This window comes from Salvelinus namaycush, chromosome 39, assembly GCF_016432855.1.
Source record: "Salvelinus namaycush isolate Seneca chromosome 39, SaNama_1.0, whole genome shotgun sequence".
Taxonomy (NCBI): Eukaryota; Metazoa; Chordata; class Actinopteri; order Salmoniformes; family Salmonidae; genus Salvelinus; species Salvelinus namaycush.
In genome coordinates this window covers 6,528,522-6,658,145 of record NC_052345.1, presented here as the reverse complement: position 1 = coordinate 6,658,145, position 129,624 = coordinate 6,528,522, and the positions used below count along the sequence as shown (strand labels likewise).

Here is a 129,624-nt window from a genome sequence, read left to right as displayed (position 1 = left end):
GGGAAGTCCGGCATCCCTCTCCTTGTCCCATCGCCATTAATACACAACTGTCGGTCAATCTTAAGCTATCCCCTCAAGCTTTAAAGAGGGATGATAGGTAACGCTTCCATTACTCCGTTTCCGTCATTGCACTGCTCCCACCAATTTTGGTTTTAAATCAGATTCCCCTTTAGTTTCACCTTTAGTTAACCAGATGGTCCCATTGAGGTCAGAAGACCTCTTTGCCAAGGGAAACCTGGCCAAGTGAAGCAGTATCCCTGCCTGTTCAACTGGGGTTTCCTTGATAGGAAAGATGTGAAGAATATGTCCACTTTGGCCAACTCCAGAAAAGGTCCATCCATATACATTAAGCTTGACGGATATCTGTAACTCTCCAACCAAGTTGGTGAAATTACAAAAGCGGCATAAAACCGTCAATCGATTGTGTGCAGTCCTACGATGTCCCGTGATTTTCTTTTCACCCGGTGAATACACAATGATGTACCCAAAACATTAAAAAGTCTTTCTTTTGCTCCTCTGACATTTTGGGATGGGATGTGTTGAGGCTAAACAAGGAAGTTTGGTACTGTTAAAGGGATACTTCGGGATTTTGGCAATGAGGCCCTTTATCTACTTCCCCCGAGTTAGATGAACTTGTGGATACCATTTTTATGTCTCTCTGTCCAGTAAGAGTATGAAGGAAAATAGAGGTAGTTTCACAAGCCAATGCTATGTGCCAATACAATGACTGGACGTCTATGGGGATCTGCTAGCATGCTACAGGTTTGGTACTGAAAATGCCATATGAATCAAATTAAGATGAACACCAGAATAACCGCTAATGGAATAGCTAACTAAATATGGTTTACCAGTACTGTATTAAAATGTACCTTTCTGACTGTAAGCCTACTGTCCTCAAAATAACCTTTAAAATTAGTGTTATTGCACCGTGCCTTGAATGGCGGCTGATTATTCTAGACAAGACACTCATGCTAAACAATCCTCCATCTTCAGAGCAGGTGGGTCACCTTTGATAAAGTAAGTATTGCATCATCCCATGGGTGGTCCCTAGGCCTCTTGCTCTCTTTGTGGTTATTTCACCGTATCTTGTGGGTCGGTGCTTATATGTGTTCTATTTCACACATGTACAAGTGTGTGAATTGGAAAATGTGATTTCGCATATCCCACTTTCCCTGAGACACCCTCGGAGACTGGGGTCATGGCCAGAGTTGGCCATTACTAGCGACATTTCGCTCATACCGCTAGGCTACCTGCCTCCAGTGGTCGGCCTTAGGCATCCGACTCTCTAATCTCTCGGCCAGGTAGGGAATGGCTCAACGCAGGGCTGTTGACGCTGAGCGAGTGCGGGAAGAAGGAGGGTATGTGGGTTATGACATTCAGCAGCGGGCTGGCCAGAGGGCTCCCCTCGATGGGGGTCATGGGGATGATGACGTTGTCTGTGTCCCAGACGTGGAAGGCGTTGTGGTGGGAGTTGGTCATGATGGGGGGCATGTGGGAAGGACCGCAGGGCTTCAGGTCACCATCCTTCAGGGGGTCAGGCTCCACGGGACCCAGCAGGCAGTCTGTGTGGAGAGAGCGAGAGAAAAGGGGGTAAATGGTGTGATTAGTAGCATAGAAATGAATGGTGGTTAGAGATATGACTCCTTTCTCCTAGGTTTCCCCAGTTCATAAAACGTAGGCTATTATCACATCCAAATCTTTCAGAGGCCTGCTAAACAATAGAAACACAATGGGTACAACATGTCTTCAGCAGGCAGTCTGTGGATAGAGAGAGGTGGATGGTGTGATTTACGGCCTACTTTGTACCTACTTAGGCCGATCATGCCTCAAGGAGCATAGGCTATCCGCGGCTCTTCGGTGATTAGTAGGATAGAAACGAATGGGGGCCGGTATTACACAATCCCTTCTATACAGTAGATTCTCCCTCAAAAGCATTACATTTGCTTTAAGTCAAAATTGTTTTCCACAGAGACCTGCTAACATAAAGTCAATGGGTCCAAAGTATCTTCTCTAAGAAATTCTGCAATTGCAATGATCTACTAATACTCCACTCTAGCCTACAGTGCTGATGAAGTTATACATAATCATGTGTGCAGTCAACATGTTAGTCTGAATCTCATTCCTTATCCCCTAGGTAACCCCCCTCTAACCTTTCAACTGCTGTACAGTCTGAAACCTAATAGACTAAAACATATCTCAAATGTACAATTATCCATCAATAGATTGATACACTCCAGTGTACACTACATACAGTATGTTCTTTCTACTTAAAACTGTGATCAATATAGTACTGGAACTTTAAACTAGAACACTATTACAGTATGTGCAGGTTACCTATTAAGCTAATCACAATCTCGAGTAACATTCCATGTCCTTAAATTCCCTCCAAGAGATTAACTATCTGCTATATTTCCATATTTTTCTTTAAAACTCTGATCTATATAGTACTGAGTACTGAGCGCAGGTAACCCGTTAGGTTAATCCCAATCTCAAGTAACATCCCTTGTCCTTAAAGTCCCCCCCAACTACCTGCTATGTCCAGGGCCAGGTCCTTGATGAGGTGACCGACGATAGCGTAAGCCACAGCCACCACCACGACAGCTGCCATCAGCAGATATAGCATGGATTTAGGCAGCTGGATAATGTCCCTAGGAGGAGGCTTATATTCCTTATAGAGAATATCCTCATCATTAATAAAGATTTTTATCAAATGTCCTGCTTTGTCTGTTAAGTTGAAACTTTTCACGACGTCCATGTTGGCGGTGTTCCGCTGCTTTGTAATGCAGGATGTTTTCTGCGATGAGTTCCTTCACAACGTTCACAAAGTTACTCCACAATGTCCCGAGGTTGTAGGATTCTCTTATCCAAGCCTTTCAATGAGTCAATGCTGCATGCAGACTTAAATACACAGAATAAGAAGTACATTAACTGACTGTGTATTCATTTCAACAAATGGACACAAAAACAAATGTGTGGCATATTATTCACTCAATATCATGAAAAGAAAATGAGTCATTGTTAGAGACTGATTTCAAGTACCACCTCTTAACACAAATAGGCTGAGGGAAAAACATAAAACGCTCACCTTGGAATTTCAGTTACTCAATTGTAAAGTGAATGCTGTCCGCCAAAATCCTCAACTTTGATCATGTCTTCACAACCACCTGTTCTTTTATGTTTGATTATTTTGGGATATGTGATCACGCATAACCCTTTGAAAAAGTGTTCCAGTGTTGCCTAGGTGAGCAAGCAGGGGAGGTTCCTTAGCAGGAGAGCTTGATCTAGCGTAGGTCGGAGAGCACGTGCGGTGGCCACTGTCCAGGGTGCTGAAGGCGCTCTGGCAGTACCCTGTGGTAACAGCGATGAGAGAATAGCGCACCGAGGCAGAATTGGCAGATTACTGTGAGAGAACAAGAAACCTTGGGTAGTCCCGCCCCCTAATCCACTCCCCCATGATCAAACCAGAGGATCAGAACAGAAGTCAACGCAAAAGAAGGTAGTGTCGGTTGACAATCAGCTAATCTCTCGTGGACAGATGAAACGGCGAGAATCTGTCAAGGCTCACGTGGAATTGTGATTACGAGCAGCAGTAGTTCCTGGTTTTGGGTTTTGGGCATTTATTATTCACTGAAGGCGGTGCTTAAAATGGTGCAGTGATTTTAAAGCCTGTGTGCAGATGATAAAAGGTTTCCACTAGATTCAAAATTGGCTATATTTGCTTCCTTCCTTTGCACAAAGGTAATGACTGAATCCCAAATCACCCTCTTCCCCATGCCCCTCGGCCCTCCATTTGCATTCACACGCGCCTCCGCCATATGCACAAGTGTCCCTCGAAGCTGAGGGAGTGAAAATTATGTAGGGAGTACGGTAGGGACTAATTAGACTAGAGCTGGGACGATAAACTGAAAATGATTAACACCGACCATACCGATAACTTATCGCAGCTATTTTGCTGATAACGTTCATTATGATAAGTAGCATATACTAAAATATGAAGTTTGAAATTAAATATGTTTGCTAATATGTGTGATTGTTAATGGGACAATGGCTACAACCATCAAACTAGTAGTAGTAGTTTAAAGGATGATTAGAAAAACTGTGGTGCACATCGTTATAAACTTATTGTTCTATGTATCGTTATCGCATCAATTTAGGCAATTTTTTGCGATATGGATTTTTATCCATATTTCGCCCAGCTCTAAATTAGACCCTCCAATAACCACTTTGACCAGGCCAGCAACGCCGCTGGCCTCATAGCGAAGTGGAATCCCATAACAGGCTGACTACACCGCTCGCGTGTGCAAGCGTTGCAAAATATATTTAGAAATCTATGTTATTCAATTATTGCACCCACACTGCTCACTCGCGCCAACGAGGGTCTGCGTTGCCAAGGGCTAAAATAGAAGTCAGGTCTATTTCTGACGCAGATCGCGCTGCAAGTCCTGCCTCTCCTATCTCCTCATTGGTTTATAGAAGCAGGTACCCACGTGCCATCTCCTCATTTGTTATACCCACGTGGGTGACTGAAAGATGAACGAAGTCAGTGGCGGTAATGCACCTAATTTATGAAAGTTGCCAATCGCAATATAAAGTCAAGAGAAGAAAAAGCCTGGAAGAAGGAGAGATGACCAGAAACGATTCGGTTGACCGTTTTATGTGTGGATTAATTGGCAGAGTAGAGGACCTTGTGCATTTCAGGTAAAATAACAACTCAATGTTTATATCCCAGGACAAATTAGCTAGCAACAGCAAGCTAGCTAAAAAGGACAAATTAGCTAGCAAGTGCAAGCTAGCTAGCTAAACTGCCATAAATGTTTAATGCTTTTCGACCTGTCCCCAAATTAATATAATTGGTTCAGAGTTTGTTTTGATATTTTAACCTGCGTGTTGTGATCGCTTTTGGCGTGGGAGGACAAAATACAGTTATGCACGATGGCGCACGCGCACAACCGGTTTGGGTTCCGTGTTGGGCACCGCATTATTTTTGAGTTTGCGCAATTTCACACCAAAAAATTGAGAGGTGTGCCTAATTATATGCCTTGTGCATTTGACTGTCCGATTTCTATATTTTACACGTGTAAAAGATTAAATACCTCCCAAATTAAATGTTGAACTATTTCCAAGGGTTATATCTTGTAAAACGACAGGGGGGATTTGTTAATTTGAGTTTCATGCGCATTTTATTTTTTATAAGTGGAACATGAATTGCATCATTCAAGTCAAGAGTCTGTCTCGAAGTTGATGGGTTTATTCATCCCCTCGTCACTCTCTGGAAGTCATCCTCTGAGTTATAAGCAACACATGACAACGGATAGCGGACTAAACTCCACTCCATTGTGAAAGAAGTTTCTGATGACTCCACCAACGGAGTGGAGCAGAAACCAAGCTTTGTGGAATCTATCCCCGACTACATCGATTCGCCCAAGGTGAATACTTTAAAAATATATATAATATGAAATGACTACCTTGTACATATGTTTGTCCTCTGTAGTTGTGTGTATTTCTTTGTTTGCTGAAATCCATACCTTTTCAATAAATGTCAATCAAATACAACCACCGATTTCTTTCCTTGTTGAGATTCACTTGGCACATGTGCATTTTTGCTGAGTTGCCATCTTAGCAGCAATGAGCAAACAGTCAGTAGTTATTTGATTAACATTTATTGAAAAAATATGGATTTCACCAAACAAAGACAGGCATGCAACTACAGAGGACAAACATAAGTACCAGGTAGGTGATTCATATTATTATAATTTTTTTATATTGACCTTGGGCGTATCGATGTAGTCTGAGCTAGATTACACAAAGCCTGGTCTCTGCTCCACTCCGTTGGTGGAATCTACATAAACCTCCTTCACCATGGAGTGGAGTCCACTAGACCAGCGGTTCCCAAACTGTGGGGTACTCAGTCCAGCTTTCAACTTACTCTGGAAAGTTGTAATAGTAGTCACCTTGTCCTAAAGAGATTTACACGGTTATCAAAACATCATGCCAGGGTAAGCCCGAGTGGCGCAGAGGTTTAAGGCACTGCATCTCAGTGCAAGAGGTTTCACTACAATCCCTGGTTCGAATCCAGGCTGTATCCCATCCGGATGTAATTGGGAGTCATATAGGGTGGTGCACAATTGGCCCAGTGTTGTCCGGGGTAGGCTGTCATTGTAAATAAGAATTTGTTCTTAACTGACTTGCCTAATTAAATAGAGGTTCAATTTAAACAAATAACAAAAATATTTAAGCCTACACAAAACACAGCCCACATTTTAAGTGTTTCTAAAATCCCCTATGGAAAAAATGTATGGTGGAAAAACGATTGGAACCATTTCCGTGTTTGACTGTCAGGTTTTATGGGTATTAGGGCTCATACTATGGTACTCTATTCAGAAGTAAAACAGGAAATGTTTTACTTCATTCACTAGAGAATTGTACTTCTAAGTAACCTAGATTAACAATCAGCAGAATTTTTAATGTCCGACTGTGGTTGTGTTAACTCAAATCAAATGTTATTCCCTCAAAATAAATAGCTGACCATGAAAGGCTCTCAATATTGCCCCACTAGCGCTCGAGGCTAATGTTAGTTAGCTATTTTCCCGGGAAACTAACAGGCGCGCAATTTGACATTCCATCTCAAAATCAAAGGCTTATTTTTCTTACACGACGCTTGTAGTAAGTAGCTAGCTATTTTTGAAACATTATACTCAGATAATTGTTAAAAGGTCGTACCATTATTAACTAGCTTGCAAGCCAGGATATAGTACCAAAACTAGCTAGCTAATGTTAGCTTGTAAACAAGCCGCATCGTCGGTGTAAGCGAGCTATGGGTTTTAATTAATGTAACGGCAGTACTAGACAAAATGCAATAACGGCAGTACTAGACAAAATGCAATAACGTAAGCTAGCCAACTAGGTAATGTTACCTGTAGAAGCAGACTTTTCAAATAGCTGTCTTCTATAGGGTTCGTTGTTTTTCATTCCAGTGCAGTTAGTAAAATGTTTCCTGTCCAACCTACTGTCACAGCTGGCTAGTTCATTTCTTATCCACCCACTAACGTTACCTACCTAACAGTTAGTTAACGTTAGCTGAAACAGCGACCCCCACTGTTCTGTCACGCGAAGTGCATTGCCATTGTACCTCTAGATATAAGGCGAAAGTCTGAACATTCACATTTATTTCTCATATGTAATCTGAAGATCTGCAAATGGATGCCTTTTTCTTTGACAAGCTGCCTTCCACCTCACAATCAACTCCTAAACCCAGACATGAGACTTCCCAGGTACAGCTATTGATTGACCTTTTCTGACATTATATATCTAGTTACAGTAGATAGTTAAATCGGATTTACATCGTTGATTCTAATAGTTCCGCTGTATGTTCTTGTGATTGCAGATGGATGTCTCCTGCCCCCAGATGGACCCTGATGAAGGTCTTGGCACTGACCACGACTCAACCAGTGAGAGATCTTCATCCATGACCATGAGCACGGATGAGAGTCAGGAACACCAGATAAGGTATTGAAGTCCCTAGTCAAGACTCTTTATTTGTTCGTGAATAGTTCAAGTCCTACCCCGGTCTCCGTTTCAGCTCATTTATCGCGCGATTTGGGGACACATAGTAAAGGAAGAAACTCAAAGGAAAGTCACGTCATCTGTGGAAAGTCAACAAATGCGTTAATGTTGATTTAAGATTAATGAACTAAATGTACTTTCTTGCTTTAAGTTCCAGGATAGATGACATTGGCAAGAAGGTCCAGGACCTGGTTGGGAAGATAAACGACAGCCGCTCCATGGACCAGACGATTATGGACAACTTTCAGGACAAGCTAGTGGAAAAGGTATGTAGCTAACTACCAACATCACGGTTTATCAAACCACATTTTATTGGTCGTGTACACATATTTAGCAGGTGTTATTGCGGGTGTAGCAAAATGTTTATGTTACTAGCTCCAACAGTGCAGTAATACCTAACAATACACTCAAATCCCCAAAATAAAAAGGAATTAAGAAATATAAAAATATTAGAACGAGCAATGTCAGAGTCCAGAATATAAATATATATGTATATGATGGTGTGTAAAGGCATTATGGACAGTATATGAATAGAAAAGCTGTGTACAGCAGTAGTTATATAGGAAAAGCCTTTACTAGAATACAGTATATACATATGAAGTGGGTAAAACAGTATGTAAACATCATTAAAGTGACCAGTGTTCAATGACTATGTACATAGGGCATAGTTATCACACCAGTTGCTCAACAATTCAAAATGTACTTTCCCAATGTGTATTTACTTCAAGAAACCAAATGCACATATGAATAAATGGGTATGTTATATTTGTAGGCCGTTGTGTTGTACTACATTGTCATAGACTGTCCAACAGTTTCATTATAGCGTACTCTACATACTATTCCATGTCAATGCTCTCCATCAGGTGGGTGAGATCTGCGGGCAGATGAAGGAGCACATGTACACTGTCTATGAGGAAAACAGCCATGCCATGCAGGCCACGCTCCAGGAGCTGACTCTGGTGCTGGAGAGCTGCAGTAGGCTCAACACTGAGCTACACGCCGTCTCCCAGGCCCTGGCAGGACTCAACAGGGGCCTGACTCTGCACCGGAGTACTGAGTGACTACACTAAAGGGTTCCAAAGGGGTTCTTTGGCTGTCCCCATAGGAGAACCCTTCTTGGTTCCAGGTAGTATCCTTTTGGGTTCCATAAAGAACCCTTTACACAGAGGGTTCTACATGGAAACCAAAAAGGGTTCTCCTGTGGGGACAGCCAAAGAACCCTTTTGGAACCCTTTTTTCTAAGTGTAGTTTGACAGCCTTTGGACAGCCATTGATGACCCCACTGTACTGTGCCAGCCCCGTGCGGTGGTTGGTTATAGTATAACTGTGCTGGTTCAAGTGTTAACTAGCTGATTAAATATACCTGCTCTGCAGTTTTAAGTCTGGTGCTTTTGTAAGTGCTGTTTTGGTTAATAAACCTGAGTGTGTTGTTACAAAGCAATGGCTCGCTTCTTTGTCATTTCAGTTAGTGTGATTACGTGTCAATGGCTTTTTTGACCAGATAATGTGAAATAATGAGAGAAAAAAATCATTTGCAAATGAGTCCCTAATCCTATGACTATTTCGATACGGCAGATCATTGAATTGGGACATTCTCTGTCCTCAAAAAGGGCACTGATTTAGGTCAGCCGTCGGTATCACAATTACGAAATTATACAATTCATAATTTCAAAATATGCTTTATGTACAGTTCATTTCTTTCACCTAGAAATAAATCAAATAGACCAGTTGTGAACAAATCTCTAAAGATACACATACATACTGTACAACCTCTCACCCATTAAGTTAACTTATTCCATAACACATCTTTCTAATCTATACAGATCCCTTATCAACATGCTACATAGCATTGTGACATCCCTTCGTAGTAGGAGATTGAAGCTACTGTATCAACATTCAAGCTGACATTGTATTTCAATCGTCGATTGATTGAGTACAGGTACATAAGCAAAACAAAACCGTCTCATATTTGGACCCGGTGTTTCTTTCAGGTTGACTTTTACTTTAATATACTCTCACCAAACAGAGGCACTTGGGGATGGAAGTCCATCGGCAGTCAGGCACACACCCTCAGTGACTACTTCTCAGAAGACAGATAGATGGGTAGCTCAAGGCTTTCCCAGTCTACTTTAAGTCCGTTATTCAGTCCGTTGTAATAGGAGGACTAGGAGGAGCGTTTACTTCTCAACAGTGAATGACTGCAGTCCAGTGATGGCTCGGCCCAGGATCAAGGCATGGATGTCATGGGTACCTAGAAGAACAAGCAAACACAACGGCATTGTGGGTTGATTATTTGATAAGAGAAATGTGCAAGTGAGGCTAAACTTTTGATTTAAATTACATTAGATATTGTAGGGATATATAATACATACATACTGAGAGCACAGGAGGTTGGTGGCATCTTAATTGGGGAGGATGGGCTCGTGGTAATGGCTGGAGCTGAATAAGTGGAATGGTATCAAATACATCAAACACATGGTTTCCATGTGTTTGATGCCATTCCATTTGCTCCGTTCCAGACATTATTATGAACCGTCCTTCTCTCAGCAGCCTCCACTGACTGAGAATTATACCACAAAACCAACAAGTATCTGTAACACTTAATTTGTACACTACTGACCTCTGCTGGTCATCCAGTCTCATTGTCTCTCTCCAATCCAGACTACTTTCTGCTCATGTTCCAATCCCCTGTTCTTCTATCCAACCTTTCCATCCTTTAAATACCATATTCAATCAATCTTCTCCTCACCTTCGTATGTGTTGACGGCCTCCAGGTTCATGACGTGTCTGATAATGTGGTACTCGTCTGCGATGCCGTTGCCTCCCAACATGTCTCGGGCCTGCCTGGCGATGTCCAGGGACTTCCCACAGCTGTTCCTCTTCAGCATGGAGATCATCTCAGGGGCCGCTCTGAGGGAGGGAAGACAGACAGGATAGAGGTCCGTGTTTAATATAATGAAGAAAGATGGACACATACAGTACACACACAGAGATAGTCTCTCTTCACATATTCAAAATGAAACTAGTACACAGACCAATGCATAAACACACACTGCAGTCTCTCCTCACATCCAAAAGCAAACATTTCCCTCACTCAGTAGGGACTCCACTCACTTCTTGTCGTCGATGAGTCTGCCTAGGGCCAGACAGGCCTGCAGGCCGATGGTGATCTCTGTCAGCATGTCAGCCATCTTCTTCTGCATCAGCTGGTTCCTGGCCAGGGGCACGCCAAACTGGATCCTGAATAGACCAAAACAAAAGAGAACAAATCAGATGTCAGCAACATATAATAGGGTCTTAAAATGCTGAAAGAAGAGCCAGGATGGCAGCTTGACTCCCTTCAATACTCTTTACTACTGAGCTAACGTCTTCCTGAACAAGCTACTTCATCCGTTCATACCAAAAAGGGCTCTGAATTAATAGAGTTGATGACATAATGAGTAGGGAGGGAGATGTTTACCTGTCCAGTGTGTACTGGCGGGCAGCGTGGAAGCAGAACTCGGCAGCACCCAGAGCTCCCCAGGCGATACCGTAGCGGGCGTTATTCAGGCAGCCGAAGGGACCCTGACCAGAAATGAAACATATACAGTATGTTCAGTTCAATATATTATATTTTAACAGAACACCTTTTCTTCATCTTTAGAGAACTGACTTTGTTTTCTAGATCAAATCTCAAGAGTTCTCTAAACATACAGTATCTCGGTCAGCAACTTTGATTCAGTCAGAATTGTTCCTATAGTAAATCATTTTATTTACAGTATTTCTAAACAGCATTATGTGTTTGAGTCCAACAGTTAGGCTTACTCACAGCCAGTCCAGAGACGTTGGGCAACATATTCTCTTGGGGCACCTCCACCTCGTCCATCAGGATCATGCCCGTGGCCGACGCCCGCAGAGAGAACTTGCCCTCGATCTTAGGCGTTGCCAGGCCCTTCATGCCACGCTCCAGGATGAAACCTCTGATCCTGCCATCCTCACACTTGGCCCAGACCACCGCGATGTCCGCCACGGGTGAGTTGGTGATCCTGGGGGATAGGGGAGAGAATACGCTAAGTTAGTTACCCATAGTGAGAGTTAGGGTATTATAGGTTCAACTACATCATATGCGAGGGTAAGGGCATATAATATGGTGGGGGACACAGGCAGGGAAAAGCTAAAGGGCCAACTATAAGAGCTCATAATTATGGCCCTGAGTTTTAATACAAGGGCAATGGGGTTACTGCTTGCATTACGAAACACATATAGAGACGTAACAGTGCCAACAGTCTGGCGTGGGCTTTGCCAACAACTGGTGTAAGGTTACTGCATCTATATATGGATGGCTATGCATGAAGCTGTGCATGAGGTCCCTCTCATAATGTTCTTTCCAAAATGAGACAGTCACACGTACATCTAACCTTCATGTCATGCCACCTAAAGTTCCCACAGTGGAGACAACAAACATTGTGGAAGTACTGTTTGTTACACCTGCATTTTTCAGCAGCTGTATAACTGAAGGGATATGTCTCCTCATTGGGACATTTTATAGTTGACTCATAACTACTCTACCTACCTAGCCTGGTCTTTCAAAGAAGTGAACTAAAGCAGAAACGTATGGTAACCCAGACTAGAACCTACCCAGTCAGACATACATGCCGACTGGTCAGATAGATAGACTGGTACCCAGGTTAGAACCTTACCATGTCTTGGCTCCGCTGATGGTGAAGGTGCTACTGGAGGGGTTGTACTTGGCCTTGGTCTCCATGCCCGCGGGGTCACTGCCGTGGTTGGGCTCAGTCAGGCCGAAACAGCCCAAGATCTCCCCACGAGCTGCAGCATTACACAGAGAGAGATGGGATTATGAAGAGGCCTTATCTAACTGGACTATGAGCTCTGCTTCAGTCTGCATTAGTTTCATTCTCAATTTCACACCACATTTACTTTGTACAACAACTTAGACTTTTGTCTATGTGCCAATATTAACTATGTGTAAACACCTGTTGTTTGTTTATCTACGTTATTTTTTTTCATACTTATGAACTGAAACCCAACATAGTTTCTGAAGCTAAAATTGTTGATACTGACCGAACCAAGCATTTATTGAGGACATTGATATCGATGATAACGATAAGTAGCCTTTACTAGAGGAATGTGAAGTTTGAAATGAAGTAAGTCTGCTAATATGGGCTATTGTTAATGGGACAATTGATAGCTGAGTGAGTGTGGGTTGTTCCTTTCTTCAATCGATAGCTACAACATCTAAAGTAGTAGTTGTTTTAAGGGTAATATAAAAAAGTAACTGGCGCACATTAATGTTATGAATTTATCGTTCAATTTATCGTTATTGTGATACTTCAGTCAATTTATCAGGATATGGATTTTTTTCCATATCGCCCAGCTCTAGTTTCTATACTATGTGTAATTTTACTATGGAATATATAGTAGTTCTTGCTTACCTAGCCTGGGTAGCCACTTCTCCTTCTGTTCCTCTGTGCCGTAGGCGTTGATGGGGTGCATCACCAGCGAGGACTGGACACTCATGACTGATCGGTAGCCACTGTCCACCCTCTCCACCTCCCTGGCAATGAGCCCGTAGGCCACGTAGCTGGTGCCGGCACAACCATAACCTGGGTGAAGAAGAGACAATGTAACAGGAAGAAGAGGAAGAAGGACAATTAGTGGACTAATCGAGTTGAGCATGAAGATTGAATATGAACACATCAATAACAGGATGATGCATGTTTCATATGTTATTTACCTTGGATGGTTGGCCCCAAGACACCCAGCTCTCCCATCTCTGAGACAATCTCACGATGGAAATCTGTGGGGGGAAACAAACAAACAGAAAGTGAGCATGAATAAATAGTTTATAGAGAAGTTCATTGTGCAACATGAGAAGTCTTCTCTCCAGAAATAGCACCTCAGCCTTTGTTTACATTTGTGTCTGTTGGCCAAATGTCAGTGTTTACATGTCTCTCTGTTGGCCATGTGTCAGTGTTGACATTTATCTCCGTTGGCCATGTGTCAGTGCTGACGTTCGTGTCCGCTGGCCATTTGTCAGTGCCTCGGCTTGTCGCTATTGGCCATGACCATGCCTCAGCCTGTGTCTGTGCTTACACACTGTGCCAGTGCTTACGTTCGTGTCTGTTGGCCATGACCATGCCTCAGCCTGTGTCTGTGCTTACACACTGTGCCAGTGCTTACGTTCGTGTCTGTTGGCCATGATGATGCGTGGCATTAGTTTCTCCTGGCAGTAGGTCCTGAAAGAGTCTCTGATCATCACCTCCTCCTCTGTCAGCAGGCCGTCCAGCTCCAGGGCGTCACGCCAGTTAAACTGCACCTTGGCTGTAGAGGGCCATGGGAATTAGAACATGAGGTGACACAAACATGGTGATGTCATACTGTCCACCACCACGTTTCATTATATAATACATCATGTCTGTATGTGTAGCCAGTGGCATCTAGATGTAAAGTTTACATATGTAATACATTGGTAATGTACACATGATGCGGTTTGTCCAATACTGTAGCTTTACGAGTTTAACTTGAATAAATGACTTACGTGCTTTTACTGTCTTCTTGGCGACCACTTCGGCTTCTGAAAGAGTCAACGGCACAATAAGTCATCAACCGAGACCAACAAAAAAGCAGCAATACATTCTAGACACTTAAAAATGTAACTTTAATACAATCCCATTCTATGTTATTATATGCTCACATGTAAACTCACCGTTTTGGGCTGGTGAAGCTGCTGCTGTGCCCTGTGCCTGGGAGGATGAGACTGCAGCACATTTCTTAGCGTTGGAGAGCAAACGAGTCACAGCACCTCTGAGAGCCATGGTACACAGTCTGAAAGAAATTACAACACAGGACACATTTAATGGTACACTAAGGAGAGTAAAGATTATACATTTACAAAACATGATATTATCATATTATCAAGTGAATGATTTATTTTGAGAAAAATGTATGACATTTAAAACAATGTGATGGTCAAAAATCACATTTGAAGCATTTTAGTGACAATACTGTAACATACTGTACCAATAATGGCAGTTATAATCAAAAGGGAAAAAATCCTATGGTACAGATTCTTGTTTTAATATCATTTTCCTGGTGTTCCATAGCTCTATTTGAACGAATAAGGTAAGAAATGTCATGTTTTATGGTAGCTGTCCTTCATTACACAAGCCTGTTACAAAACATTGTATAACACATGTTGAACAGCAGGTTAAAAAAAAAACGTTCTAAACAGAGGCAGTAAAAACAAGTCTTCCTCCGCAACAATGTAACATTTCAGTGAGGAACTTCATGCACAACATAGTATCATTACTGTACCTGTTCTTGTCTGATAATTATTTCCGATGATCTGAAAACGTCGGATGATGATGGCCTTATCTCATGCAATGCTGGTTGTTTTGTAATCGCTGGGGTGTGACGTCAAATGGCTGCGTGGGGACAGTTTTCTCCATCATAAGCGAGTCAAGACAATAGAGACGACACTTGTGAAGTAGAAGATTAGTCAACAAAGTTCGTTATGAAACTTTGATTTTGTTAACCTTGAATTAAAGCATAAAAACAAATGCATATATATTTGCATTATAAAACTATTTAGAGTGTAATGATTCATAAAGTTATGTGTGGGTTAAATACTTTTTGTCATTGATTTTTCTTTTTGGACCTTTTTCCAAAAGTGAAGAATGCCACACTCAAAATGGCGCTAATGTATAGCCATCTGACCGAGGGCATGTCGTGGGCGTTGGCCCACTTCCTTCCCATCTCATTGGCTGTGAGTATATAAATGCTGCGTTCAAATGCTAGTCGGAACTAGGAACTCGGAATTTTTTTGATTTGCCAATTCGTTTAATATGTTCGTCATATGCCGCATTCAAAACAACTGGGAACTCGGAAATCTCCGACTTCAGTATGGTCAAGACAACTGGAAACTCGGAAAAAACGAGCTCCGACTGGGAAATATTATTTTGAACGGTCATCCAACTCGGAATACCAACTCGGGAACTCGGGTCTAGAGGGCCGACTTTCCGACTTGAAGATCACTGACGTCATAATTTGATCTCGTATATTTCCGAGTTCCCTGTTGTCTTGAATGCACCACTAGATTGTAAAAAATAGGTCCAGGTGGCAAATGGCCAAATGACCATGTGCTTCTGAAGACACAATTGTATAGGAGTGTAGTATTAAAAGTATTATGCAATTATAGTGTTTATTTACCATAACCATACACATATTTGTTAAAAAACAAAACAAAAAACATATTTGTTGAACGTTTTCAATTAAACATTGAGAAGTGAAATGTAGGCTTTATATTAGGTAGTGGTGGAAAAAGTACACAATTGTCATACTTGAGTAAAAGTAATGATATCTTTAATAGAAAATTACTCAAGTAAAAGTGAAAGTCACCCAGTAAAATACTACTTGAGTAAAGTCTAAAAGTATTTGGTTATAAATATACTTAAGTATCAAAAGTACATGTAATTGCAAAAATATACGTATCAAAAATAAAAGTAAAAGTATAAATCGTTTCAAATTCCCTACATTAAGCAAACCAGACAGCACGATGTTCTTGTTTTTTAAATGTATGGATAGCCAGGGGATCACTCGAACACTTAGGCAATAATTTACAAACAAAGCATTTGTGTTTAAAGAGTCCTCCAGATAATAGGCAGTAGGGATGACCTGGGATGTTCTCTTGATAAGTGTGTGAATTTAACAATTTTCCTGTCCTGCTAAGCATTCCAAATGTAATGAGTACTTTTGGGTGTCAGGGAAAATGTATGGAGTAAAAATTATATACTTTTCTTTAGGAATGTAGTGAAGTAAAAGTAAAAGTTGTCAAAAATATAAATAGTAAAGTACAGATACCCACAAAAACGATTTAAGTAGTACTTTAAAGTATTTTTACTTAAGTATTTTACGCCACTGATATTAGGCTATGTGGCATTAATCAGAATTGAATGAGATAAGCCTAAATTTGTTTGTTTGGTGAACAACATGTGTGGTTGGGATATTTTCATATAGAAAAAGTAAATAGCTCAACACGATACTTTGAATAGATCAGTTTGCTGAATGAAATGTGTGTATAATGATTACAGTTGTCAATGCAAATTAACAACAACATAAAATGCATTATGCAGAAATGATTAATTAGGCAAACATGATTACTTCCAAGCATTCAAAGGCCAGGAAACTAAATATAAGAAGCGTAACCTCATTCATTATTCATGTTATGTTAGACGAATCTTGGCATAGTTCATCCACATGACACCCCTGAAAGCAAGGATAGGGTATCAGGGCTGACCACAATAGCCTCTATTTGCTATGTCACCCGGCCTACACGGTTGCTGATGTAGGATCTCTCGCTATCTTAATTCAATTGAAAGGGGCTTTATTGGCATGGGAAACATGTGTTTACATTGCCAAAACAAGTGAAATAAACAATAAACAAAAGTGAGAAGATACAAAACAACATCAACAAAAATCGATTTGAATTTAACAGTAAATATTACACTGAAAAAGGTTTAAAAAAAGGTAAAGACATTTCAAGTGTTATATTATCAGCTATGTACAGTGTTTTAGCAATGTGCTAAATAATTGTAGTACGAATAGTAGGGGAAGATAAATATGAAATTGGTGGTATTTACAATGTTGTTTGTGGTTGCCCTTTTCTCAGGGCAACGGGCCACAAATCGTGCTGCTATGAATGCACACTGCGGTATTTCACCTATCAAATATGGGAGTTTATCAATGTTTGATTGTTTTCAAATTCTTTGTGGGTCTGTGTGATCTGTGTGATATGTATCTCTAATGTGGTCATTCATTTGGAAGGTTAGGAAGTGCAGCTTAGTTTCCACCTCATTTTGTGGGCAGTGGGCACATAGCCTGTCCTCTCTCTCTCTCTCTCTGACGTGGAGTACAGGGAGAACACTGTAAGAACGGCCCATGTTCTGAATTCTGTCACTGTACATTTCAAAAGTGCTTCAAAAATTGTTATATTGACTAGGTCCGTCCTAGCTCGCTCATTAATGTCTTAATCAAAATTACGGATTGCCTTTTATCCGCCTAGGAACAGTGTAGTTCTGCCTTCTTCAGGGGCAGAACTACAGATTTTTACCTTGTGAGCTCGGGGATTCGATCTGGCAAACTTTCGGTTACTGGCCCAACGCTCTAACCACTAGGCTACCTGCCGCCCCAAATTAATCCTGATTAATTCAATGGAGTGGGTTAAGTAAGATCTATACCAAATTAGCATACCCCCTGAGTCTCTTCCCCGTGTAACACCTAGAGGCCAACCAGTAGGTCCATCTCCTTTATACCATGTTTCTTGCAGGATGACAATGTCTAAATTTCTGATATCTTTGGTGAAGTCTGGGTTCCTGCTCTTTAGGCTAAAAGCCTCAGACCCCCTTATCTCTCTCTCTCTCTCTCTCTCTCTCTCTCTCTCTCTCTCTCTCTCTCTCTCTCTCTCTCTCCAACTCTGTTATTTTAACACAAGTGCTCTCTTTCTTCCTCTCTTCACTGCATGCACCTTTTTTACTGTTTGCATTCTTTTCGATTTTGTTGATCTCAAGTGAATTTTTCCACTCAAAGCTGTGAGAGATTTCCTTTAAGTTTAAACAACTTAGTCTCTACATTTTATTTGCATGTTGTAAAGAATAATTTTGCCTAATGATTTTTAAATTAAAATAGGCTATTCATAGTGTCTGGCAGCACAACCCCTCTTCACATTCCTTTGAAGTGGCAGCAAGAAATAAATAGTTTTGGTCCGGCCTTCAGGGTTATTTAATTGGCCGAGCAAGCTGTCAGTTGTTAGTTTTTATATCTGATTGGCCACTGTCTCTCTCTCTCTCTCTCTCGTGGTATGGAATGTATCATGATTTGGTATGGTCTTGCCACAGTATTTAGGTTTTGACGGCGAATAGGGAATCGCTCACTGTGTTATTGATGTTTTTTTTCTTCGACATTTCCATGGTAACTGTCCAAAATTTGATCAGCAGCTAGCAGCGAGAACACCCAAGTATTCAAGCATGGAGCCAAATGAGAAGAATCCGACTCCGGACTCGAAATATGGTAAGAAATGTTCCCTTTCTTCGCATTCTGTTCGCACCGTTATTTTTGAAAAAAGGGGTGTGGGTGGAAAAAAATTGAAACAATGACTCGTGAATGATGGGTGGGGACCGGCCGCGTGTGTCCCACTCCCAAACAGATTTACATCGCAACAACATCATCCTATTCAGCGTGTATAGTAATAGTTTACGTTTCCCATTAAAAATACACTTTACAAAGAATCAATCCTGCATTTATCAAAGGCTTGCAGCTGTGCTGCTCCAGCCTACATCTATCTAGCGATGCGCTGTTTATGTTCAATTTAAGGACTAAGTGATATTCATTGTTGCCCTATTATGTACACTGATCATATGGAAATGAATAAACCCCTATGGCCTAGGCCTATATGTTTCCCACATGGTCCATTGTTCCCACTAATTGGAATCAGAAGAATCAGATAGCAAAGTCGGATAGTCTATTCTACAGCCTTTGTCCACTTGACTTGAACAAGTATATTAGACAAAGCTATTAGTCAAATGTTGCCTTGTAGGCAATGTATAATTCATTACCAATTCATTTCTATAACAGAATAATCAGTACAATGAATGAGTGTTGACAACTTGGGCGGCCTAGTGGTTAGAGTGTTAGACCAGTAACTGAAAGGTTGCTAGATCAAATCCCCGAGCTCACAAGGTACACATCTGTTGTTCTGCCCCTAAACAAGCAGTTAACCCACTGTTCCCTGGTAGGCTGTCATTGTAAATAAGAATTTGTTCTTAACTGACTTGCCTAGTTAAATAAAGGTACAATTTAAAAATGCTCAGTCTGCTCTCTCACAGAAGTTGTTTGTGTGACAACACACATGTTGTGCTATCTAGAATGCCATATGGTTATTACTCACACACACACACACACACCACCGCAGCGGAAATAATTGGTCCTCAGCTATAGTGCATCATTAACACTGATTTATTTCAGTTTTGCCATAACGACTTTCTAAAACGTCACTCATTGCGTGGCATGTCACATGTCTCTCAAGAGGTAGACTGATAGTCAGCCTGTCCTTCGCTGCAGTTGCACTTCCAAATGGTGGTTGGACTTTGGGTTGAGTTGTTGTTCAGAAGATCTGTTGAGTCATCGAGGTCCTCCGTCCTGTTTATCCTTAATCCCTCCAGTCAATGTCATCACACGTTGGAATAGACCTGCACTTCAAACCTCAACTGATTACCAACATAGCAGGCTTACAATACGTTGTCGGTAATTTAGCATTTAGGCCCCACCCTAGTCATATTATGATGAAGATAGAGGCCTAGGTTTGTAATAATATATATAATATATATGCCATTTAACCGACAATTGTATCCAAAGCGACTTACAGTCATAAATTCCAATGTAATCTAAGTCATATTAAATTGGATTCACTGATATCCATTCAGTATGACTAGTTTGTAAGAAAGGGAGTGAGAGACGGACAATAGTTGACTTATAGGCACATTCTCTATGGCAGGGTTCCCCAACTGGCAGGTGATTTTATTTGGCCCCCCAAGTTATCTGAGCCAAACAAACATGTATTTGAATAATCATCATTTTTTGTTGGAATTTTCATTGGTGGACATAAGACTGTAAAAACACCAGAAAATCAGCTCCAAGTGATTTTAATTTTGGAAATCTGTCCCAAAGTATTCCCCGCATAATAGAGATACATGATCGTATACAAATGTAAGCAAGGTTTGAAATTATTATGTTATGATCTGTTTGGGCTTCTTGCAGTCAATTTGCAGTCTACAAATTATTTGTAACGATGTTCCGGCCCACCGACCATCCGCTCAAGAAAAAATTGTCCTCAATCTAGTTGATGATCCCTGCTCCATGGTTTATCTAAGGAGCCACTGATGTCAGTACAGTATCCTTGTGACTTTCCTGTTGCCATGTAAACAGGCCTAGTCCTCAGTCAGCTCCCTGCCCCCACATCACACATCAGCCAGAAAGGTCATAAACTGAACGGAAGGCCTTTAAACCAATGTTTCAGGTACCTATAGAGAGTAAAAGCCCGGATCCCAGCTTTCTGTTAGCCAGGGCCTCTATTCATAAAGTGTCTCAGAGTAGGAGTGCTGATCTAGGAGGTAGAAGTGCTGATCTAGGAGGAGGATGAGTGCTGATCTAGGAGGTAGGAGTGCTGATCTAGGAGGTAGGAGTGCTGATCTAGGAGGTAGGAGTGCTGATCTAGGAGGTAGGAGTGCTGATCTAGGAGGTAGGAGTGCTGATCTAGGAGGTAGGAGTGCTGATCTAGGAGGTAGGAGTGCTGATCTAGGAGGTAGGAGTGCTGATCTAGGAGGTAGGAGTGCTGATCTAGGAGGTAGGAGTGCTGATCTAGGAGAAGGAGTGCTGATCTAGGAGAAGGAGTGCTGATCTAGGAGGTAGGAGTGCTGATCTAGGAGAAGGAGTGCTGATCTAGGAGAAGGAGTGCTGATCTAGGAGGTAGGAGTGCTGATCTAGGAGGTAGGAGTGCTGATCTAGGAGGTAGGAGTGCTGATCTAGGAGGTAGGAGTGCTGATCTAGGAGGTAGGAGTGCTGATCTAGGAGGTAGGAGTGCTGATCTAGGAGGTAGGAGTGCTGATCTAGGAGGTAGGAGTGCTGATCGAGGAGGAGGAGTGCTGATCTAGGGGAAGGAGTGCTTATCTAGGAGGAGGAGTGTTTATCTTGGAGTAGGAGTATTGAAACTGATCCTAGATCAGCACTACTCTGAGACACATACAGGCCCTGGTATCATTGTGCTGTTTTGCCAACAACCTGGAGACAGCAAACAGCCCAGGGACCAGGCTAGTTTCCTGCCATGTTGTCTGTCTATATAAATATCCTCTGACTGTGTATGAGTGGGCTAGTGTGCCGGCTGGATGTCTTGTCTAGTCTAAAGCACCAGCCGGTAGCAGCATGCACAGGCCCACTGCTGAGTGTCTGATGTACCCACTCAACACACTGATTCTAGGGGCACTGAGTCAACTCATGAACTCAAGTGGCACACACACACACACACACACACACACACACACACACACACACACACACACACACACACACACACACACACACACACACACACACACACACACACACACACACACACACACACACACACACACACACACACAGCATATGAGTGAGTGTGTTGTTTCACAATGATACTTTGTCATGCTGTCTCTGGCTGTCAGGTCACAGCCAAACTGTTGAACAGAGTTGCTTAGTGTGATCGTAGTGAGCCATGTAGGGGAATGAGAGGGGAGCGGCAGGCAGGATTTGGGCTGGATTTATTTGGCAACCAGTGGCAAGTTTAGACACTTCAGAAAAGGGAATTGGACACGCCCCCCCCCCCCCCCCCCCCCCTTCAGTCTCAGGAATATCTGATGGCTTCTCTCAGGCTACTGCCAAAGAAGAGTTTACTCTGGAAGCAGTTGAGTTGTGCAGTATAAACTACACCATGACCTATTCCATATACACATCAATATGATGTACTGTTGTTGAATTGTCACCTACACCAGATAGGTGCAATGAAGTGGGTTGTTTTACAGGGTCAGCCATAGTAGTACAGCACCCCTGGAGCAAAGTAGGTGTAAGTGCATTGCTCAAGGGCACATCGACATATTTTTCACCTTGTCTGCTCAGGTATTAGAACCAGTGACCTTTTGATACTGGCCCAACAATTTAGCCACTAGGCTACCTGCCACTATAGTAGCCTGTGTTATTAGCGAAGTCCTTCCAACCTATTCCTGTACAGACACATGGAATTAGTAATAACTCATCAATATACAAGATTCATATCGACATTCAAATGCCATGTTTTTGAATAACATTGGAACGAGAGGCTTGTTTCTCCACCACCTATCTGCAGCTACTGTTATGATGACCATCCAGCCATGGCAGTAATGGCCTGTCTCTGTGTGCTAGACCACAACAGACCAGCAGACACTAAACCATTAGATCACTAGACCACAACCCCATTAAGAGTGTCTAGATAGTGGACATTCAATAGTCCCACTGGGTCTGGAAGTGGAACATGTCCGTCATGACAGCACTGTGTGGCTCAGCTGGTAAGGGCATTGCGACCAGCAACGTCAGGGTCGTGGGTTCGATTCCCGCTGGGGTCACATAGTGAAAGGACTCACTGAACTGGTTGTTTTGGATAAAAACTTCTGCTAGCCTGGCCCCAGATCTGTTTGAAATCTATTGCTTACGTCATTGTCTACTCCCACTCTAGGTCCCATTGTCAGACTGAAATCTGTCGATACACACTAGCCAGTATTGTCTATACCATGCTGTCTGTCTATCACATGGCCTTGGAGGTTGGAAGGCGGGAAGGTGTCATGGCCAGACCAGGGAGAATATGTAGGAGGGCGTATAATCCTTCCAGAACAGACACAGTCTGTCTCAGATATGTATGGTGGTCTATGCAGGCTGCATTTTCATTTTTGATTGAACCGTTATTTAGACTGGGAAGACATATTGAGAGCTCTCTTTTCCAAATGCGCCCTGTCTAATGCAATATAAAATACACATTAAAATACACATTAAAATACAATATAGTACAAAAGAAAATGCTGGGTAGACTACAAACATCGTCAGGGGTTTGTTGAAAACTCATTTATAGACTATATAGACTTATAGATCATATATTTGATAGTTAGTCAATTGTTTGTAAATCATATGTAGTCTAGTTATAGATACTTTCAGCACGGTTGTGAAGGCAATCAGGACTGAAAAGTTTAAAAATACGTCTTAACTTTGAAACAAGAAGTTAGAAAGTTCAGAGAAGTCCCATCAAGTCCCATCATCGCTGGCTAGCGAGAGAACTGCCGAATCATATGAAGGATCCTCTTCCTGTAGGCTTTTTACAGATATAAGGTTGTATATGTTATTTGAAGGAACATTTTGTATGAACCACTAGACCTAACTAAGTCATGCACAGTGCACCACATACTGTGTGTTTGCAGTCGACCCAGTTAGGTGCATAGCCTGTTGCTATCCCCTGAATAGGAAGGGAACTGCAGTTGAGTTTTACGAATTATCATATTATATCAGTGTCTACATACTTGACCTACATGAGAGTGATAGATGTTTAGCTTCGTTTCTAGTCACCCTGACTTTTGCATCCACACCCATCTATATTAGGATAGATGCAAGTCCTGTATAGCTTTTAAAATCCACTCTATTAGGGTGAACTCACCAAAGTCATTTTAGGAGTGATAAAGGTTAAGTAATGGCGTCGAGGGAAAAGAAAAACACTGTTACCTCTCTCTCTCCTCTCCAACCCTCCTGTGTGCCACCCATTCCCATGATAAGAGCCCAGTAAAAGAGGCAAAGAGAGGGAGAAATGAAGAGAGCGAGGGAAAGGAGGGAGCGTAACGTTAAAGGAAGGCAGAACTCAGCGAGATACAAGATTTGACTCGTTCTTTATGTTGCAATACACAGGAAGAAGGAAGTGAGGTCTAAGGTGGTGGTCTAGAGTCGAGACACACTTAACGCAGTAAAAGTGTACTGAAAGAAATATAGGCAACACAACACATGAATACAGGCAAACCTGTTGATGAAAAAGACAGAGAAGGAGTGACTGAGGAGTGAGAATGGCAAAGAATAAAGGTATTGTAAATATTCAGGACAGCAGTGTAACGGTTTTTGTTGTGTCTGTTGTTTCTTTCACTTCTCACTGAGGGCATGATGGGAGTAGCCTTTTCAGTTGTTGTCTGTGACGTTGTTTATGTTTTGAACTGAACATTATGGACTGTAATTAAAGACAGTAAATTAATGTGGTTGAGATTGAGGCAACTCACTTTGCTTTATAAACCAATATGGTTTATTCTATGGGACACTGGGTGTTCGATGGTTGCAACGTGCGTGATCTGATGACACAGTGAAATAGTGTACACTCTTAGAACCAAAAAGGGTTCTACCTGGAACCAAAAAGGGTTCTCCTATGGGGACAGCCGAAGAACCATTCTGGAACCCTTTTTTCTCGGAGTGTAGGCTACAGTGTGTCATCACATTGCAGCCGTTGTGTACAATGGGATTTCCAACACTCATACAATAATGTTCTTAAATACTGTACAGTCAAACTAATTGTTCTGCCATCCGAAGAAAAGGGGTGTTTCCTATTTTTTTGTTGAGCAGGATGGAAAGCCTGACTCACCGTTATATCTCACGTTGACAGAACAGTATATCATGTCCACAAGAAGCCGCAACAATGTTCTCAGTCACACTGTGCTCTATTTCCAGAAAATAATGTGACACGTTCATTAACAAGACACATGGCCATATGTCATAACAGGATAAGGGTCAAAATCTTAGATGCAAAACAGGAAATACAATGTTGCCCCACATCATTTGCGTATTGTGGAACTGTGTAGCTCAGTTAGTAGAGCATGGCGTTGGCAATGCCAGGGTTGTGGGTTTGATTCCCACGGGGGGGAAAGAACGACAATGTATGCACTCAGTACTGTAAGTCACTCTGGATAAGTCCCTCTGGAACTAAAAATGTTATTGGATGATTGGGCTTTTTATGTTGGTTTCTAGATGTAGATGTAGATACATTGTATCAGGACCATTCAGACTGTATACACAACATTATAATTGTCTTGCTCTGCTACCAGACTATGGTGAATTGAGTAGATGTGCTGTCTGATGTGGCGCCTGCCTAGTCTCTGAAGTGTTACCATAGCGTTACTATGGTGCCTAAGAATGTCCACCGGGAGCTCTGAGTCACCGGGGAGCCATTTTGTGGGTTGCTAGGCATGTCAGTCTTGCGGGAGAATCCTTTTGTTATGGAAAATACGTCTCAGCTTTGTTAATGTGTACACACACATACAGATATACTGATACACAGATATAAACACTCACACACACACACACACACATCTGTGTATAAATGTAAAGAAAAATATTAAACTCTTTGCTTTTTCACAGGTGAAGCACGGAAGTTTGACCCTACCTTCAAAGGACCCATCCACAACAGGTAATCATCTCATTATCAGCTTTGACAGCCAATCCTCACTCTACCAATTACTCACATAGCAAAGCTCTATAAAGCTCAACGTCAAAAAATAGCAGTCAAACCATCTCTCTCTCTCCCTCTCTGCTCCTGTGGTTGCCAGGGGCTGCACAGATGTGTTCTGCTGTATTCTCTTCATCTTGGCCATACTGGGATACTTTGCTGTGGGGATCCTGGGTCAGTGTCTCCACAACTACACTATTACTGGCCATTACATCAGTTCTAGGGCCCTGTGTTTTGGTTAATCATGTCACATGACCTGTATTTTAGCTTTTATTTTAAGCCTTTTCCAGAAATGGTAATTGGACCAAAAATGTAAGCAATTGTCTGAGGATGGTGCTGGGCCGACTGTCACGCCCTGACCGTAGAGGTCCTTTTTATGTCTCTATTTTGGTTGGTCAGGGCGTGAGTTTGGGTGGGCATTCTATGTCTGGTGTTCTATGTCATCCTTGTTTTGTATTTCTATGTGTTTGGCCTGGTATGGTTCTCAATCAGAGGCAGCTGTCTATCGTTGTTTCTGATTGAGAATCATACTTAGGTAGCCTGTTCCCACCTGTGTTTGTGGGTGGTTGTTTTCTGTTTTGTGTGTTCACCTTACAGGACTGGTCGTTTGTCGTTTTTGTTGTTTTGTTCAGTGTTCAGTTGTTTAATTCAAATAATGAACACTTACCACGCTGCACCTTGGTCCTCCTCTCCTTCTCCCGACGTTGTTCGTGACACCGACGGACATAAAAAGAAAAGGGGACAATTTGATGAAAAGGCTTTAAATAAAGTTTAAAATCCAGGTCATGTGACATGATTAACCAAAACACAAGGCCCTAACAAGACACAGTAAAGTGATATTCTATTCTATTTGAAGTGATTCTATTCCATTGTGTGTCGTTATGACAACTGGACAGTATCTGAACTACAGTGTTGTTGTACTTCCTCCTACTCCAGCCTGGTCCCAGGGGGACCCCAGGAAGGTTATCTACCCGACTGACAGCAGAGGACAGTTCTGTGGCCAGGCCGGGACCCCCCTGGAGTAAGCCCCTTCCATTACCCCCCTATTTATTCTGCCTTTGAACATCTCTCTTCAATACTGATCCTTCAGAATTCCTCTTGTCCATTCACATGTCAAGATATTATCTGTCTCTTTCTGTTAATGTCTTTTGTGGTATCAGCCAAGACCTCAGAAAAAAAATTGTAGACCTTCACAAGTCTGGTTCATCCTTAGGAGCAATTTCCTAACGCCTGAATGTACCACATTCATCTGTACAAACAATAGTATGCAAGTATAAACACCATGGGGCCACGCAGCCGCCATACCGCTCAGGAAGGAGACGCGTTCTGTCTCCTAGAGATGAACATACTTTGGTGCGAAAAGTGCAAATCAATCCCAGAACAACAGCAAAGGCCCTTGTGAAGATGCTGGAGGAAACAGGTACAAAAGTATCTATATCCACAGTAAAACGAGTCCTATGTCGACATAACCTGAAAGGCCGCTCAGCAAGGAAGAAGCCACTGCTCCAAAAGCGCCATAAAAAAGCCAGACTACGGTTTGCAACTGCACATGGGGACAAATATCATACCTTTTGGAGAAATATCCTCTGGTCTGATGAAACAAAAATGGAACTGTTTGGCCATAATGACCATCGTTATGTTTGGAGAACAAAGGGGGACGCTTGCAAGCCGAAGAACACCATCCCAACCGTGAAGCACGGGGGTGGCAGAATCATGTGGTGTGGGTGCTTTGCTGCAGGAGGGACTGGTGCACTTAACAAAATAGATGGCATCATGAGGGAGAAAAATGATGTGGATATATTGACGCAACATCTCAAGACATCAGTCAGGAAGTTCAAGCTTGGTCGCAAATGGGTCTTCCAAATGGACAATGACCCCAAGCATTCTTCCAAAGTTGTGGCAAAATGGCATAAGGACAACAAAGTCAAGGTATTGGAGTGGCCATCACAAAGCCCTGACCTCAATCCCATAGAAAAGTTGTGGGCAGAACTGAAAAATCGTGTGCGAGCAAGGAAGCCTACAAACCTGACTCAGTTACACCAGCTCTGTCTGGAGGAATGGGCCAAAATACACCCAAGTTATTGTGGGAAGCTTGTGGAAGGCTACCTGAAATGTTTGACCCAAGTTAAACTCAATTAGCATTTGGTTTTAAATTGTTTATGTAAAGTTCTGACCCATTGGGAATGTGATGAAAGAAATAAAAGCTGAAATAAATCATTCTCTCTACTACTATTCTGACATTTCATATTCTTAAAATAAAGTGGTGATCCTAACTGACCTAAGACAGGGAATTGTTACTGGGATTAAATGTTAGGAATTGTGAAAAACGGATTTTAAATGTATTTGGCTAAGGTGTATGTAAACTTCCGACTTCAACTGTAACTGTCTCTAACAGGAAGAAACCTCTCCTGTTCTACTTCAACATCCTGAAGTGTGCCAGTCCCCTGACCCTGCTGGAGTTCCAGTGCCCCACCACTCAGTTATGTGTGGAAAGCTGTCCTACCAAACACATGACGTTGCTGAAAGCCTACCTGAACAAAGGAGAGCAGGAGTATTACAAGCAGTTCTGCAAGGAAGGAGTGGACTTCTCCAAAATGGTGGGTGACAGAGGAGATACATTTGCAGCGGCAAAGTAGGTAGTTAGGGAAATAATGTGTAACTAAGGGTGATTTTGTTGTGTTTCGCAGAGTGCTCCCGAGATCCTGAGGGATGGCCTGTGTCCTTCCATGCTCATGTCCAGCAAACCATGTAAGTCTTCTCACGAGCCATAGCATGCACTGTGTGTGTGTGTGTGTGTGTTTTTATAAAGACTTAGTAAATGTATAGTGACCACACAGCTAGTGATTCTTGATCTCCACTCTCTCTCCTCTCCCTCCAGTCACTCGTCGGTGCCTTCCAGCTCTCAGTACCATGAAAGGTGGTGTGGTTGTTGTTGGCAACGAGACTATTTTTGACAACGGGGAGGGAGAGAAGGTGAACGCCACGGATTTTCTGGACGCTTCAAAGTGAGTCCTCATGCCTCAACCTGAAACACCGTCAATATACAGTACCAGTCAAAAGTTTGGACACACCTACTCATTCAAGGGTTTTTCTTTATTTTTACTATTTTCTACATTGTAGAGTAATAGTGAAGACATCAAAACTATGAAATAACACATAAGGAATCATGTAGTAAACAAAAAAGTGTTAAACAAATTAGATTCTTCAAAGTAGCCACCCTTTGCCTTGAGGACATCTTTGCGCACTCTTGGCATTCTCTTAACCAGGTTCACCTGCAATGCTTTTCCAACAGTCTTGAAGGAGTTCCCACATATGCTGAGCATTTGTTGGCTGCTTTTACTTCACTCTGCGGTCCTACTCATCCCAAACCATCTCAATTGGGTTTAGATCTGGTGATTGTGGAGGCCAGGTCATCTAATGCAGCACTCCATCACTCTCCTCGATCAAATAGCCCTTACGCAGCCTAGAGGTGTATTGGGTCATTGTCCTGTTGAAAAACAAACGATAGTCCCACTAAGTGCAAATCAGATGGGATGGTGAATCGCTGCAGAATGCTATGGTAGCCATGCTGGATAAGTGTGCCTTGAATTCTAAATAAATCACTGATAGTGACACCAGCAAAGCACCCCCACAACATCACACCTCCTCCTCCATGCTTCACAGTGGGAACCACACATGCGGAAATCATTCGTTCACCTACTCTGCGTCTCACAAAGACACAGAGGTTGGAACCAAAAACCTCAAAATTGGACTCATCAGACCAAAGGAGAGATTTCCACTGGTCTAATGTCCATTGCTTGTGTTTCTCTGCCCAAGCAAGTCTTTTCTTATTATTGGTGTCTTTTAGTAGTGGTTTCTTTGCAGCAATTTGACCATGAAGACCTAATTCACACAGTCTCCTCTGAACAGTTGATGTTAAGATGTATCTGTTACTTGAACTCTGTGAAGCATTTATTTGGGCTGCAATCTGAGGTGCAGTTAACTCTAATGAACTTATCCTCTGCAGCAGAGGTAACTGAGTCTTCCTTTCTTGTGGCGGTCCTCATGAGAGCCAGTTTCATCATAGCGCTTGATGATTTTTTACACTTGAAGAAATGTTCAAAGTTCTTGAAATGTTCCTGATTGACTGACCTTCATGTCTTAAAGTAATGATGGACTGTCGTTTCACTTTGCTTATTTACTGCTGTTCTTGCCATAATATGGATTTGGTCTTCTGTATACCACCCCTATCTTGTCACAACACAACTGATTGGTTCAAATGCATAAAGAAGGAAAGAAATTCCACAAATTAACTTTTAACTTGGCACATCTGTTCATTGAAATACATTCCAGGTGACTACCTCATGAAGCTGGTTGAGAGAATGCCAAGAGTGTGCAAAGCTGTCATCAAGGCAAAGTGTAGCTACTTTGAAAACACTTTTTTGGTTACTACATGATTCCATATGTGTTATTTCATAGTTTTGATGTCTTCACTATTATTCTGCAATGTAGAAAATAGTCAAAACAAAGAAAAACCCTTGAATGAGTAGGTGTGTCCAAACTTTTGACTGGTACTGTATGAATTAATCAATCAATCAACCTACCTATCAATCTGTCTGTCTGTCCGCCCGCCTGTCTGTCTGTCAATTGTTAGCAAAGTGTTAAGTGGACTTGTTGTTCTTACAGGAAGTCCAATGTGGTTGTTGAGGCTCGCCAGGTAGCCATGAGGATCTTTGAGGACTACACTGTGTCCTGGTACTGGATACTGATGTGAGTGTCTCTCTGTGGTAAACACACTCATGACACAAGACAATAAAGAAAGTTGCACACTATAGGCCAGTTACCCGTATTATCCCAATAATGTATTGCTGAGCCAACATTTCCCCATAGAGATAAATGTTCCCTCACAGGAACAACAAAGTTCTGTGAATTTGAATGTTATTATCAGTATTCCTCCAGTGGTCTGGTGATAGTGGTGGTGGGGGGGGGGGGGGGATAGTCTCATCTTAACATTCACATAACTTTATTAAGATGAGACTGACCCCCCCCCCCCCCCCCCCCACACCACTATCACCAGACCACTGGAGGAATACTGATAATAACATTCAAATTCACAGAACTTTGTTGTTCCTGTCTCTCCTCCAGTGGTCTGGTGATAGTGGGGGGGTCAGTCTCATCTTAATAAAGTTATGTGAATGTTATTTCCTGTCTCTCCTCCAGTGGTCTGGTGATAGTGGGGGGGTCAGTCTCATCTTAATAAAGTTATGTGAATGTTATTTCCTGTCTCTCCTCCAGTGGTCTGGTGATAGTGGGGGGGTCAGTCTCATCTTAATAAAGTTATGTGAATGTTATTTCCTGTCTCTCCTCCAGTGGTCTGGTGATAGTGGGGGGGTCAGTCTCATCTTAATAAAGTTATGTGAATGTTATTTCCTGTCTCTCCTCCAGTGGTCTGGTGATAGTGGGGGGGTCAGTCTCATCTTAATAAAGTTATGTGAATGTTATTTCCTGTCTCTCCTCCAGTGGTCTGGTGATAGTGGGGGGGTCAGTCTCATCTTAATAAAGTTATGTGAATGTTATTTCCTGTCTCTCCTCCAGTGGTCTGGTGATAGTGGGGGGGTCAGTCTCATCTTAATAAAGTTATGTGAATGTTATTTCCTGTCTCTCCTCCAGTGGTCTGGTGATAGTGGGGGGGTCAGTCTCATCTTAATAAAGTTATGTGAATGTTATTTCCTGTCTCTCCTCCAGTGGTCTGGTGATAGTGGGGGGGTCAGTCTCATCTTAATAAAGTTATGTGAATGTTATTTCCTGTCTCTCCTCCAGTGGTCTGGTGATAGTGGGGGGGGGGGGTCAGTCTCATCTTAATAAAGTTCTGTGAATGTGAATGTTATTTCCTGTCTCTCCTCCAGTGGTCTGGTGATAGCCATGGTGGTCAGTCTCATCTTAATAAAGTTCTGTGAATGTGAATGTTATTTCCTGTCTCTCCTCCAGTGGTCTGGTGATAGCCATGGTGGTCAGTCTCATCTTCATCGTCCTCCTGCGCTACCTGGCCGGGATCATGATCTGGGTCATGATCGTCATGGTGATACTGGTCATCGGTTATGGTATTATATTCCCCTTTCCTGAAACCTATCTAACTGAAAACATACTGTTGTTTTACCTATTTAAAGTACCATTAAAAATTGTAAAATCAACATTGTGCATTATTAAGTTAGCCATTAAGAAATGTTAGAGGTAGGCTCAGTGATATGACATAAGTGCACTAAGTAAACTGCATAGTCGGTCAATTTCCGTTGAAGTGCAAGGCTAAACTTCTCAGCTGATTTGGTCCCATGGCTACAAGGCTGTAACGGAGTGAAGAAAACCCTGTACACGTGTACAGATACTGTGTGTCACTGTGTGAGAGCGAAGTATTTCATCTTGCTCATCGCAATATCTGCAGTGCTGCTCGTGCAACGTCATTTCGCTGACTCTTACCTTTAAAATGTTTAGGGATCTTCCATTGTGCCATGGAGTACCGCAACCTGAGGGGAGAGCCGGGTTCTGACGTCACTATCCGTGATCTGGGACTGCAAACAGACTTCTCTGTTTACCTGCAGATCAGACAGACCTGGCTGGCTTTCAGTGAGTACATGCACTCATTCTCCCTCTTTCTCTCTCTCTCTTTCTCTCTCTCTTTCTCTCTCTCACATCCTGCTCTCCCTCTCTATTTATTTTTTTCCCTCTTCTGCTCTCTCACTTTCTCTTTCTCTCTCAATTCATTTGAATTTGCTTTATTGGCATGATGTGACAATGCACATATTGCCAAAGCTCACTTTGGAGATTTACAATGTTAACATAATTAAAATAATAATAATAAATATAGTCAACAGGACAACAGTAACAACAATAATCAAGGGTCAAAATAACCATACATTGAACAAAAACAATAAGCATAGAGGACATGTGCAGGTTGGTTGGTCTGTCAGACACTGTCCCTCATGTTATGGCAGGTAGCAATGTAGTGCGCTGCCAATCCACAGCTCTCTGCGTCCTCCCCCAACAGGACGGGCAGCCTATTCTCATCAGAGAGGTCTTTGAAACCTTGAATAAGGATTTCAAATTTGGGGAAATGACACTCGCTCTCTCTACCTATCTCTCCCTCTCTATACTCTTTCTCCCACTCTCTCTCTCTCCCTCGCTCTCTCACATCAATTCATTCAACTCAAGTTGAGACACACACACACACACAAACACTCTAACTGCGCTCCGCTCCTCCGTCAGTGATCATCCTGTCCATCGTGGAGGTGGTTGTCATCCTGCTGCTCATCTTCCTCAGGAAGAGAGTCCTCATCGCCATCGCCCTCATCAAGGAGGCCAGCAGGGCTGTTGGCCATGTGATGTCATCACTGTTCTACCCTCTGTTGACATTTGCCCTGCTGGCCCTGGTCATAGCCTACTGGGCCATCACCGCTGTGTATCCTTCAGCTGTCAATCATGTTATTCATGTTTACATGTCTGTCAAGGGAAAGAAGTGTTCCTGTAACGGTCCCTGTAATTGTGTGAAATGTACTAGATGACTTTTAGTTAAAGGTTTTGTTGTAGCGCTAGCCTAGATAGCTGTAGATGGTGAAGGGAACCGTGCAGATTGAAATGTGGACAGAGTGAGACCGTCAAGGAAAATAACTGGGACGACTCCTCCACAAGTCATCGCTGCAGAAACTAAATGTATCAAGAAAGTTTCCATGCAAATGGTCACGTCTGTATGACATGTCTCAGTATCTACTTCCTTAGTGATGGAACCTCCTTGACTGCCTTTCCCAGCTTCCTGTCCACCTCCAATGAGCAGGTGTACAAAGTGTTCAACACCACTGAGTGTGAGTACTCCAGAGACACCTGCAATCCCGAGGTGAGCCACAAGATGTCTCTGTTCTTCCATATCTGCCTGTTTACATATCAGGCTTATTTTTTGTAAACTTTTATATGTTCCTTCTATTCTATCTGTATATAGTGTTCAAAAAGGGCTTTTTTTTCTCATTTATTGAATATAAGTGGGCTACTCCTTTAATACCAGCAGAAGTGCTAATATCACAGAGATTTCCCTTCTCTTTCCTCAGACGTTCAACACCACCAACATCACAGCCCGGTGCCCGGACGCCGAGTGCCTGTTTGCCTTCTACGGAGGCGAGAGCTACTACCATAAATACCTCATCATGTTCCAGTTCTACAATGTGTTCCTCTTCTTCTGGTGTGCTAACTTTGTGACGGCGCTGGGTCAGGTGACCCTGGCTGGGGCCTTCGCATCCTACTACTGGGCCTTCAAGAAGCCTGACGACATCCCAGCCAACCCCATCTGCTCCTCACTTGGTCGAGCCCTCAGGTAGGAGGGGTAGTGTGTGGGATGGGGGGTTTGGATGCATGTGTGTGTGGTGTGTGTGTGTGTAAGCAGTGCACGTGGGTGGGGGGGGGGGTGACTGAGTTAGTGTGTGAGTGATAGGGTGAAAGAAAGAAAGAAAGAAAGAAAGAAAGAAAGAAAGAAAGAAAGAAAGAAAGAAAGAAAGAAAGAAAGAGGGTTGCATGGAGAGTTAGTGAGAGACCAATAATTTGGACACAATCTTTTACCTTCTTCCCCCTGTCTAGATACCATACAGGCTCCCTTGCCTTCGGTTCCCTCATCCTGTCTCTGGTTCAGGTCATCAGGGTTCTGCTGGAGTACCTGGACCAGAAGCTGAAAGGTGAGGTGGTGTTCTCACATGTCCTGTTCCATTCTCAGACGTGAATAACTGGGATACTTCCTCATTGACATCATACAGTGGGAAATGGACAAAAAAATGTCACTACTAATTATTGCATTTTAATAGATGGTTGTTATCTAAATGAACAGGAACAGATGTCTTTATCTCCTGTTTGTTGTTATGTACCCCACTAGCTGCCCAGAATCGCTTTGCCAAGTTCCTGCTCAGCTGCCTGAAGTGCTGCTTCTGGTGCCTGGAGAAATTCATCAAGTTCCTCAACAGAAACGCCTACATCATGGTGAGTTCATCAACCTAACTGTGCGAATGTAAGTTCTCTGTGTATTAAAGACTGTGTGAACTGTGTGAATTAAAGGCAGTGTGAACTGTGTGAATTGAAGACACTGTGAACTGTGTGTATTGAAGACTGTGTGAACTGTGTGTATTGAAGACTGTGTGAACTGTGTGTATTGAAGACTGTGTGAACTGTGTGTATTAAAGACTGTGTGAACTGTGTGTATTAAAGGCAGTGTGAACTGTGTGTATTAAAGGCAGTGTGAACTGTGTGTATTAAAGGCAGTGTGAACTGTGTGTATTAAAGGCAGTGTGAACTGTGTGTATTAAAGGCAGTGTGAACTGTGTGTATTAAAGGCAGTGTGAACTGTGTGTATTAAAGGCAGTGTGAACTGTGTGTATTAAAGGCAGTGTGAACTGTGTGTATTAAAGACTGTGTGAACTGTGTGTATTAAAGGCAGTGTGAATTGAAGACAGTGTGAACCGTGTGAATTGACACTGTATGTAACACCACATGTTTCCCCTAGGTGGCAATATATGGCAAAAGCTTCTGTACCTCAGCCAGAGATGCCTTCTTCCTCCTCATGAGAAATATAATCAGGTGAGTGTTGTTGACTACTGAGACGCCCTTCATAAACCCTCCATAAACCCTTCACAACTCCTTCTCAAACCCCAGTCTCTGGGACCTTTTCTGAAGAGCAATAGCATCTTTAACAACTCCTCTTCTCCATTCATATAGACAGTATTTATGTATCTCTTTGGTTTTCTGTCTCTTTTGATTCATTTCTCTGTTGGCTTCTCAGGGTGGCTGTCTTGGACAAGGTGACTGACTTCCTATTGTTTTTGGGGAAGCTCCTCATCGTTGGAATTGTGGGTAAGTGATCCTCAGAAACACAAGCAGAGAGACTTGATTTACACCTTGTACAGTTTCCCACCATCTGTGATACTTTTCAGTGAGCCCTCATATCCTAATAATATGCATCTCTTCTTCTCTTGCTAGGAATCTGTTCTTTCTTCTTCTTCTCTGGGAGGATTAAGGCTGTGGAGCAGACTGCCCCCTCTCTCAACTACTACTGGGTTCCCATTCTGGTGAGAGACAGGCCTGAATGAACTCTTATACTGTTATTTCAATCCATGTCTCTCAATGTTTTTTGTGCTAGGGATTGGTAAGCTAAGGGTCATACTTATCTATAGGACCCTTACATTAAAACTGGTCAACATTATCCCAGGGCCGGTCTACTGACTCAAGGCTGAGAAATACTGCCTTAGAGAGTCTGTGTTGTTTGTATTGATTCCAACACTGTGTGTGTGCCTGTTTCTCTCTTCCTAGACGGTGGTGGTGGGATCCTACCTGATTGCCCATGGATTCTTCAGTGTGTACGCTATGTGTGTGGACACACTTTTCCTCTGCTTCTGTGAGTAATATTTTATTGGTATACTCTTTAGTCACTCACACAACTTTCCAAATCTGAAATGCTCTTTTTACCTGAGATTCCTCTTTTGCCTGCCATGTTTCTGACTTTTCCTTCTCTTTGTCTCTTCCCTCCTTCTTCCACACTTCACTATTTCTTATTCCACACTTTTTGCTTCTGTTCTTTTTTCCCACTAACCCGAACAAACATAACCCCATAATACACATCAAACACACACACAACGAAGGCGAAGACCTGGAGAGAAACGACGGCTCTCCAGAAAGGCCGTACTTCATGTCTCCGGAGCTTCACGAGATTCTCTCCAAAACCAAAATGGCGGATGAAGAGGACAACAAAGATGGTACGGAACAGCCAGACGCTGACCCAAGTGAACCTACACTGATGGACGAAGTTCGCCTGGAGGAGGAAGTACCGCTGAAAGAACAAGATGGAGAGATACAACTGAAACGCCAAGATGTGTTCATGCAGGCCAACGAAGAGGAGCAACCTCTGAAGGAGAAGACCAAAGAGGAGGAAGTGGAAGAACCACAAGAGGAGAAATCTGAAGTGAAGGAGGAGAAGGAAGAGAAGGGACCAGAAAAGAAGGGACCAGAAGAGGAGGCAGGAGTGGAAGAAAAGGGATCAAAGGAGGACAAGCCTGAAGAGAAGGATCACCAACCGACAGAACCTAAAAAGGAAGAGACGGAGGAAAAGAAACCTCAAGAGGCGGAGACTAAAGACCCTCCTTCTACACCCCAGGAGTAGTAGTTTACGTTGTCATGGAGACGTGGAGCTTGGTAAACCTCATAACTAGGTCAGGAAATGCCCCTGGCCCTACTCATATAACGTGTGCCGTATGGAGCCAGTATACAGTACCTGTTACTAACGACGTAATATGTAATTCTATGCTAATATGTAATTCTATGCTAACGACTGTGTGATTTGAACCAGTTAAATGTATGACCAGCTTTTAAATGCAAGACTTTTCACAGTGCTAATGTATTGTATTCACACATAGGGTTGTTTTAACGTAAAGGTAGATGGTTTTAACAAGGTCCTGTGGTTGTAAAAGGCTGGTCAAAAACTCAGTGCATCTCTGTAGCTTGAAAATATTATGTTTATTTATTGACTATTAATTTATTGTGTTGGTTTGGTTTTAGACAGTGATGTTTTTTTACCGTGAGGATCTGTAGATTTGTGAGTGCTGAACCTGTGCCTGACTACTACAATTGTTATTATGAATGTTTAATTGTCTTAATATCATGAAGTAATGACTAATGAATGCACTATGAATTCACTATTACAATGTTTACAGTCAATCAAAACAAAACTTCAACTAACAGTGAAAATGAACAATGTTTACATTGATACCAGCTGACACCAAATGGTAAATCCTTTGATATCCTTTGATATGAAAATGTGATTTCCAATGGAATCAATGTGTATGTACAGTATGTATTTATTAATTAGTATGCTTATTATGTCTGTGTGTAATTATTTATTTTGCTTATTAAGTTCTGTATCAATTATATAGATGATCCCTCCAGCCAGGAACACGTTTTTGGACTCAATGTATTGTATTGAAATTCCACAAACTACTTGCCTTGGAATTTCGGACTGGCTTAACTGCTGTGATTGTGTTGCTGTGATGCAATCGTTTTAACCTCTCAGATCAGGGTCGTATTAACCACAGGAGGTTGGTGGCCCCTTAATTGGGGAGGACAGGCTCTTGGTAATAGCTGGAGCAGAATCAGTGGAATGGTATCAAAAACATCGAAAACATGGTTTCCATGTGTCTGATGCCATTCTATTTACTCCATTCCGGCCTTATTATGAGGCGTACCTGAACTTGTTTTTGTTTTCCGTTGCAAAATGTTTTTAAACGTTTTCCGCTGCATGGCCTAATGAATACGACCCTGCAAGCCCTGTTCAATGTTTACTGACCCTATTTGCCTTTGTTTTCTTCTTTCTCTCGATCTGTCTCGCTCTTTATCTGTCTCTCTTTCTGTCTGTCTCTCTTTCTCTCTCCTCCTATCTCTGTGCTGCATGGTGTTTCAGTAACATTGCCTATTGAGTGCTTTATCAAAACTAACCTTGCAACCTTCTGCCAATGTTTTCTATCTGTTTCTGTCAGTGTGTGTCACATTGTAAACATGTTAGCTGATGTAGTATTTCACTTATATATGATACATTCCACTCAGTTTGCTTTTGTTGGATGCAGCTGTTGATTAAAGTTTGTTGTATTGATCAATACATAGTTTTTTTTGCATGTAAATGACAAATGTAATCATATTGAATGACGATAGGACAGTGGGAGAATGACACAATGGTGAGTTTCTATTCACTTTGGGACAGTTTCCCAGATACAGACTTAATAAGTTTAGTCCTGGACTATACAAGCACTTTCATCAACGCATGCTTTTCAGTACAGGATTAAGCTTAGACGGTGTCTGGGACACCGGCCCTTTTATGTTGTTAGGAATAGGATACTGTTTTACATGAAGAGATGTTGACAATGGTTGGTTCTCTTATTGTTGTCTCATCAATTCATTGATTTTCCAGTGGAAGACCTGGAACGCAATGACGGAACTGCAGAGAGACCCTACTTCATGTCTCAGAACCTTCTCGCCATTCTGAAGAAGTCCAACGAGGATCAGGCCAAGACTGTAGACTAGCTGTGCGTGCGTGTATGTGTGAGGAGAACAGAGAAAGATGAGGTCAAGCCGCCTTGCCTGCGCAGTGTGCTGTGTGTATCGAATGTGCCTTAAGATCATGATACTGTATGGCTACAGAAGGATGCCATCGTCACAAACAGAGAGGTCTGAATGAGTAGCCAACATATTCCGTTGTGTTTCCCACAGAAGGTGTCTATGACAGAGCTTATAATATTTAGTTTTTTTAGAGATGTAAATCTGTTCTTGTTTTATTATCATTTTTGTTGTTGCTTTTTGTTGTGCCTTTTGTTTGGCTAGGCTGTTTTACTTTGGCTAGGCAGTTTTACTTTTACTTTTTGCAGTCCTCTTGAAACTCTGAACATACAAAACTTTGATACCTTTTTTTTTGTGGCTGACTAATGTGTTCAATTTGAACACATGTTTTACATGAGAATTCTCCAAGTTTTTGTCAGTTTTCTCAAATGTATAATGAATTACATAGATTTTCTCACAATTAATTTACAAAAATGTTTTGCTTAAATGCTAAATAATTTTTGCATCAGGTTTGTTAATAGTATTATTTTTCACTATTGCTGCTGTTGATCTTTGTATAATGGCTGCATATTGCAGTGTACATTTACTGTAACTTACCAAAGTAAAGAAAACATGTTCTAATGCAGTATTAGTTTTGGGACTGAAGGTTTGTTAAGTAGTCCATGGGCCAGTGAAAAACATAGTCCACTTTGGGGTGGTAAAGGTTTAATAGTCTCATCTTATTCCCCCCATTCCTATGAACAAATATATATGATACCCACTCCAAAAGAGGAGCTTTCTATGCTTTTCACACCTTTATATGTCTTGTTGTATGGGAGTCTATGCAATAGAATGTTTGCAGGCTGATAATTACATTTTAAAGCAAGTTTGAATGTTCACATGCTCATTGAAAATGACTGTATCAAACAACAATGGAACATTCTATTGGGTGGATCTCATCGTAAAAACATGGTATTTGGTACATTTTTGCCATCTCTTCGAAATGATTTACCTAGACTGACTCATCGTTGAAACAACACTGTTACAAATAGCGGAACTAGATATTTCTATACTTCCCATTCTGTCTTGATATACCCCAAAATGCATACATTTATGACCTTTGACCCCCGAAAGATGGGACCAGATGGGACCATAGAGACGTCATTACCATTCCAGTTGTTTCATACCTTAATATGTTGTATTATGAAGTTAATAACATATAAAATTCCCTTCGTTTGGAAAGATTGTTCCCAGATAATACAACATTATTTCATACCATCAATCCTGTGGGCTCAATTAACCACATAGGGGTCAAAACACAAAATGCACACATTTATCTACCGCAGCATCATGGGTATCATACCAACATGTAACCCACTGACATGGACCTAAATGAAAATCATGATTAGACTTTGCCACCCCAAAGTAGACAAATATGTGAAATTTGGCCTGCTGGCCCATGGACTATTTACTTAACCTCAAATGCAAGCTTTTGTATATTTCATTTTCAAGAGAAGGATTGTGTAAACGTGTGTTTTTGGAGCAGGATGTGTTGTAAATAACCCCACTTTTTTTTTTACTACTACATACTAAATTTGTATTTAAAGTTATTGTATCTAGAAAAATACATAATTAAAGTGAGCTGAAGTCAAGTCGGTGCTGCTTTGTTGCTCGGTTTGCTCTAGGTTTGTGTTCGGTCTCGAGCCTCGACCTGATAGGAAAGTCAGTGTACATGTTGCTAGGCAACGAGAAGCTATCTGAACGACGGTGTTTTCACGCGAATTCCGCTCATACAAGGACAAAACTACCTAAAAGTGCGTCAGTTTGTATCTAATGCTAGCTAGCTACTTCTAAAGTCAACTATTAGTTTGTGATTGGTGCACACTGAAAATGCCGTTCAGCGCCGAGGCCATTAAGCCGCCCCTTCATGACCAAATAACAGAACTGCAGAGGAAAATTCAACTTCTTGGTAGGTTAAGACTTACAGCAGGCTAGCTAGGACTGGTAACTTATGCTAGTTAACTAGCTAGGCCTAGTTGTGTGTGTAAACGCCATGTTGAATAGCAAATTCAGACTTTGCATTAGCGCTATCTTGCTAACATTATACTAACGATTCTTAGCTAACTTTACCTCCATCTGTGAGGTTACTTACAGGTTAATTTACTCTCGCTGGGAAATGTATGGCCACATGAAGCTGTGATGAAAGTTAGAACGTTAACTACTAGCTACTTTGTTGCAATCATTTTGCAAGGTCAGGTGATGTGTAGGCTATGTTGCCAGCAAAATGGGCTTAGCTAGAAATAGTAAAATGCTTGTTGAGATATTTAGCCTACCTTCCTAGCCATTAACATTCCCTGAGTAATGGGGAACAGTTTGGGACACAAAAATATAAATGGCATTCAACTTTTTATGTAATTGCTAGTTCCCTGTTTCTTTGAATAAGACTGAGAAGGCCAAAAGTCAGTCAAAGGATGCTGAAATAACGAAATTGTGAATTCGCCCAACAGAGGGCGACAGAAGTGCATACTATGAAATGTCTCAGTCAAGCATCAAGAAAAACAGGAATTCTATCCTTCAGCTGAGGCAGGAGAACAAGAGACTACACAAGAAGTTGGCAAACGCTCTTGCTGTAAGTAAAACTGGTTATTATATCACAAATGTTTTGGTTTCAATGCTCAGCTTGTACTTCCCAGGTTGTTTTTCCCTGTTAGAACTTTGGAGTGCAGGGTCATATTCATTAGTGCACATCGTAAGTCGTAACAAAACATTTTGGAACTGAAAATGAAAAGGAGCATTTATTATTGGAAAAGTTGAGGTAGTCCTTCCCTGTTACAGACTGTTTTCTTTCTCTCTTCCAGGGGGACGAGCAGGTGATAAAGGAGGCCTTCCAAAGCCGAGGCATGGAGAAAGCTGCCTTCAGAAACATGTCAGGGAAGGTGGGGACATCGCAAACACATAGCTATGTTTGTTTGATGTATGTGTATTTTTCTGTATTATTGACTATCATCTGTAATGCAAATTGCCCATTGGGGATAATCAAGATGATCTACTTTGCATCCTGGTGAGCAGGCTGCTCTCAAGGTGCTGGACCAGAAGGTGTGTGACAAGATGAAGAAGCTGAACGCTCTAAAGCACACCACCCAGACGTACCGTCGTCGCCTGGAGGACCTAAAGACACTGTACCAGAGTATGAAGCTAGAGAACAGGGGACCAGAGAGAGACACGGAGAGACTCAACGAGGAGGCCAAGGTACTATATAGAGACAAACAGTGCAGCAGAGGGTGCGACTGGAATGGAACTCTATTCTCTATGTAGTGCAGGACCGACTGACTGACTGATTGATTAACTGACAGACAGACTGACTGACAGACACACACACACACACACACACACACACACACACAAAATAGTGAATATAGTGGTGTGAATATAGTGGAGGTGACTGATGTGTTGCCCTTGGTCCACAGAGTGAAGGAGAGGCGGCTGAGGAGCATCCCCAAAAGGTTACGCTCTTTCCTTCCACGCTGCCTCACCCCTCTGATTCTAGCCAATCTTATCCACAATAAGAAACTTTTCAAAAACTTAGCATGCCCAGCTCAGGATCAATCAACCGTCTATAAGTGTGTGTGTGTGTCTGTGTGTGGGTGTGTCGTCTTCCAGAACTTGCGGGTGCTGGAGAATCGTCTGGAGAAAGCCCAGCTGAAGTGCCAGGAGGCTGAACACATCATGAGGGGCTATCTGAAACTAAAGGCACACCTACAGGTTAGTCCTAGCCTGGTCCCAGATCTCTTTGTGCTGTTTCGCCAACTCGCCCCACATTTAACTTTATGCAACCAAGCCATGCCTCCTCTCCAATGTGCTCTTTGGGTAGTTGAATCCTTTTCCATGACCTACTCTAATTTCCTAACAGATGATAAAGTACCCTACCTCGCTCTTTGTCCTGTGTGGCTCAGTGGCTAAGTCGTGGGTTCAATTCCCGCTGGGGCAACCCATACGGAAACGTATGCACTCACTGACGTAAGTAGCTTTGGAGAAAGGGGTGTGCTAATTGGCATATATTATAATTAGGAGGAGAGCCTGACCTTCCAGTCCCAGCTGGATAAACTAGAGGCTGAGATCCTGAGACAGAGACAGGAGCTGAAGGACCTGCAGGTCATGAACAGTGACGCACTCCTCTCCAAAGACACTGCCAAGGTGACCAGCACACATACATACACACTCCTCTCCAAAGACACTGCCAAGGTGACCAGCACACACACATACACACTCCTCTCCAAAGACACTGCCAAGGTGACCAGCACACACACACACTCCTCTCCAAAGACACTGCCAAGGTGACCAGCACACACTCCTCTCCAAAGACACTGCCAAGGTGACCAGCACACATACATACACACGCCTCTCCAAAGACACTGCCAAGGTGACCAGCACACATACACACTCCTCTCCAAAGACACTGCCAAGGTGACCAGCACACATACACACTCCTCTCCAAAGATACTGCCAAGGTGACCAGCACACATACATACACACTCCTCTCCAAAGACACTGCCAAGGTGACCAGCACACATACATACACACGCCTCTCCAAAGACACTGCCAAGGTGACCAGCACACATACACACTCCTCTCCAAAGACACTGCCAAGGTGACCAGCACACACACACACACTCCTCTCCAAAGACACTGCCAAGGTGACCAGCACACATACACACTCCTCTCCAAAGACACTGCCATGGTGACCAGCACACATACACACTCCTCTCCAAAGACACTGCCATGGTGACCAGCACACATACACACTCCTCTCCAAAGACACTGCCATGGTGACCAGCACACATACACACTCCTCTCCAAAGACACTGCCAAGGTGACCAGCACACATACACACTCCTCTCCAAAGACACTGCCAAGGTGACCAGCACACATACACACTCCTCTCCAAAGACACTGCCAAGGTGACCAGCACACACACACACACTCCTCTCCAAAGACACTGCCAAGGTGACCAGCACACATACACACTCCTCTCCAAAGACACTGCCATGGTGACCAGCACACATACACACTCCTCTCCAAAGACACTGCCATGGTGACCAGCACACATACACACTCCTCTCCAAAGACACTGCCATGGTGACCAGCACACATACACACTCCTCTCCAAAGACACTGCCAAGGTGACCAGCACACATACACACTCCTCTCCAAAGACACTGCCAAGGTGACCAGCACACATACACTCCTCTCCAAAGACACTGCCATGGTGACCAGCACACATACACACGCCTCTCCAAAGACACTGCCAAGGTGACCAGCACACATACACACTCCTCTCCAAAGACACTGCCAAGGTGACCAGCACACATACACACACACTCCTCTCCAAAGACACTGCCAAGGTGACCAGCACACATACACACTCCTCTCCAAAGACACTGCCATGGTGACCAGCACACATACACACTCCTCTCCAAAGACACTGCCATGGTGACCAGCACACATACACACTCCTCTCCAAAGACACTGCCATGGTGACCAGCACACATACACACACACTCCTCTCCAAAGACACTGCCAAGGTGACCAGCACACATACACACTCCTCTCCAAAGACACTGCCAAGGTGACCAGCACACATACACACTCCTCTCCAAAGACACTGCCAAGGTGACCAGCACACATACACACTCCTCTCCAAAGACACTGCCAAGGTGACCAGCACACATACACACTCCTCTCCAAAGACACTGCCAAGGTGACCAGCACACATACACACTCCTCTCCAAAGACACTGCCAAGGTGACCAGCACACATACACTCCTCTCCAAAGACACTGCCATGGTGACCAGCACACATACACACGCCTCTCCAAAGACACTGCCAAGGTGACCCGCAAACATACACACTCCTCTCCAAAGACACTGCCAAGGTGACCAGCACACATACACACTCCTCTCCAAAGACACTGCCAAGGTGACCAGCACACATACACACTCCTCTCCAAAGACACTGCCAAGGTGACCCGCAAACACACACACACACTCCTCTCCAAAGACACTGCCAAGGTGACCCGCAAACACACACACACACACACTCCTCTCCAAAGACACTGCCAAGGTGACCAGCACACACACACACTCCTCTCCAAAGACACTGCCAAGGTGACCAGCACACACACACACACTCTCCTCCCCAAAGACACTGCCAAGGTGACCAGCACACACACACACACTCTCCTCTCCAAAGACACTGCCAAGGTGACCAGCACACACACACACTCCTCTCCAAAGACACTGCCAAAGTGACCAGCATGGGTATTATTATTGTAACTGAGGACTGTCCCGTACCTCTCCCCTTCATGCATCACCTTACAGTCATTGATGTGTCCATCATGTAAAGTCCAGCTGTCTGCGTTTACAGCTATTTGTTGTGAGTTGAATGCTTTTCTTTGCTGTTTTTCGATAAACAGTAGTTAATTGACTCTCGGTCTCTCTCTCTCGGTCTCTCTCTCTCTCTCTCTCTCTCTCTCTCTCTCTTTCTCTCTCTCTCTCTCAGGCAGAGCTGCAGCGTCAAGAAGAACAGATGTACAGGGAGAGGAAGGACAGAGAGTGTATCCTCACCCGTTACAAGAAAGAGGCAGAGGACCGTAAGGCCCAGGCTGAGAGAGTGGAGAGAAGGGTTGGTCCCCACCACTTTACACTTACATCCATAGAATAACAATGACAAGAAGGGATATTCCTATTCAAGTCAACGTTCCATAATGGCTGGACCAGCTGCCATATTGGGTGTACCCAGGGCCATTTCTAGCATTTTGGGGGCCCTATGCAAGATTTGGTTGGGGGCTTCCCCCACCTAGCGGGCAAAACATTTCAGTGGCCACCCTCTTGGTAAATTGTCAAGTTAATGACCTACAATTCTACATGTTTTTCCATGGGGCAGAGAGAACATTTAGCAGTTTTAAAACATATGTGATTCTGTTAATTTTGGCCCCTGGGCAGGTGCCTTGCGTGCTCGGTCAGTAATTCGGCCAGGAATTCTACAAGGTTTAGATAGCAACTTACCGAGCAATCTTAAACATGTTAGCTGACATGGCTAATTGAGTGACTGTCAGTGACTGACATAACAAGAGAAAAACTGCTGATGCACAACCACATTTAAAAATTGCACCTTGTGTGTTCTACTATTGTAACTAACAGTAAGTTAAGATCCTGACTGACTTCCTAAAACAAATCTAAGTAAATGTTGTTTTCATGGTGGGGGGGGGGGGGGGTGTTCGCAGGGCCCTAAGAGTCCGCTTATATCGCTTATGCCTAGACACGGCACTGGGTATACCCATATCAAGGGATATAACATGAGGTGCTGTGTCCATTCTATTTAGCTATATATCTACACTTCTTAAATATCACTTAGTCTACAGAGTAAATGTCCTGATGTCTGCCCCCTTCCCTCCAGGCCCAGCGGGCAGCCTTGCAGCCTGACGAGCTGAGTAGCGACGCCCAGCGCAGTGCCACCGGGCTGGGGGAGGAGGAGAGGGCCATCTCTACCTTCGAAGAGGCCTTCAGACGCATCAAGGAGGCCACGGGGGTCACTGACACACGGGTACGGAGAGGAGGTCATTTTATATGATTATTTCGTTTTGTGTGCGGTTTGTGTGTCTTTGTATGCAAGTGTGTGTGTGGTACATGTCTGTTAGTTTGTTTATGCACCTACTGTATCCATGTGTGTGTATGCAAGTGTCGTGTGTTTTTCAGCTATTTATACGTGTGTGTGTATTAATCTGTGTGTGTGTGTGTATTAATCTGTGTGTGTGTGTGTGTGTGTGTGTGTGTGTGTGTGTGTGTGTGTGTGTGTGTGTTCATCCATCTCCATGTCCCTATGCAGGAGGTGGTGGAGAGGTTCATCTCCCAGGGAGACACCCAGCAGCACCTGGAGGATCTGAAGAAGGAGAACCAGAGAACCCTGCTACAGCTGAAGGAGGACAGGGACCGTCTGCAGCAACACTTCCAGGACATCAAGTACTCCGGGGAGACCAAGCTCTCTAGGTCAGTGGGCAGGGGTTAGAGGTCAAGGGTTAGGGATTACACAGCAACGTAGCAGACCAGAGAAGTTGTAAGCGGATGCTGACACCTTCAATGGAAGGTATTATTTATTAAAACAGTGACCCTCAGAACAGATCCTTGAGGATTGTAAATTGTGGGAGAACTTGTGGGAGAAGACCAATCAAGCAACTTGTTGTGGTACAGAAGTTGGTCTGAAAGGTTCCTCTCCTAGTGTTGAGTTGAGTGTGTCTGTAAAGTCATTTTGATGGATATTTCTTACTGTCTTCTACAGTGGTCAGCAGATGCTGGAGGACTGTAAGCGCCACCTGCAGGCGGAGCAGGGGAGGCGCGACGCCGCCAAGGAGCGTCTGGACTGGCTGACCCGTACCCTGAACACGGTCCGGGCCGGGGTGGAACACCTATCTGACAAACTGCAGCACATCAAGCTGGTACAGAGAAGACCCCATTAACAATATAATGAACACTGACCTGAGACCTGTCAGATTCTTTAGATCAAGTTGCATTGGGAAACCTTGTAAAAAAAAATGTGAAGGTGCTCAGAAACATTATGTCAGTTGTGTCCTCAAACACCTCCCCTCCTCCAGGGTGAGGGCCTGGAGCCCCAGCTGCCCCCCGGCTCAGAGGAGTACGTGGTGGAGCTGCTGTCCCAGTCAGAGCAGAAGCTGCTGTTACTGCAGGAGGAGCTCCAGGGGAAGGACCTGGCCGCCGCCATGAAGGAGATGGAGGAAGAGGAGGTGAGGAGGGGGAGGAGGTGGGGGTAAGGGGAGGGAGAGGGGAAGGACATGGCTGCCATCATGAAGGAGATGGAGGAAGAGGAGGTGAGGAGGAGAGGTGGGGGTAAGGGGAGGGAGAGGGGAAGGACCTGGCCGCCGCCATGAAGGAGATGGAGGAGGCGAGGAGGAGGAGGAGAAGAGGAGGAGAGGTGGGGGGAGGGAGAGGGGAAGGACATGGCTGCCATCATGAAGGAGATGGAGGAGACGATCAGAGATAGGACTCTTCCTTATTCGTTAAACATTGACTGTTGTTGCATAGAAATTGAATGAATGGAAAAGCCCCTTAGACCAGGGCAATTTGACAGTACACGTGTACACTCATTATTTTTCGGTGGTTGCTGCTCCCAACAGTGAATTGGGTATTGTAGAGACAGACAGGTGTTTCAGACAGTACATGGAGCATCTACTCAAATAGGTCCTGCCAGGGTAAAGCTTTATGACCTGAAACCATCTGCTTATTTTCCATCCATTTGCTACTGTACTCCCAAGGTTTTCTCCAGCCACGCCAGCCAGACTAGATGCTACATACAGACCATGTTCTTTAATCTGTGCACTGGTGCTTGAATAGCTTATCTGTTCCTGGATGGAAATAGGGCCATTAGGTGTTTGATCTTGATTATTAACGAGTCACAGCCAGCCAGCCACCTTGAAGTCACCCCCTGGTGTGTGTTTGAGAACAGTGTGTTCAGGAGTCGGAGGGTACGGGTTGTTCAGGAGTCAGAGGGTACGGGTAGTGGTACACCGTTAGCGCTTATGATGTAGCATTGTCTGTCTGGGATTCTCTAATGACGTTGGCTTTGACTGGTCTCAAGTTGTATGCCTTTACATTTTGAAGGCATAAGCCCTGGTCCCAGATCTTTGTGCTTTATAGCCAACTCCTATGGTTGAATAAACAGATCTCCTTGACTAACATGTTCCCTTTGACATCTTATTATGATGAGAACAACTGTCTCTCTGTGGTTTTGTGTCTGTGTCAGTTCCATGCCAGCATCGAGGGGAAACTGCCCCATTGCAACACCCGCATCAAGCTGCCTGAGGCTCAGAGACAGGACCCATATGATGGTGAGATGGGATCAGACGCATAATTGCATGCACACACACATACACACAGACCCACTCTATCTCGCAATCCCTCTCTCTTTTCCCTCTCTTTCAGAAGAGGAGGAGAGCGGGGACGATGAGGGTGACATTATCACCAGGGCGATACTGAAGCACCAGTCTCAGCTCATCATCGACTCCAAGACTAAGAGGAAGACCAGGACCAAGAAGAAAAAGGGCAAGCTCTGATCCTAGATGAGTTAGGCTGGCTAGATGTCACAAGAGCCATAGAAATATAATTGCTAGAATGGGCATGTCAGCTTTGGTAATTATATTTCTATGACGAGAGCAGCCATGAGTTTGTGTTTAGTGTGAGGTCATAGGTCATATTTGTGCCCTGAATTAAGTGAAAATACCTTTGCTTAGATGGCATAGGGGACTTGAGTGAAATCTTACTCCTCACATATAATTATTCAGTTAGCTAAATAATTATTTCCTTATTAACTAATGGAATGCACAGTAAATGTATATTTGGGATGATACTGTAGCTAGGGGAACGTGGTGGTGGCAGATCATACCTTGCAGTCATCACATTAGCTACTTTATGGATGCAAGACTTGATTTTATCACAAAGCAGTTCAACACAAAATAATTGATTTCTCACTATCACCACTGATTTGTATATTATAAAATTGTAATCAAAATAGGAATGAAAATCAATAAAAAGCTTGATTTGAAGAATTACTCAATCTTTTGATAGGTAAGATCGCTCTAATGCAGGGGTGTCAAACACACAGCCCGTGGGACATTTTCTTTTGTATAATATATTTTTTTTTTAATCTGCATTGAAATGACTTAAATATTGAAACTGTGTAGAAATCAGGGCTTGACATGAACCTTTTTAGCCTTTGGACAAGTAGGACAGATGTTTTACTTGTTTACTGAAGTCACTTGTCCCCCCCAAAAAAGGTATGTAACACAGGCCAAAAGGGTGACTGAAAATGAGTGAAGTACACATATCCATGGGAATTAGGGGTGCTGAGGGTGCAGCAGCACCCCCTAATAAATCACAATTAGTGATTAAATTAGTGCACTAGGCCTTTATTACTCCTGTATGATTACTCCTGTATGATTACTGCTGTATGATTACTCCTGTATGATTACGGCTGCATGATTACGGCTGTATGATTACGGCTGTATGATTACTGCTGTATGATTACTGCTGTATGATTACTGCTGTATGATTACTCCTGTATGATTACTCCTGTATGATTACTCCTGTATGATTACTGCTGTATGACCCTGTGTGTGCGGAAGTGTGCAGATGGAGCAGTGACACAGTCAAGGATCGCTGGCTGTGGGTCTTGTGATGGGTTGTCAATCATCATGGACTGCAGAGCAACTCTGCTCTCCTCACAACTGGATAACTACACACTGATTCACATCTAGGCTACTTACTATATGCCAGTATGTGTTGTAGGTAGGTTTCACATTGCTAGAATAACATGGAAATAGGTCTAGGCCAGCTACGCATCATTTCTTTCACAAGCTTTCCTCAGCTGAAGCCTAAGTTTTCTTTTGACTCCTCATTATATTTGTCCATCTTTGTATTGCTCAATTTGAGTTCTTGTGGCCTAAAATATATGTAATTCAAAATAAATCTAAGAATGAGAATAGCATAGACTCCGACTTTCATAATTATTCCCATTTGAAAGCTGCAACTTTAGGACATTAAACACTTCATTAGAATCGTTTGGAAAATACTCTTCATAACTTTAATTTGTCAATGTTTTTATGATATTTCAGTTAGTAGGATTAGGCTTTTGGTCGTTCGGTGCATGCATCATTTCTGTCTTATAATGCGTTGGTCAACTGTCAAGGTTTGTTCAAAATTCTCATGAGATTTTTATATCTTTCTATTGTATCTTATATCTCTCTCATTATTACCTTAGGCCTCCCACATGTTTGGGTTATTCAAAAACAACTTAAAACTTTCTGAGATAGCCTAGAACTCCGTTAGATTAATTCAATGTTTGATCATGAAATTGCACGGCAGGAGAAACCTAGCATGCATTTGGCTGAAAGAATGGTGTACTAGGCCAAGTCATATTCATATAAAATGGAGAAGAAATAGAACATTTGGGATTCTATAACAATAAGACACCGGAGTGTCTTCTATAAAAATAGACTTTGACTATTGGCCCAGATCATCCGATATTCAAGAAAGAGAAAATAAATTAAGATTCTGACCGGATATTTTGCGCTGCTTTGGTGAGACTCTTAGCTCTGTCTACATTGTCCTCTTGCTTTTTGTAAATATAACATTTATTGAAATAGGCTATAGCAAATAGGAATATAGGCAATTTACTACCCTGCTGTCTGATCCAATTCTGATCGGAGTAATTGTTTGATATTGTGATTTTTTTACTGAAATCTATATATTCTGGTTGTCCAATTTTTTTTAACTTGTCCCAGGCAAGTGGACAAACCTTAAGGTCGAGCCTTGGAAATGGTAATGGCTCTACATCTACAGTTTCTTCACTCTGCCCAGATTCATAACCGTAGAGATTTTTGCTAATTTTGACAGCGAGGAAACATAATCAATTTAACTTCTACTTCCTCCCAATCCCGGGTCCGGGAGCACCCCCACCAGTAAAAAAGCTGACTAGCATAGCCTAGCATAGCGTCACAAGTAAATAGTAGCATCTAAATATCATTAAATCACAAGTCCAAGACACCAAATGAAAGATACACATCTTGTGAATCCAGCCATCATTTCTGATTTTTAAAATGTTTTACAGGGAAGACACAATATGTAAATCTATTAGCTAACCACGATAGCAAAAGACACAACTTTTTTTGTCCACCATTTTTTTCCTGCATAGGTAGCTATCACAATTTCGACCAAATAAAGATATAAATAGCCACTAACCAAGAAACAACTTCCTCAGATGACAGTCTGATAACATATTTATTGTATAGCATATGTTTTGTTAGAAAAATGTGCATATTTCAGGTATAAATCATAGTTTACCATTGCGGCCACCATCACAACTCTCACCAAAGCAACTAGAATAACTACAGAGACCATCGTGTATTACCTAATTACTCATCATAAAACATTTCTTAAAAATACACAGCGTACAGCAAATGAAAGACACAGATCTTGTGAATCCAGCCAATATTTCAGATTTTCTAAGTGTTTTACAGCGAAAACACAATATAGCGTTATATTAGCTTACCACAATAGCAAACATCACAACAGCATTGATTCAAGCCAAAAATAGCGATAACGTATAAACCACCAAAATATATTAATTTTTTCACTAACCTTCTCAGAATTCTTCAGATGACTCCTATAACATCATATTACACAATGCATATAGAGTTTGTTCGAAAATGTGCATATTTAGTGGCACAAATCGTGGTTATACAATGAGAAAAGTTGCCAAGCTGCCCAGAAAATGTCGGGAGAAATCTTTGGAGAGGCACCTATTCTAATCAGTAACTAATCCAAAACTTGACTAAAAAATACAGGTTGGACAGCAAATGAAAGACAAATTAGTTCTTAATGCAATCGCTGTGTTACATTTTTAAAATTAACGTTACTTCAGCATACAGCGTGCGCTAAAGCGAGACCGCACCGAAATTCATGGCGGAATTATTATTTGACATTTGTCAACATAAATACGAATTAACAACATAAAGATTGCTTACTATTTGCTGAGCTTCCATCAGAATCTTGGGCAAGGTGTCCTTTCTCCAGAACAATCGTCTTTTGGTTGAAAGATGTCCTCTTCTCCTGTAGAAATAGCAGCTAACGATAGCCACCCACTGGAGAGGTGTCCAACTCGTGAAAGCGCGTGACAAAGAAATCCCAGAAAATCGCAATAAACTGATATAAACTGCTATAAGTCGGTTTAAATTAACTACCTTATGATGTCTTTAACACCTATAACGAATAAAAACATGACCGGAGATATAGAACTGCTAAAACGAAAGCTTTTGCAGGACGCCATTGTGATGTCCCTCTTGCGCCAGATGCCCCGTTGAAAAGAACGGTACTTCCGTTCCATGAGCCTTTATAGTGGCCCAGATGGTGCAATCCACTCCATTCAAATTCTCACCGCTTACTGACATCTAGAGGAAGGCGTATGCAGTGCATGTAGCCCCATAGCTTACATGGGGACTTATAAACTGACCTTAGAACAGGGACCTCGATTTCAGAAATCTCACTTCCTGACAGGAAATGTGCTGCAGAATGAGTTCTGTTTCACTCAGAGAAATAATTCAAACGGTTTTAGAAACTAGAGAGTGTTTTCTATCCAATAGTAATAATAATATGCATATTGTACGAGCAAGAATTGAGTACGAGGCAGTTTAATTTGGGAACGGAATTATTACGAAGTCCCAACAGCACCCCCTATTGAGAAAAGGTTTTAAAGTGAGTCCCTCTTGACCTCGGGGTAGACTGAATGCGGCACTCCTGCGCTAATGATTTTGTACAGGGTTTCCCAACTGCCGGCCCACGGGTCCTCAATTTATTTGTAATTATATTCCGATCCCCTGACCATCCACTCAAGAAAAAATCGTCCTGCGGCTGATTCTAGTTGATGATCCCTGATTTAGTAGAATATACAATAGAAAAAACTGTTGAATTAGTCATGCTATGCTTCCTTTCCATATTTCTCCGTAAAGCTGATAAAAGAAACTCCATTTATAACAGGCCATGTTGTTACAACAGAAATGTTATACGGCACCTTCTTGTTGGCACAACAGATATTCTCTCTCTTTTGTACTGCTTGTATTTACTTCCTCTGTTTTAGCAAGAAAAGCGGGGCTGTTCTCAGATCTGTTTGTACTGTCTTGCCAAATCATATGGTCATTGTCATGCCAAACATGGTAGCCTACCCACGAAAACATTTCCTTCACTATTACTCACACTTGGGTCTCTGGAGTGGCGCAGCGGTCTAAGGCACTGCATCTCAGTGCAAGAGGCATCACTGCAGTCCCTGGTTCAAATCCAGGCTGCGTCACATCTGGCTGTGATAGGGAGTCCCATGGGGTGGGGCACAATTGGCCCAGCGTTTGGGCGGGGTAGGCCGTCATTGTAAATAATAATTTGTTCTTAACTGACTTGCCTGGTTAAATATATAAATAGTATTCTGGCTTCATTAGAATTTTGGACCCACTGTCTTTACACATCAATCACGCCATTCTGTACTGTATGTCTTTACAATATGAAACCAAACACATTCTGAAACTGAAAATAATTGAATAAGTGTTTACCCTGACAATATAGTGTATTTGAATGAAACTACCGGTATTAAGTATATTGACACATCCACTATATACCTAAAGTATTGTGAATAGTATGAGCAGGTCACCTGTTTCTGTTCTTTACTTTTTCTCTCTTTATGGTCTAAACCCATCTATTGTGAATAAAGGGGTCACCTTACGATCCAATGCACTACACTACTTAACAAACGAGTGCCATTGTCCATGTTTGACATGAGGTCCTGTGTAACATCAGTGGGCTTACGGGAAAGACACACACCTCACCTCTGAGGAACTACAGGGAACCTCACGCTACTGATCTAAAGTGGGTCGTTCCACCAATCCGTTGCCTTTTGAGAAGTGTAACTTGGTCACCTAATTTGTACATTCTGTCATAAAGTTGAACATTTTCAACTTCATAAAAACACATTTTCACATCTGAAGAGGTTAAATATATAAGAATACTATACTAAATGCCTATTAATTAACAGGGTCGACCGTGACAGGGTTGACAATTTCAATTCCATACATTCCCTTGTGACAGGGGGAATGGAAGCTTGTTGTGAATCACAGGGAGGTGCAATTGAATGCAAGTTGGGTAACAGGGTTGACGTGTTATTGCTTGAGCCACTCAGTTTTCCACCACAAAACACCCAAAAATTGGCCAAAAAGAGTATAACAGTATCTTAAAATGCTTCTTAGATTGATGACACCGGACACATAAGTTTGTTTTAGTATTTCATTGTAACTTAGAATAACATTCCCTAATGCACCTGGCGTAAGCTATCTGAGACTTTCTAAAGAACGGTTATACATGGCAGACAGAAAACAGCTACGGATGCGGAAAGCAAACCACCTTCTTGAGTCAATACTGCCATCTTTTGGTAAACATAAATAAACCAGGTTACTACATTCCCCCATTTAAAGCTAATAACCCAACTTAAACATTTTATGATTTTCTCATAATCACATGCTATTTTTATATCACGTTTTTTTCCGAACATGATCTCCCTTATGATCTAAAATAGTCTGGCGGACGTATCTCTAATAGAGCGTCTCAGAGGTGGTGTAGCTGGTGCCACCAGCACTTCACCCCCTGATGGTGAAACAAAGTCCTTTTGTGGAGACTTCACAGGAGGAGGTCGTCCCGGAATGGTCTCAGGAAGTTGAGACTTGTTGGTCTCAGGTTGTTTGTCCAACTGCAACTCTGGGGAACGTTCCAATGTCCTGTCCTGCTTGTGTAAGCATTGATCCATGTCCACGGATGAAACTGGAATTTGAGCTCGGATCTGATCCACGTCTCCTTAGTCTTTGTCCACTTCTGATGATCACAGTATAGGATACTTGTCCTGAGCAATCCTCAATTGTAGCTGGAATCCATTTAGGACCAAACCCATAGTTTCTTGTGTAGACATCTCCAGGTGAGAAACTTCTGAGTGTGGCTCTGTTGTCGTGATTCCGTTTTTGATTCCATTGCTTTTGTTGTATTTTCACTTTCAGGTCTGGCCTGATGAGATCCAAGGTTGACCTTAACCTCCTTGACGTCAGCATTTCTGCAGGTGACAACCCAGTTGTAGCTTGAGGAGTGATCCTGTAGCTAAACAATAATCTGGACACCTTTGTTTCAATGCTGTCCCCTTGCATCTTCCTCATCCCCTCCTTCAAGGTCGGAACTGCACGTTCTGCTAATCTGTTTGAAGATGGGTGAAAAGGGGCCAAAATTATATGCTGAATTCCATTTTGTTTCATGAAACTTGTGAATTCAGTGCTTGTAAAACAAGTAGCATTGTCGCTAACCAACATCTGAGGCAATCTCATGACACTGAACATCTCAATCGTAATGTGCGATGTTGACGTGTTCATGGGGTAAAAATCCAGCCACTTTGAATGAGAATCAATCAGCACAAGGAACATTTTCCCTAGGAATGTTCCAGCGTAGTCCACATGTAGTCGTGTCCATGGTTGTTCCGGCCATTCCCATGGATGTATTGGCGTGGTGGGAGGTGACTTCCTGTTACTCTGACAATCTGTACACAGGGTAACCTCATTTTCCACATCCTGGTCCATCTTTGGCCACCAGACGTATGACCTTGCTAGGTCTTTCATTCCCGACATACCTGGATGTGATTGGTGCAACAACTTCAGTAGCATACCCCGCCCTTGTGATGGGATTACTACTCTTGAACCCCACAGAACACACCCATCTCCAACACTCAAGGCCAAGCGACGAGCGTAGTAAGGCATGATCTGAGGCTCTGTCACAGTAGGCCACCCTTTCAGGATAAATTCATGCACTTGTGATAACGTCACATCCTTTGAAGTCCATTGCCTGATTTGTGCTGTGTTCACCGGTGTGTCATCCAACACATTGATCATCAAGACTTGGTCATTTTCTCCTTCCTGAGCGATGATTTGTGGAACAGGCAACCTACTCAGAGCATCAGCATTCCCATGGTATCTACCTGGTTTGTAAATGATTCTGTACACGTAGGCCCTGAGCCACACAGCCCAACGTTGAACTCTTGAAGAGACCATTTGTGATACTGGCTTTTGTTCATGGAACAGAGAGATCAGAGGCTTATGGTCCATTATTTCACAGTACACCTTCCATTCCTGATTTTTAGGATCAAATGGTGGTAGCGAGCCCATTGTTGCCAAAGCCATCTTTTCCGATTCTCTCTCCCCTCACACAGTCAATAATTTGTCCTATCCGTATCCAGGGAATCAATCCTTCCAAATCTTCCACCGCTCACCTGAGTCTCACATCCAGCGTCGCACGCCAAACACTCCGTTGAATTCGTGGCAAACAAGTTCATAGCAGTCCTCCATAGTCATCCTCGTCGCCAAATATGTAGTATCTTAAAATGCTTCTTAGATTCATGACACCGGACACATAAGTACATTTTAGTATTTAATTGTAACTTCGAATAACATTCCCTAATGCAGCTGGCGTAAGCTACCTGAGGCTTTCTCAAGCATGGTTATATATGGCAGACAGAAAACGGCTACTGATGCGGAAAGAAAACCCGTCTATTGCCATCTATTGGTAAACATAAATATACCAGGTTACTACAAAGCTCATCTACTTTTTAATTTTTTTAATATACACTGCTCCAAAAAATAAAGGGAACACTTAAACAACACAATGTAACTCCAAGTCAATCACACTTCTGTGAAATCAAACTGTCCACTTAGGAAGCAACACTGATTGACAATAAATTTCACATGCTGTTGTGCAAATGGAATTGACAAAAGGTGGAAATTATAGGCAATTAGCAAGACACCCCCAAAAAAGGAGTGATTCTGCAGGTGGTGACCACAGACCACTTCTCAGTTCCTATGCTTCCTGGCTGATGTTTTGGTCACTTTTGAATGCTGGCGGTGCTCTCACTCTAGTGGTAGCATGAGACGGAGTCTACAACCCACACAAGTGGCTCAGGTAGTGCAGTTCATCCAGGATGGCACATCAATGCGAGCTGTGGCAAAAAGGTTTGCTGTGTCTGTCAGCGTAGTGTCCAGAGCATGGAGGCGCTACCAGGAGACAGGCCAGTACATCAGGAGACGTGGAGGAGGCCGTAGGAGGGCAACAACCCAGCAGCAGGACCGCTACCTCCGCCTTTGTGCAAGGAGGTGCACTGCCAGAGCCCTGCAAAATGACCTCCAGCAGGCCACAAATGTGCATGTGTCAGCATATGGTCTCACAAGGGGTCTGAGGATCTCATCTCGGTACCTATTGGCAGTCAGGCTACCTCTGGCGAGCACATGGAGGGCTGTGCGGCCCCACAAAGAAATGCCACCCCACACCATGACTGACCCATCGCCAAACCGGTCATGCTGGAGGATGTTGCAGGCAGCAGAACGTTCTCCACGGCGTCTCCAGACTCTGTCACGTCTGTCACATGTGCTCATGTGCTCAGTGTGAACCTGCTTTCATCTGTGAAGAGCACAGGGCGCCAGTGGCGAATTTGCCAATCTTGGTGTTCTCTGGCAAATGCCAAACGTCCTGCACGGTGTTGGGCTGTAAGCACAACCCCCACCTGTGGACGTCGGGCCCTCATACCACCCTCATGGAGTCTGTTTCTGACCGTTTGAGCAGACACATGCACATTTGTGGCCTGCTGGAGGTCATTTTGCAGGGCGCTGGCAGTGCACCTCCTTGCACAAAGGCGGAGGTAGCGGTCCTGCTGCTGGGTTGTTGCCCTCCTACGGCCTCCTCCACGTCTCCTGATGTACTGGCCTGTCTCCTGGTAGCGCCTCCATGCTCTGGACACTACGCTGACAGACACAGCAAACCTTTTTGCCACAGCTCGCATTGATGTGCCATCCTGGATGAGCTGCACTACCTGAGCCACTTGTGTGGGTTGTAGACTCCGTCTCATGCTACCACTAGAGTGAGAGCACCGCCAGCATTCAAAAGTGACCAAAACATCAGCCAGGAAGCATAGGAACTGAGAAGTGGTCTGTGGTCACCACCTGCAGAATCACTCCTTTTTGGGGGGTGTCTTGCTAATTGCCTATAATTTCCACCTTTTGTCTATTCCATTTGCACAACAGCATGTGAAATTTATTGTCAATCAGTGTTGCTTCCTAAGTGGACAGTTTGATTTCACAGAAGTGTGATTGACTTGGAGTTACATTGTGTTGTTTAAGTGTTCCCTTTATTTTTTTGAGCAGTGTATATTTTTTTGCCCTTTTTCGTGGTATCCAATTGGTAGTTACAGTCTCGTCCCATCGCTGCAACTCCCATACGGACTCGGGAGAGGCGAAGGTCGAGAGCCGTGTGTCCTCAGAAACACAACCCAGCCAAGCCACATTGCTTCTTGACACAATACCCGCTTAATCCGGAAACCAGCCGCACCAATGTGTCAGAGGAAACACTGTACACCTGGCAACCATGTCAGCATGCATTGCACCCAGCCCGCCACAGGAGTCACTAGTGCACAATGGGACAAGAGCATCCCTGCAGGACAGACCATCCCCTAACCCAGATGACGCTGGGCCAATTGTGCACCGCCCATGGGACTCCCGGTCGCGGTTGGCTGTGACAGAGCCTGGACTCGAACCAGGATCTCTAGTGGCACTGCGCCACTCGGGAGGCCTCTACTTTTACACTATGATTTGACTATTAGATGTTAAATGTTTCTTTTGAGAATTTTATTTATATATTTTTATTTAAAGTTTCACCATATTAAAACAAGAGAAACTTGGAGAAATGTTGGGGTTAAGTGAGTTAAAATCTTCCTAGAAGTCACAGAGGATGCACGGAGAGACATTTTGGCACTAGTTAGTCAGATTTATTGAATTCTCCATGTGGTCTATACTAAAGGGCACTTAATTTAATATAACAGGCTTTTAAAATTCAATATTGATGCACAATTTCTACTTAAAATATCAAAGGGATGCAAAAGGCACTCATTTGGTGTAACAACCCAGTTGTTAGTGCTTGAGTTGAACTATGACTAATGACACTGTCATCTCCTCCCAACACTTTGTTGATGGGACAACCTTTCCTCATATCGTAGAATCAGAGATGCAAGTCCAAGAACTCTCACTCTCTCTCCCCTCCCTCCCTCTTTCTCTGTCTCACTCTTTCCCCCCCCCCTCTCTTTCTGTCTCTCTCTTCCCCTCCTTCTCGCTCTTGCTCTTCCCCTCCTTTCCCCTCTCTGTCTCTCTCTCTCCCCTCCATCTCGCTCCCCTCCCTACATCTCTCTGTCTCTATCTCTCTTCCCGTCCTTCCCTATCTCTTCCCCTCCTTCCCTCTCTCTCTTCCTCTCCGTCCCTCTCTCTTCCTTCTTCTCTCCATGCTCGCTCACATGATGTTGGCTGTGTGACTTATGTAACGAGACAGACAGACAGACAGCTGGGGGTGAGGGACAAAAGCTTTTTCAAACCAGCACAATGAGTCACTGGGATTAAACGTTCTTTGTTGTGTGAGTTTGACAGTATGAGTGCCTGGCATGCATGGTGCACAACATGTTTCAGACAGTGTACTATAAGAGTACTGAGAAGAAACATACTTGGAAATCGCTTTAGTCCTGCTTGGTTATTGAGAACAGGTTTCAATTAGTATTTTTTGTAGTTTTGCAGCACCTGCAATTCTATCAGATATTTCATTATTGATACTCAAAGGGCTGTAACAGGCCTTAGCGACCAATGTTTAAGCAGTAATTTTTTTTCCACAGACGCAACAAGAAAGAAGGATGTGCTTGCTTTAGATTGGGCGTTTGACGTTTCTGAAGTTATGATGCAGTGTGTCTAAATGCAGTTACAGAGGGTAAGAGGTGAATGTCAAGCAGAGAGACAGAACAAAGGCCAGGGCATAATGGGTGTGTATTTTTGTTATTCTTGTTGTTTTTTCTCCTAACAGGAAACAATATTGACTTCATTTCAAAGGGCCTAATACAGAGCTCGGGCTAGGTTTCCATTGGTTACTCTCACACCATACACACATACACACCCATTAGCCTACACATGAAATGAATAGATCGAAAGTGAAATACATTTTTGAAGTTTTATTGAATTCTCCATGTGGTCTATATTAAAGGGCACTTCATCTAATACAACAGGCTTTCATTCTTAAAAGTGTAACTGTATTACAAAAACAAATGTAATATTGAATTTGGCCTTTACTGCTATAGCCAATATAAACTCATTGAATAACATTCATAAATGTCAAAAAATACCTGTAAACAAATTCATCATAAGGAATAAGGTTTGGAAGCATTTTCACTTTTCATGTATAGGCCTATACCGTTAATATTCCTGATTTGCGTGCTTTCAATCTTAGTTTTGGATATAAAACTCATAGGTTTACACAGGCAGCCTAATTCAGATCTTTTGTGAGTTAGGCTGCCTGTGTGAACATAGCCAATGAGACACATCTCCCAAATTACATTTTTCATTCTCTTGAAGAGAATGTTCTAACAACCTGTCTGAACATCATTCAAGGCACGCTACCTTATGCCCTTATTCAACCTGATGACTTGAGAGAGAGCGAGAGGGAGACCAACAGGTACCCTCCCTCTTTAAGATAATTAGCTAGGCAATCAATTAGTCATTGTACACCTGTGTTTTTCTAAAGTGATCTACCCTTCCACTCCACACACTCTGTCAATGAGGCCAGTGTGTATGGATGGACTTCTAATCAAACCAATGTTTATGAAATGACCATCATGTGAAATGATAATGAAACATGCGATCAGCCCTGGTTAAAAATCAATGCAAACATGTAATGTCCGGGGATATTCGCAGGTAAGAAACAAACTATTGTCTATATAGTTGATGGTCAAAAACGGTTTAATCTTAATAGTTGTAGGCCTTAGGCCTAGTATTTCCTTATATATTAATTGTCAGAAATACAGGCACGATGCACACAGAGAGCCAGTAGCATGGCTCATCTCTCCAGTGTTGATGGTTTGCCAACAAGAAAACAAAAGAGAGTTGGGGCTCGCTCACTTTTAATGAAGAGATAAGTTAAGCGGAAAGCTATTGGATCTGACAGATCTGTAATCAACAGATTACTTATACAGGACCGTATTACACAATGGAGAAGAGGGGAGCAGGGAAAGAGAAAAAAGGGGACCACCCGCCCTTCTTCCTCTCTTTCCCTTTCTCTCCATAGTTCAGCTGTTAAAGCGCCAACCAGTACAATCAACATTCACTGAGTGACCATTCATTGCCACTCTCTCCAGCTCCAAGCTCCCCATCAACACAGTTTCCCTGTATGGAATGCTCTTGTCATCACTCAGAGAGAAACTGTACAACCATCATGGCTCCAGAGATGAATCTGGGCTGATCTGTCAAACTGCGGTTTAGGAGACGCTCACCAATCGAACGCAGTAAGTTACTGTACTTTCTATTTGTGTTTCCTAGCCTGGGAATCGAGTCTGTTTTTGCTTTAGCCAACTCCTCTCTGTGTTCATTCATTGCCATGAAGAGTTGGCTAAGGAACTCTTAAAGTCTAGGTCCAGGCAATGTGTTGTCTAGACCTTTTGGGGGAAGGGACGGGTTGAGATACATGTGAAATATTATAGTCAATCAGATTGGTATGACCAGTAATGTCATTCATGTTCATACATTATTGTGGAGCATTATTTAATTCAACCCAAATGGCAACCAAAATGTAACCATAAGTTGTTCAAGCACCAATCAGTACAATCAACAATCACTGAGTGACCATTCCATTTTGACTTCTAAATATTTGATTGTGTTTATTTTTGGCACCACTTATGTTAATGACTCAAAGATGGAGGCGTGGAGTCAAAGGATTATATGGGTAAAAATAGCTGTGTTATTATTATTATTATAGGTAGCCTAAGTCATGCTATGCCTCCTTTCCCTATTTCTCCGTAAAGCTGGTAAAAGAAGCCCCATTTATAAAAGGGCATGTTGTGACAACACATGTTGTCTGGCATCTTCTTGTTGGCACAACAGATATCTTCTGTACTGTTTGTATTTACTTCATCTGTCTTAGCAAGAAAAGGCTGGGTGGTTCTCAGATCTGTTTGTAGTCTTGCCAAATCATATGGCATCTCAACACAGTTTCCCTGTATGGAATGTTATTTTCATGACTCAGAGAGAAACTGTACAGCCATCATGGCTCCAAAGATGAATCTGGGCTGATCTGTTAAACTGTGGTTAAGGAAAAGCTCACCAATCAAATGCATTAAGTTACTGTACTTTATATTTGTGTTTACTAGCCTGGTAATATAGTCTGTTTGTTCTTCAGTCAACTCCTCTGTGTGTTCATTGCCATGAAGTTGGCTACAGAAGCACCAGGCTATGTGTTGTCTCCACGTTTGGGTGAAGGGACGGGTTGAAATGCATGTAAAAGACTATAGTGAATCAGATTGGTGTGTATGACCAGCCTCACTCATGTTCACACGGTACACTATTGTGGACCATTATTTAGATCAACTTAAGTGACGACAAAACTGTAACCATAATATTTTGTCACTTATGTTAATGCCTCAAAGGTGTGGAGTCAACAAAGGATTATATGGGTTTAGAGTGAACAAAGCCTGTCGGTCCTGGAAAGAGCAGCGATTACGTAGACAGACGGGGACTTCTTGATTGACTTGGTCATGGTTTCATAGATTGACTGGAGGAGTTTTCTAAACTTATTTTTGGTATTTTTCTTGTTCCTAAAGGTAGAAAGCATTCCCTTTGCATAGATTTGGGTCAGAAAATGGACGTCATTGTGCTTCCATGAACCAATGAATATGTTACGGTAATGTACAGGAAGTCAATGTTCCAAAATATTTGCTATCCAGCCCTCTAAATGCCACTAAGAAATCCCCATAAAGTACTGTACTGTTGAATGACTCTTTTGTCTTCTTTATTGAACCTCTTCCTTGCAACATAAGATTACTGAATTTCCTAGACAATTGGCAATAAAGTATTGGAATGTAACATAACAAAGCATGACTTTCATTCTGTCCTGTAGACCTATCATTCATTCATTGTCACTTGTCCTACATAGTTGTACTATAGTGTGGTGGTTAAGGGCTCTCTCTACTCTCCCCTTGTCAGGTGAGAACCTTGATGACTCTACTACCTGTGGATGAGGATGCGGTCTACACTATCTCTCTGTGGAGGAGAAGGGGAGGGCAGGGGCCTGAGAGCCCGGGTAGGCAGGATGAAGAGACTGCTGTGCCTTCGACACACCCACCGTGTGGACGTCCTGACGGACATGGAGCCGGGGCTCTGGCTGAGGCGCTTCCAGCTGCTGGACACAGAGGTCACTGAGGTGAGTTGGTGGAAAGGTGATGTTTGCCCTTTCGTTATAGCTAAGGGCCAAAGAGAGTGGAGTGGGTTGCATTGAGTGTCAATGCGTAGAGGATTAAAGGTCTGTCTGACTCAGTATTGTGTAAAGTACCTATCAAATGGTAATGTGTTAATTTAGGAGGTTAGATTTGGTGGCATGGTGTTTCCCCCTTCCAGTTAGGTAAAGAGTTGCTTGAGTCTCTGTGTAGAGGCTGAAGGGTTTTGTCTGACTGATACCCTATATAGTTATTGTGCATACACATTTGAGCAGTCAGTTAGCTTGGTAGCTCCATTAAAACCATATAAATATTAGACCTACAGGGACTTGGCAAGTGAAACCAGTGAGTGGGAGCCTCCTGAATATGACATAAACACTTTTCTTGTGTCAGAATATCCAGTTGCCTTACTTTTGGAAGCTTCCTCTTACCAGGATTGATTTATAAGAGCCTGACATCTCCAGTGACAGAGCTAGGGTTGAGATTTATAGGGGCCAGCTTTACTGTCTAGGTTAGGTTACTGCGTAAATGGTAAGAGGGAGGGGTCATCACTGTGCTGTATAACAACTGTCATGTACCTCAGTGTGAGGTGGTTTTACGTCAGAGCAGATGTTGTTCTCATGTAGGCTGCTGCTTTTGTTTCCTTTTTCTTCAGTAGTTTGTGTTGTTGAACACAGTAGCTATTTTGACACTGAGGAGGAAGGAAGTCCACCAGGAAGTGTCTGTCACTTCTGAAGCATGCTGGTTTTAACATGCCTCTTCTGATAAGGGCTATCATTTGGACATGTCCCACAGTTGTAAACCGTATTTCATACCAACAAAAATATTGTTCCAAAAAGACAGTTTACTCATGTCATCGATTATACAAAATCGAGATGAATTTGTTATGAAGTCATCTAATCGGACAATTGTTGTGCGTTGTTGTGAATTCACTGTGTCTCATTAACGTTAATTATTCACCCTGCCCCCTCGGCTACCTCTCTCATTCTCTTTGTGCCTCTGGACTGGCAGAGTGTGGCATTGGATGGCCATGGTTCAGATATTCAGAGGAGAGAGGGGGGGGGGGAACTCATTAAGCAACAGTTACCCATTCTCCCCTTTTGAAACCCAATGTTTGCTAATGAGGGGGGTTTATAATAGAAACCGCCATTGATCAAACGCCATCTGCTGAGCTAGAGATGGTTGACACTTTATCATTGGGCGGTCAAGGCGCTTTCTCATTGGGACAATTTAGGGATAAAAGTAGATTAGACTACAGTGAACATTTTATATTCAGATATGAGTACACTTGTCCGCCCTGAGACTGAAAGGTTGGGAGGTCGATCTCTGGCCGAGTCATACCAAAGACTGTAAAAACGGGACCCGATGCGTCTCGAGTGGTAATCAGAATTAAGGAGATATGTTGGGGGTAAGGCCCTGCGATAGACTCGTGTCCTGTCCAGGGGGGGTACTTGTACATTAAGCTGCCTCACACTACAGAAACAGGAGATAGGATCCTGCTATATGAGCTGTTCGTTCTGGCTCGCACAAGTCAAGGCTATAAGAACATTGGGACTATTGAGCTACTGTTCAGCTCAACAGAAACCCTACATGTTTCTCTTCACCAAATTATAAATATGGTCTGCTTCTAAGTCATTTTGGAACTTTCAGCCAGCCAGTAGAAAAGGACAGCAACAGGTGACACTGGCTTGGAACACTCAATAGGAACAAAACAGACTTGTTTTTCTGTGGAATTTCCAACCATGCCATACCTCTTACAGACACCATGGTTTGAGAGCAGTCCTGAGAACTGTCCCGACTGGATTTTAGAATAGTGGCAGTAAGGTATGAAGGAGATACCAGGAGCAGTCACCTGAGAAGCACATTACAGGCCCATGGTTCTTGCCTGAATAATTCTCTCAGAATTTTCTCAGACTCAGAATTCCCAAAATACTAATAGCAAAAAGCTCATACTGTACCTAGAGAATAGAAAGTGGATTAATGCATTTAAGGAAAAAATGCAAATGTTCCCTTTATGGCTATAGTAGGCCTACAGTAATCAGACATCATTTATACCTACTAAGATGGTGCAAATGCTTGTTTATTACATTGTTTTAAATTATTTTAATTTGCCTAAATAATCAAAAAAACATTACAAGTGTGAAAGTTGTGAATGACATGGCCTGTTACCGTCAGTTTGTGACACTGCTATCACCAAATCTGTTGACGTAAAAGCGCGTGGTATCGAGATTCCCGCCCTGCCTTCACCTGCTAGTACAGCCTCTGCTCTCGCGCTCAGGTGCAATCAGTCACTGCGACTTGCACAGAAACCGGCTGTCGCACAGCTCACAGCGAAGCTCACACAGACAGGCTGTGTAGCGGCTAGGCTATCGAGTTTGAAGCCTGCTTAGAAGTATATTCATCTATTAATGTCGTTTGAGTTGATACAGTATACAAAATATACTCTATATTATTATACGAAATTCAGAATTGTTATTTTGGTCGGATCAGCGACATCCCAGGTAATTTGCGGAACTAGGCTACTGGCCATCCAATAATTTATTTCGGTCACTCACGGATTACTTCATTGGAATATCAGTATCTACCAGCAGCAAAACAAGAAATGGCTCCCTAAACTACTGGAAACTTTACCTTCTTTCATCAACTAAAACGACTGGGAAATATGGGGAAATGGCGTTTGTCAATGGTATTAGTTTTACCTTTATTCATTGCTTACTGTACTTCTTTTGAAATGTCTCTGTTCTTTTAGGCTACTTGATCTACTTTTGTCGCATACAATCAATTAATTACACAGCCTTTTATCCTGTGAGATTTTACTATTTAAAAAAAACAATAGCCTAAAATAATTAAACCTTCATAATTTTTCAAATAATTAATACATTTACTGACAAAGCAAAGAATCAAAATTATTATTATAGGACCATATTGTGATTTTTCCTGCTAATATTATTTTGTTTTCCATATAGTGTAATCACAACTTTAACTCAATATTGTCTTCAAGATTTCATATTTTGGTTTTTATGTAATTTTTTGATTATTTTGAAAGTGTGTATGTGTTCACACACCAGACAGGGACAGAACATTGAGGGTGCCTATTGGTCCAGACCAGTGTACCATGGAGAGTTATCAACAAAACTTGCATGTCTGGCATATGGAGGACACAGATATGGAGGGCACAGTAAATAGTGGCTTTTGTTCTCGTTCCCTCTGCAGCCAGCCAGACTCCATTAGGTGTTGTATAATGACAACAAAACAGTCATTTGGAGCCTGTCAATGTTCTTTACGACAGACTATGGATATCGACAGGCTTTTAGTGGCTGTGAATAGCATCAACCAGAGACAGATATAGGGAGAGTTTGGACGTTGCCATCTATATGACTCAGATCCAATATGTCTGACCGTGTGGAAACTTCCTTGTTTCCTCATCCTCTATTTATGGCTTGATTCTCCATTGTGTGTCAGTGGGATACTAGCTAGAATCTTCACCCTAGAAGTTATTATATGGAATTCATGGGCTCTCTCCAGGGACTGAGAACTGCTAGATGTTACTGAAATGTGTTACTCCGATTTTGTTACCGACGTGAACAGAACTCAGAGGTACTGTAGTGCTCTCCAGTGCATGGGTAGGCAGGCCCCATGGATACAGTGAGTTCTGCTTTGTATAAAAGCTACAGGTCTGGGTAGGGTCTTCTGTCTACCCACCCAGTCGGGTCAAAGTCTAGGGGCTACAGAGCTGGTAGCACCACACCCTACACTCTGCCCTATCAGTGAAACTGAAACCTGATCCTCTGGTTACATGGTGAGGGTATAACCTCTGTCTAGTCTATGGGATGTTGGGCTAATGTGGGCGATGTGGATCTCCTTCTGTATGTCAGGAAGTGTGGATGTGTGTCAAATGGCACCCTATTCACTATATAGTACACTACTTTTGACCAAGGCCCATAGGGAATAGGCTGCCATTTGGGGGTGAACCCTTTGTGTGAAATGGTGTTTGGTTGGTTTTAACACCATACGTCGGCGTCTTCTTCAAAAGAGAAGGAAATGCCATGGTGTTTTTTTGCAATTGTATTTATTTGACCATTTTAATAGCACAATTGAAGAACACATGGATGCAATGCATTTAAAAAACGTTGAGAAGAACTTAACCGTATTTCCATTGTGGTTCTCTTTGATGGAGATTGAATATTATCTTTACTTTGCTCTGGGTGATGGAATGGGAGTTGATGTAGTATAGCTTGAGTGGAGGGAGCAACGATGTTGCACATGTCTTGCTAAAAACGTTCCACATTTTAGACATACAGGTCTATAACTAGCAATTATACATTTCAAAATGTATAATGTGCTTTCATACCAGTCAGATGGGATATAATCATACAGTATAGTAAATTCCACTGTTGCTGAAAACATGCCACACATTGACATTTAGGTCCCTATACATTGAATGTATAATATCTATTTAATGACGTCACATACCTGTTGCTGTACAGGCATGCAGTCTAATAACAGGTACCTCTGCAGCATTTAAATTTGCGTAGATGGATGTCTAGCTAAAAATGTGCCACACGTTTTACATTTGATCCCTTAACATTGTGAGATGTGCAATCAATGTTTAAAAAGCTCTCATACCAGCTGCTAGACAGACTAATTGATGCCTCTGCAGTACCTGCATAGATTGAACTGAGAATTCTATGTTGTTTGAAAGCAGTATCTGTGGAACGGTGCTATTGACGTAGCTGTGCTTAACCTTCTCACTTAAACTGCTCATTGCCTGAATGCTTTGAATGTGAAGATCTCTACATTTGACTGGTGGTGTTTGTGTCACAGAGCACGAGGAAAATGTAGGCCACTTCACTGCAGTTGAAGTTGAACGTCTATGTGAATTTAGTAGGACCGGCAAACCCATTTTGATTAATTCTGTGTGTTATGGCTAATGTCAACAACCCTTAATGTGCAATTACTATTCTATTGAAGTCTCACCTCCACTCCCTTTGTCTCCCACCAGGACCCAGTGCAGGAGTGGGGGGAGGAGGTGGAAGAGGGGGCCGTGTTCGGCATAACGCTATGTAGGGAGCCTGTGCTCCCCAGCCCCTCCACCCAGGACCCCTCAGAGCCTCTCACTATGTCCCAGTCGACTCCATCGGCTTTCAACTTCATCCAGTACCACACAGTGAAGGTAAAAGCACTTTGAGAGAATGAATGATCAGAGAGAGATGTGGAGAAGGACAGACTGGGGATAGACAAAGGACAAGAGAGGTGGAGAAAGGGAAAGATGTAGGGAGATGGAGACAAGCACTTTGCGACAACTGCTAATGTAAAAAGTTAATTATGAATAAAGTGGATTTGTATTTGATTGAAGGTGCGTCGGTTGAAAGCGGGGACCCTGGAGCGCCTGGTAACCCACCTGCTGGACTCAGAACACCAGGAATCTGACTATGTCAGAGTGTTTCTGTCCACCTACAGAACCTTCACCACCACCAACACACTCATAGAACTGCTCTTCCAGAGGTGAGACACAGAATAGGATTTCATGGTGGTTGTTGTTTTTTGTTGTTATTCAGAGCAACATACATTTAACCCAAATGTAATTCAGTATGTGGCACTGTGCTGTTGCTCTTCCAGAGGTGAGATGGTTACAGAGATTATATGATGCTATGTTACTTCTGAATGTTTTGTGATATGATAATGTATTTAGCAGACACTTACTGTTAAGATAACTTTTACATGCATGTGTTTTTGTAAGTGGGAAAAGTCATTGAAAACAGTTGACTAAAGACATCTTGTGAAGTAAACCCTTGAGTCTTGCCTGGAGTCCTTGGCCTAGATAGGACCTATACAAAATGACCTGAATTCTTATCAGACTAATAACCTCTGACTAACCTCTGACTAATCTCCGAGGCTGCACTTTGGTTGCACCTCTTTCAACAATATTTGGAAGGCATCTGGCATGATGTAGGACTACCAGTCTAATGTTGTAAGTCTTTCCTAGTTTGAATAATTCAGTTTCACCCCATACATATTTGTGTGATGTTGTGGGAGGCGACAGTCACTCAGTTATGAGTTTGCCTAACCGGTTCCTAATTACCTACCACATGACGGGTCCAACAAGAATGTCTAAAGACTCCTTTTTAAAAATGCTGCCTCATAGGTTATTCATAATATTTTATGCAAAATAAATAATAAATAAAACTGAGGTTTTCCAGATATCATAGTTGGAGGATTCCTGGATCTCCTGTTTATTCCCTCACAATATCCAGGAATTCTCTAACTGGGATTTCTGGAAAATCTGGGAACCTTATTCTGTGATAATATTGTATTGAACTTTTCTGAGCTATCGACTAGTAAGACCCTTTACCAGTTCAGTAGTTAGCATTAAACTCCAGTAAAAGGCTATCTGCTTTGACCTATGACATTTAGAACCCTAGAGATAATGATTAATTGGTTGTTAAGCTGTCATCCTCATTTCTGCAGTGCAGGTAGCAACAGGCTTCCTTAAGAAACTGACGTCACCATATGCTAGCCCCAGGGCACATGGATTGTAATTGACAGCAATGGGCTTTCCGCCGAAGGTCAGGTCTCTGTAGTTTATATGTTAGTAAAGGGCTACTCTTGCTTGTCAGATTCATGGTGTGGGAGGAGAGTAGCAGAGGGCCAACTATTTCTTTGACAAAGACCATGTTGGTCAAAACATTGCTTTGTACCCCTAAATCCCTTGTAGGAGCAGTAACCATTGAGCAAACATTCAGGTTTTTTCTAAGTACTGCATGTCTCTATTTCCATAGGGATGATATGATTGCCAACCTGGACAACACAGTCTGCCCAAGGAGGTATGAGGAACTTCACTCTCTCAACTACTTCTACAATGTCTTCTTACCATAAAACACCCTTGATATTAATCACCCCCCTTCCTCCAGCACCCTGGTGCCCCTGATCAGAACCTGGCTAGAGGAACACAGGGAGGACTTCAGGGAACCCCCTCGGCACCCCTCCCTGAGGCTGCTCTGTTTCCACCTCCGCCACCGCCTCGCCTTCCGTCGCCTCGCACAAACAGCTGAGACGTTGCTCAAGAAGCTCCAGGAAGAAGGTTGGTAGCATTCAGTAAGGCAAACCGTAGAAAAACGTTTTTCAACAGAAATCAAACTCTGGGTTTATATTGGACAAATGTAGGTAGTACCTCGCTGTTTCAAGTTTTTATCCTTGCCCCTTTCTCTCACAAGCAAAAAACTGCATCCTACCTCACCAGTAGAAGTCTTACAAGTTGTGATTTTGCTTATTTTCTTCCTAGATCGCATTAGTCTGCATCAGTCTTCACCAATAGATAATAGTGATTGTCAGCAGAAAGAGGAGGGGTCAGGAGAGGAGGGATCAGGAGAGGAAGTACCGAAGGAGGTGACTGGAGACTTTATGGACTTCCCTGTCATAGAAGTGGCAGAGCAGCTGACACAATTGGACGCTGTAAGTGTTAATCATCTTTATGACCCAACCCTTTCTGTTCAATCACTCCGCATGAATGACAAAGCTTACAAAGTGTATTTCCCTCCTTCCTATAGGACCTCTTCATCAAGGTGGTCCCATTCCAGTGCCTGGGCTGTGTCTGGTCTCAGCGGGACAAGAAGGAGAGCCGCAACGTGGCGCCCACCGTCCGCGCCACCATCGCCCAGTTCAATGCTGTCACCAACCGGGTCATCACCTCCCTGCTGTGCTCCTCGTCAACTTCTCCGATCTCTGTCTCCTCCTCAACCCCGAGTCTGTCTACGGCCCCTAGCTCCCCTCTCCTCCCCCACACCAGCCCCACCCTCAGGGCGAGGGTGATAGAGCGGTGGATCGCCATAGCACAGGTCAGCAAGTCCAGATGCTATACATAGAACATATATTTATCTACATTTTGAGATCTTTGGAGACATGTTTAGCTTTAATTTTTTTTTTGTTGATATTTAGGAAAGCAACAGGAAAACTGTTTCTTAAGTGGCTAAATGTAGGCATTGTGTTCGGTCCTGCCCTCTGTAGGAGTGCAGAATGCTGAAGAACTTCTCCTCTCTGAGAGCCATCCTGTCAGCCCTGCAGTCCAACGCTGTGTACCGCCTCAAGAAGAGCTGGGCTGCCGTCAACAGGTGAGATATGCAGAGGCACGGTAGCAGGTTTACATTTTGTCAGCCAGGGTAAGTTCTCAGACCCAGATTTACTCTACTTCTGAACTGAAAACCACTTGGATATTCTTCTTTGAGTGGAAAGCAACCCTGAATATGGTGGCTGAGATGCATACTGCACATTTCTGAAAATTGACAATTAATTTTATTTTAGGGATTGTATGGCCTGTTTCGACCAGCTGTGTGAGACGTTCCCAGATGAGAACTGTGTTCTGACCAGCAGAGAGATCCTGGTGGAGGTAAGAACCACAGAATAGAACCAAAGAATGGTAGTGGTTAGAGCGTTTGGCCAGTTACCAAAAGGTCGCTGGATCGAATCCCCGAGCTGACAAGGTTAAAAAAAATCTGTAATTCTGAACATGGCAGTTAATCCACTGTTCCCCGGTAGGCCGTCATTGTAAATAAGAATTTGTTGTTAACTGACTTGCCTAGTTAAATAAAGGTTCAATTAAAAAAACTAAACACAGAATGGCACCACAACCATAGAGTTCAACATTAAGAACACCACTTAAAAATACATTTTCCACCTGAGTAGCAACATTTACTGTTCTGTTCCATAAGCATTTTTTTTCATTTACATTTTAGTAATTTAGCAGATGCACTTATCCGGAGCAATTAGGGTTAAGTGCCATCCTCAAGGGCATGTTGACAGATTTTTCACCTAGTCAGCTCAGGGATCCGAACCAGTGACCTTCCAGTTATTGGCCTAACCCTCTTAACTGCTAGGCTACTTGCCGCCAACTAAATGACTGATATGGGTGTTAATACAGTATAATGATAGGGCTGTTATCATATCGGAAGTGTACACTTCAGAACAAAAGAGCCATTGTACTTTATACTTTGGCCACACAATCAAATGGGGTCAGTGATATCCGATAGCACTGTCTATCATATTATATTCACTTTTACTTGTTGGCTTTGTAAACGGCCCACATCTAAAGGTGGCGTATTCAATATGACTGCCAGTTTCGGGCTGGGCACACTGAGTCACACCGCTTTGACTGAACCCACACACGCCTCCGGGGTAAAACTAGCAACATCTATTACCAGGCGGAGGTGACTTGGTATGTGTTGATTCCAGAGGAGGCTGGTGAGGGGAGGATGGCTCATAATGGATGGAATGGAGTTAATGGAATGGTATTAAGCACATGGAAAACCAGGTGTTTGATACAATTCCATTAATTCTGTTCCAGCCATTACTATGAGCCCGTCCACCCATTTAAAGTACCACCAGCCACCACTGGCTGATTGTCTAAAGAAGGGTGTGTGCTTGGGTTTTATAGGTGATTCAATCTCAGCCTTATCATGACGGGGGACAACCAATCAGACACCACACCCAATAATAACAAGAACTAAGTAGTTATTAATTAACTTAACTATGTACTGCACTCACTGTACAAGGAAGTATTATAGAACAGCTATTTGGCTTGCTATGATTGCCCCACCCATCTCATATCAAACTCCATGTACTTGTTTAAGCCCAAAACAAGTAGATGCAGGTAGTGTGACTGTGAATAATGCACGCTATTTCAAGCACTCATGTGTAGGAACCTTTAGAGGACTTTATTGATTCTTGGCTAATGGATGGCAATTGATTGATTTTTCCGTGCCCATTTTATACCAAGCCTAATGTGACTGTTGTTTTTGCTGTTCTTTAGGATGGCAGCCAGCCGGATGACAACGCCGCCCCCAAGTCACCCCAGCTGTTCCCCATGTCTAAACAGATGGTAAGACTACTTCCTGCCCGTGCTTTAGGTGTTCTAACATGATCTGTACTGAAATGATAGAACTTCTGTCTGAGCACCTACAGTATATTGTATGAACAGCTAGAATGCTGATAATATTCAGTTACTGTCCACAACAATCGTGCGAATCCATTCAAATCTGCCGACATTATGTGGCTTCCTTATTCTTTGACTTTGGACCACAGAGCACGAGATACGTGGAGAAGACTAAAATAATACTGTTAGCTCAGCAAACAAGTCTCTTCCTAATACTTTAGAGCGAAAAGAGGAAGTGAGGTAGGAATACCCCTTAAACACGTCTTAGTTTCGACTTCTCCGAAACAAGTTACATGCAGCCTCTGTCTGTGATACTGGATGCTTCCCGAATGGCACCCTATTTTCTATATAGTGCAATACTTTCTGGTCAAAAGTAGTGCACTATTTAGGGAATAGGGTGCCATTTGGGTTACACAGTGATTCCCTAATATAGATCTCTCTCCGTTCCAACCTTCCTCCTTTTAATTTCCATCCTCTCATCCAGTGGAAACTCTTAGTCAGCTCAAATCACAACACTTGCCTTTTGCACACTTTAATGACACTTGAATTTACGTTTTACAAAGTTAACTTAACTTAGACCCTTTTTAGTCATTGTGGATCATCATCAGGTCAATGTTATATAAAGGTTAGGTGATGATGATTCTGTCTATGCTTTCTGTATAAACACAATCGCTGTGAACTGTTTTATGACGTACCATCCCATTGTCCTTCACACAATATAAACTGTTTACATTGTTTAGAACGTGTCCCAATGGCTCCTTATTTAGTGCACTTCTTTTGACCAAGGCTATGGTGAAAATTGAGTGCACTATGCAGGAATAGGGAGCCATTTGGGACGAGTGTTATAATCTAGGATAGGCTGCTGTATGACGTAGTGTCTTATCGTCCCTCAAACAGAGCCCGACCAGTGGTGTAGTCCCCTACCTGGGCACCTACCTGACAGTCCTCACCATGCTGGATACTGCACTCACAGACACAGTAGAGGTGAGATCACAATTCTAATATCTAACCCAATGCATTCAATACGAGTGTGGCTTTGTGATGTGGCCTTCCTAGACCTTTTGGTGGTCAGAACATCCCAACTTTTCACTCCTATTTATATGACCCACTTTCCTTGTCTATTATTTGTTTGCATTTACAATGGTCTGATATGTGAGCTCATTTCAATCCTATTTGTATCCCAATTCACAGGGTGGCCTCATTAACTTTGAGAAACGTAGAAGGGTAAGTGTCACCCCCTAGTGGTTTTTAAAAGAAATGCAACCAATCTCAGTAACCATACAGTACTGTGTGTAGGCTGTATCATGACATTCTCTCCCTCCCTCCCTCTATCAGGAGTTTGAGATCCTGTCTCAGATCGGCCAGCTGCAGGCGTTCTGCTCCTGCTACAGCCTCCCGGTAGACCAGACCATCTCAGCCTGGCTGCAGAACCACACCATGCTCAATGACCAGGAGAGTTATGAGCTGTCCCGTGCTCTGGAGCATCCGGTCGACCCTTGTCCAAACTCGCCCTCTTCCTGGAGCCAGCGCCTGCTCAACAAGAAGCTTGCCTCGTAAGTCTGACCTTCCTATGGCCAAAATGTCAAGAACCCTTTCTGACATAATGTATTATTTACCCCGTGCCACCCAAATACAATACTCCACTGTGTTGTAACTAGGCTGGGTACCAGTTTTTTTCTGGCTAACATTCCACTCCTGTCATCTCTTTGTCTTCAGCCAATGACAGGAGTATATTTAGTGATTTAATGGGGATCCTAATAAATACAAAATACACTCCTGTCATTGGCCAAAGACTATGTTAGGAATATACTTTATCTATTGAGGGAAAAGAAGTAGCAAGAGTCCTGCAGATTTTCCCAAACAACAGCAGGTGCTCTTGGAGGGGAATAGTCATTGAAAAGCTAAAGGAAAAATTATATCCACAAATCATTAAGTGGTGGTAAAAAAATCAAAGTCCAGGCACTCGTGTGGGTTTGAAAGTTAAAAATACTTTGCGTGAGCTACAGCATTATTAAAACACACCAGCGCGTATTGGCTAATGCCTTCATCAGGGTGTCTGTCTATACCTCGTCTCTATTGAACATGTGAGTGTTTTTGAGGTATTTGTGAGCACTTTAATGAACTCTTTACATGTTCATGTGTGTGTAGGTTGCTGTCGGGCACTGATGTCTCCAGCAGAAAGACCCATTCAGACCAGCTCAGTGTGTCGTCATCAGGCTCCAGTGGTTCTGAGATGGAGGATCTGTCCTCACCACAGCCATCTCCTCTCAGAGTCAAACTCAAGGTAGATAACCATGTCCAGGATTCAATCAGATCTGGGTTCAAATATTTGATTTCTTTCAAATATTTTTTTTGCGTTTTGATTGAGCCTGCCTGGAGAGCCATTTGGGTGGTGTTTGCACTTTGGGGAGTATTCTATTGGTTCCAATGTGCCAGGCAAGCTCAATAAAGCACAGCTAAAGTACTCTTTGAATCCAGGTCCGAAGTTATATGTTGACCTTGTTTATGTATAACAGTTATTAGCCAGTTAGCATGGAGCATTTATTATGCCTCCTCTCTCCCAGTCTCTGTCAGGCTCCCTCCACAACGTGTCTGAAGGCCTCTCCTCCAACACCACCTCCCCCACTCCCTCCAACGCCTCCTGCAGCTCCTCCCAGCCCGACCTCTCCTACTCCTCTATGGCCATGAGCCCTGACTGCTCTTCCTCCTCCTCCTGTTGCTCCTCCTCCTCTCCTCCGTGCTCTAAGCCCGTCTATAACAAGCAGGTAGCCGACTCCTGCATCGTGAGGGTGAGCGTGGAGTGCGGCAACAACGGCAATGTCTATAAGAGCATTCTGGTGAGTGAACTCTAACAAATACTCCCTTAAAGTGCCCCAATGTATATCTCTCTCTTCACTGGTTAGGGATGGTAGTTGATTTTCTAGATTGTAGTAATAATAATAATTGGGATTTCCACCTCCATAAGAGTGTACACTTGAAGCAGCTTATATGTCCAGTGTGTTCTACTAACCTTGTCTCTCTGTTCCTCTTGTCCAGCTGACCAGTCAGGACCACACTCCTCAGGTGATTCAGAGGGCCCTGGACAAACACAACCTGGAGAACATGAGCTGTACAGACTTCAGCCTCACACAGCTGCTGTCCCAGGACAAAGGTGAGCGCAGTCAGAGTAGGAAAGAACCTTACTCTCCCTTGTCTCCTTTCTTCCTCTGCACTTTTAAACTACATTTTGTATTGTGTTCACCTCTGTTGTTGATCAGTACAGATAAAGGAGAGGAGACAAGGAAAAGAAGCCACCATAGACTATTTAGATACACCCCAAATGTGTATGGCACTCAATATAAACCCCATACAACCCATACTGATCTATATATTCCCTTCTTCTCCCACCAGAACTCCAGATCCCTGACAAGGCCAACGTGTTCTACGCCATGGCCACCTCGGCCAACTACGACTTTGTCCTCCGCCAGCGCTGGAGGAGCCACAGCAGACGCCTGGGCACTTCTTCTAGCCCCGGGGCCCAGGCCAGGGGACGCCATGCCAAGTAGACGGCACCACAGCTCCTCCGCCTAGTCTGGAGGGAGAACTACAGCAATAGAGAAGGGTGGAAGTGGAATTGTGCCCCACTGGAACCATGGCGTATTCACTGTAACTGAGCTAGCTGCTAATGCTTGGTAGAAATGCACATTTAAGCCTTTCATTGGCCACAGCCTGAGAACTTGCATTGTGAACACCATTATGAAGCTTCTGCACCAGGACGTGGTTGACTCATCATTGGAAAGGAGATTATTTTGATACTCATGGATTCAAGGATGGGACTAGATGCATTCCAGGAGGTTCCATATTGAAGGATTGAAAACCAAGAGAGATAAATATGCCAAGAGGTGCTGTTTTGAGGGGATAAGTATGTGGAAGATGGAGTACTCGGAGATTGAAACTGAACAGGTGAGTTGAAGTAACGAAAGCAGACATTTTGTGGCCTTATATCCACTTCGGTGGATTGAAGCCATATGGATGTCAATGGAAGACATGAGAAATCAACCACAACCATTTTCTACACGACTAACACCAGCTAATGTCAACAAATATGCTATGGCACTTTAGAATGTTGACCAGTGTATCGAACCAACACTCCAAATGTACTGCATGTCATTAATTTAGCTCCGAACAGCAAAGACTATTATCAACACAAGGGACTATGCATCTACTTATTTGTGAAAAAAAGGATCCTGGAGGAAGGAAATCGCCCTTCTCCAAATAGGTGTTATCTTCCAACATAAAGAGCATGCAGGTCATTGACCCTGGGTCGATGGAAGTGTCCAACATGATTGAGTGGGGTGTGTAGGTCTCACATAATGATGCAGTCTGTATGTGCTGAGGGGATGACCATTCACATGGCCCACACCCCTGGGTACGTGGTTCTAACATTTCAGAAAGTGAGGAAGGAAAGGTGCATTTAAGTATTGGAGCAGGATGTGTTCTGTAGGCTTTAGATATATATACACAGACCCAGACAAAAATGAATAACAACAGTAGATATGACAGTGTTATTAGCAATATGTATATAGACCAGATCGTTTCAGTAATTATTCTCAGTGCTATGTTGCATTTCAGTGTTTCAGCTTTGACAAATTATAAAGTGATGTTATTTGCTTGTAATTTTTATGAGTCTGAATTGTTCAATGGAGGGAGGGGCAGTGCAGTGCCTGGTAAATGTACAGTATGTTTAATGTCTTAACTATAATAGGAAGATGGCACTTTAAGTCTCTTATCAGACTGTTTATTTTGAATGTCAAATGAAGGATATAGACAGTGTACAGAACATTAAGGACTCTTTCCAACACTGACCAGGTGAAAGATATGATCCCTGATGTCACCTGTTAAATCCACTTCAATCAATGTAGATGAAGGGGAGGAGACAGGTTCATGGCTTTTTAAGCCTTGAGACAATTGAGACATGGATTGTCTGTGTGCCATTCAGAGGGTGAATGGCAAGACACACGATTTAAATGCCTTTCAACAGGATATGGTAGTAGATTGCAGGCACACCGGTTTGTGTATGTCAAGAACTGCAACGCTGCTGGGAACGCTATCGACACCTTGTAGAGTCCATGCCCCAACAAATTGAGGTTGTTCTGAGGGAAATGGAGGTGGTGCAACTCAATATTAGGAGGGTGTTCTTACTGTTTTGTACACTGTGTTATTCTATATGTGACTACAGGCTTTCTGAAGAAATGCAGAAAAAGAGAGTGGAGGAGGGATAGGGTTTCCCACAAACAATGTCTGATAACCCCCCCCCCTGGTTAAAACAGGCCCATTTGATTTCAGTGGGGACATGACTACATGAGAATGACATTGCATGTGGATGTTGAAAGACACAGAATGTGATGGTGTTATTTATGGTGAATTCATTACCGGTGTGAGGGCAGTGGGTGGTTGGTGAATGTGGGTATTGCTGATAGTGTTGTGAAGTGTAGAACTGTTTACAAGTCAGATGGGGAGACAACAGAGAACAAGCATGAATTGACCTTTTGTGCTGCTTAAGATTTAGCTGAAACCCCTAGTGTTTTATTCGGAGAGACATTTGTCGTGTGTGTACATTTTACTAAACTTGTGAGGACCAGAAGTCCTTACTAGAATAGTAAACCAACAAAACTTCAGAGAAGTGAGGATGTTTGGCCGGTCCTCACTTATAAAAAGGCTATTTTAGGGTTGGGGTTAGGGAAAATAGGATTTTGAATGGGAATCATTGTTGGTCCCCAAAACGTCCTCACGAGTATAGTAAGACATAGTTGGGTGTTTTAATTCAAGCACTTTTCTCTCAATGTCACTGTTTTAAACTATGGGATATTAATGAATAAAGATTATACTCAACTCATGTTGACTTTGCATTATATCTTACACACTAGTCACCTAGTCCATGCTATTTGTCACCTAGTCCATGCAAAAAAATATAGCTTTATTTTACATGATAGTTGTGATAGGGTAGGAACATTAGTTTTGGTCAGTCTTTCCCCTGGGACTAAATAGGGAGGGACCGGTTAAAAAGTAAACAAAAGCGTCCCTTAGACGTATGCAGGTGAGCATTTTTGTACCTGAAGTTTGTAGAGACTGTGTGGTGTCGTTGCTATGCTGTGTCTGAGAACCATTTGGAGAACCATGCTGTTTGAAGAAATGTTTTGGGTGTGGTAAGGTAATTCCACTATGTGTTTACTTCGATTGTTAGTGTTTTTGTTTATTGAGTTTGACAGACTAATGCATTATTTATTGCTTTATTAAAATGTTGCTTTAATTAAAATGCCTTACTGTCACTGCAGTAGTATCTTTGTTTGAAGTTTATTCTGTTTTATAGAGATGTGATATTGAACCTGTCCTCCATTGAAATGCAGTGGCTGACTTTGAGCTTTGAATAAATAATGTATGACATTTGAGCAATGCTCTTTCTCGCCACATGGTGGCACTACAGTCTGAGTGGAACTATGAAACCGATAGAGCTGGCCGGTGTCAAGTATTATTTGACAAAGAGCCAAATGGATATTGAAAAGTATCGGTGTAGTTAAACACCCACCCCTCGCAAACAATGCTATCCAAAACGGTTTACACCCCTTTTGTTGGCAAATCTACACAGTTGTCCATGTCTTATGTATGTTCATATGATACTAGGGGTCGAAGCCCGACTGAGTTCGCCCACATTTTTGTATTTTTAGTCTTGAATCGCAGTCCGTATTGCCCCCGTTCTGGGTCCGGTTCCGGCCAGCGGTCCGCTTGTTGAGGAGGGAGGGGTGATAGGAGACTGGTCTGCTGATCTGCTGACTCCAGTCTGTATTTCAACCACTAGTGGGCAGAAGAGCTTTATACAGTCTATTGGAGACAAAGAACAATGAAGAGAATGTAAGACTGTTCCAAATCCATTTCAACACCACTGGAATGTACATACACTGAGTTCACAAAACATTAAGAACCTGCCCTCAGAACAGCCGCAGTTCATTGGGGCATGGACTCTACAAGGTGTTGAAGGCATTGTCAAGTTTGCTGGATGGCCTTTGGGTGGTGAACCATTCTTAATACACACAGGAAACTGTTGAGCGTGAAATCCATCAGCGTTGCAGTTCTTGACACAAACCAGTGCGCCTGGCACCTGCTACCATACCCCGTTCAAAGGCACGGCGATCTTTTGTCTTGCTCATTCTCTCTCTGAATGACACACATACACAAATTTCTCAACTGTTTCGAGGCTTAAAAATCCTTTAACCTGTATCCTCCCCTTCACCTACACTGATTTGAAGTGGATCTAACAAGTGACATCAATATGGGATCTTAGCTTTCACCTGGTCAGTCTGTCATGGAAAAAGCAGGTGCTTTTAATGTTTTGTACACATGAAACTATAAATCTTGAAATGTGCACCATTCACAGCCTTATCATTGTGCTGCCTAAACAAACGTCAACAGACAGGCACACCACAACCCCATGAGGGAATGTGAAGTGCTCTGTGATCCAACTACTTTGTTCAGCACTGGCTGTTCTTTTTAATTGTACCAGAGAGGACAGACTGAAACAGGGCGAGTCTGGATTTAACTCATGTTTTCTAAAATGGCCTACGGCAAGCACAGCCTTAGCATTAAAATGACCAATACACCATGTGAAAGTGATATTGTCCTACCACATCATCCTTCTGGTTGCTGTCCCCTAATCTTTTGAATGGGTTTCATGATTATAACCAATTCCAGAAAAATCTGTAATTTAATAAAAAACATATTTGTGTCTGGATGAATTTACATCTGCCAGATGCCTTTTATGAAGTTTTGCCACCGAAGTCTATTGCGCAACGTTTTTGCACATTGAATACAATTCAAAAAGCATACAAAAGTTCAAAAACGACAAGGCTACTAACTCGAAAAAACGATGCGTCTCTTTCATACCGTATTTAAAAAGAAGCCAAAAGCCTAGTCAGTCAATTGACGACAATATTCCATAATTGAAATCATCATAACACATCCTCAACGATAAGCTGAAGGCCATGGGGGAAGGAGAAAGAACGACATCCGTCTCAGCCACTCTCCCTCCTCCTCCTCCACTCTGACCTTATCATCATGGATACCAAACAAAGGTCAGAGGTCAAAGTGACAGATGCTCATGTGAGCCCCTTATAGATAGAAACAAACCCAATGACCGTCCGTCAGGGCCGAGACATCACACGCCTCTAAGTATCCACCCCAAATAAGGAAATAAGGGCCTCCCTTCCCCCCTGTGACCGCTGTCTGGCGACCGCAGCATTCCAAAGGTCATGACCCTGTCTAGCACATTCCTTGTGTGTGTGGGAGGGGGGGTCCTTCTCGATGGTGGTCGATGTTGTTGTGGTCTTCACAGGTTTTCATTACCATGAACCAGGCCTCCAGTTTAACCTCTGACCTCTTATAGTGTGTGTGGATGTAAAACATGAGTTTAGGTCAGGTTTAGAGTTGTGTATGGATGTAAAACATGGGTTTAGGTCAGGGTTAGAGTTGTGTATGGATGTAAAACATGGGTTTAGATCAGGGTTAGGGTTGCAGATGAGTGTGAAGAACATTTTGCATGCTGTTTGATTTTGAAGTTATAAAAATGTAATTGAATTGACTTTTTTGTGTGTTGAATGGAGGGAGGCAGTATGTGTGCAGTTTGTGAGGGTTAGTGTGTGGGTTTACGAAACCCTGACACAATGTACTTCCCTCTACTGTAAACACTTGCCTCACACTCACCCTAGGCATATTGGCGGCCACTTAAACAGTCTTCTTGTCACAGAGAAAACAGTTGTCTTCTCCCCCCTCTAACCTCTCTCGGTCCCCCTCTAACATTTCCCCTCTCCCTCTCCAACCTTTCCCCTATTCCTCTCTCTATCCCTCTCTAACCTTTCTCCTATCCCTCTCTCTGTCCCTCTCCAACCTTTCCCCTATCCCTCTCTCTATCCCCCTCTAACCCAGCCCGCTCTCTGTCCCCCTCTAACCTTTCCCCTTCTCCCTTCATCTTTCTATTTAAACTAGGTGTGTGGGCTTATGAACAGTCTGAGTAGTAGGCAGGTATTCAAGCTTGTTTGGGTAAGAATTGGAAAAAAGGAAAAATGATACTGGAAGATAATTGACAGGATAATATTCTGTATGTGGTTTGTATTCGTGTTGTGCTTTTGTATTGTGTATTTCTGTGAGGTTTGAACGTGTGTGTGTTAGAGTTTGTGGGTCATATGTAGCCCACTTTATTCTATGGAGAGTGTAACTTTACATGACTACCTGTGGATCGGTGTGAAGCTGCCCTACTGACACTGAGCCACTGACTGACTGACTACCTGGGCCTTTGTAGGAGTAGTTCTGTTCCGTCTGATTGTGTGGGAGGCTGTGTGTGTTTATGTAGCCTACGTTAAACCTCCCAGTGTCTCATTTTACAGATCAGTATCAGGCTGCCCCACTGACTGACTTTGAGTGTGTGTGTGTGTGTGTGTGTGTGTGTGTGTGTGTGTGTGTGTGTGTGTGTGTGTGTGTGTGTGTGTGTGTGTGTGTGTGTGTGTGTGTGTGTGTGTGTGTGTGTGTGGTCGTGAGTGTGTATATGTGCATCAGTAACAAAAAATAGGTGGGTAAACGCTCATGGCCGTTTGCGGCTTTTCATGGTGAATAAAGTCACCGTCCTTATGTTTTCATAGCATTTTTCCACGATAGGTGGGTAAACGGTGACGCTCAATACAAAAGGTGTGTAAGCGGCATATATGTGCATTTACCCTTCGCTACACAGCTGGTGTGTGTAATCTGTGTATGTAACCTCCTTTATCCTTCCCACTGTGTAACTTTACCTTACTACCTGTATGTGGATCAGTGTCAGGCTGCCCCACTGACATAATGACTAACTGGCCTCCTTCTCGCTCCACGTGAACATGCCTGCTCTAACACAGTTAGGCTGCTTCCATTACAGGGAGAGAGTGTGTGTGTGTGTGTGTGTGTGTGTGTGTGTGTGTGTGTGTGTGTGTGTGTGTGTGTGTGTGTGTGTGTGTGTGTGTGTGTGTGTGTGTGTGTGTGTGTGTGTGTGTGTGTGTGTGTGTGTGTGTCCATCACACACACTTGCCTGCCTTTGTGCCCCAGTGCTCTATTTCCGTCCATAGAGACAGACCGACAGCTGTGGTCCAGAGTTGTGTGTCACCTATTCCAGCCAGTTGGACCCTAACACACTGATCAGGACTGTGTCCCAAATGGCACCCTATTCCCAATATAGTGCACTACTTTTTACCAGGGCCAATGTCAAAAGTATACCAAGCATTAGGAACACTTTTCTAATATTGAGTTGCACCCCCTTTTGCCCTCAAAGCAGCCTAAATTCGTTGAGACGTACTCTACAAGGTGTCGAAAGCGTTCCACAGGGATGCTGGCCCATGTTGAATCCAGTGCTTCCCACAGTTGTGTCAAGTTGGCTGAATGTCCTTTGGCTGGTGGATCATTCTTGATACACACAGGAAACTGTTGAGTGGGAAAAACCCAGCAGCGTTGCAGTTGTTGAAACAAACCGGTGCTCCTGGCACCTACTACCATACCACATTCAAAAGCACTTCAATCTCTTGTTTTGCCCATTGACCCTCTGTATGGCACACATACACAATACATGTCTCAATTGTCTCAAGGCTTAAAAATCCTTCTTTAACTTGTCTCCTCCTTCATCTACACTGACTGAAGTGGATTTAACAAGTGACATCAATAAGGGATCATAGCTTTCACCTGGTCAGTCTGCAGTGCATTCGTAAAGTATTCAGACCAATTGAATTTCTCTACATTTTGTTACGTTACCGACCTTATTCTAAAATGTATAACATGTTTTTCCCCCCCTCATCAATCTACACACAGTACCTCATAATGACAAAGGAAAGGTTTTTAGAAATGTTTGCACATTTATTACAAGTGAAAAAGTTTTCAGACCTTTTACTTATTTTGTTGAAGCAGCTTTGGCAGCGATTCCAGCCTCAAGTCTTCTTGGGTATGACACTACAAGCAAGGCTGTAACGTAACAGAATGTGGAATAAGGGAAGGGTTCTGGATGCACTGTATGTCATGGAAAGAGCAGGTGTCCTAAATGTTTTGTATACTCAGTGTATAGGGAATAGAGTGCTATTTGGGACGCTGACCTTTATTTAAAGTAGACCTGTATTTATAATGTCTCTAATTTATTCAACCATGATTGAACACTCAGGACCAGTCTTAATCAGAGATCAGTCTATGTGCATGCGTGTGTGTGTGTGTTTCTGTCTATGTGTCTGTCCATGCATGTCTGTAGCCCTGTGTGTGTGAGTGGGTGGTGTGTTTACATGTGTGTGTGTCCCTTTTCAAGTACATCTGTGTATGCCTGGGTGCATGTGTGGCTGGATACATGTGTCTGCTGCTGCTGATGGTGTGTGTGTGTGTGTGTGTGTGTGCTTGTTTAGTTGCATGATGCAGATATGGGGCAAGAGCAAAACGCCTGTTATGTCCCGTAACAGCGGGTGGTTGGGGGCTGTGGCAGTGTCTTTTCATGACGTGTGTGTGTGTGTAACAGGCAGATGGAGTAGAAGGCTGAGACTAATCTAAACAGCTAATCTGGTTATAGACCCACCATGGTGTCCATCACTGACTGTCAACACGCTGGTTACTACTTCAACACATAACACATAAGCTACTGCTGGCTATGAAGTTGACTTGTACTGTGCATACAAAATATAGTCCATCACTGACTGTGTACAGGCTGGCTACTACTTAACCATGGAATATACTGTGTACTGCTGGCTAATAGGTTGAGACTTATACTGTAGATACAAATGTACTGTAGGCATACTTAGGCTTATAGAGAATTCAGTGAACATCATGGATTCCATCACTGACTGGCAACACGCTGGCTGGTTACTACCAGGGACGGATTACCGAAAGGCCAAGCAGGGGCTTTTGTTGATGGTTGGGTGCCACCCAGATAGCATATGAACAGGTCATAAGCAATGGCAAAATGTGTAGAATTGCAGGAAATTAGCTTAAAACGGCAACATTTTCTCTCCGCCTCATGGAAAAATGTGTAGAATAGCATTATATAACCGCGAATTTCTCACTCTGCCCAATGGCAAAATGTGTTGAAATGCAGGACGTTTTGGGAGTTGGGGGGGCCCTCTGGAGGTAGATGCCCCGGGGCCCCAAATGCGTTAGTCCGGCCCTGGTTACTACTAGTACTTCAACACATAAGACATAAGCTTCTGTTGGCTAATAGGCTGACTTATACTGAAGGCCTACATGTACTTAGGCTTTTGGAGATAACGTTGCGTAACCTCATGGAGTCCATCACTGTCAATAGGCTGATACTACTTAGACACATGACTATTAGCACCCACTTACACTTACCGGGCTTACTGTAGGGTACTGTTGGCTAATAGATGGAGCCAAATCAAATTGCATTGGCCGCTTACACATATTTTGCAGATGTTATCACCAGTGCAGCGAAATGCTTATGTTTCTAGCTCCAACAGTGAAGTAATACCAAACAATACAATACACACAAATTTAAAAAATCTAAATGAAGAAATATCAGAATGAGCAATATCAGAGTCCAGAATATATGATGGTGTGTATATACTGCATGGACAGTATATGAATAGAAAATGTGTGTACAGCATTAGTTATATAGGATGAGCCTTCACTAGAATACAGTGTAAAATCAGTGGGTAAACCTTATTAAAGGGACCAGTGTTTAATGACTGCAGTGCCTTCAGAAAGTATTCACACCCTTTGACTTTTTCCACATTTTGTTGTGTTACAAAGTGGGATTAAAATGGATTTAACTTACATTTTCCGTCAACGATTTACACAAAATACTCTGTCAAAGTCGAAGTAAAATTCTAACATTTGTCAAATAAAAGATGAAAAATAAAACACTGATATACTGTATCTTGGTTAGACAAGTATTCAACCCCCTGAGTCAATACATGTTAGAATCACCTTTGACGGCGATTAAAGCTGTGAGTCTTTCTGGGTAAGTCTAAGAGCGTTCCACACCTGGATTGTACAATATTTGCCCATTTATTATTTTCAAAATTATTCAAGCTCTGTCAAAGTGGTTGTTGGTCATTGCTAGACAACTATTTTCAGGTCTTGCCATAGGTCTTGCCATGTGTTTTAGGCTATTGTCCTGCTGTAAGGTGAATTCTTCTCCCAGTGTCTGGTGGAAAGCAGACTGATCCAGGTTTTTGCCTTTTCTTACCTCCATTCTGTAAAAAATGTTATCCAGAAAAAATCCTCAGTCCTTAATGATTACAAGCATACTCATAACATGATGCAGTCAACACTATGCTTGAAACTGCAGTACATCACCAAAATTATGTGGACACCTCGTCAAATTAGTGGATTCGGCTATTTCAGCCACTCCCGTTGCCGACAGGTGTATAAAATCAAGCACACAGCCATGCAATCTTCAAAGACAAACATTGGCAGTAGACTGGCCTTACTGAAGAGCTCAGTGAATTTCAATGTGGCACCGCCATAGGATGCCACGTTTTCCAACAAGTCAGTTCGTCACATTTCTGCCCTGCTAGAGCTGCCCCGGTCAACTGTAAGTGCTGTTAATGTGAAGTGGAAACGTCTAGGAGCATCAACAGCTCAGCCGCGTCGTGGTCGGCCACACAAGCTCACAGAAGGGGACCGCCGAGTGCTGAAGCGTGTAGCGTGTAGAAATAGTCTCTCCTTGGTTGCAACACTAACAACCGAGTTCCAAACAGCCCTGGAAGCAACATCAGCACAATGGCTGTTCGTCGGGAGCTTCTTGAAATGGGTTTCCATGGCCGAGCAGCCACACACAAACCTAAGATCACAATGCCAAGCATGAGGCAGCAGTCTCTAAGGTGCAGGGTGGAGTACTGGGTGGTTGCTGAGTAAGTTCAGGGCAGGTTACTGGGCGGAGGCCGGCTAGTGATGACTATTTAACAGGCCTGGAGATAGAAGCTGTTTTTCAGTCTCTCTCTCCCAGCCTTGATGCACCTGTACTGTCTCCACCTTCTAGGCGGTAGCAGGGTGAACAGACCGTGGTTTGGGTGGCTGAGGTCCTTGATGATCTTCTTGGCCTCCCTGTGACAACGGGTACTGTAGATTGTGGGTTCCCAAACTGTTTCTCTTGGGCCCCCTTTTGCGCACGTGCATTTCTATCGGCACAAGGACTGTTCATGACACAAACTGTTCACACCTCTCTTATTGGTAGAAATAACATTTTTCAGGTTTATAGCTTATTTCCTGCAATTCTACACATTTTGTCATGGAGTGCATAATTTTTTGCCATTTAAAAGCTAATTGTCTTGCAATTCTATACATTTTGTCATGTTTAATGTGTATTCAAGTGATATTTGAGTGACTCAAACATTACAACAAAATCTGTGGGCTAAAAAATCTAGCTAAAAAATGTTAGCTGACATGGGCTAGTTGATCTGGACATTTCTGACAAGTTATAAATAGCTCTCTAAGGTATGCAATGGCTGACAGTTTGGGAACCACTGCTGTAGATATCCTGAAGGCAGTGTGCCCCTGGTTATACGCTGGGCTGACCGCACCACCCCCTGGAGAGCCCTGCGGTTGCGGACTGCCAAATTGCTACAGCCCGACAGGATGCTCTCAATGGTGCATGTGTAGACGTTTGAGGTTCCTAGGGGGTCCTAGACAGTGTGGTAAAGAAGGCGCAACAGCTCCTCTTACCACACTGTCTGTGTGGATGGACAATTTCAGGTTGTCAGTGATGTGCACACCGAGGAACTTGAAGCTTTTCACCCTCTCCACTGTGGCCCTGTCAATGTGGATAGGGGCGTACTCTCTCTGCTGTCTCCTGTAATTCACGTTCAGCTCTTTTAGTTTTGTTTACGTTTAGGGAAAGGTTATTTTCCTGGCCCTCACCCTCTCCCTGTAGGCTTTCTCGTTGTTGTGGTCATCAGACCTACCACTGTTATGTCGTCTGAAAACTTGATGATTGAGTTGGAGAGGTGCATGGCCACGCAGTCATGGGTGAACAGGGAGTACAGGAGGGGGGTGAGCACACACCCTTGTGGGGCCCCCATGTTGAGGATCAGCGTAGCTGGGGTGTTGTTGCCTACCTTCACCACCTCGAAGTCCAGGTCTCAGTTGCATAGGACGGGGTTCAGACCCAGGGCCCTGAGCTTAGTGATGAGCTTGAAGGGGACTATGGTGTTGAACGCTGAGCTGTAGTCATTGAACAGCATTCTTAGATACTGTAGGTATTCCTCTTGTCCAGATTGGATAGGGCAGTGTGATGGCGTCATCCTTGGATCTGTTTGGGCGGTATGCAAATTGTAGTGGGTCTAGGGTGTCGGGTAATGTGGAGGTGATATGAGCCTCTCAAAGCACTTCATGATGACCGAAGTGAGTACTACAGGACGATAGTCATTTAGTTCAGTTACCTTTGCTTTCTTGGATACAGGAACAATGGTGTACATCTTGAAGCAGGTGGGGACAACTGATTGGGATAGGGAGAGATTGAATATGTCCGTAACACTCCAGCAAGCTGGTCTGCATATGCTCTGAGGATGCGGCTTGGGATGCCATCTGGGCCGGCGACGTTTTGAGGGTTAACACGCTTAAATTTCATAAGTTAGAGTACGTTCCTGTCTTCACACTAGCATGCCACTTAAAATGCATGCAGCGGCATGCCCAATACATTGCTTCATTCAAATGAATATGCTAGTGTAGATATTGGAATGGGGTCATACTGTTACTGTACATACAAATATACTGTATATAGGTCAATGGAAATGCAATACATTACAGACCTAAATACATATTAATATCTACACATTACAATTGTATAATACATAACTACAGCAGATATGTGGGTTACTATTGACAATATACAGCAGATTGAGTCATATAGGCATATAGAGTGACTGTACAAAACATTCTGAACATGACATAGACTGACCAGGTGAATCCAGGTGAAAGCTATGGTCCCTCATTGATGTCACTTGTTAAATCCACTTCAATCAGTGTAGATGAAGGGGAGGAAACCAGTTGAGCTGACAGCCCTTTTGCACTGTTTCGCTATGGTTCTAGTCATCAATCTAGCAAGAGGGCAATATTTTATGAATGAATTAGTGTCCCCCCCCTGGCTTTCAGCTGGAATTGTTTATGTCTAAGAAAAAAACACTTTAAACCCATATGATCTAGTACACAATAAAAGTATCATAAAACATAAAAATATGATATGATTTTTGAAAAACATTGTGAATGAATAAGCCTTTTCATACTTTATAATGTGTCCATATTGTAACGTTCGTCGTCTGAAGATGAGGAATCATCGGACCAAAGCGCAGCGTGGTAAGTGTTCATGTTAATTTATTAAAACAGAACACTAAACAAAATAACAAAGAGAATGAAACGAAACAGTCCTGTCTGGTACAGACACAAAGACAGAAAACAACTACCCACAAAACACAGGTGGGAAAAGGCTACCTAAGTATGGTTCTCAATCAGAGACAACGATAGACAGCTGCCTCTGATTGAGAACCACACCCGGCCAAACACACAGAAATAGAAAACATAGAACACAAAACATAGAATGCCCACCCCAGCTCATGCCCTGACCAAACCAAAATAGAGACATAAAAAAGGAACTAAGGTCATGGCGTGACAGTACCCCCCCCCCCCCCAAAGGTGCAGACTCCGGCCGCAAAACCTAAACCCATAGGGGAGGGTCTGGGTGGGCATCTATCCGTGGTGGCGGCTCTGGTGCGGGACGTGGATCCCGCTCCACCTTAGGCTTGGCCCACTTAGGTGGCGCCTCTGGAGCAGGGACCCTCGCCGCCGACCCCGGACAGGGGGGCGACTCTGGCGGCTCCGGACAGGAGGGCAACTCTGGCGGCTCCGGACTGGAGGGAGACTCTGGAGGCTCCGGACTGGAGGGAGACTCTGGAGGCTCCGGACTGGAGGGCGTCGCTGGAGGGTCCGGACTGGAGGAAGACTCTGGAGGGAGGAGACGCAGAGACAGCCTGGTGCGTGGGGCTGCAACAGGGCCCACCAGGCTGGGGAGACCTACAGGAGGCCTGGTGCGTAGAGGAAGCACCGGATAAACCGGGCTGTGGGGGAGCACTGGAGCTCTGGTGCGCAGCCTTGGCACCACTCCTCCAGGCTGAATGCCCACTTTAGCCCGGCCCCTCCAGAGTGCAGGCACAGGTCGAACCGGGCTGTGGGGGAGCACTGGAGATCTGGTGCTTACCGCTCACACCTCTCCATTAGGCTCAATGCCCACTTTCGCCCGGCATGGGCGGAGCGCAGGCATAGGACGAACAGCACCCTCCCAGCGCCCCGGAGACACGGTACGCAGAGCCTGCGCAGGATACCCTGGGCCGAAACGGTGCACCGGAGACCAAACACGCTGAGCTGGCACAATCCGCCCTGGCTGGATGCCCACTCTCACATGGCACTTGCGGGGGGCTGACCTATAGCGCTCCGGGCTATGAGTGCGCACTGGCGACACCGTGCGCTTCACCGCATAACACCGTGCCTGACCAGTACCACGCTGCTTCCGGTAAGCATGGGGAGTTGGCTCAGGTCTATCGCCTGACTCCGCCAATCGCCCCGTGTGCCCCCCCCCCAAAAAAATGTGGGCACTGTTGACGTTGAGGCTGGTGTTCTTAATGTTTTGTACACTCAGTGTATATGCCAGGGCTCTCACACCCTTTTCCTGGAGAGCTACCATCCTGTAGGTTTTCACTCCAACCCTAATCTAGCACACATGATTCTAATAATTCGCTGGTTGAAAAGCTGAATCAGGTTAGTTACAACTGGGGTTGAAGAGAACTTACAGGTTAACTCTCCAGGAACAGGGTTGGAGAACCTGGTATAGGCCAACGGATATGGAACAAACATAATAGTAATATGTTATAAAAACACAAATCAATGTTTGGAATGAGATAACTGGGTCATTCTCTAAACACTTTCCTGCTGTAGTGACAGAGTAGAACATACAGTTGATTGGCAGAACCTAGAGGCAGTAGGCATGGAATGGGCATAGTGTGAGTATCATGTGTTGGATCTGTAAATGCCAACATACCTAGGATGGTGTTAGTGCCTCTTCATGACACACACACACACACACACACACACACACACACACACACACACACACACACACACACACACACACACACACACACACACACACACACACACACACACACACACACACACACACACACACACACACACACACACACACACACAGCCCAGCCCAGCAGTTAGCCCAGTGGCCTACTTCCTATTCCCCTAATTCTATTTTTGCAGGCTCTGGCTCTGCCACCCGCTGTCCTTTTTGATCCCACTCCCACATTAAGTTGAAAGTGTCAGAGTCAAAATGCTTTTTAGTCTGGCGTGGTGCTTTTAGTGTTTCCAGATTATGTCCATAGTGTCACAGCAAGTTATTGCATCTCCATCTCCGATAAAATGTAATGCCTGATGAGAGTTGCCTGGTTAAGGTCTTTCTCCCCCTCTTCCCCCTTTCTTTCCCTTAATGTAATAGACAGTCATGGAGATCTGTCGACTGTAAGGTCAATTTAGGCTCTGAAGGGGTGTTTGTGTGTGAGGGGCCAAGATTGACCTACATTTCACTGAGCACTTCGATCCCCCCTCCTCCTCCCTCTCCCTTCTATCCCCTTGCCCCTCCCTCCCCCAAGGCCTTACCCTCCTTAATGCTTTTATGAGACACTATCTCTCTCTCCCGCTACCTCTCTCTTTCCCTGTCTCTCTCTCTTCCTCTACTTACCTCTAACTCTCTTTCTCTCTCTCTCTCTCTACCTCTACTGTACCGCTCTACCCCTCTCTCTCTCTCCCTTTCCATCTCCCTCTCTCCCTTAGTTTCCTTCATTCTCTCTTTCTGTTTCTCCTTCTCTGTCTCTCTCTCTCTCCTCCTTTCTATCAGTATTGGTTGTGGTATGAAAACAGCCAGTCTAAGCCTCACATCTACTTACACAAACACCCCCAGACACACATCTACACTCTTAGAAAAAAGGGTTACAAAAGGGTTTGTCAGCTAATAGGAGAACCCTTTTTGGTTCCAGTTAGAACCCGCTTTGGTTCCAACCCTCTGTGTAAAGGCTTCTACATGGAACCAAAAAGGGTTCTTCAAAGGGTTATCCTATGAGGACAGCCTAAGAACCATTTTAGGTTCTAGGTAGGACCTTTTTTTCTAAGAGTGTAGCCGTCTAACCTAATTCTTACAGAAAACTGTGGGGGAATGGGTGGTGCTAGGCAGCAGACAGGGGTAAGCTGAACTGCTCAGCAGTCAGTCATGTAGCCAAGCATGTTGGAGAGGCATTGTCTCTATTTCTACACAACAACAACCCCAACCCTCCCTGACCCACATCTACACTACACCAAGAGTGTGTCCCAAATGCCACCCGATTCCCTTTACAATGCACTACATTTGACCAGGACCTGATGTTTTAATACTGAAGCTTATATGCTACAATTAGAAAATAAAGCTTTTACAAAAGCTAGTAGATTGGAAATTAGCAGGATGTGACGTTTGCTAGCAAGGAAAGGTTCTACAAATGAATTCACTCATTCTGACTCAGTATACAAAACAGGTCCCCAGTGTTCCTCTCCTGTCACTGTAAAGCTTGTTTCCTATCCGTTTGACTGAATAATTGAGTCATGTTGACATGTTCCTCTCTCTAACCAGTAGGACCATTAGGACCCAGGAGGAAATGACTAACAACATGACCGTCGTCGGACGGGGCCACAATGTCCCCCGCCTCAGCCTCTGCTGCAATAGTCTATGTGCTGGGGGGCTAAGGTCAGTCTGTCCTATCAGACGTAATCCTCCTGTCTTATCTGGTGTCCTGTGTGAATTTAATTATACTCCCTCTAATTCTCCCATCTCTCTCTCTCTCTCCCCTCCTGGAGGACCTGAGCCCTAGGACCATGCCTGGCCTGACGACTCTTGGCTGTCCCCGTCCTCAGTCCACCTAGTCGTGCTACTAACCCAGTTTCTGCTGTTCTGCCTGCAGCTATGGAACCCTGACCTGTTTACCAGACGTGCTACCTTGTCCCGGAACTGCTGTTTTCGAACCCTCTTGCTCCCTCCCTCCATCCCTCCCTCTCTACCGCACCTGCTGTCTCGATCTCTGAATGCTTGGCTATGAAAATCCAACTGACATTTACTCTTGAGGTGCTGACCTGTTGCACCCTCTATAACCACTATGATTATTATTGGCCATGTACTCTTATAATCTCCACCCGGCACAGCCAGAAGAGGACTGGTCACCCCTCAGAGCCTGGTTCCTCTCTAGGTTTCTTCCTAGGTTCCTGCATTTCTAGGGAGTTTTCTACATCTGCATTGCTTGCTCTTTGGGGTTTTAGGCTGGGTTTCTGTAAAAGCACTTTGTGACAACTGCTGATGCAAAAAGGGCTTTATAAATACATTTTATTGATTGATTGATGACCTGACAGCCTGATGACCTGACAGCCTGATGACCTGACAGCCTGATGACCTGACAGCCTGATGACCTGACAGACAGATGGCCTGACAGCCTGATGACCTGACAGCCTGATGGCCTGACAGCCTGATGACCTGACAGCCTGATGACCTGACAGACAGATGGCCTGACAGCCTGATGACCTGACAGTCTGATGACCTGACAGCCTGATGACCTGACAGCCTGATGACCTGACAGCCTGATGACCTGACCGCCAGATGAGAGTGGAAACTGTTGTTTGTGGAAAGAAATAACTATTGCGTAACATACACCCCTGTCACATGTAAGATGAGGCAGTGGCAAAGATTGTTGATTTGAGAGAACACACTTTGGTTTAGATTAGAAGGAGGGAAATATGAGAGATAGAACAGAGTACAGCATTTACTTGTGGTTCATTTACTTTCCTGCATCGAGTCACACCCAGACAACATGTAGAAACCTAAAATGCATACGAACTCACTAACTCCCTCACCCCCTCCATACTCACTCACTCACCAACATACAGTGTTAACACTCTGTGTTTTTCCTCCCTGCCTCCCTCCCTCCTCATTCCATCCTTCCCTCCCCTCTGACCTACATCCAGCATCAGAGTGGTGGTTATGTAACTCTGGGTTGTGTTGTTCACGACAGGCTCAGACCCAGACCCATTGCATTGGCTTCACTTCGTCGAAGGGGCGGATCTCTATACACTCTGCAGTCACACACACACACACACACACACACACACACACACACACACACACACACACACACACACACACACACACACACACACACACACACACACACACACACACACACACACACACACACACACACACACACACACACACACACACACACACACAACCTACAGTCAGAGCTGCAGTCAGAGCTGTGTTCTACGGTATTAAACTGTATTTCCAGACAGGAAGTTGGGTAGACCGGGAGCCCAGAAACCACACCAGGGCCACTAATGCTATATAGGCTACTGTACACCTGTGTGTGTGTGTGTGTGTGTGTGTGTGTGTGTGTGTGTGTGTGTGTGTGTGTGTGTGTGTGTGTGTGTGTGTGTGTGTGTGTGTGTGTGTGTGTGTGTGTGTGTGTGTGTGTGTGTGTGTGTGTGAGTGAGTATAAAAATAGCAGAATAGAATCTTTCTTGATGAAAGAAAACAGTGTTCTAGTGCTGCGTATCCCAGGGTAACAGGGCGGGACAGTGGTAGACCTATTACCTTATTTCCTGCTACTGGTCACGGCAACCATTTCAAATCCCACCTGTGGCTGTTCTACACAGGTTACTGTTTTTTGTCATGAATCTTGTTCTGGAGGCAGCTCTGCAGAGTGGTCACTAGCTGGCACAGCCACAAAATCTGATTTTAAATCTAACCGTAACCACACTGTTAACCCTAATGCCTAACCCTAACTTTATAATAAGGACAAAAAGCAAAAAAGAATTTCATGAATTTTTACAACATAGCCAATTTTCCTGACGAAGGCCATCAGCTGAAACGTGTCAGAGTTTTTAAACTTTGTTTCCATTGAACATGCCATGCATTTTTCATTACCAATTCACCCCTTTTACCAAAGAGCACCTTCTGTCTATAAAAACCTACTATTGTGTACCTTAGCAGGGCTTCCCTTCCTTCTTTTTTCTACATAGCTCAGTTGCAAAGTCAAAATCTGCTAAGGGGAAATTGCTCAGTTCTTACTCCAGGACAAGACTCATGACAATAAACGTCAACCTGCCTGTTCTACAATGATGACATGTCTTTGCACCAAAATGGTGGCACTCCTTACAACCTTTTGCCCCTAGCTTCAAACCACTCAAATTTCTTTCCTTCAAGCCTAATCAAAATGTGCACGAAAAACATGCACAAGCTTATCAGATGGTATCAGTGTGAACATCAAAGACTCCCACGTTTTGTTTTGCTTTTACTTCAGCTGAAGTTACGTCAGTAACAATAGCAGGAAGTCAACAAGGTCTGTGGCCTCTGGCATTAGGTAGTTCCACCCATAGTGATTTGTCTATGTACAATGTGAGGAGGCTGTGTTTAATAGGGGTTGAGTCACTGGTGTGTGTGCGTGTGTGTGCGTGTGCGTGCATGTGTGCGTGCGCGCGTGCTGCTTTGATGAGTTTGTCGGAGTTGACACTGCAGAGGCATGTGACGTAACCTCCCTCCCTCCCTCTCCGCTCCTCACTCTGAATTCCCCTTCTCTTCCCTCAACCCTCATCCTCCTCTCTGCCCCTCCCTAATGACCTACTTTTCCATTGAGCTGCTTTCGCAAGCTTCTGCATACTACAGCTTTTGAAAAAAATGGTTGAAAAAAAGAGAGGGGGAGCGATGGGGGGAAAGAGGGAGAGAGAAGGGAAGTGAACCGGTAGAGTCTATCTATACTTACATACACAAAGCACTGCGGTTTTCTACGGAATGTCACCTTGGCTACGTCCCAAACGGCACTCTATTTCCTATATAGTGCACTACTTTTGACCAGAAATATATGGACTATATAGGGAATAGGATACCATTTGGGACAAAGCCTTGCTATGACTGACTGGCTGCCGTGGCAACATCTATAAGCCCAGCCAGAGGGGAAATGTACAAGCTAGGATAGAGCCCATAGCTGTCTGGTAACTAATCACCAGCAACAGGGTGTCTGTATTCCTGAACTGATGCACAGAACACCATTAAGTCTTAAGATCTCTGCTACATGTGTAGATTCACTGATAGAAGATGGAGGAAGACTGAGTGATGTTATTCTTTTTATTACAGGAAATGAATGGTTAATGATTGTGGTGGTTAGGTTGTGGTGGTTAGGCAATGACTTGCATTTACATGTTTGCTTATTACGCAATTATTTGATTATTGTAATTATGTTCAAGGCTTGTTATAGAATGTAATATGTAATACACCTGTTAGGGTATATATGACCATATTCCCAATATATTGATTATAAATATAATGCTGTATTGACTTGTGAATGGCCATTGGAGTGTTTCATTTATATTATTTCAAGTAATGAATTATTAATAACAGAACCTATAAATACTCGCTAGTCACTGTTATTCTCATCATGTAAGAATACTTTGAAATATTACCACTGCATCAAAGTGACTTGTAGATGGCACTTGAGAATGTTTGATTGATATTACTCATAATTGCTAATAGTCCATTTATGATGTTTATCACGTAACCATACTGTGAAATATCATCTTGTTCCTGACATCCCAGTGAAAGGAAGCGCTTGTGCTATTTCTTACATCGACAGCATGTTCCAACTGAGGTGCCAACCTACTCAAATTCCTCTAGAGGCATTCTTTTCTTCCAAGCTGTTATATAATTTGTTATCCGCGCCGTGGTGGGGTGCATTCTGGGACGGATCCCAGTCGGTCACGTAAAAGCCGTTACTGTTCCAGAGCTAGTGACCCTTGACGATTGTATACAAAAAATCTAATCATGATGTAACAGGGGGTAAAAAATCTACACCTACTTATACACATACAGCCTATATACTGTACAGTATATACACCACATACATACATATATATGCATTTACAGTATATAGGGTGTATGTGAATAAGTAGGTATAGATATATAGGACTTTACTAGACATATTCGTTTTTATCAAGAGACATACCTTGTACAGCATAGAATCTATGGTGTTACATAACCTGACCTGAGACCAATGAGTTTACAGTAATAACTCATGATTATAGGGCTCTGTGGACATTCTCATTCTGTAGATGTATTTCTTTTCAAAGAGACACACCTTTATATTATAACTGATGCAGTGATATATAAACGTTGACAAATTAGTTTATTCTCTCATGAGATGGATTATGTGGATATTTCCATAACAGCCTAAACCTACTGTAAAATATATATTATGTCACTTTGTAAGATGTGTGAATTACATGTAGTAGCCCTATCCTGCAGTCAAATGACCTAGTGGCCTCATGGGTGGAATGTTACTCATATTGTTCAAAATTCATAAACATTATTTTTTAAAGCAGACGAAAATCCGGTGTTTCTATGTCAAATGGTTTTGTTATATTTCAGTCTTCTTTGATGTATATAAAGTGTAATATTGGGATGCAAACTCAAAATGTAATACACTTCAACTGTATTTCTGACATGGTACAGACGTCTTCTTGTTTTTTAGCCCATAACCATGTGTGTGAGGTATATACTTTCGTTTCAAGAAAAGAAACACTATGTGTGACCCTGATTTAACCCACTGCTGTAAAAGGTTCATCTATTTAGAGATGAGCTTTATACTATTTCCAAATGAGTTTATGTGGATATTTCCATAACAGGAAGCCTGGGCCTATAGTGTACTCTATTATAACTGTGTTAGGCATATTAGTTTATCAAGAGACAGATGATGCACTGTAGCCACGCTATTATATAAACTGAACCCAAAAGTTTTCTGCAAAATGTTGAGGAGCAAAAGCCTCTCACCCATTATGTGATTACTGACTAGAGTGTGAGAGTGTGTAGTAGCTTAGTGTGTGTTTATGTGTTGTACTCAGGACTCTGCCGCCCGGCGGCTTGTGTGTGTGTCCGTTGGTGGAGTTTAGAGTTTATGACATGAGTAAGTAGGTCACCACGGTTACGTCATGGATGTTAGATTCCGGTGCCCTAACTGGCATGGCCGTTGGGACTCAGTGTGTGTGCGTGTGTGTGCGTGCGTGTATTTCTGGCCGTTGGGACACAGTGTGCTTGTGCGTGCGTGTGTTTGTGTATTTCTGGCCGTTGGGACACAGTGTGCTTGTGCGTGCGTGTGTGTATTTCTGGCCGTTGGGACATAGTGTGTGTGTGTGTGTGTGCGTGCGTACGTGTGTGTATTTCTGGCCGTTGGGACACAGTGTGCTTGTGTGTGTGTGTATGTGTGTATTTCTGGCCGTTGGGACACAGTGTGTGTGTTTGTGTGTCACACTGATGCTCTTCACATTACTATTAATCCTCTTTGCCAGGAAAGATGGGAGGGAGGAAGGAGAGGAAAGAAGGAGAGGAGATGGGGAACACTAGAATACTGAAGCTATTTGTGTTTGTATCTGTGTAGATTTTGATGGCCTCGTTTTAAAAGTTTTGTTCGGTACAGTACTGGACGAAGGGAGGAATGGACAGAGGAGAAGAGGGGAGGAACACTAAAATACTGAAGATATTTATGTTGCAGATTTGTAGCTGTGTTTATAGGAGTACAGGACAGAGTCGAAATGATCAGTGTGTTCTGTGTTAAGATGTGTCCTGTAATAAATCATATTTTGGGGAGTTTTCTACATGTATATGTTTTATATGTCATATAATATATGTCTACTTTTGAACTGCATAAGTCATCTGCCAACTTGATTGAAATATTTCCCCCCCCCCTCAATTTCACTGGTGTTCCATTTATGACCATTTTATCATGTGTTTGTGTGAATGATGTTCACCATTAGAGCAGAAAGAGCGCAACAAAAGTTAAAAAATCACATGAAACAATACTTTTAATTTATGTCTTTTTCAACATCCTTTTATTTTTCAATGTTTTCAATCTTTCAACAATCAGAATGAGTTGTTGTCATAACCATTGCATTACCCATTTCTGGACAATCAATTTCCTTAACCATCCGGCAAACCACAAACGTTGAACAATATCACAGAGTACAAATGTCAAGGGATAGGGACATGGGTAAAATACATACGTTACAGTATCACAATCAGGAAGATACAAGGGGACGGAAAAACACACAATAACCCCCCAAAAGAACTGAATAAAATAGAAAATAATAATAAAATAATAATAATAACAGTATCCAAGAGAGATAGAGAACTTTACATTTATACAGAACGGCCAGTAGGCAGGCACGTGGATGTGAGACGTTTAACTAGTACAGCCTGTATGATCCACAACTGATAAAGCAACTCAATGTAAAGGCCAAGATTGGGGATTGGTTCTTTTGACCTATGAAAAGTAGAGGCACCTTTGAGTGAGAAGAGAGTAGTTTCCCCATTTGCTTCTCAAGTGCAATTACTACTTGATTCCTATGATCAGTAAGTCTAATGAATTGAGAATTTGTTGAGCTCTGGATTGCAATGTGCTTTTGTATTCATGGTTTTACCATTCAAAAGGTGTAGTGTGTAGTCTTGTGATATGTTCCTGACTGGCCTTAACAGGGGCTTTCTGTGTGTGTGTGTAAGAGGTCAGTAAAAGGTCAATTGAAGGTAGGTTGCTCCAGGCATTTGCTAGTGACATGGAATCGAAAAGAAAAGAGTTTCTTAAAGCGGTGGTTCATACAGACATTTTTTAAGAAAACAACTTGAGGCATTTCATTGACATTGAGAACAGACTGTACAAAAACTTTCTCACAAGGAAAAACGGATAGCTTTTCTTTTTCCACTTCCACTTCTCCTTGTTATTTTTTGTTGTTTTTAATTTTTTCTTTGTAAAATATATTTAAATATATGTACATTTTATATATCACAGTTATGTACAATCCAAGTGCTTGAAAAATGATCGGGTGTCCTATTCTGCATAGAGCAGGGATAGGTGTTTAGGGAGTAACGGAAACTGGTACAGCTGTGTTGTTGGTGGGGAGGAAGAATGGAACTCATTGTCAGGGGGGTTGGACGTGTTTCTTTGGTCATGGGAATGTTCCCAGAATGCCTTACCACCCACAAAGCAATTGGCCACTTGAGAGTTCAAACCAGAGCCTGAAAACAGCCTTCCATTTTAACGTTCATTCTAACCTTCCATTGTGATGTGATGTTTGTCTTTTCCCGAAGGAAACAAAATGTGAGTTCCATCCATTCCATTCCCCTCATTCTTTTCACTCCACCACATTTACTGAACCAATAAGTGATCTATTATTATCATTGTTCATGGATTGGATAAATGGATGGAGTGGGGAAAGGGTCCATATAAAAACATGGTGACACAGTGAACCAAGTCTTTTGAATCTGTCTGTGGTGATTGTGAACATCACTTTGACTGTCCTTGTTATTATTATCATCATCGAAGAGGAGTGTCTGTTGGCATAGTGGTAGGTGAAAAGGAGCGAGACACCTGATGATGAAGCAAAACTGAGGTTGGTTGTTGGTCGCAGTATCTCAAAGAGTCTTTGGTGCTCCCTTATTCACACCTCTTATTCTTCCTCCCTGCGCTGGATCCCTTTTTGCATTCCTTCCACACCTCCTCTCTTTCTCTTGCTTCCCTCTGCTAGCAGAACTCTGACTCGTTCTCTGCCTCTTTGTTTTCCCCATTGCTATGGCCGCCATGTTGGTGGTTGCTAGGCAGGGCCAGGTAGGGATGCTGGGGATGAGAGGGGGAGGGGGATGTGGAGGAGGCGGGGCTTCTGTTTGGCGCCTCCCCCTGATTGGACAGCGCTCTGTATTTCAGACGGAGCTTGTGGGGCAGGTAGGTGGCCTGATCGTCTCCACTCTGACTCTGTGGCACCGACGTCTGTGATGTCGCCCTCTGGTTGTAGCTTCCGACCTCGGAAGAGGAAGATGACGGTGACTCGTCATCGCTAGTGGAACCACCTTCTTTGTCTGAGCTCCTTTGATCGCCATCACTAGACGAAGTGTCTTTCCCAGAGTGGGACTCTGTGTAGTAGCCCTCTCCGGCCCTGGGGCCGCCCTCGTAAGTGAGAACTGGGGGCTCCTCCTCATCCAGGGTACTGAGATAGGCGTTGTTGATGTGGTGCTGGTTGGAGGAGTGGCTTGACTTGTTGCCTTCTTCTCTACTGTGGTGGAGGAGCTCTGGGGCGAATCCTTCCTTGTGGCCGCCATCTTGGGTCTGATAAGAGCTGTACTGGCTTCTCTGTGTCTCCTGATGTCTTTGCTGCTCCTCGCGGGCTCGGTACCTTTGGACCTCCTCTGTGATGGTCTCTGTGTTCTCGGACTGTCTGCTTTGTTGGACCTGGGACTGTTGTTGTTCCATGTCCTCTGCTTGCCTCTGGTTCTGGCTCTCCATATAGGAGGAGCTGGGGGAGCGGTACATCTGGATCACACTCCTCTGGGCTGGGGCTGCTACCTGCTGGGGTGCTGGGCTGGCAGACTCCTGGCGGTTGTTGTTCTGGTGGTTGTGGTGGAAGTCCATGGCACAGTCGGCCTCTTGGGACCTGTGTTGGTGGCCACCGTTGAAGGAGATCCCAGTGGGGAGACCAGCATCCATGTCAGTGTCGTTGGACTCCATCTTGATCTCATAGCCCATGGGCTCGGGACTGGAGGAGTCGTCAGACATGCACCCGTCGGAGAGGGATCCTCTTGGGGAGTATTTTGGGAGTGGGGTGTGGCGTTCCCCTCTGGTGGACTGTTCTGCTTCGGACGAGTCGGAGTTCAGCAGAGTGTTACCACAGGCACTGGAGTACCCGCTACTGGAGAAGTAGGGGTTACCAGCACTGGACTGTCCGTTTCCGCTGTTGGAGAGCTGCTGGCTCTTCTCCATGTAGGAAGCAGTGCTGATGAGGCCGAAGCGAAGCTTCAGCTGCAGGAGTTCCGTCTTCAGGCGACTGTTCTCATCATTCAGCGCCATCACACGGTTCTCCAGCACCATGTCGTTCATCCTCCTCTTCTCTCTGGAACGCTTGGCCGCCTCGTTGTTCTTGCGCCGCTTCTCCCAGTAGGAAGCGTCCTTCTTTTCGTCGGAGATGAACTCTCGCTTGCGACGGCTGGACATGCTGTTCTTTGAGCCGCCTTTGGTCTGGCGGCGCGGGACGTCATCGTCGCCGGGTCTGGGAGACAGTGGCGGGAGGCTCTCGCTGTAGTTAGAGTATGTGTCTATGTCCAGGTCGTTGTTGTTGTTGGGCGATGCAAAGTGAAGATTCAGGCTTTCCATTGTTGAGTCCTTTTGACCAGATTGGTGATCTGGCATTAAGGCCAAATGGGGGTAAGGGAGAGGACGAAAGTTCGTTGGAGAGAGAACTTATTTGTATTAACTTTCTCTTTAAGTCGCAGGATCTGCGAAAAACTCGGGGTGAGGTATTTGTGCTTCTCTAAGGCTGAACCTCATTTGTTAAATTACGTGACAAAGTTTTGTGAAATTTGAGTTTCAAAGTAGGTTCTTCTGTAATCCTTGAAGTCTCTAGGATGCAGGAGTGAAGTAGGTCAGTTGGTCTACTGGAAGACTTTTTCTTGTAGGCTGGGATCGCTCACGAGGAAACGCACTATAGAAAGAGAGAGAATAAGAGAGAGAACATTCATTAGTTACCATAAATACTATGCCTTCCCACTGTGACATACATTAGGCATTCAATGTATTTCAATGTTACTGTACAATGGTGATGATCGAGACAGAACATACAGTCCTAGAAACTCATGATGTGATTAGTTCAGGGTAGTCTTAAGTTCACATGACTTCATAACTGCGAATCTGACACGTGATCCAAACTGCAATGGATCTGCCATCACTCATACACTGGCATGTCACCATTTGCTTGTGCCCAGAAAGTATACGAGCTACTATGACATAATCATAACATTATGTAAGAAATGTTTAATCTTGGATTTGAATCTGAACATTCCTTTTGATCACCTTTCACAATCCCTCATACTCAAAAGGACTTTACTTTGCTAAACGTAACCCTTATTGGAGTTCTGTGGAGGAGAAGGTGGGGTATTGAGGTGGGCCGGCCTGGGTGTATACAGAGAGGGAGGGTGAGTAGGACAGCGGCACGACCGGTACCCTTTCCACTCCACTCACAGGAATATAGGTCAACACTGCTCAGAGGCTGCTAGGTGGCAGGTAGCCTAGTGGTTAGAGCATTGAAAGGTTGTTGGATCGAATCCCCGAGCGGACAAGGTAAAAATCTGTCGTTCTGCCCCTGAACAAGGCAGTTAACCCACTGTTCCCCGGTAGACCGTCATTGCAAGTAAGAATTTGTTCTTAACTGACTTGCCTGGTTAAATCAAATTAAAAAATAGGCGGGTGGCGCGGGTAAGGGAGGTTCTGAGCTGCAGTGTCTAAAGCTCTCTCTGTACAGTGTTGTGTAACAGCGCTGCATCAGACAGTCACATAAGAGGGCCAGTCTGACCTAGTGCCAGGGCTGCAGTTACTGAGCGACGGGCATTCAGGGAGGGAGAAAGGGAAGGAGCACAAACCGTCTATGTTTCGACCTCTAATAATGTCCCTCTATAACCTTTATCAGTTGCCAGGTGGGATATTTGTAAATGTAGCTATACGGTCACATTGGTCTCTTATGGCACAATTGTTTACAATAATCTATCAAAGAGGTCAACTCAGAGAATCATTAACTTGTGACTTATTGCTTAGTCTGTCTATGTGGGCTGAAGTCCTGAAGCTGACATATGACTTGTTATTCAACTGGCTGTGATTCCCCAACGGCACCAGAGGAGAGAGCCAAGGTCTCTGTTCCTTTATAAAATGCCAGCTAGAGAGCCTGCCAGGTATTACACAACCACGATTAGTTAGTATGTATCGAGTGCATTCTGTGCCCCTACTGACGGGAAACATTGCTCAACGTCCCCTTTTCTCACAAGTCACCAACATCGGTCGGTGGTGTTGCTGCATTCGCAGTTCAGTTGACTCATCTAGATGTTACATAACGTAAATGCGCTAATTCTAGATCTGTTGCGCTGAGACATTAATTATGCATCACTTAACAGGGCACTCTGTGTCCTATCTAGATTTTCTATTTCTCCACCAGAAAAACAGATCTGTGAGGATTCAACTTAATAATCTATCTAGGTCATTACTGTGTTACAATTACTAGTTCATTATTTTTTCTGAAGCAACTCCCTGAGCCAACAAGACTGCATCAGTCAAAACATTGACAGAGTCCGTTGCCGTTTGTGATTCTGATAACAGATCAAACAGAACGCTGAGGTAATCATGATGGCCTGTTCTGATTGGTTGCTGTCTTATTCATTCAAATTTTAGTCAAACAGGAAAACCTGTAGATCAGTAACAGAAGCTTTTGGTCAGATATTGTTTTCTTATCTCTTTTTCTATAGATTCAATATTGTTTCTAATGTTAGGTATTTAATCGGTTAATTTCTGGTCTTTGCTACCACTATATCTAACAATAGCTCAAGTAAGACTAAATAAGGTCTGGTTTTATTTTTGGGATCAGATCTAAAGCCGTCTCTACTCCGTCTGTCACTGACACATTAACTGAACTCAGTACAAGTAGAGTACTTTCTAGCCACTTCATTTGGCTATAGAGCTTGTCTGGGTTACACAACCTGACCTAGTCTCAACCTCTCATAACAACCTGACCTAGTCTCAACCTCGTCATAACAACCTGACCTGGTATCAACCTCATAACAACCTGACCTGGTATCAATCACATCATAACAACTTGACCTAGTATAAACCTCATCATAACAACCTGACCTAGTCTCAACCTCATAACAATATAGATCTAGTCTCAACCTCATCATAACAACTTGACCTAGCTTCAACCTCATCATAACAATCTAGAGTATGACCATTTTATTACATAATAATACTAGTTTACAGTATATCTTTATCACGGTGGCAGCTCCTTTCCTCCTTTCCTCATTTGCATAATATTTTTAGTGGTTACACCTTCCAGGACACTTTTCTCTGTCTTTTTTCCACAGTGGGAGACAGCCAGATAGGAATTCCCTCCTATTTTGCTCTGCTGTCTTTCTTCCCCCTAAAGAATCACCACAGCCACCAGATGAGCCATCTCTTTCTCTGTCTCGGTTTTGGTTTTCGCCCAGACACAATAATAGTATGTTTTAGAAACAAAGTAGCGAGGGAAAACAGAAAACTAGAATGTCAGGATCGTCACAATGTTTCCACTCATCGATCAAAAGAAGGGAGAGAGAGAGAGCGCGCCATTGCGTGTCCCACTGACCTAAAAACGGAGCGCTGCGCATTTTCATCTACCTCATTGATATGGTACTGGTGCTTCATTGTTGTGTATTTTATTCCTTTTTTTATTTTTTATTACTCTGCATCGTTGGGAAATGGCTCATAAGTAAGCATTTCATGGTAAAGTTCTATCCGGAGCATGTGATAAATAAATGTGATTTGATTTAAACAGAGCTTGCTCTCTGCCTTTGACTGCGTGCCATAAAATAGGTAAATAGAGCTGGAGAGGGAGGAAAATGGAGAGGGGGGAGGGATTACAGTGCGCTCTAAAAATAGAGTGATAGAGAAGGGGTATTGGGGAGGAAGGCTGGCGAGAAGGGCTTGGATGAATTCAATTGGTGGACACGACATTAAAGGAATTTTACAGACACTGCGGTACGATGTAAAAAAACATTTAAAAAAAACTTGAATAGCCTACGTCAGCAGCGCAAAATCGGATGATAAAACCCCTGGTGACTGATTCGCAACACGAATTCCTGGATACTCTATTTGACACCGGGAGGGGTCTCTATGCTACTCTATCTATATGCAGACGATAAACAGCATGCATTTGAGACTTTAAAAAAAATATATATATATTGACGTCAGAAGGCACACACCCATGTTCCATGTCAAAATCCGACATAACATATTTCATAGAGCTGTGAGCGACCGGGCTGATGTGCTCATGTTCTGAATGTCATTGTGAGATGTTTACAAAGCAGAGCTTGCTTAATGCTGAAATATTAGCCACACCTACAGGTCACACACTGGAGGTCAGAGTGAGCACATGTTAGAGGTTGAATTCTCTCTGTAATATTGGAGTAAATACTGGATGCTATAGCCAAATTATCATTCCAAAGGGATAATACAAAGGAAAAAGCATTGAAGATTTTCAAAAGACAGAATCTCCCTTGCTTCCCACACAATTATCAAGCCCTAGGAATGACTCACTCACAGCTAGGATTTCACCACCAGCGAGTTTAGCTGGGGGGAGATGTTAAAGACGGATGGGAAATGTTAGCACAGCCAAAGCCGTTCTCAGGCGTTTCACCACCACCTTTGACCCCCCAAAGGCAAGACTGAGTAATGCAAAGCATCCCCTTTCCCTTCCATCTCCAAGACATGATGAGCCACCCACATAAATGGACATGTGGTGGAGAGGCCGGTCAGGGCGCCTCCATTTTAGGTTCTGGCGTTGTCTTCTAAGAAAAGGCACCTAGAATCTAGGGAGACATTCTAGGTCAACTCTGAGTTCTATATAAGCATGTCGTCCTCTCTGTCACATGGGCTTGGGGACTAGGCTACCCCCCCCCCCCTTCTTTTCCATCTGCAACTAGGGAAATGCACTTTATTTATGTTCAATGTTCCTTATCAATGCTCTTATCAATGTCCATTTGTGATGTACTTATCATCCTTTGAATAGGCCAATACGTTACAACAGACCAATATAGATGGCACCAAACCTGTGCCAAACATCTCTAATCCCTCTACAACTTCCTACCCATAAAGATCTGTAATACTGTAACATGGACTTCTGCTCTCCATTCACTTGCAATAAAATGAGGGTGTTTGCGAGGTGTAAGTCCAAGCATCCTTCAAGGTTATAGCCTAGGTTAAAGTACCCTAAAAGTGACTTCACTATCGGGCAGCCAAAGTGTTCAGCTGCTTCAGATTCCACAGAGGCTAAATCTAAGAGTGGCAGGAGTCTACTAAGTACCACGAACCCCCAAAACGTTTTGCCTTCTAGTGTTTTTATATATGGCCAGCTTGTACCAGGCAGGTACACACTGAATCAGAATTCGGTCAAAGAGGCTGTGTGGCAAAGTCAAAGAAAAGCCCTCCTGATTATGTTTCATGTCACGGTGAACCGAGTTGTAGACCAAAATGTAGCTCTAAGTCTTTCCACACATCCTGCTTTCCCCCAGTCTGAGTTAGACTGGTTTGACCAATATTCAAATTGGGAAAGAAAGGCTGTTCTGTAAACAGACCAACTGGCAGCAGCCTAAAACGCTCAGTGACTGCTGCTCTGCCGACTGAGGGGTTTCCCTCTATTGCATCATGTCCTGGAGTTGGACAACTCAACACACACAAGCCCTGTTTCTGGTTATTTTAATTACGCAAAAGAGCTAGTCCCATTAAGGTCCCATGGGAACAAGCAACTTTATACAGACTGGCGCAAAATACCGGAATTAAACCACCTGATATAATTGGTGTAATTACACCTAAATAGGACTTGAGTGTTTTGTTTTAGTACAGGTTTTGCAAGAAATATATAAATAGCAAATATAGTTGTACTGACTGGGAGATGACTGTAATGCATTCTGCTTAGGCGATGGGAAATCATGTACAGGCTAGTGTTAAACATTAAACATATGGCCGGCGAAAACCTCAGGGCACAAGTCTTGATTGGCAACACCTGCTTTTACTTTGCAACAGGTCAATTAAATACAAAGACCTCTAGATTTAAAAAAGAAGAAGAAATACATGTGATATTCCTAATTGTTAAATATCAAGGCACATGCTTACAGATCTTTGTCTATGAATTAATTCTGCAAACTTTCCCCCAGCCCTCATGAAAGACCATGAATCTATTCATTCTCCTCCTCTCATTCTACTGCGTAGCTTACTAGTGCATAGCTATTATGTCATATGCCATACCACCCCTCAGCCCCCCCCAAAAAAATCTCTATGTACTGCTTATAGATGTGTAATAACATGATTATAACTATCCTTTATGCCAAAATTCCATGACATCTAGTTTTGACCAAATATTTATCACAGAAAATGACTAATGGCATAGAATGGATGCAAATGCAAGACTTATAGCTAGTAATCACTCTTGTTCCAAGTTCCAGAGAAAAGCTACACGTGACGGCCGAACATCCTCGCCAGGCACATGGAACGTCCGAGGGTCGGACTTCCAACACGACAAAAGGAGGTCACCGATAGGAACGAAATCAATAATGACGAACTTGCCTGCACCAGTAGACAATTTATTGCGCTGAAATAAAGAAGAATGTTCTATTCGTTTTCAGTATACTTTGCCTATAATTAACCTACCTCTATATTATTAGACTTATCAAGTCTATTAATGACAACTTCATAAATAGAATATAGGTCACACACCTGCTATTTAGATTTAGCAACATGTCAATAAACCAAATATTTAAATAAATATGAAACAAATATTTTTAAGTAAAGAAAGAAAAAACACGTTTTAAACTACAATAACTCCAGACAATGCTCTTCACAGCACGAGGCCACCCCCAAAAACGGTTTGATATTCCAATCTATTGCACAGTGGATTTACTACCCATCCATTGAACAAATACCATGAGGGAAAAAACGCCCGACCTGACATTGAGCGCATTGAGCAATGTGAATCGGCTTCTCTTTACAACAGCATCCACCACTTTACAATACAATGCCTTGATTAAAACTGAGAATGTGCTAAGCTTGAGGAATATACAGTATGAATGAATAATTGGGAAAGGGAACTGGTTTAAAATAAACCACAATGACTACAAATAAGTCAAAGTCACACATACAGTGGCTGTCTACCGGTAGGGGCGAGTCGCCCGCATGTGAACAATACCCATACCTAAAAGCATAATGAGAATCTTAATCCGCAACAGTGTTGCACTTTTAAACAAATATCAAATTCTAAATAATTCGTTATCCAGCATTCAAACCAATCGAACATTTCCGCACAGAACTAAGCACATCAATAGGACTCCAACGTACCTTTAACGAACAACTGACGTGTCTCCAGCAAGAAATGCACAATGCCGGACACAAAGCAATCGCCTTCCGCAGTTGAAGTTGGCTCGTATCCTCTATTTCTTTCAACAGAAATGGTCAAATAGCTAGATGTTTCATTTGTCTGAGAGAATTTTAAAAAAGCTTTCGGGAGCAGCTCTTGCTCCTCTTACTTGCTCTGAGGTCAGTCTGTCTGGTTGTAGCTTACTAGAAGCAGTGTCTCCCCCTTTTGCATTGAGTCCCGACTGTTATGTTGGGCGCTTGCTCCAGTTTCTCTCCCTCTCCCCTCTAGAATGTGTGTTAGTGGGTCAGTGGTTGCGTAACAGCCCATAGGCTGCCTCGTCACGTCTTTTTTGTTGGCGCGCGCGCTCCCTGTTTGCCCCCTCGGTACTGATCCCTATTGCTTCGACCTGATGCAACACAATTTGGCAGGACCGGGCCACCGGACGGACCAGTAGTATCCGAATTGACTAGCGCCAGACAGAATCAGAATGAGATTTCGGTCAAAGATTTGGTTAGGTTGCTCAAAGGGCGAGGTGAAGACAAATAGCCTAAAGCTTGTTTAGCCTACCTGTGCGTGTGTATGTACACGTTTTATTATACTTTTAAGTACCAGAAGTCCTCACAAGAATAGTAAACCAACAAAAAAAATCAGAGAAGTGAGGCCATTTTGCTTTACTTGCAAAAATTGATTTTAGGTTTAGGGTTATAGTTAGAATTAGGTTTAGGGTTGGGGTTAGGGGTTAGGATTAAGTTTAGGATTTAGATTTAGATTTAGGGTTTGGGATTACTTTTAGGGTTATCGGTTAGGGAAAATAGGATTTTTAATGGAAATCAATTGTTTGTCCCCAAAAAGTCCTCACAAGGTGTGTGTGTGTTTGTGTGCAAGATACAAGGTTCTATACAAGAAATGCCATACCATATGTGATTGAAGTGTATCATTGCGTTGGTTGTGTGTTATTATAGGTGTGTATGCATAAAAAAGCCAGGATGGGGGCATAGAGAGAATTAACGCAAGGATGAGGTCTTCAGCCTCATCACACAATTTAATACACGACTAAAATTACATCACAATTACAACCTGCTATTAAATTCAAGGTCGTGTTCCAAATGGCACCCTATTCTCTATAAAGTGCAACACTTTTTACCCCATGGGGCTCTGGTCAAAAAAGGTGCACTACATAGGGAACAGGGTGGGTGCATTGGGATGCAGCCCAAGTCATTTTTCATAGCAAAAGCACTCAGGGCTGAGAGAGAGATATATTGTATAAGAAAAACAAAGTGTTTATCCCAATTCAGCGCGCTTCAATATACATTCAAACTAAACTCACCAATCACAATGGGCATGAGTGTTCAAATAAATCACTCTAGATAAAATAATGAGATTAGTCAACAATCCTCAAAATGATGCTTATAACCATATCATTAATTGGTTTTTATGTATATGCTTCCCCCCTTTTGAAGGTTATATATAGCATCACAAACTTCTACCTTTTTGGATATATACAGTTGAAGTCGGAAGTTTACATACACTTAGGCTGGACTCATTAAAACTCCTTTTTCATCCACTCCCCAAATTTATTTTATGGAGTGGTTGAAAAACTAGTTTTAATGACCCCAACCTAAGTGTATGTAAACTTCCGACTTCAACTGTATACATAAAGACTGCATTTTAAATGGTGTATGGTAGTAGGTGCCAGTAGCACCTGTTTGAACGTTTCATAGTTTTGAATTCTTCACTATTATTCTACAATTTAGAAAATAGTATGAGTAATGAGTAATGAGGAATTGTGTCCAAACCTTTGACTGGTACTGTATATATATTTAAAAACACTACCGGTCAAAAGTTTTAGAACACCTACTCAATCAAGGGTTTTTCTTTTTTTTTCTTCTATTTTCTACATTGTAGAATAATAGCGAAGACATCAAAACTATGAAATAACGCATTTAGAATCATATAATAAACAAAAAAGTGTTAATCAAATAGCCACCCTTTGCCTTGATGACAGCTTTGCACACTCTTGGCATTCTCTCAACCAGCTTTATGAGGTATGGAATGCATTTCAATTAACAGGTGTGCCTTCTTAAAAGTTAATTTGTGGATGATAGCCCTATTTGGTGAAAGACCAAGTCCATATTATGGCAAGAACAGCTCAAATAAGCAAAGAGAAACGACAGTCCATCATTACTTTAAGACACGAAGGTCAGTCAATACGGAAAATGTCAAGAACTTTGAAAGTTTCTTCAAGTGCAGTCGCAAAAACCATCAAGCGCTATGATGAAACTGGCTCTCATGAGGACTGCCACAGGAATGGAAGACCCAGAGTTCATTAGAGTTACCAGCCTCAGAAATTGCAGCCCAAATAAATTCTTCACAGAGTTCAAGTAACAGACACATCTCAACATCAACTGTTCAGAGGAGGCTGTGTGAATCAGGCCTTCATGGTCAAATTGCTGCAAAGAAACCACTACTGAAGGACACCAATAAGCAGAAGAGACTTGCTTGTGCCAAGAAACACAAGCAATGGACATTAGACCGGTGGAAATTTGTCCTTTGTTCTACAGTCCAAATTTGAGATTTTTGGTTCCAACCGCCGTGTCTTTGGGAGACGTGGTGTGGGTGAACGGATGATCTCTGCATGTGTATTTCCCACCGTAAAGCATGAAGGAGGAGGAGTTTTGGTCTGGGGGTGCTTTGCTGGTGATACTGTCTGTGATTTATTTAGAATTCAAGGCACACTTAACCAGCATGGCTACCACAGCATTCTGCAGCGATACGCCATCCTATCTGGTTTGCGCTTAGTGGGACTATCATTTGTTTTTTAGCAGGACATTAACCCAACACACCTCCAGGCTGTGTAAAGGCTATTTTACCAAGAAGGAGAGTGATGGAGTGCTGCATTAGATGACCTGGCCTCTACAATCCTCCGACCTCAACCAAATTGAGATGGTTTGGGATGAGTCGGACTGCAGAGTGAAGGAAAAGCAGCCAACAAGTGCTCAGCATATGTGGGAACTCCTTCAAGACTGTTGGAAAAGCATTCCAGGTGAAGCTGGTTGAGAAAATGCCAACACTGTGCAAAGCTGTCATCAAGGCAAAGGGTGGCTACTTTGAAGAATCTCAAATATAAATTATATTTTGATTTGTTTAACACCTTTTGGGTTACTACATGATTCCATATGTGTTATTTCATAGTTTTGATGTCTTCACTATTATTCCTCAATGTAGAAAATAGTAAAAATAAAGAATAACCCTTGAATGAGTAGGTGTTCTAAAACTTTTGACCGGTAGTGTATAAATACTGAGTGTACAAAACATTAAGAACACCTGCTCTTTCCATGACATAGACTGAGCAGGTGAAAGCTATGATCCCTTATTGATGTCACCTGTTAAATCCACTTCAATCAGTGAAGATGAAAGGGAGGAGACAGGTTAAAGAAGGATTCTTAAGCATTGAGACAATTGAGACATGGATTGTGTATGAGTGCCATTCAGAGGGTGAATGGGCAAGACAAAATATTTAAGTGCCTTTTAAATGGGGTATGGTAGGAGGTGCCAGGCACACCTGTTTGAAAGTGTCAAGAACTGCAATGCTGCTGGGTTTTTCACGCTCAACTGTTTCTCTTGTGTATCAAGGAAGGTGTTCCTAATGTTTTGTACACTCAATGTAGATTTGGCTAGGGAACATAACGATTGAGCCCTGAAGCTCTGTTTTATGTCATAACGATTGAGCCCTGAAGCTCCGTTTTATGTCATAACGATTGAGCCCTGAAGCTCTGTTTTATGTCATAACGATTGAGCCCTGAAGCTCTGTTTTATGTCATAACGATTGAGCCCTGAAGCTCTGTTTTATGTCATAAGACAAGCTGTTTCCAAGGAGATTTTTGTAACAACATCAAGAGCCTCTCTGGATGTCCGTGGTGATAGATAACTATAGTCAAGGACAGCTTCAGTTATTCTATTGGCACTGAATGGGTTTTTATTCTCGGTCCATAGTGTTTTCTCTATTGTATCATAGAGCAGACCTGCCATTCAGAATGACCTTGGAGATAAGAAAATAACAGCCACTGGAGAAAGCAATGATGTTGTTTTCAATGGAAGAAGGTTATCACACATTTAATAGAAGTGGTTATTCTCTCACATTTTCTCTAATACAATACTGCTGTCCCTTTGATCCCCCATGACTTCTTATCATATTGCCTTTAAGCATTTTTGGATATATGGAATTTGAGAACTGACCTGTTGCACTACAAGGGTGAAAGACACATTCACAAAAAAGAAATCCTGTTCTCCATAGACATCAAGCATCAAATAGTTTTGAGGACCCTTGGCTGTTGTCTTTACTTATTTATGCTTATTACTTGATGCCTATCATACACACACACACACACACACACACACACTATGCCATTCTTCAATCTAATGGTAATCTCTTCATTGCCTCCAATAAACCTCTGACAAGTAGGGTTGAGGAGAGTGAGTTTCTATCTCTGTAAGACCAAAGAGGAAAGGCCATAAAGTGTGAATAGTATCGTTATCAGTGTCAGTAGAGTGTTTAACCCGTTGAACTTTATGGACCATACCATTGGTCAGCTCATCATTTACTCCAACGTCCTCTGCGCTGGTTAATCATCTTTCTTATTAACCCTACACACACAGAGAAGAGAGAAGGGTATCTTACAGTAGATCTGACTCTATACTCCAATATCCAGTTGGAATCCATCCAATTCCAATGCCAATTCAAATGCTTTTTCTTGCCACTTTTTTAGTGTGCGTATGCTCATTAAAACAGTGTCAAACCTGGAGTCAAATATTTTCAGTGTTACATAATTGCTTTTACATATGCCATGGAGAAGCCCCTTTGGCAACATGGAATGGAGGAATCAATTGGAAAGGATTAAGGAAGAACAGATTCATATACATCCCTTCTTCCACCCCCCTTTTCTTCCATTTCCCTCTCTCCCCCCCCTCTCCTTCTCTCTCCCTCTCCTTCCCTCCCCCTCTCCTTCTCTCTCCCTCTCCTTCCATTCCCCTCTCTCCTTCCATCCCCCTCTCCAACTCTCTCCCTCTCCTTCCATCCCCCTCTCCTTCTCTCTCCCTCTCCTTCCCTCCCCCTCTCTTTGTTACCACACCACCGTCAATCAGACAATCTCGGGGAGACGTTGACCTTAAACTTGGTAGCTCCTACCCCCTCTACTCCGACAACAACCACCCAACCCCCAACGCACTCCCCCCAGAGCTGCGTCTGCTGCACAGTGTTCCCTTGGCAACCGTCATAGCCAGCGTCTGCCTAGCAACCAGCAACCAGACTGTCTGTATGGTCTATGGATTATAGGAATGGGGGTTGGTTGTAGACTAGACTAGAGGGAGGGGTGTTGGGGACTGGGGTAGAGTAGACAAAACAACTGATGTGTATCTATTGGGCTATTCAGTGTTATTGTTAGGCAGGCGGGGAGGAGACAGACAGAGGTAGACTCAGTGAACTGGGGGGTTACCATGTACAGAGCCCATGCCTGTCAAAAACAATATCTGGGGTGTCTCACTGTAACGTTCGTCGTCTGAAGATGAGGAATCATCAGACCAAAGCGCAGCGTGGTAAGTGTTCATGTTAATTTATTAAAACAGAACACTAAACAAAATAACAAAGAGAATGAACGAAACGAAACAGTCCTGTCTGGTACAGACACAAAGACAGAAAACAACTACCCACAAAACACAGGTGGGAAAAGGCTACCTAAGTATGGTTCTCAATCAGAGACAACGATAGACAGCTGCCTCTGATTGAGAACCACACAAGGCCAAACACACAAAAATAGAAAACATAGAACACAAAACATAGAATGCCCACCCCAACTCACGCCCTGACCAAACCAAAATAGAGACATAAAAAGGATTACTAAGGTCAGGGCGTGACACTCACTCACACTCTCCATGTTATCACCAGTTATCTCACACTCATTTTTTTTAAAGAGTGAGAAAGGAAAGATGAGAGAAAAATAACCAGAATATTAACATAATGAACCTATGCCAGGAAATACGTTAAATACGTATGAAATACGTTAAATACGTCTAAGTAACCAGGCTTACTACTGGAACGATAAGGACTGGTGTGGCATTAGGCATGTGCTCTGACAAAAACACTGTAGAGAGTCTGCTACTGGAACGATAAGGACTGGTGTGGCATGAGGCATGTGCTCTGACAAAAACACTGTAGAGAGTCTACTACTGGAACGATAAGGACTGGTGTGGCATTAGGCATGTGCATATTATTATTATTTGACCCTGCTGGTCATCTATGAACATTTGAACATCTTGGCCATGTTCTGTTATAATCTCCACCCGGCACAGTCAGAAGAGGAATGGCCACCCCTCATAGCCTGGTTCCTCTCTAGGTTTCTTCCTAGGTTTTGGCCTTTCTAGGGAGTTTTTCCTAGCCACCGTGCTTCTACACCTGCATTGCTTGCTGTTTGAGGTTTTAGGCTGGGTTTCTGTACAGCACTTTGTGACATCAGCTGATGTAAGAAGGGCTTTATAAATACATTTGATTGATTGATTAATTGATTCTGACAAAAACACTGTAGAGAGTCTACTACTGGAACGATAAGGACTGGTGTGGCATGAGGCATGTGTTCTGACAAAAACACTGTAGAGAGTCTACTACTGGAACGATAAGGACTGGTGTGGCATGAGGCATGTGTTCTGACAAAAACACTGCAGAGAGTCTACTACTGGAACGATAAGGACTGGTGTGGCATGAGGCATGTGCTCTGACAAATACACTGTAGAGAGTCTGCTACTCGATTTGAGAACCTCAACGGATATTTCTGCTGTGGGTGAAGCGTTCAGCTACAGAGACTGCCGGATGCCACCTGGTGTTGGGTTTTGATCATTGAAGAACAACAACTTCCAGACCTGTTCTGTATGTAGCCTCTGAATAAAACCGAGCCAGTAGTGAACAGTTAGCATCTCTTACTCTATACGAAGAGTATGGTCTTCTACCCTATCTTCATATCTCCTGTATTAGTGTCTCTCCCCCTCCCTCCTTTGACTTCCCTACTTCTATCTACTCTTCTTCTCTCCCCACCCCTCCTTTCCTCCCCTTCTTTCTTCTCTAAGTCTTTCTTTCTGTCCGTCCCATTCATATTCAGGTCCAGAAGTGCATCCTGACATGGGCCAATCAATATCCTGTCCTCTCCTTGAAGCTTAAAATAGCTTCTCCTCCTGCTGCTGCTGACGTTGTCTCTCTGTGTGTGTGTGTGTGTGTGTGTGTGTGTGTGTGTGTGTGTGTGTGTGTGTGTGTGTGTGTGTGTGTGTGTGTGTGTGTGTGTGTGTGTGTGTGTGTGGGTGTGTGTGTGTGTGTGTGTGTGTGTGTGTGTGTGTGTGTGTGTGTGTGTGTGTCTGTGATGCTGCTGCTGACGTGGTACATATGAGTCACTCAGAGACCCACTCTCTCCCCCCATCCCATCCCCATCACTGAACAGAGAGGGAGGCCCAGATTATGCCCCACTCTCCATTTTTATCCATTTTATTATATTTTATTGTAACACATTTGCACTGCCCGTACTTTACCTTCATGTAAATATTGTAGAGATGCATTGTATCTACAGAACCCCTCCTTTTCCCCCCTTTAACGCCTTGCTCTGTTCAGCTATGTGCAATGCCGTGTCGTGCTAGTGACCCTTACTGCATCACAGAGCTGCAGAGGGTGAGGGAGGGGAGAGAGAGGGATGGGAATGGAGGGAGGAGAGGGAGGTAGTGAGAGAGTACGCAAGATGAGAGATAGAGAGGGGGGAGATAGAGAGGAGGGAGGTAAAGAGAGGTAGAGGGAGAAAGAAATCACCCGTTCATCGTTGGTGAGAGAGAGAGAGAGAGAGAGAGACAGAGAGACAGAGAGCGAGAGCGAGAGAGATGCAAGGCCTCTGTAGACCACTGGGGACCCTGCCTGTCTCATTAGGTTCACGCACACAAACAGTAGTGTATATATAGAGGATTGGAAAAGAGCACCATTATAGTCTATCACTGATGCAGAAAACACGAGCTGGGTGGGTAGGCTACTATATACATTTATAGTGGATGAGGATATTTCCCTCCATTACAATGTAAAGCACTTAAACACTTCAGCTGGAAAGGTGGTCTGTGTATACTGTGAATCCATTTAGATCAGCTGTTAGTGATGTATTTTGTGTTGGTGGATCTTTATAATGCATGCTTTTAGCACAGTAGAAACACATTGGTTTGTTCAGGAATACATCATGTTTTTTTTAACTCTCTATCTCGATCCCTCATATGACTCACTGGAGAATACTCGTCATGTGCTGCGAGAACACATTATATGAGCGTGTGGGGTCGTAACCACGTGTACAAGGCTACTAGTAACTTCAGACTCACTGCATTTATAAGAGAATATTGGATGTGAGACTAGCGGTGTAAGACACACATAATAAAGTATCATAAATGTGTATTATTCACGTAATAGAAACTCATAGACACAAAACACTGATTAGGAAAAACTGTTTATTTATTTACGTACATGTACAGTATATCACATTACTTACAGTTGAAATGAAAGAATATGTACATAGAATCTGTTATTTTTCTATTTTTTAGCCAAACCGTTTAAGACAAACTGTGTAGAAACAAATAGAGGCGAGGGATACCATGTCCTACAGCAGCAGGATAATCGGACATGTAAAGTAATAATACAACCGGAATGGGTTTACAAATGATCTATCTATGACATCAGTGTGTGCACCGCTGCATGTACTCATGTTTACCAGTGTAATCCAGTGTTTATAGACCTGTTCAATAAAAGTCTCTAAAGAAAGAATGTGAAACTTTATCAAAGGCCAGATCAGTGTACAAAAAAAAATTGTATTTCAGATATCATATGAAAAAGTATGAAAATGTATGCACTCACTACTGTAAGTCGCCCTGGATAAGAGTGTCTGCTAAATTACTAAAAATATAAATACAAAAATGTGTATCATATAAGTTACCCATAAATGCTGTTTTATAGTACTGTAAATCAAACAGAGTATCCTGAAGTATTGCTTTTGACTGCTGATTGCTTTTGTAACTGGTATTTCCTGTGCTGGTGTGCTTTTATAGTGGTGAAGGCCACTGTATCGTAGTATCTGGAGAATGTGTTATTGAAGTAGTTTTCAGGTTGTCATATGGTTCGCTCAGCTTCTTCACACTTGATGTAGCTGTTTGCTTGAGATCGATGGAGAGGCAGGTAGCTTAGTGGTTAGAGCATTGGAGTGTTGGGCCAGTAACCGGAAGGTTGCTAGATCGAATCCCCGAGCTGACAAGGTAAAAACAAATATGTTGTTCTGCTCCTGAACAAGGCAGTTAACCCACCGTTCCTAGGCCGTCAATGTAAATAAGAATTTGTTTTTAACTGACTTGCCTAGGTCAAATAAAAACGGGCAATGCTGTGCCCTGGGAGTCAAGTTCAGCTGAGACACAGTGAAAGTCAATGTTCAGGTTGAAGTGAATGTCACTTTCTTTGAGTCTATACCCCTTTCTCTCCCTCTCTCTGTTGCTCTTCTCTGTATGTAAATGTAAAAATGTGTGTACGGTGAGGTTGTGAGTGTGTTCAACCTGACCTCAGACCAGTTTGGAAAGCAGCTGCTGAGAGAACAGCTTCTTGAGCTGGGCCACCTCCTGCGATAGAGAACTGAGCTGGGATTTGAGGGTGCCATTCTCCGCCACATACTGGGAGTCTGTGGTAGTGGTGGGTCTGTGTGGAGACCCTCCAGAGGGGGAGTAGTGGTGCTGCTGATCATGCCCAGCACGGGCCTCCTCCCTGGGCCATGCAGCCTGGCCCTCTCCCCTATGACTGTACCATTCAGCCTGGCTCCTCTGGATGTTTGGTCCGACTGTAGCTACGGGGCAAGGGCGTTTACTATTAGGGGACCTTGCTGGTATCTCCCCAGCTTCGCTACCTCCACCGGGGGTTTTGAAGCGGAGTTTGTGTGGTAGGCTAGAGTCCTGCCTGCCGTGGTACTGTCCTTCTGCCTCCAGGGAGGTGCGAGGCTCATAACGCCCCTGTTCCTCTACCGTTCTGGGGGAAGTTCGGCTGTGGTCCCCTAGTCCATCGTCAAAGAACACAGGGCTGCCGATGTTGGAGCTTCCAGGGGAGAAACCAGAGTCCTCGGATATACTACTGCCCGCGTCACGCCCTGCTGGCAGCCCAGTTCCCCTCACCTCGTATGAGGATGAGTGGTGGGGATGGTGGTGGGAGGTGGTGGCGGCGGTGTTATGGGGGTAGGAACCATCATCATGGGGTAGGTAGTACCTCGGTTCAAGATGGTTGAGTGGAGGCACGGGCAGCGGCATTATGGCTATGTCGGAGGTGTCCTTGACTAGGCCAAAGCGGAACTTGAAGGCCAGGAGTTCGGCCCTTAGTCGGGCGTTCTCCTCCAACAACCCCAGAACCCTCGTCTCCAGGACCATGTCATTGGCACGTCGTTTCTGACGCGACCGTTTCGCCGCATCGTTGTTCTTCTTCCTCTTATCCCAGTAGCCGTCGTCCTTCTTCTCGTCGGGAGTGAACTCGCGTTTGCGGCGCAGAGCACTGTTGCTATCGTCAAAGTCATCCTCACCGCCATTGTTAGAGATAGCATTAGCGTTAGCATGGTTAGCGGTGGCGGCTAGGCTTTCTTTCCGCTTCAGGGCAGAGGTGCAGCCCAGGAGGGAACGGGCTAGCTGGCTGCTGGAGGTCAGGATGGAGACCGCCTCGTCAGTGAAGGACATTGCCTCGCTCAGAGGCCTTGGGTCCAGACCTTCCAGTCCCAACAGATGGGAGGGACCACCAGAGAGATCCTGGAGGACGCTACTGGTGGGTCTAGTATGGTATTTCATGCTTGGATAGCCCTGGTGTGATCGGGTAATTGCCAAACTCATAGATTGTGTGCTTGAGTTTTGTTTAATAGCTCACTTTAGAAATACACACTCTGGTTGTTTTGATAATGATGCTGGCTCCGAGTGCCTGTGATTCATATTGCAATGCCACCATCTAGTGGACAGAGAGAGAAAAGGCAGCGAGGAGGTTAGTGAGATTTGAGTAAACCTTATGTAAGTTCAACACAATGTTATATCATTCTGTCACAGCTCCAAACATTCCTGTAGTGTACAGTGTACTGAACAGATGCACATAGATGGTTAACACGCACATATTTCTCATTATGAAAAACATCCCTAGGCCAATTCCATTTTGCGACATGGTAGAAGGATATCAGCAAGTTGAGGATGAAAGTAAGTTGCTCATTTGTGCAGAATATTCTATCCTATACTATTCTATTATTTCTATGTTGACTATACAGTTATATGCAATACATTCCTGAATGTTTTATTGGGATGAGGGAATTTTCAAAGAATGCCAAACACAAGGCTACTCGCCTATAATAAAGCCTATAATAAAGCCTATAATAAAGCTTCTATAGGCTATAACAGAGGTTGTGTAAAGGAATCTAGTGAACTTTCTGTCAATTCAACAGTACGCTGAATACTGTAGTTTTCACAGCAACAGTCTTTAACAACTATTTGCTCCCACACACAGTCTGAACAAGTTGAATTAAGTGCACCCACTGAGAAGGCAGCCCCGAGGCCTGTCATCATTTCCTCGCGTTACGCAACGTTACAGAGAGGAACATTACAGTACATGCACTTATGCATGATTTTACCCGGTGTCCCCGAGAAACAGCCCTGGCGGATGAGAACCGCGGTAACATTCGCAGGATAACTGAGAATCGAACCAGGGAGTCGATAAACTTGATCTGGTTTTGATATGCTGCACAGTGCCCACTCCTAACTTTAGACTACATTTCTTTATCAACCACTTTTTATATTTTCCCTATCCATCTTAAATAACTAGTTCAGCACCACACACAATACAATGTTCTTAAAAAACACATTTTAGTCACATTTCTATATAACATAATAAATCAACATTTTCTTTTCCATTTGAGATGAGGTTACCTGTCAGTGAAATAGCCCGATGAAGTACCTCTTCTTCATGTGAATCTCCTCCAAAGTGTTATTAGAAAGACTGTATATGCTCAATAGATTGGATGATAGGGCGCGTCTCTCCCAGTTCGCTTCCCGCTTGTTTCTGCTCAGCTAACACTGCCGCTACTCATATTTGTTTCTTCACCCAGTATAGGTTCAACTAGGTTTGTCTACTCACCTCGCCTGAACCCGCGTCCTCAGCCTATAGAATAGAACCACCACCAATGGAACGCAAAGCCGCCTCCCCCTCGGCCTCGAGCCAATGCGCCATTTAGTCACAGCAGGGCGAGCCTATCCGCTTTCAGCTGCTACGCGTCACATACTATTTTTCTCACCCCAATCCACCTCTCTCTCTCTCTCTCTCTCTCTCTGATTTTCAACCATGTTTTCAACATCTTTGATCAAATTACTGCATGTTAATGTCTCCAAATAAGTTGCAAATCCAGTCCACCATCTCTCCAAATATCCATTGGCAAGACATTGACTGATAATATGCCTATTTTTAAATAATTTGATTAAATACCTACATGTATGACAGAATGGGTTGGATTCTGGTTTTACAGATACAGATGTCTCATGCTGTCTGTCCATACACCTCCAATCCCTCATGTTGATTGACCTGAGAGCTCTCTCCTGAACTGGGATGCCCACTGACTCAGTGCTCAACTTTACATTTATCCATCCATCCATGGAATTCACCTCCATGTGTAATACATATCTTACTAGCACTGATTTGAATGATATCTGCTTTATTGAGAAAAAAAATCTTGCAATGACTGTAAATGTGGTTGTCTTGGCTACCTTAGTTGAATGCACTGACTGTAAATGTGGTTGTCTTGGCTACCTTAGTTGAATGCACTGACTGTGAATGTAGTTGTCTTGGCTACCTTAGTTGAATTCACTGACTGTAAATGTGGTTGTCTTGGCTACCTTAGTTGAATGCACTGACTGTGAATGTAGTTGTCTTGGCTACTTTAGTTGAATTCACTGACTGTGAATGTAGTTGCCTTGGCTACCTTAGTTGAATTCACTGACTGTGAATGTAGTTGTCTTGGCTACTTTAGTTGAATTCACTGACTGTGAATGTAGTTGTCTTGGCTACTTTAGTTGAATTCACTGACTGTGAATGTAGTTGCCTTGGCTACCTTAGTTGAATTCACTGACTGTGAATGTAGTTGTCTTGGCTACTTTAGTTGAATTCACTGACTGTGAATGTAGTTGTCTTGGCTACTTTAGTTGAATTCACTGACTGTGAATGTAGTTGTCTTGGCTACCTTAGTTGAATGCACTGACTGTGAATGTAGGTGTCTTGGCTACCTTAGTTGAATGCACTGACTGTGAATGTAGTTGTCTTGGCTACCTTAGTTGAATTCACTGACTGTGAATGTAGTTGTCTTGGCTACCTTAGTTGAATGCACTGACTGTGAATGTAGTTGCCTTGGCTACCTTAGTTGAATTCACTGACTGAATGTAGTTGTCTTGGCTACTTTAGTTGAATTCACTGACTGTGAATGTAGTTGCCTTGGCTACCTTAGTTGAATTCACTGACTGTGAATGTAGTTGCCTTGGCTACCTTAGTTGAATTCACTGACTGTGAATGTAGTTGCCTTGGCTACCTTAGTTGAATTCACTGACTGTGAATGTAGTTGTCTTGGCTACTTTAGTTGAATTCACTGACTGTGAATGTAGTTGTCTTGGCTACTTTAGTTGAATTCACTGACTGTGAATGTAGTTGCCTTGGCTACCTTAGTTGAATTCACTGACTGTGAATGTAGTTGTCTTGGCTACTTTAGTTGAATTCACTGACTGTGAATGTAGTTGTCTTGGCTACTTTAGTTGAATTCACTGACTGTGAATGTAGTTGTCTTGGCTACCTTAGTTGAATGCACTGACTGTGAATGTAGGTGTCTTGGCTACCTTAGTTGAATGCACTGACTGTGAATGTAGTTGTCTTGGCTACCTTAGTTGAATGCACTGACTGTGAATGTAGTTGCCTTGGCTACCTTAGTTGAATTCACTGACTGAATGTAGTTGTCTTGGCTACTTTAGTTGTTGAGTAGTTGTCTTGGCTACTTTAGTTGAATTCACTGACTGTAAATGTGGTTGTCTTGGCTACTTTAGTTGAATGCACTGACTGTGAATGTAGTTGTCTTGCCTACATTAGTTAATGCACTGACTGTGAGTCTATCTGGATAAATGACCAAAATATACAAAATATGTACAGATATGTTTAAAGCAAAAGTTCAATTACTACTTGTTATTTAATTGTCCAGTTTATGTAATGAATGGAGTTTACTTTTACACATACCAGGAATTTGGCCTGTTGCCAGAATTTAAATCAAGTCAAATCAAATGTTATTGGTCACATACATACATACATACATACAACATAAATAAATACACACATATTTAGCAGATGTTATTGCGGGTGTAGCGAAATGCTTGTGTTCCTAGCTCCAACAGTGCAGTAGTATCTAACAATTCACAACAATACACACATCTAAAAGTAAAGGAATGGAATTAAGAAATATATACATATTAGGACGGGCATTTAAATATTAGGGCGGGCAAATATACAGACAGAATATACAGACAGAATGTAGACAGAAGAATATACACATAGTCTATAAACAGTACACACACAATATAGATACAGTAAACACCGAACAACACATAATATTAATAATAATAATAACAGAGTATGTAAAATGGGTTCAATTCGGGTTATAACAGATTTGCAATGCTGTCTATAATCTCCATGTCTTGGGACCACCAATCCCATTAGGCTGGCTAGTCTGAAAGGGGATTTTTGAATTGGACCAAAGGCAACACAGGCTGGTAAGGATCCGCCCCTTTTTCTAAATGTTTGCCTAAAATGACATACCCAAATCTAACTGCCTGTAGCTCAGGCCCTGAAGCAAGGACATGCATATTCTTGGTACCATTTGAAAGGGAACACTTTGTATTTTGTGGAAATGTGAAAGGAATGTAGGAGAATATAACACAATAGATCTGGTAAAAGACAATACAAAGAAAAAATCAACCGTTCTTTAGTATTTTTTGTACCATCCTTTTTGAAATGCAAGAGAAAGGCCATAATGTATTATTCTAGCCCAGGTGCAATTTTGGACACTAGATGGCAGCAGTGCATGTGCAAAGTTTTAGACTGATCCAATGAACCATTGTATTTCAGTTCAGAATTTTGTATCAAGACTGCCCAAATGTGCCTAATTTGTTTATTAATAACTTTTCATGTTAAAAATTGTGCACTCTCCTCAAACATTAGCATGGTAATTATTTCACTATAATAACTACTGTAAATTGTACAGGGCAGTTATATTAACAAGAACATAAGCTTTCTGCCAATATCAGATATGTCTATGTCCTGGGAAATGTTCTTGTTACTTACAACCTCATGCTAATTGCATTAGCCTATGTTAGCTCAACCGTCCCGTGGAAGGAACACCGATCCCGAAGAAGCAAGCCTACCTACTTAGGAAGCCCACTGACATAGGCAGCCATACCAAACACAACATATCATACTAATTACGTCTATTCTGAGAGATCAGGCTGACATGTATAGTACATAAGCATTTAGTACATAGTACCGATATTGTCATTTTTTGCCCATTATGTTCAAATCATCTATAAGTGACTTTGAAATACATTCAGATGATTTAGACATGATGCACAAAAAATTATATCGGTACCATGACATGAATGGAATTTGTGCCACTAATGCTAAAACATTAGCATTTGGAAAATTATGCCAGTGAAATACAAACAAAGCATGGATTGCTGTCATTCCCTGTCTAGACTGCTTACAGGATAAGGAAACCAACATGTCATTTTGTAATTTGGGTAAACTATCCCTTTAAATAACCTTCTTTCTTATGTAACCATACCAAACATAACATATCATACTAATTGGAAGGGAACAAATTGTCACGGATCCCCCCGGTACTGCTGCTCATTCTGTTCACCAGTTATGGAGGTTGATGCCACCGGCCTTCTAGGCTGCACTGAACTGTGTCATTACGCACACCTGGTTCCAATTCCTCACTGATTGTGTTTGCATAAATGTGCCCTTTGTTTCCCCATTGGGCTGTTGATTATTGTTCCCATGTCCGTTGGTTGGGTGAGTACCTATGCATTGTCTCAGCCTGTGCTGCGTGTTCTGTGCATTGTGTATTATGGGTCTCGTCCCGTGTCGTTCTTAAAGGTTTACCCTCGCTCTTTTGTTTGGGTACATCCCAGTGTTTTGTATACGTGTTTGTTTTGGGTGTATTAAAAACCCAGATAATGTATTCCTGCGTCTGTCTCCAAATCCTTTACACTAGCATGACACAAATTTACATTTACTATCTTACGTCTATTCTGAGAGGCCAAGCTGACATGTATAGTACATAAGACTTTAGTACATGTGTAGTACATATGAATTTGAGGGGAACAAATGTACATTTACTATGTCTATGGTGTTGCTATAGGTTTGAATCCAGCTCACTGCCCTTTGACACAACCTCTTCCCATCTTTCCCCACTGTCATCCTCTCTCTATCTGTACAATAAAATCAGAAAGTATTTCCCAAAGAAATTGCTGAACTTAGCTGAACTTTCACAACTAAGCTACTTTGTGTTGTTAAGCAGCCTATAATCCTTCCTTCCATGAATTCACTTTCATGGAATTCACTTTCATAAAAAGTACACAAGCATGTATAATACTTACGTATATATAATACATTTACAGAAAGCAAAACTGCTATTTGTTATTAATTTTCTATACTTATGTACAGTATATGTTACATGTAAAACATGTAATGGTACTGTATGTAGTCTACATCTACAGAAGGACTGCACTTTATTTACATATTATATGTTATGTACTGTCACGCCCTGGCCTTAGTATTCTTTGTTTTCTTAATTATTTTGGTTAGGTCAGGGTGTGACATGGGGAATGTATGTGGTTTTTGTAGTGTCTAGGTTGGTTGTAATGTTTAGGGGGTTTATTAGAGTAGTTGGGTTTATGTTTAGTATAGTAGTCTAGCTGTGTCTATGGTTGAGTGTAGGTATCTAGGAAAGTCTATGGTTGCCTGAATTGGGTCTCAATTAGAGACAGCTGGTTATTGTTGTCTCTGATTGGGAGCCATATTTAAGGCAACCATAGGCTTTAGCTGTTTGTGGGGAATTGTCTATGTTGAACGTTTGTAGCATGTGTGTGTGCACTACGTTTATAGCTTCACGGTCGTTTGTTGTTTTTGTATAGTTTGTAATAGTGTTTCGTTTCATGTTCATCTTCGTAGTAAAATAAAAGAAGATGGCTTATTTTCCACATGCTGCGTTTTGGTCCGTCTCTCCTCCACACGATCGTGACATGTACAGTATGTTACATGAAAACATGTCATGGTATGAAGGAATGCACTTTATTACATATGTTGTATGTTACATGAAAACATGTCATGGTATGAAGGAATGCACTTTATTACATATGTTGTATGTTACATGAAAACATGTCATGGTATGAAGGAATGCACTTTATTACATATGTTGTATGTTACATGAAAACATGTCATGGTATGAAGGAATGCACTTTATTACATATATGTTATGTATGTTACATGAAAACATGTAATGGTATGAAGGAATGCACTTTATTACATATATGTTATGTATGTTACATGAAAACATGTAATGGTATGAAGGAATGCACAGATGGAGAAAATGGGAGTAAACAAGGCTTTGGTAGCCCTACGTGGTCAGAAGCACGAAAACACACCGTACAGCCAGTCACCCCTCTCTCTATGCCTCTCTTTCTCTCTTACACACCCTTCTCTCTCTCACCCCCTCTCTCTCTCCTCACCCTCCCCCGCCTCACTCTCTCTCTGTCCCATGTCTGCCCTCCCTGAGGAAATACACTAATGCTCCTGTATGTTTAGAGTAACAGGATCTATTGGAGCTGGAAGGACACAAAAAAACACAAGCCAACATACTTTATGTTATTATCATCAAGGCTATCTACGTGTATTGTATAGTGTGTGTCAGTAGATTAATTCGCTCTGGGCAATGCACACTATATGTACAGTATGATCTGTATCTGATGTTATGTCTACGGACAGCATATTTACATACAGAATAACTAATGATGTGTCCTAGACAATTTCCACCCTTGGGGACAATAAATTTGATCTGATCCTACCTTGTTTATCCAGTGTAGGCTACACTCTTCTGGACCATTTAGAGTACAGTACATGTGTGTTATCTTTTGACACATTTCCTTCCTGCACTGGAGTTCTCGTAGCCAAGAAAAACGTCTGGTGGAAGCATACGATTACACTCAGATGTGGATTGGAATACTATTTATACAATCCCAGTTGCGAAACTATGGTAAAGTTCAGAGTCAGGGTTCTATACAATCTCAGCTCATTCAATTCAATAATGCATTGCATTGAATCACCAGTCAAGAATAGCTTACTTTTCCAATCTGTTCATAGTCAGTAATTGAATTTCCAAGAAATGATTTGTCCCTAACCTTGATGTAGGCAGACAACATAATAATGTGATGGTTGCGTATTATGTGCTTATTTTAGTCTTCCATTGAACTTAACAAACAGAGACTTCTCAGAAAGTGATTTGATAACCACAATTGGATGCGGGCATGTAAGTAGGTTAGATATAATGCATAATCCTGTATCCCGCTTTCTCATTCCCCACTGTGGTTCACCATGGGGTTTGCAGTTCTTAAGAAACGTTTCACAACAGAATCGGCGTAAAGAATATGCCCCCTGGTTAACTATGTTTAGCCTACCTGTGTCGGACTACAGTGATGGCGACCTGGGTCACTGTCCTTATACACACTGTTTGGAGATGACCTTAAACTACAGGTGTCCAAACACAGGCAAAGGGCGAGAGAGGGGTCCCTGGTTACCTTGAAAACATGTGCCTGCCAGACAGACAGACCTACCTTGAATTCCCCTTGATTATGCACACGATGGTCTTATCATTCTTACTGTATCAGTCAATATGTTTTTTAGCTGTTATTATTTATACTATAATTCCTTTAACCACATCAATATCATGTTATTCCAACTAGAAAATTACATTTACTGAAGTAAATGGGGTGTGCTGCTAGTCTTGAAGTATTTATGGTTGTGAAATAGTAGTAGCAGTAGTAGTAGTAGTAGTCGTAGTAGTAGTAGTAGTAATAACAGTAGTAGTAGTAGTAGTAGTGGTAGCGGCGGTAGTGGTAGTGGTGGTAGTGGTAGCGGTAGTAGTGGTAGTAGTAGGAGTGGTAGCGGCAGTAATGGTACTGGTGGTAGTGGTAGTAGTGGTAGTAGTAGGAGTGGTAGCGGCAGTAGTGGTAGTGGTGGTAGTGGTAGTAGTAGTAGTAGTGGTAGTAGTAGTAGTAGTGGTAGTAGTATAAATGGTAGTAATAGGGTTTTCATAGGCTATGTGTTAGTTATAGTGACCTATTTTGAGGTGGTTCGTAGGTGTGAACTTCTTATAGTGGGCTAGTATAGTAGGCTATAGGTACACCACCTGGTTCACCAAAATGGTTCGCTCTTATAGACAGTGAGTCACGTGGCCGTGACTTGCCATATAAAGCAAGCAGACAGACACCGAGGTATTAAGTTAAAGTTCAACTGAACGTTACAATGGGCAAAACTAGTGACCTAAGCGACTTTGAGCGTGGTATGATCGTCGGTGCCAGGCACAACGGTTCCAGTATCTCAGAAACGTCCGGCCTCCTGGGCTTTTCACACACGTCTAGGGTTTACTGAGAATGGTGTGACAAACAAAAAACATCCAATCAGTAGCAGCCCTGTGGGCGAAAGCAGCTCATGAGGCGGCAGGTAGCCTAGTGGTTAGAGCATTGGGCCAGTAATTGAAAGGTTGCTAGATCGAATCCCCAAGCTGACAAGGTAAAAATCTGTGTCTCTGCCCCTGAACAAGGCAGTTAACCCACTGTTCCTAGGCTGACATTGAAAATAAGAATTTGTTCATAACTG

General features: G+C 43.0%; 6 protein-coding genes across 9 annotated transcripts; 3 read left to right on the top strand and 3 right to left on the bottom strand.

The window, feature by feature from the left end:
* Positions 1 to 8,807: 8,807 nt before the first annotated feature.
* On the bottom strand, positions 8,808 to 14,993 carry gcdha (glutaryl-CoA dehydrogenase a). Its single transcript, XM_038979128.1, has 12 exons — positions 14,881 to 14,993; positions 14,273 to 14,391; positions 14,105 to 14,140; positions 13,747 to 13,887; positions 13,301 to 13,363; positions 12,999 to 13,169; positions 12,243 to 12,372; positions 11,372 to 11,588; positions 11,024 to 11,127; positions 10,678 to 10,803; positions 10,313 to 10,473; positions 8,808 to 9,814 (listed from the first exon to the last, which is right to left on the bottom strand). The coding sequence occupies exons 2-12, from the start codon at positions 14,379 to 14,381 to the stop codon at positions 9,741 to 9,743; spliced, it is 1,332 nt and encodes a 443-aa protein (XP_038835056.1). The 5' UTR covers positions 14,382 to 14,391; positions 14,881 to 14,993; the 3' UTR covers positions 8,808 to 9,740.
* A 3,447-nt stretch (positions 14,994 to 18,440) lies between these two features.
* Positions 18,441 to 40,377, top strand: slc44a2 (solute carrier family 44 member 2). Of its 4 annotated transcripts, none has more exons than XM_038978837.1 (20): positions 18,441 to 18,630; positions 25,558 to 25,606; positions 25,746 to 25,819; positions 26,582 to 26,666; positions 28,041 to 28,242; positions 28,333 to 28,393; positions 28,524 to 28,650; positions 30,311 to 30,394; positions 31,613 to 31,725; positions 32,114 to 32,245; positions 32,885 to 33,077; positions 33,425 to 33,509; positions 33,718 to 33,980; positions 34,241 to 34,335; positions 34,530 to 34,633; positions 35,154 to 35,227; positions 35,430 to 35,500; positions 35,627 to 35,715; positions 35,957 to 36,041; positions 38,601 to 40,377. In XM_038978837.1, exons 1-20 carry the CDS (start codon positions 18,588 to 18,590, stop codon positions 38,711 to 38,713), a joined length of 2,142 nt encoding a protein of 713 aa, XP_038834765.1. In that variant the 5' UTR covers positions 18,441 to 18,587; the 3' UTR covers positions 38,714 to 40,377. The 4 variants fall into 4 exon arrangements, with proteins under 4 accessions (XP_038834765.1, XP_038834763.1, XP_038834766.1 ...); XM_038978835.1 differs by lacking the exon at positions 38,601 to 40,377 and adding an exon at positions 36,286 to 38,559; XM_038978838.1 differs by lacking the exon at positions 18,441 to 18,630 and adding an exon at positions 24,081 to 24,237.
* A 238-nt stretch (positions 40,378 to 40,615) lies between these two features.
* On the top strand, positions 40,616 to 50,224 carry odad3 (outer dynein arm docking complex subunit 3). The gene is made up of 13 exons (XM_038978586.1): positions 40,616 to 40,694; positions 41,233 to 41,354; positions 41,584 to 41,661; positions 41,795 to 41,974; positions 42,386 to 42,487; positions 42,794 to 42,919; positions 45,284 to 45,406; positions 46,181 to 46,327; positions 46,610 to 46,770; positions 47,060 to 47,216; positions 47,373 to 47,522; positions 48,539 to 48,623; positions 48,718 to 50,224. Exons 1-13 carry the CDS (start codon positions 40,616 to 40,618, stop codon positions 48,846 to 48,848), a joined length of 1,641 nt encoding a protein of 546 aa, XP_038834514.1. The 3' UTR covers positions 48,849 to 50,224.
* A 13,289-nt stretch (positions 50,225 to 63,513) lies between these two features.
* rgl3a (ral guanine nucleotide dissociation stimulator-like 3a) lies at positions 63,514 to 80,438 on the top strand. The gene is made up of 17 exons (XM_038978585.1): positions 63,514 to 63,624; positions 68,640 to 68,810; positions 68,994 to 69,142; positions 70,417 to 70,461; positions 70,549 to 70,718; positions 70,920 to 71,089; positions 71,185 to 71,472; positions 71,642 to 71,745; positions 71,936 to 72,020; positions 73,440 to 73,508; positions 74,460 to 74,546; positions 74,754 to 74,786; positions 74,898 to 75,115; positions 75,711 to 75,846; positions 76,127 to 76,399; positions 76,599 to 76,713; positions 76,953 to 80,438. Exons 1-17 carry the CDS (start codon positions 63,514 to 63,516, stop codon positions 77,105 to 77,107), a joined length of 2,379 nt encoding a protein of 792 aa, XP_038834513.1. The 3' UTR covers positions 77,108 to 80,438.
* Positions 80,439 to 99,515: 19,077 nt separating this feature from the next.
* Positions 99,516 to 109,885, bottom strand: nfil3-5 (nuclear factor, interleukin 3 regulated, member 5). Its single transcript, XM_038979307.1, has 2 exons — positions 109,595 to 109,885; positions 99,516 to 103,172 (listed from the first exon to the last, which is right to left on the bottom strand). Exon 2 carries the CDS (start codon positions 102,878 to 102,880, stop codon positions 101,225 to 101,227), a length of 1,656 nt encoding a protein of 551 aa, XP_038835235.1. The 5' UTR covers positions 102,881 to 103,172; positions 109,595 to 109,885; the 3' UTR covers positions 99,516 to 101,224.
* An 8,222-nt stretch (positions 109,886 to 118,107) lies between these two features.
* On the bottom strand, positions 118,108 to 121,826 carry nfil3-3 (nuclear factor, interleukin 3 regulated, member 3). The gene is made up of 2 exons (XM_038978834.1): positions 121,593 to 121,826; positions 118,108 to 120,630 (listed from the first exon to the last, which is right to left on the bottom strand). The coding sequence occupies exon 2, from the start codon at positions 120,516 to 120,518 to the stop codon at positions 119,220 to 119,222; it is 1,299 nt and encodes a 432-aa protein (XP_038834762.1). The 5' UTR covers positions 120,519 to 120,630; positions 121,593 to 121,826; the 3' UTR covers positions 118,108 to 119,219.
* Between the last annotated feature and the right edge of the window lie 7,798 nt (positions 121,827 to 129,624).

Excerpts from the sequence above, each read along its gene's own strand:
- gcdha (XM_038979128.1), bottom strand. The coding sequence starts at position 14,381 with ATGGCTCTCAGAGGTGCTGTGACTCGTTTGCTCTCCAACGCTAAGAAA. Across the intron at positions 13,364-13,746 it reads CATGGCCAACAGACACGAAC|ATTTCCATCGTGAGATTGTC; the intron begins GTAAGCACTGGC and ends TTCCCCCCACAG. Across the intron at positions 12,373-12,998 it reads GAAGTGGCTACCCAGGCTAG|CTCGTGGGGAGATCTTGGGC; the intron begins GTAAGCAAGAAC and ends GTAATGCTGCAG.
- slc44a2 (XM_038978835.1), top strand. The coding sequence starts at position 18,588 with ATGGAGCCAAATGAGAAGAATCCGACTCCGGACTCGAAATATG. Across the intron at positions 34,634-35,153 it reads ACAGAAACGCCTACATCATG|GTGGCAATATATGGCAAAAG; the intron begins GTGAGTTCATCA and ends TGTTTCCCCTAG. Across the intron at positions 35,716-35,956 it reads ACTACTGGGTTCCCATTCTG|ACGGTGGTGGTGGGATCCTA; the intron begins GTGAGAGACAGG and ends CTCTCTTCCTAG.
- odad3 (XM_038978586.1), top strand. The coding sequence starts at position 40,616 with ATGCCGTTCAGCGCCGAGGCCATTAAGCCGCCCCTTCATGACCAAATA. Across the intron at positions 40,695-41,232 it reads GAGGAAAATTCAACTTCTTG|AGGGCGACAGAAGTGCATAC; the intron begins GTAGGTTAAGAC and ends TTCGCCCAACAG. Across the intron at positions 42,488-42,793 it reads AACTAAAGGCACACCTACAG|GAGGAGAGCCTGACCTTCCA; the intron begins GTTAGTCCTAGC and ends TATTATAATTAG.
- rgl3a (XM_038978585.1), top strand. The coding sequence starts at position 63,514 with ATGAAGAGACTGCTGTGCCTTCGACACACCCACCGTGTGGACGTCCTG. Across the intron at positions 70,719-70,919 it reads CAAGAAGCTCCAGGAAGAAG|ATCGCATTAGTCTGCATCAG; the intron begins GTTGGTAGCATT and ends TTTTCTTCCTAG. Across the intron at positions 74,547-74,753 it reads CACTCACAGACACAGTAGAG|GGTGGCCTCATTAACTTTGA; the intron begins GTGAGATCACAA and ends CCCAATTCACAG.
- nfil3-5 (XM_038979307.1), bottom strand. The coding sequence starts at position 102,880 with ATGCCAGATCACCAATCTGGTCAAAAGGACTCAACAATGGAAAGCCTG.
- nfil3-3 (XM_038978834.1), bottom strand. The coding sequence starts at position 120,518 with ATGAGTTTGGCAATTACCCGATCACACCAGGGCTATCCAAGCATGAAA.